The sequence below is a fragment of the Hemiscyllium ocellatum genome, chromosome 35 (genome assembly GCF_020745735.1).
Source record: "Hemiscyllium ocellatum isolate sHemOce1 chromosome 35, sHemOce1.pat.X.cur, whole genome shotgun sequence".
Lineage (NCBI taxonomy): Eukaryota > Metazoa > Chordata > Chondrichthyes > Orectolobiformes > Hemiscylliidae > Hemiscyllium > Hemiscyllium ocellatum.
The window spans coordinates 30,024,075-30,168,253 of NC_083435.1; the positions used below are offsets into that span (position 1 = coordinate 30,024,075).

The following is a 144,179-nucleotide window of genomic DNA, read 5'->3' on the forward strand; positions in this document are numbered from 1 at the left end:
AGAACACCAACTGGAACCAGACACACAGGACAGTACACCAAGTGGAACCACATAGGACAGTGCACAGATTGGATTCAGATCAATGCACAAACTCAAACAAGTCAGCACAATGTGCAGACAGTAAGAAACCAAGCAGAACAATACACAGTTTGGATCCAAGGCAAACAGAATAACACATAGACTGAAACTGGCATACAGACATCACGCAGACTTGAGATAGGTACACAGAACTGAAGCAGGGAGAAAGTGAGGACTTCTGTTCCTGGAGATCAAAGTCAAAATGTGTGGTACTGGAAAAACACAGCTGGTCAGGCAGCATTTGAGGAGCAGGAGTGTCAAGTTTTTAAGCAATAGCTCTTCATCAGGAATGTGGGGGTTAAACAGGGCTAAGAGATTAAATTGGAGGGTGTGGGGCTGTGGGGGAGTTAGCTGGCAATGTGGTAGGTGGATGGAGTTGGGGGTGAAGGTGATATGTTGTAGTGGAGGGTGGAGCAAATAGATGGGAAGGAAGATGGGCAGGTAGGACAAGAGAGTGGAGCCAAGTTGGAAGGTTGGATCTGGGATAAGGTGGGGGGGTGGGGAGATGAGGAAACTACATTGATCCCACGTGGTTGGAGTGTCCCACGGCGGAAGATGAGGCATTCTTCCTCATAAGGCCTTGGGTGGTAGGATTTGGCGATGGAGGAGGCCCAGGAGTTGCATGTCCTCGGTGGAGTGGGAGGAAAAGTTGAAGTGTTTGGCCACAGAGCGGTTGGCTTGTTTAGTCTGTGTGTCCCAGAGATGTTCTGTAAAATGATCCATAAGTTGGTGTCCTGTCTACCCAATATAGAGGAGACCACATCAAGAGCAACACACACAGTAGATGATGTGTGTGGAAGTGCAGATATACCTCTAGATCCTTTGGGGCTTTGGATGGAGGTGAGGGGGGGAGGTGTGGGTGTGGGGTTTGTACCTCTTCTAGTGGCAAGGAAGGTATTGGGAGTGCAGGGTAGATTGGTGGTAAGGACGTGGACCTAACAAGAGATTTGTGGAAGGAATGGTCTCTATGGAAGGCAGATAGCAGTGAGAGGGAAAATATATCTCTGGTGTTGGGATCTGTTTGTAAATGACAGAAATGGTGGAGGATGATGCGATATACCTGGAGGTTGGTGAGGTGCAAGGTGAGGACTGGGGTTGGGGAGGTGGGGGGTGTTCTGTCCTTGTTGCGATTGGAGGGGTGGGGGGTTTAAGGGCAGAGATGCTGGAAGTGGAAGAGATGCGCCATTGGGGATTGTTGACCACGTGGGAGAGGAAATTGCCGTTTTGAAGAAGGAGGCTATCTGGGATATTCCGGAGTGGAATTGGTTCTCCTGGGAGCAGATGCAGCAGAGATGGATGAATTGGGATTAAGGAGGGAGGCTGGGAGGAGGTGAAGTCCAGGTAGCTGTGGGAGTCGGTGAGTTTGAGATAGATGTCCAGGTTGAGTCGGAAATGGAGATGGAGAGATCCAGAAAGGGGAGGGAGGTGTCTGGGATGGTCCAAATGAACTTGAGATCAGGGTGGAAGGTGTTTGTGAAGTTGATGAACTATTCAACCTCCTCATCAGAGCATGAGGTGGCGCTAATACAGTCGTCAATGTAGCAGAAGGAAAGGTAGGAGTGGTGCCAGTGTGTAGCTGCGAAAGGTGGACTGTTCCACGTCCCCATCAAAGGGGCAGGCATAGCTGGGGCCCAAGCGGGTGCCATTGGTACACCTTTGGTCTGAAGGAAGTGGGAGGATTCGAAGGAGAGGGTGATGACAAGTTCAGCCAATCAGATGAGTGTGTCAGTGCAAGGGTACTAGTTGGGTCATCAGGAGATGAAGAAACGGAGGGCTTGGAGGGCTTCATCATAGTGAATGGATATGTATAAGGACTGGATATCCATGGTGAAGATGAGGCACTGGGGGCCAGGGAACCGAAAATCATGGAGGAGGTAAAGGGTATGGGTGGTGTCCCGCCTGTATGTGGGAAGATCCTGGACCAAGAGGGACAATACAGTGTCAAGGTATGCCAAGATGAGTTCAGTGGGGCAGGTGCATGCTGCGACAATGGGTCGATCGGGGCAGTCAGGTTTGTTAAATTTGGGTAAGACGTAGAATTGGGCAGTGTGGGGTCTCAGACTATGAGGTTGGAGGCTGTGGATGGGAAATCCCCTGAGATAATGAGGTTGTGGATGGTCTGGGGGATGATGGTTTGGTGATGAGAGGTGAGGTCATGGTCGAGGGGGCAGTAGGAGGAGGTGTCCATGAATTAGCACGTGGCTTCAGCAGTGTACAGGTGGGTGCGCCATGCTAGCACTGCACCGCCCTTGTCTGCTGCTTCGATGGAGAGGTTGGATACCCTCAACAATTTCTCCTTTTAATCCTCCCACTTCCTTCAGACCAAAGAGGTAGCCATGGGCACCCGCATGGGCCCCAGCTATGCCTGTCTCTTTGTCGAGTACATGAAACAGTCCTTCTTCCACAGCTACACGAGCACCATTCCCCACCTTTTCCTCCACTACATCAATAACTGTATCGATGCCACCCTCATGCTCCTACAAGGAGGTCGAACAGTTCATCAACTTCACAAACACCTTCCGTCCTGACGTCAAGTTCATCTGGACCATCTCTGACACATCCCTTCCCTTCCTGGACCTCTCCATCTCCATTTCCAGCGACCAACTCAACACGGACATCTACTTCAAATCCACCGACTCCCACAGCTACCTGGACTACACCTCTTCCAACTCCTCTTTCTGTAACAACACTATCTCTTACTCCCAATTCCATCTCCTCTGCTGTATCTGCTCCCAGGAGGACCAGGTCCACCCCAGAACATCCCAGATAGCCTCCTTCTCCAAGGACAGCAATTTCCTCTCCCGCGTGGTCAAAATGCCCTCTGGCACATCTCTTCCACTTCCCGCACCTCTGCCCTCGAACCCCATCCCTTCAATCGCAGCAACAACAGAATCCCCCAGTCCTCACCTTCCACCCCACCAGCCTCTGGATACAACGCTTCATCCTCTCTGCCATTTCCATCACCGACATACAGACCCCACCAGAGATATATTTCCCTCCTTACCCCTTTCTGCATTCCGCAGAGACCATTCCCTCTGTGTCTCCCTTGTTAGGTCCAGACCACCCACCAACCCACCCTCCACTCATGGCACCTTTCCTTGCCACCGCAAGAGGTGCAAAATGTGCACCCACACCTCCCCCCCCCCCTCACCTCCACCCAAGGCCCCAAAGGATCCTTCCACATCTGACAGAGATTCGCCAGCACTTCCGCACACATCATCTACAGTGTCCACTGCTCTCGATGTGGTCTCCTTGACATTGGGGAGACAGGACGCCATCTTGCGGCGTGTTTCAGAGACACCCACACTAAACAAACCCACCAGCCTGTGGCTGAAACATTTCAATTCCCCCTCCACTCCGCCAAGGACATGCAAGTCCTGGGCTTCCTCCACCACCAAATGCCTAGCCACCTGACACCTCCTGAGAAGGAATGCCTGATCTTCCACCTTGGGACCCTGCAACCACATGGGATCAATCACCAGTTTCCTCATCTCCCCACCTTATTCCAGATACAACCCTCCAACTCGGCACCTCTTAAAGTGTCCATACCTGTCCATCTTTCTTCCCACCTCTCTACTCCATGCTCCACACTGACCCATCATTACCACCCCCACCTAATGCACTCCCAGCTACCTTCCCCCCAGCACCACCCCCCACCCAATTATCTCTCAGCCCCCTTGCACTCACCACGCTCCCACCCCACAACATTCCTGACGAAGAGCTTATGATTGAAATGTTGACATTCCTGCTCCTCGGATGCTGCCTGACCCGCTGTGCTTTTCTGGCACCACACTTTTTGACACAGAACTAAAGCAGACACACAGACAAATGCAGACTGGAATTAGACACATAGACCAAAACAAAGGTTGGAAACAGATACACAGAACAATAAACAGCCTAGAATGAGTCACAGAAAATAATAAGCTATCCAGAACCAGATATAACAATGCACTGAATGTAACCAGCCAATACACAGACAGAAACACAGAGGAGTATGCCACATGGAACCAGACGAATACAACAGTACATAAACTGGGTCCAGACAGAACAAACCACATCCTGGAATTGGGCACGCAGAACAATACACAGACTGAATACAGATACACAGAATAAGGCACACAAAACAATACAAGGGCTTTAACTTGATCGAACAGAGCACAGACTGGAATTCGACCCAGAGAATACACAGGTGAAAGCGAGGACTGCAGATGCTGGAGGTCAGAGTCGAGAGGGGGATGCTGAAAAAGCACAGCAGGTCAGGCAGCTTCTGAGGAGCAGGAGAATCAACATTTGGGCCAAGATCCTGATGAAGGGCTTTTGCTGAAATGTCAGTTCTCCTGCTCCTCTGATGCAGCCTGACCTGCTGTGCTTTTTCAGCACCACACTCTCAACAGACAATACACAGGCTGGAACCAATCACACAGTACAATACACAGACCAGAATGAGACAAGGACAGCAATGTACAGACTAGAACTCTGCAAAAGATTGACTGGAGTCAGACACATTGAGAGGATATTGAAGCTCAGAGAACAATATACAGATTGCGACCAGACAGAGTCATGTACAGGTTGGAGCCAGAGAAAACAATACACAGACTGGACCCACATGCACACAAGGCAATCATCAGACTGGAACCAGACACACACAACATGGCACAGAGAAGAGCAAGACACAGTACAATGCAGTCTGGGAAAAGACACAGAGACAATACAAATATTGGATCAAAAAAAAAAGCAATACACGGACTGGAATTAAAATAAAATGTGTAGACTGGAATGACACAGTACAATACACAGAAGGGAACCAGGCACAGAGAGCAATACACAGACTGGAACCTAACACACAGGACATTACACAGGCTGGAAGCAGACATTTAGGACAAGACATAGACTGGATCCAAACACACAGGACGATGCACAGACTGGAAGCAGATATGCAGAACAATACTCAGACAAGAACCAGATAAACAACAATACATAACTGCAAAACGGCAATAAACAGATGGGAAGGTAACAGAATGGCATACAGATAAATCCAAACAATCAGATCAATATACAGACTAGAACCACACTGAATGATGCAGTGACATGATGTAGGCAGACAGAGCAAAACACAGACTGAAACAAGACAGAACAATACATAGACAGGATCCAGACACACAGAACAACACACGGACTGGAAACCAGGCACACGGATCAGCACACGGACTGCAAACCAGGCACACGGAACAGTACACGGACTGCAAACCAGGCACACAGAACAGAACATGGACTGGAAATCACGCACACAGAACAGTACACAGACAGGAAACCAGGCACACAGAACAACACACGGACTGCAAACCAGGCACACGGAACAGAACATGGACTGGAAATCACGCACACAGAACAGTACACAGACAGGAAACCAGGCACACAGAACAACACACGGACTGGAAACCAGGCACACAGAACAGAACATGGACTGGAAATCACGCACACAGAACAGTACACAGACAGGAAACCAGGCACACAGAACAACACACGGACTGCAAACCAGGCACACGGAACAGTACACAGACTGGAGACCAGGCATACAGAACAGTACACGGACTGGAAATCACGCACACAGAACAACACACGGACTGGAAACCAGGCACACAGAACAACACACGGACTGGAAACCAGGCACACGGAACAGTACACGGACTGGAAACCAGGCACACAGAACAGTACACGGACTGGAAACCAGGCACACAGAGCAGTACATGGACTGGAAATCAAGCACATGGAACAGTACACGGACTGGAAACCAGGCACACGGAACAGTACACGGACTGCAAACCAGGCACACAGAACAGTACACGGACTAGAAACCAGGCACACAGAACAGTACACAGACTGGAGACCAGGCACACAGAACAGAACATGGACTGGAAATCACGCACACAGAACAGTACACAGACAGGAAACCAGGCACACAGAACAACACACGGACTGCAAACCAGGCACACGGAACAGTACACAGACTGGAGACCAGGCATACAGAACAGTACACGGACTGGAAATCACGCACACAGAACAACACACGGACTGGAAACCAGGCACACAGAACAACACACGGACTGGAAACCAGGCACACGGAACAGTACACGGACTGGAAACCAGGCACACAGAACAGTACACGGACTGGAAACCAGGCACACAGAGCAGTACATGGACTGGAAATCAAGCACATGGAACAGTACACGGACTGGAAACCAGGCACACGGAACAGTACACGGACTGCAAACCAGGCACACAGAACAGTACACGGACTAGAAACCAGGCACACGGAACAGTACACAGACTGGAGACCAGGCACACAGAACAGTACACGGACTGGAAATCACGCACAAAGAACAACACACGGACTGCAAACCAGGCACACGGAACAGTACACGGACTGGAAACCAGGCACACGGAACAGTACACGGACTGCAAACCAGGCACACAGAACAACACACAGACTGGAAACCAGGCACACAGAACAGTACACGGACTGGAAACCAGGCACACGGAACAGCACACGGACTGCAAACCAGGCACACAGAACAGTACACGGACTGGAAACCAGGCACACAGAACATCACACGGACTGGAAACCAGGCACATGGAACAGTACACAGACTGGAAACCAGGCACACGGAACAGTACATGGACTGGTAACCACACACACAGAACAGTACACGGACTGGAAACCACGCACACAGAACATCACACGGACTGGAAACCAGGCACACAGAACAGTACACAGACTGGAAACCAGGCACACAGAACAGCACACAGACTGGAAACCAGGCACACGGAACAGTACACGGACTGGAAACTATGCACACGGAACAGTACACAGACTGGAAACTACGCACACAGAACAGCACACAGACTGGAAACCACGCACACAGAACAGCACACGGACTGGAAACCATGCACACAGGACAGTATGCAGATTGCAAAATCATATAAAGATAGCATGCAGAGTGGAACAAAACTCAAAGAAAATTATACAGACTGCATATAGTCATAGCGTTTTACAGCACAGAAACAGACCTTTTGAGCCAGCTCTTGGTCAATTTCCCTCGCAAACCCTTCCTGTTCATATTTGTGTCCAGATGCCTTTTAAATTTTTTTTGTACCAGTCTCCACAACTTACTCTAGCAGCTCATTCCATACATGCACCATTCTCTGTGTGTAAAAGTTGCCTCCGACATTCACGGCAATGTACAGACTGGAAGCAGGCACATAGAGCGACACATAGACTTTAACCAGACAGAAAAATGTACGTGCTGGATCCCGATAGACAGGGTGACATGCAGACTGGTATCAGACAGTACAATGGACAGACTGGAAACAAAATACACAGACAGGAACAAGACAGACAAAATAATAGTGTTGAACCAGACAGACTGGACTGTACACAGACTGGAAGCAGAGAATAATATATCAACACACCCAGACACACAGAGCAATAAGCAAACTCTAACCAGACACACAAGACAATAAACAGTCGGGAAATAGATACACAGAGCAATACACAGACTTCAAGAAGACTACAGCCATGTTACAGATGGGAACAAAATACACAGAATAATACATAAACTGGACCAGACACCAAGAGCAATATATAGACTGGAAACAGATAGTCAGAACAATGGACAGACTGCAAAAGGACACACAAACTATACACAGACTGCAATAAGACAAAAAAGCACCTGCTAGAATGAGGCAGACAAAGCAAATATACAGAATAAGACACTCAGAACAATGCACAAACTTTAACTGAATAGACAGAATAGTGCACAGACTGGAATTAAGTGGAGAATACACAGGCTGGAGCCTAACATACAGTACAATGTACAAACTAGAATGAGGCAAGGGTAACAATGAGCAGCTAAACTTCAGCTAAAACATTGACTGGAACCAGACACATAGACCAAACAGACTACAATGAGACACAGAGAATAACACACAACCTGCAACCAGACACAGTCATGTACAGACTGGAACCAGAGAAAACAACACACAGACTGGACCCGCACAGACTGCAAACAGACTCGGATGTGTGGTGCTGTAAAAGCACAGCCATTCAAGCAGCATCCAAAGAACGGGGGGTGTCGATGTTTTGAGCCTAAGCTCGTGATCAGGAATGAGGGGGTGGCCCAAAGGAGCTGAGAAATAAATGGGAGGGGAATGGGGCTGGGGGAGGGGGGGAGGTAGCTGGGAATGCAAGAGGTGGGGGTGAAGGTGATCGGTCAGAGAGGAGGGTGGAGCAGATAGGTGGGACGGGAGATGGACTGGTCAGACAATTCGAGAGGGCGGTGCCAAGTTGGAAGGTTGGATCTGGGATAAGGTGGGGGGTGGGGGCGATGCCGGAGATGAGGAAACTGGTGAAATCCACATTGATCCCAAGGCAAACATGAGACATTCTTCCCCCAGGTGTCAGGTGGCTAGAATTTGGCAGTGAAGGAGGCCCAGGACTGGCAGGTCGTAGGTGGAGTGGGAGGGGGAGTTAAATTGTTCAACCAGAGGGCAGTGGGCTTGTTTAGTCCGTGTGTCCCACAGATGTTCTCCAAAACGTTCCGCATAGTCGGCACCCTGTCTCCCCAATGTAGAGGAGACCACATCGAGAGCAACAGACACAGTAGAAGACTTGTGTGGGATTACAGGTAAATCTGTCGGATGTGGAAGGATTCTTTGTGTCCTTGGATGGAGGTGAGGGGGCAGGTGTGGGTGCAGGCTTTCCACTTCTTGCGGTGGCAGGGGAAGGTGCTGGGTGTGGAGGGTGGGTTGGTGGGGGCTGTGTAGACCTAACAAGGGAGTCGAGGAGGGGATGGTCTCTCCGGAATGCAGTTAGGGTGGGGAGGGAAATATATCCCTGTTTGTAGGTGGCAGAAATGGTAGAGGATGTTGCAATATATCCGGAGGCTAGTGGGTTGGAAGGTGAGGACTAGACAGGTACTGTCCTTGTGATTAGAGACTGCAAACAGACACACAGTATGCAATATAACATGCAGACAATCCACAGATTGGAAGCAGATGCACAGTACAATACACAGACTAGAATGATACATTGTTGTGGTTCTGCTCGCCGAGCTGGAAGTTTTTGCTGCAAACGTTTCGTTCCCTGGCTAGGGAACATCATCAGTGCTATTGGAGCCTCCTGTGAAGCGCTGCTTTGATGTTTCTTCCGGTATTTATAGTGGTTTGTTCTTGCCGCTTCATCCACAAACTCCATTAACAGACACATGGACCTGGACCCCATATACAAACCACTACAGCTGAAACTGACACCCGGAAGCGGCAAGAACATCCATCAACAGACACATCGTCCTGGACCCCACATACAAACTACTACAGCTGAAACTGACACCCGGAAGCGGCAAGAACAAACCACTATAAATACCGGAAGAAACATCAAAGCAGCGCTTCACAGGAGGCTCCAATAGCACTGATGATGTTCCCTAGCCAGGGAACGAAACGTTTGCAGCAAAAACTTCCAGCTCGGCGAACAGAACCACAACAACAGACACCCGAGCTACAAATCTTCAACCAGACTTTAATGATACATGGGAAACACATTCTGGAATCAGGCAGAACAATACATAGAAAGCAACCAAAACTCTGAACAGTACACAGCATATAGCCAGTCAAATAGAGCAGAATACAGACTGGATCCACACTGGAGTCAGAAACATGGAACAATACACAGACTAGAAAGAGATACATAAAATATTATACAGATTTAATATTACACAGACAGAACTATACACAGAGTTCAACTTGACAGACAGAACAGTATTCGGAGTGAATTCTACTCAGAATACAGACTGGAAGCACACACACAGTACAATACGTAGACTAGAATGAGGCACAGATACCAATACATGGACCGGGACCCAACAGAACAATGCACAGACTGGAATGACATAGGACACTAAACAGATAGAAACCTGAAAAACACAGCAATACACAGACAGGAAGCAGACACACAAACAACGCAAACTACAAAAACACATACAGCAGGCAGATTGGAACAAGGCCCAAAGAAGAATATACAGACTGAAACCAGACATTCACAGCAATGTGGAGATTGGATTCAGACAGACAGAACAATGTGCAAACTAGAACCCCACAGAACAATGCAGAGACCGGAAACAAACCGACCGAGGGGTGCACATGCTGGAACCAGGCACACAGAATAACACAAAGACAGGCACACTGAATAATCCAGACAGCAGCTGGACACACAGAGCAATACAGAGGCTGGACCAGTTAGACACTGAACAATAATAGACTAGAAAGAAACAGAGAGAACAATTCACAGCTGGAATCAGACACACAGAAACAATACACTGACAGGAACCAAAAACTCAGAGCAATACAGACTGTAAGTGGACCCACACACAGGAAAATACAGCCTGGATGCACACATACAGAACAATCAAAGGACAGGACCCTGACACACAGAATGATACGCAGACTGGATCCACATACACAGAACAATACACAGACAGGAACAATGCAGAGCAATACATAGATTGAAATGAGACACAAAGAAAAATAAACAAACTGAAACCACATGTACAGAGCCCTACACCATCTGGAACCAGACAACAGAACAGCACAAAGACTGGATCCACATATATAGAACTCTGCACAGACTCAACTTAGAAACTCAGACCAATACAAAGACAGGAACAATACAGACAGGAACAATACACAGACTGAAAGAAGACAGAAATAGCAATATACAGGCTGGAACTCCTCACAGAACAATACACTCCCTGGAACCAGACATGCAGAACAATATGCAGACCTGAACCTGACAAACAGATAAGTGAAAGGTTGGAACTATACACACTGGATAACATGCAGACTGGAACTAGACACAGACAGCAATACACAGACTAGCATCAAACACACAGAGCAATATACAGACAAGACCGAGGCAGACAACAATACACTGACTGGAAACAGACACACAGAATAATGAAAACACAGAATAATATGCAAATGCATAGGCAACCCAACACATACAAATGTAATACAGAAATGGATATCAGCCTGAAATATAGTGCAGGGTAAATCGCAAAAATAGAAACAGACTGATGGACAGAAGAACAAAAGGGACATTGGAACAAACACAAGATATACTACACAACACATACACAGCAAGAGACAGACATTGACATGGAAGAATACACAGACATAAACACACAAACCAAATAATACAACCCCGACAGACATACCAAGACATACAGAAAAATAGATGGACATAGAAATGTCTGGAAAGGCACAAAATAATATGACAAAACATATTGATTCATGTACGTATGTACACACACACACAAACACACACACACACACACACACAAACACACACACAAACACACAGAAACAAACACACAGAAACAAACACACAGACGTATAGATACAGGAGGGGACAAACACAGACACAGATATATAGATGAAGAAATAACCAGACACAGAGATACACAGCCACAAAAACAGACACAGAGATGGATACAGAGGAACAGAGTTAAACAGATATATAGATGCTGAGACAGACCACGATTCTAGAGATGTAAAAAGACATGTTATAAAAGACAAATATAGAGAAATACACCGTCACAGAAAGAAATACACACATGCACATTGAGAGAGATAGACAGTCACAGAGACAAACAAAACACACAGACACAGAAGGAGATACACAGACTCTGAAGAAACAGCCGCACACACAGAGACACAGTGACACAGAAACAAACATAGCTCGAAAGAGAAACAGACAGAGATAAGAATGCAGCAACTGACACAGCAACACAGAGACATAGAAAGTCTCAAGCAGACATATAGAAAGATACACAGGCACAGTGACAAACAAGCTGAGACAGATATACCATCACAGTACAAAATGATGTGCACATAGAAAGATGCTCAGGCACACAGTAACAAATAGATACATTCACCCTGAGATACACAGATACTGAAACAGACAGAGAGAGAGAGAATTACATAGACAGAAATAGACGCACAGAGACAGATACACAGACAGAACCAAACAGATGCTTGTGTTCAAATACACACAGAGAGATGCAGACAGACAGAGAGATACACAGACACAGAAACAGATACTTGTCTAAAAAGATACACAGACACAGTCTGAGAAACACACATGGAGAGGGTCACGCAGAGAAAAAGACTGATCCCCATCTAGAAACAGACAAACAGGTAGAGAACTATACAGAATATTGTTTATTGCATATATTCAAGACCAGATGGGCAAAATAGCTTTCAGATACTTATAAGACACCACAACATTCTGATATTTGGTATCAAGTTTTCCACATTGCTTTCAGTAATTATCTGAATGCAATGTTATCAATGATGTGTATTCAGTCAGTTTGTCATACATATGTAATGTACAGTATATAATAACATCAGTAAGCATCATTTGCACAATCTTCAGCCAACTGAATGTTTCATCTCAGCCTCCTCCAGTGGTCCCCAGCGTCACAGATGTGAGTCTTCAGCCAGTTTGATTCACTCCATCTGACATCAAGAAACAGTTGGAGGCACTGGATACTGCAAAGGCTGTGGGTTCTGACAACATTACAGCAATAGGACAGAAGACTTATGCATCTGAGCATGCTGATCTCCTAGCGAGGTGTTTCCTGTAGAATTACAACACTGGCATCTACACAACAACATGGAAAATTGCCCAGGTATACCATGTACACAAAGAGTAAGACAAATCCAACCTGGATATTTACCACCCCATCAGTTTACTTTCGATCCTCAGTAAAGTGATGGAAGGTGTCATCAACACCGCTGTCAGGCAGCAGCTGCTCAGCAATAACCTGCTCAGCAACACCCAGTTTATGTTCCACCATCTCACTCAGTCCCTGACCTCATCACAGCCTCGGTTCAAACATGGACAAAGCAGCTGAATTCTAGAAGTGAGCTGAGAGCGACAGCCCTCAATATCAAGGCCGTGGTGGTCTGAGTGTGGCATCAAGGATCCTAGCAAATCTGGACATTCCCAGATGGGAATTGGAGCAAATTCAATGCTGGTTGGAGTCATATGTGGCCCATAGGGAGATGGATGTGTCAGTCAGCTCAGCTCCAGGACATCTCTGCAGGAATTCCTCAGGGTAGGTGTCCTCGGTCCAACCATCTTCAGCTGCTCCATCAATGGCCTTGCCGCCATTAGAAGGTTAGAAGTGGGGAACTCCACCGATGATTGCACAGTACTCAGCGGTCAGATATTTACATGGCATCACAACATTCTGACATCTGGTGTAAAGTTATCCACTTTGCCTTCAGTGACAACCTCATTGCAATGTCATCAGTGATGTGCATTAAGTCAGTTCATTATATGTATGTAATATACAGTATATAATAATATGACGAAGCATTATTTGCAGCAGTCTTCGGTTAGAAATGCCAATTGAAGGATCCATCCATTCACGACTCCTCAGACATTGAACATGTCCACGTTCAAATGCAACAAGATCTGAGCATTATCCATGCTTGGGCTGACAAGGAGCAAGTAATATTCGTGCCACACTAATACCAGACAAAGACTGATAAGAGACGATCTAACCATCACCCTTTGACATTCAATGGTGTTAACATGATTTAATCTTCCACATTATTATATAAGAATGTAAATAGTTAGTATCACTAATAAAGTAATCAAAAAATGTGGTGATGGAAACACACAACTGGTCAGGCAGCATCCGAGGAGCAGGAGAATCGATGTTTCGAGCATAGCATCACACTTTTTGACTCTGATCTCCAGTATCTGCAATCCTCACTAACAAAGTACACAACATCAGCTGAGCAAGAATCCAAAATTCATGATATATGTGAACAGAAATGACAGCACTCAGACTATGTCATACTGATGGCAATGCTTAACCCAACAGATATGCTCAAAGCAAATGATCATCAATCATAAATACTTTGTGTGACAAATCAAAGATACCTTTATTGACACATAAACCACCATAAGACTTCCAGGAATAGAAACAGGAGTAGGCCATTCAATAAGATTATGGCTGATCCAATATCCCTCATGTCCATTTTCCTGTCCTTGACCTGTAACTTGTGATTCCCCTACTCATTGAGAATCTATCGATCTCAGCCTTAAATATGCTGCCCTTAATTTCTGCCCCTATAGCTCTCTCGCTGGCAAGGAGTTCTAAACACTCATAACCTTCTAAGAGAAGAAATACTTTCTCATCTCAATCTTAAATTGGTGCCCTTTATATTGAGACAATGCCCTCTGACCATAAACTCTCCCATAAACATCCTCTCAGCGTCTCTCATGTCTCTCAACCCAACATTCAGTATGTTCAGTGAACCCCAATAAGTTGTACCTGATAACAGCTTGTCAATCATGAGGCCCCTTCCAAGACATATGCAGGAAATGGGGTGTTCAAAATATTACTTCCCCTCCTCACTAACATTGTATCATCTCACAGAGTGCGCTGGTTGTACAGTAAGATCCATTATCGTCAAAGGTAAAGCAATTTGCCAAGGTTTTCAGATGACGGTCAAATCTATGTCCTACGACCCAAGGTACTGGTTTATTGTCCCCCACCATTCCCAAATTTGGAAGACAGGTTCTCACATGGGAGGCCCTTCCCTCCCATGCTGTCAAGACCCAAACACGTGTGCGTGGCTGAATTGATTATGACCTCATGCGCCACCATTCCCCACCAAAGGACAGTATACTAATACATCCATATACTAATACACTGAAGCAAACATAAATAAGCAGACACACACCCAGAGATACACAGAGAGAGAAACAGATGTACACAGAGAGAGGAACACAGGCATAGATACACACACAAACACACAGATACTGACACAGAACCAAATAAGTACATACACAGATGCAAAAAAAAACTGACAGAGACACAGAGAGAGACACAAGGATACAGAATTAAACTGACCCACACGCACAGAAAGATACGCCAGCAGAAATCAATAGACAGAGAAATACGCATAGACATCGAAACAAACAGAGATATACAAACACAATACAGAGAAGTACAGGAAAAGAAACATACAGGCACATGGAGCGGTAGGGACATAGAAAGAAAGGAGCACACAGAGAGAGAGAGAGAAACTGACAGAGAACCAAACAGAATATACATAAATACATAGACTTACATACATGGTCACAGTCAAACAGACACATACAGAGAAAAGGGAAGACACAGAAACAAACAGCTTAACACACATAGAAAAATAGGCACAAAAATGGAGAGAAATGTATACACACACACACACACACACACACACACACACACACACACACACACACACACACACACACACACACACACACACACACAGTCACAGAGAGTCAGGCATACACAAGGAGAAATGGCCATTCCGTTTATCTTTTTCTTTAGATTTGCTACCTATCCATTCTAATTTAGTGTACTGTTGTGCACCTGGGTCCCTAAATCTCTTTCGCCTTCCACTATTTCACCATTTAAATAATACCCCGGTCTGTCCCTTTCTGCTACAAAATAGATGATCTCACATTTTCCAGCAATGAAATCCATCTGCCACATTTTTCCCACAGGCGGATCTTTCCGTGTCTCTGTGAAATGTAATGCCTGAGTATGCAGTATGTGAAACGTCAACAATCCTGTTCCATAGAATAGACGGTTCCCGATTGTAAAGTCTAACTCACTAACCAGATGTAGGAGCAGACAGACAACATAAAGAACTGTGCAGACATCAGCACACAGGACACAATAAACCTTTTAGTAACCTGGGAATAGGCATACTGAGAGATAGGTGCAGACAAGTGCAAAGATTTATGTCTAAAATCCTGCACACACAGGAATACAGGAGCCTGCAGATTATTAGCCTAATGTACTTTGTCTGGTTTGATCTGCCTGTATTGCATGCAAAACAAAGCTTTTCACTGTACCTGGGGACACATGACAATAATTAATCAAATCCAAAAACTGAACTCAGGAAACAGACAATCCAGTAAGTACAAAGTAGCTAAACAGAAGCTGAAAGAACCCAGCAAGCCAGGCAGCATCAGGGGGTGGAGGTGGGCACTGCAGATGTTGGAGATTAGAGTCAAGATTAGAGTGGTGCTAGAAAAGCACAGCAGGTCAGGCAACATCCCAGGAGCAGGAAAATGGACGTTTCGGGCAAAAGCCCTTCATCAGGAATGCCTGTTAACGGGCTTTTGCCCGAAAGATCGATTTTCCTGCTCTTCAGATGCTCGAATCCAGCATCAGCAGATGGATCAGACAATGATTCTAGTATAACCCTTCTTCAGGTCTCCCAGCCTCATGTTGGTCTACTTTGGATTCCAGCATCTGCAGTTTTGGTGTTTCTAATATAAGAAGATTAAACACACACACACACACACAGACAGACAGACACACACACACACACACACACACACACAGACACACACACACACACAGACAGACACACACACACACCGACACACATACACACACACACACATCAACACACACAAACCCAGACCCCCACACACACAGACACCAACACACACAGACACTGACACACACAGACACACACACACACACATACACACACAAACTCTCTCTCTCTCTCTCTCTAGCAAAGCACATAACTATAAGAAGTTAGAATTTGTGTTGACTCAATGTAGTAAAACCCCTAAAAGACTTCACAGGAAACTGTGATGAAAACATTCTTTGACAAGCCATAAAAATAAGAATAAAAGAAATGATTGAAACCACAGTCATAGAGATGGGCTCTCAGGGTGTCTGGGAAGGGAAAACTGAAGTAGAGGGATGGAGAGATTCAAGGAGGGAATTCCTAGTATCAGGGCCCAGGCAGACCCACAAATGATGGAGCAAGTGCAATCAAGGGTTTTCAAGAGGCCAGAGTTAGAGGAGCACAGAGATCTCGGAGAGTCATGGGATTGTAGGAGGTGACAGAAACAGGGAGTTGAAGAGTTTGTGGGCGGCACGGTGGCACAGTGGTTAGCACTGCTGTCTCATAGCGCCTGAGACCCAGGTTCAGTTCCCGACTCAGGCGACAGACTGTGTGGAGTTTGCACGTTCTCCCCGTGTCTGCGTGGGTTTCCTCCGGGTGCTCCGGTTTCCTCCCACAGTCCAAAGATGTGCAGGTCAGGTGAATTGGCCATGCTAAATTGCCTGTAGTGTTAGATAAGGGGTAAGTGTAGGGGTATGGGTGGGTTGCGCTTCGGCGGGTCGGTGTGGACTTGTTGGGCCGAAGGGCCTGTTTCCACACTGTAAGTAATCTAATCTAGTAATCTAATCTTAAAAAAAAAGAAGGATGAGAGTTCACACCAAGTTAGGGGTGGGAGGGAAATGAGGCTCCGATGAGTTAAGTTATGAGCAGCAGAGTTTGAGGTTAATTTTTTTTACAAGAGATGGGATAACGGACGGGAGAGGTTTGGAGTTGTCAAGGAGGTAGCAAAGGCACTGATGAGTGTTTTAGCAGGTGGATGAGCTGAGGTGGACACAGAGACAGACAATCATCCCGGGATGGGAATAGGTGGACGTAGCCATGGAGAGGATATGATCAGGAACACAGCTGAGTGTAAAACAGGATACCAGGATTTGGCTCAGCATCAGAGATGGCAGGGGAAGTGACAAAGCATAGAGACCGATACACAAACATAGAGACACATGCACAAAGCATACAGGCTCACACACCTTCACATACACGCACACAAACCACAGGGACTGATAAACAGAGAGATACACTCACAAAACACAGAGGCTCACACACATACACACACACACGCACACACACACGCACACACAGCACAGGGACTGATAAACAGAGAGATACACTCACAAAGCACAGAGGCTCACACACATACACACACACACACAGAACAGGGACTGATAAACAGAGAGATACACTCACAAAGCACAGAGCCTTACACACATACACAAAGCAAAGGGACTGTCATACATACATAAAGACATATGCACAAAGCACAGAGGATCTCTCTCTCTTACACACACAGACACACACACACACACACACACACACACACACACCACAGAGACTGATACACGCCTAGAGATGTACATACACAAAACAGAGGGACTAATGTGCAAACATAAAGAAATACACACACACCAGTTACAGAGACTGATACACATGCAGATACACATGTGCAAAACACACACATGAAGCACAGGGACCATATACACACACCCTCACATACACAAAGCACTGGGACTGATGCACAAACATAGAGATACACACACACCAAACACTGATACATACACACACACACACACACACAGCACCAGGATGGTTACATACACAGAGACACACATACAAAGTGCAGACGCTGACACACACACAAACAAGGCATAGGGAGAGGTATACACACAGAGACACATACATAATGCACACAGGCTGATACACACAGACACAAAGCACACGGACTGATACACACAAACACAGACACAAAGCACAGGGGACACCCACATACAGCAGCCCCATCTACTAACTTTCCATCTGAGAGATTGATGCCTCCAAAGATGGGGTAGTCCTCGGGTGCAGGCTTCCCACTGTGGTCCTCGTACAGGAAGACAGGTGAACGGCCTAGCTCCACTCCCACCTGCTGCATGCCTTGCTCACTGTAGATGGACAGCAAGAAAGCTTGGTTTCCAGCCTTCGGTTTCACCAGTGTCATGATGGAGAAGTCTTCGGGGAATCGAGTGCCTCCTGCACAAGAGAAGGGATCATTTCATCACTCATGTTCAGTGGCCATAGAGACTAGGAAAGGGTCAGTGAGTGACAAGAAAGGATTATTTAGTGGCTTCAGGGACAAGGGAATGGTCACTCAGTAACCATGCATACAAGGAGAGGGTCACGGAGTGGTTATATGGACAAGGGGAGGATCAATGTGTGGCAGGGATGAGTGGGAGTCACTGAGTGAACAGGGTTTAACAGAGGCAGCTCAGTGACACACCATGCAGTCAGATAACCTGCATTTACAACAAATCTCGACTTGACAACATATTGCTTTCCACATAAGCTCTTGGCATTCCTCTGGGACACACAAGGACAGCAAGTGTCCGGTTCCGAGACCCGCAGCACACTACTGCACATATGGATATGATCCACAGACTATCATTGTCTGGGGCAGGGTGATGAGGTCGAAGGTGGACTGTCAATCACCAGTCCGCAGCTACTGGGGGTAGATAAAAATGAGTAACCCCCCCAATCATTAACCAAAGGGTCAACCTATGACCCCTCTTCCCCTTCCTCTACACCAGGGGTTTCAGACATTGCGCAGAGGGCCTCCTCCAGTTTCCCAGCATGCTCGGTTTGCTGTCCCTGCTTACCTGGGAAGAGCTGTTTGGTGGGAGCGCTGATTTGAGCCTTTTTGGATATTCTGTAAGCCACATCTGCACTGGAGACGGATTTCCTTTTGGGGCAGAAGCCTGTGGTCGGCCTTACTCCTTCAGGTAACCTGTTAAACTGCAACACTTGTAAAACATCTACTGGGTCAGCTGTGGAGAGAACAGATGAGAGGATAAGTCAGGTGGTGTGCTCAGACATAACAGAGGGATATCCACCACAAGCACATCAGAACCCTCCTGAACTAAGCCTCAAGTATCCCACAGGTATCCTTCAAATTACCTGTCAGGCCGAAAAGTTGCTGAATCTTTAACCTAATCCTTCTCTTATCTCTAGGTTATCCTTTCAGGAATCTGTGATACGCTCAGTGACCACTCCCACAATGTCTCACTTGCTGTATGATTGATGTTGACCCTTCTCTAACTCCCAGAAGCCCAGAAAGACCTCTCCAATTCCAGACTGTCACAAGCATCTAGCTCAAAAATATCCATGTCATCCCCAAATGATCAGAAAATCCTTTTATTTGCGCTTAATATGAAATTTAAACACAAAACATACCCAAAGACTTCTGTTTGACCAGCACAGAGTCGATGGGATGAATTGCCTCTTGCTGTGCCAGAATGATGGATGTTCAAGGGTCATCCAAATTAAGGGCCAAAGTGCCCACTGAGTTGGAACAGTGGATGACTAATTGGAGAGGTGTCTCTGGTACAGAGGGGTTAAACGACTGACCCTGAGACACTGTTTGTACACGTGGGGTTAAACAGTTCAGATAGGAGGCATTCCTAATACACAAATGATTGAACAGTGCATTGTCAGATTCTCTCTCTGTCCACAAGTGGGTAAGCAGTGTGCCGTCAGTACACAAGGTGTTAAACAGCTCTGTAGGCAGAGTTGTTGTACAAATGGTTAAACAGCTCGCTGTTAGATTCCCCACAGTACATGAGAAGATAAACAATTCACAACAAGACACATTCAACTAAACAGCTTAGTGCCACATTCTCTCGACAGACAATGTAACAAACATTTCACTGTGAGACTCTCTCTGTATAATTGTACCATTCCCTTGTACTCAAACGGTTAAACAGCGCACTGCAGAGTTCCCCAGTACACAAGGGGTTAAACAGTCTTTCACGTTTTCCCTGGTTTTAAAGGGGTTAAACGGCTCACTGCATGATTCCTTGGTACACAAGGAGTTAAAACAACTCACTGCATGATTATTATGATACAGAAAGGGTTAAATAGGTCTCTGCACAGCCGCCCAACACATGAGTGGTTCAAAAGGTTACTACACGATTCTCCCAGTACATAAGGAGTTAAACAGCTCAGTGCATGATTCCCCAGGTGTTAAGTAGATTACTGTGATATTCTCCAGCACACAAGAGGTTAAAAGCTTAGTATATGACTCCTGGTGCATGTGGGAGTAAACACATACTGCACAATTTTCCTGATACACGAAGGGTTAAACAACTCACTGCACAATTTCTTTGGTACATGAGGGGTTAAATAGGTCACTGCATTATCCCCCTGATCCACGAGGGGTTAAACAGCTCACTGTACAATTCCCCTGGTACATGAGGAGTTAAACAGCTCACTGCACAATTCCCCTGGTACATGAGGGTTAAACACTCACTGCACAATTCCCCTGGTACATGATGGGTTAAACAGCTCACTGTACAATTCCCCGGGTACATGAGGGGTTAAACAGCTCACTGTACAATCCCCCTGGTATATGAGGGTTAAACAGCTCACTGCACAATCCCCCGGTACATGAGGGGTTAAACACTCACTGCACAATTCCCCTGGTACATGAGGGGTTAAACAGCTCACGGCACAATTCCCCCATTCCACGAGGGGTTAAACAGCTTACTGCACAATTCCCCCGGTACATGAGGGGGTTAAACAGCTCACTGCACAATTCCCCTGGTACATGAGGGGTTAAACAGCTCACTGCACAATTCCCCTGGTACATGAGGGGTTAAACAGCTCACTGCACAATCCCCCGGTACATGAGAGGTTAAACAGCCCACTGCCAAGTCCCCTGGTACATGAAGGGGTTAAACAGCTCACTGCACAATTCCCCTGGTACACGAGGGGTGAAACAGCTCACTGCACAATTCCCCTGGTACATGAAGGGGTTAAACAGCTTACTGCACAATTCCCCTGGTACATGAAGGGTTAAACAGCTCACTGCACAATCCCCCTGGTACATGAGGGGTTAAACACTCACTGCACAATCCCCCTGGTACATGAAGGGGTTAAACAGCTCACTGCACAATTCCCCTGGTACACGAGGGGTTAAACAGCTCACTGCACAATTCCCCTGGTACATGAGGGGTTAAACAGGTCACTGCACAATCCCCCGGGTACATGAAGGGGTTAAACAGCTTACTGCACAATTCCCCCGGTACATGAGGGGTTAAACACTCACTGCACAATTCCCCTGGCACATGAAGGGGTTAAACAGCTCACTGCACAATCCCCCTGGTACATGAAGGGGTTAAACAACTTACTGCACAATTCCCCTGGTACATAAGGGGTTAAACACTCACTGCACAATCCCCCTGGTACATGAGGGGTTAAACAGCTCACTGCACAATCCCCCTGGTACATGAGGAGTTAAACAGCTCACTGCACAATTCCCCTGGTACATGAGGAGTTAAACACTCACTGCACAATCCCCCTGACCATGAAGGGTTAAACAGCTCACTGTACAATTCCCCTGGTACATGAGGGGTTAAACAGCTCACTGTACAATCCCCCTGGTACATGAGGGATTAAACAGCTGCTGCACAATCCCCCTGGTACATGAGGTGTTAAACACTCACTGCACAATCTCCCTGGTACATGGGGGGTTAAACAGCTCACTGCACAATCCCCCTGGTACATGAGGAGTTAAACAGCTCACTGTACAATTCTATTGGTATATGAGGGGTTAAACAGCTCACTGCCCAATCCCCCTGGTACATGAGGGGTTAAACAGCTCACTGCCAAGTCCCCTGGTACGTGAGGGGTTAAACAGCTCACTGCACAATCCCCCGGTACATGAAGGGGTTAAACACTCGCTGCACAATTCCCCCTGGTACATGAGGGGTTAAAAACTCACTGTACAATCCCCCTGGTACATGAGGGGTTAAACACTCACTGTACAATTCCCCTGGTACATGAGGGGTTAAACAGCTCACTGCAATTCCCCTGGTACATGAAGGGTTAAACAGCTCACTGCACAATCCCCCTGGTACATGAGGAGTTAAATAGCTCACTGCAATTCCCCTGGTACATGAGGGGTTAAACAGCTTACTGCACAATTCCCCCAGTACATGAGGGGTTAAACAGCTCACTGCACAATCCCCCTGGTACATGAGGGGTTAAACAGCTTACTGCACAATCCCCCTGGTACATGAGGGGTTAAACAGCTCGCACTGAGACAGTGCAACTGTACAAGCAGTGAAAGAGCTCGCTGTCAGACAGCCCCTCTGTGACAGGGAGACAGACACATTACTATGACACTGTCTACAGACACGAGGGTGGGGTGTGGGCACAGGTGGCGTTCAGCAGTTCAAACCGAGATACTCCTGGTCTCTGAGCACCTAAAATAACTCACTTTTGGGGCCACCCAGTATCTAAGGGGTTAAACAGAAGGGCCAGGCTGTGGGTTAAAAACGACAACCTTTCATCGGTCTGAAGGTGTCTCAGAAATGAGATTAGATTAGATTAGATTCCCTATGGTATGGAAACAGGCCATTTGGCCCAACAAGTCCACACCGACCCTCCACAGAGTAACCCACCCAGACCCATTTCCCTCTCACTAATGCCCCCAACACTATGGGCAATTCAGCCTGACCAGTCCACCCTGACCTGCACATCTTTAGACTGTGGGAGGAAACCCACACAGACACAGGGAGCACGTGCAAACTCCACAGAGACAGTCACCCGAGGCTGGACTCAAACCCAGGCCCCTCATGCTGTCAGACAGCAGTACTAACCACTGAGCCACCGGAAGTGTCCGGGACCCTGTCAGTACTCCAATTCCTAACAGGACGGTAGCTGGCTGATGGAGGTGGCACTTTGAATCCGCCAGCCTCAGTATATCAACCCACTGTTCTCCTGGCAGCACCAGCCTTGGGCACTCCTCAACAACAACCTGCCTTCATATAGCACTTTCAAGTCCAGAAAGCCATCTCCCACCACCCCACCCCCCCAAAAGGAGCCTCGCAGGAGTGACTGTCCCCGGATTAAGACAGGTTCGAGTGACCCAAACGCTGGGAGGGGAGAATGAGGAAAGGAAGGGTGTTCTGCAGAGTTTCCTAATGGATTGACTCGGGCAGGAAGGTACGGAGCTTTGGGGACCCTGAGGGCAGGGCAGCTGGGGATGGAGTGCTTAAAATTGGGGAGGGGGGGGGTTTGTTGACGCTCAAGAAAGAGGCCAGAGCCAGAGGAATGATGGGCAATCTTGGAAGGTGGCAGGGCTGGAGATGGAGCTGGAGATGAGGAGGGACTCGAACAGGTGCCTGGGGAATGTTGAAAGCAGGAAATGCACATTTGCGATGAACTGGAAGTTCTGGCTGTACCCAACCCACCCTGTGAGTAAAATGAAGTGTCTGACCCCAGACAACTGGGAAGGGGAAAAGGCAATCTGCAGTTGGACCATCAGGTCCTGTATATCACCATCTGTAATAGTTTTACACGGTAAATGAACAAGAAGATTTCAGGACAGCGTTCACAAGTGAGGTAAAAGCAGTAATAAAAATAAAGTCATTGATTACACTGGATCTGTATTTTTGAGGTAACACCAAACCTGTATGTGTCATGTACATGTGTTACCAATTTGACCTTCTAACTTCTATCTAAATGGTATTATCCAAAATCCCTCTACAGTGCTTTCTTAACCCCACTCCCATTCTGATCCAGCAGATTCATTCTCTTGTCCACAGAAACAGACACCAGGAACATAGGTGAGAAGTGATGGGCTAGGTCCTGCTATAGATATTTCCTTATTAAACTGTGCAGAGATAGAGTCATAGAAATGTACAGCACAGAAACAAACCCTTCAGTCCAACTTGTCCACGTTAACCGGGTATTCTAAATTAATCTAATCCCATCTCCCAGCATTTGGCCCATATCCGGTTTCCTCCCACAGTCACAAAGATGTGCGGGTCAGATGAATTGGCCGTGCTAAATTGCCCGTAGTGTTAGATAAGGGATAGATGTAAGGGTATGGGTGTGTTGCGCTTCAGCGGGTCAGTGTGGACTTGTTGGGCCGAAGGGCCTGTTTCCACACTGTAATAATCTAATCTAAGTAATCCCTTTAAACCTTTCCTAATCATGTACCTATCCAGATGCCTGTTTTAATGTTGTAATTGTACCAGCCTCCGCCACTTCCTCCGACAGCTCGTTCCAGACATGCACCACCCTCTGAGTGAAAATGTTACCCCTTAGGTCCCTCTTAAATCTCTCTCCTATCAGCTCAAACCTATGCTCTCTAGTTTTGGACTCCCCTACCCAGCCGAAAAGATCTTAGCTATTTATCCTATCCATGTCCCTCATGATTTTATAAAAGTCTGTAAGCTCACCCCTCAGCCTCCGACGCTCCAGGGAAAACAACCCCAGCCTGTTCAGCCTCTCTCTGTAGCTCAAACCCTCACAACATCCTTGTAAATCTTTTAGATTAAATTACTTACAGTGTGAAAACAGGCCCTTCAGCCCAACAAGTCCACACCGACCCACCGAAGCGCAACCCACCCATACCCCTACATTTACCCCTTACCTAACACTACGGGCAATTTAGCATGGCCAATTCACAACTTTGGACTGTGGGAGGAAACCGGAGCACCCGGAGGAAACCCACGCAGACACGGGGAGAACGTGCAAACTCCACACAGTCAGTCGCCTGAGTCGGGAATTGAACCCGGGTCTCAGGCGCTGTGAGGCAGCAGTGCTAACCACTGTGCCACCGTGCTGCCCACCAGCTATAGCTTTTCAAGTTTCACAATATCCTTCCTATAACAGGGATATTGTTATAACCCACAGAATTGTTTTGACCCACAGTTGGAGCAAGTGTGGGACTGAATGAGCCCTCCTGACTGTGATATGAGGATACTACCACCACACCACAGGAGCCCCTATCTCTGTTCTGCAGTGTTAAACAATCCCTGGGTCCCTCTGATGGACCTCTGTGGTACTACGAGGCAAGCGTTCGCGACTTCTGAGCATTCCATTCCACACAGACGCCTCAAATCTAAAGTCACTTCTGAAAAACAAAGTGAAAGAAAACACCAGAATTCCAAACCAGCTCTGGCAGCTTGCTATGCGCGATTTGGCTAACCTGACCTGTTCACATTCCGAGACTCAGGGAAAGAGAGAAATGCAAACAAAATATCAAAAATTGCTGGCACAGAGGGAATCAAAACCCTGCCTTTCACGGGCGGTAAAGGTCAGACTGCGGTGTGGGGCTGGCTACCAGTAAACGCTCTCTTTCTCTGTACTATAGAGCCCAACATTGTGCTTCACTTCTGAGCCACTGGCAGCCACATGCATTTGGCAGCGTCCAGCTGTTTACATATTTTGCATTGCTTTCCCCCCATGCTGCCATCCGAAGCTCAGCTGCTGGACTTCACTCCCCTCCAGTGCTGGGCGGGAGCTAGCTGCCCCCTCTCAGATCTTCCAGTCTTGAACAGGCCAGATGCAGGGGACAAGTAAAGCAGCCAAAACAAACAGATTAGGGAGTGGGGGAGTGCAGGGTTGGAATGGATAGAAAAGCCTACATCCCATTTAATAAAATAGTTTTACTGGCAAAAGAAAAGTTTTTTTTTAACAAAAAAAATCTTAAATAGAGGCAGCATGAATCCAGTGACACTCCGTGTTGAACTTTTAACATTTCTTTATTTTTCTACCTTGTACCTAAGATTTTGGACTGAGGCGCCTTTGTACCCAAGATGGCGCCAGTGAATGGTGATATTGTAAACTTTTCACTGTACTTCTGTACTTGAGTACATGTGGCAATAACACCTAATTCTGATTCAAGTTCTAACACTTCAGCTTAAACTGAAGGTGGATCTGGGTGTGCCACGTTGGCAGAGGGACAAGGTGGGAGGACAGTAAGATTGGGAGGAATAAGAGTAGAGGCCTTTAGGGAGAGGTGGACACCATATTCCGGGGTTGGGTGGGAGTAGTGGCACCCTTACCTCTCTCCAACTCCATTTGAACTGGACCACACGTCTCTGTTCCTTACCTTCCCCCTAGTGTCAGGGTTGCGGCACTGCCCCTGGTGGTCACTGCTTGTCAATTCTTCTTTGAATTGGTGCTAACCTGCTGACTAGGCGCAGGTAGTTAACAAGAAAGATGCACGGGTATAGGTAGTCCGCGTGGCCCATCTCCACTGAGGTATGGCTGGTCTGATCCAGCTGCCAGCTCCACTTCCCAACCTGTTGTCCTTGGCACCTACCTTGATGGAAGATCTGTCTAAATCAGCCTTGGATATAGTCAAAGAGCCAACCTTTTGGAGGGTGGAATTTGAATATAGGGTTCAAGGCAGGAACAGAGGGATCTTAGGGTCCAGGTCCATAGATCCCTCAAAGTTACCACCCAAGTTGATAGGGTTGTTAAGAAGACGTACGGTGTACTGGCTTTCATTAGCCAGGGGATTGAGTTAAGAGCCGTGATGTTATGCTGCAGCTCTAGAGACCCCTGGTTAGACCACACTTGGGATATTGTGCTCAGTTCTGGACACCTTATAGAAAGGGTGAGGAAGCTTTTGAGACGGTGCAGAGGAGATTTACCAGGATGCTGCCTGAACTGGAGGCCATGTCCTATGAAGAAAGTTTGAGGGAGCTAGGACTTTCCTCATTGGAGTGAAGAAGGATGAGGGGATGACTTGATGGAGGTGTACAAGATGATGAGAGGCATAGATAGAGTGGGTAGTCATGGACATTTTTCCCAGGGTGGAAATGGCTATCAGTAGGGAGCATAATTTTAACATGATTGGAGGAAGGTTTAGGGGAGATGTCAGTGGTCAGTTCTTTACACAGAGAGTGGTGGATGTGTGGCAGTAGACTCAGATACATTAGGGACAGTTAAGCGACTGTTGCATGGATGATAGTAAAGTGTAAAGTGAAAGTAAAATGTATGTAGGATAGTTTGATCTTAGAGTAGGATAAAAGGCCGGCACAACATCAAGGGCTGAATGGCCTCCGCTGTGCTGTACTGTTTAGATTACTTACAGTGTGGAAACAGGCCCTTCGGCCCAACAAGTCCACACCGACCCGCCGAAGCGCAACCCACCCATACATTTACCCCTTACCTAACACTACGGGCAATTTAGCATGGCCAATTCACCTGACCAGCACATCTTTGGACTGTGGGAGGAAACCGGAGCACCCGGAGGAAACCCACGCAGACACGGGGAGAACGTGCAAACTCCACACAGTCAGTCGCCTGAGTAGGGAATTGAACCCGGGTCTCAGGCACTGTGAGGCAGCAGTGCTAACCACTGTGCCACCGTGCCACCCGGTTCTATGTTCTATGTTCAACTGTCTCTGGGGAAACTAAATTATATAGTAAGGATAGGCCCACCCCATCCTTCTCTCAAAATGAAAGTTCTTCTCATCTCCAGCTTTAGACAGGGACACCCCTCCCTTTGGAAACCCCAACTCCCCTCCTATAAGAGGACACATGCCCTCAGCATCTCAGCCTGCTTTTTCCATGTCTGAGCCGTCAATATTGAACCGTCTGGGTGCCCTCAGCACTTGGTTACCTGATGCCCAACAAATTGCAGCATGGATCTCCTGCTTTTCTGGTCAATTCCCCTCCCATTGGTTGAAAACAAGCTGGCTCATTCACCACTCAGTAGCCAATAAATGCCCAAGTGTTGGCTTATGGCACGGTGTCCAATCAGAGCACACATTGGCCATTTGCTACACTGAGGACTCATTGGTTCCTTCACAGCCCAGTATCCAATCAGAGAATTTGTTGGCCATCAGTGATCAAGTGCTAAGGGAGCCCAGAAGATTCAACACTCATTGGCTCCTTCAGGACCAGGTATATCAAAAACACAATGGTGGCTGCAGTCAAGTAGCCAAGCCTCGCCCCGAGATATTTGATGCTCAGTTTAAAGCTGGCATCAGTACCCCATGTTGAGGGATTACCACCCTTGCTGAGGTTATTTGGTGGGAACGTTGAATTTTGGTCCTGTCTGACCTCTCAATTGGAGAAAGAATAGCTAGCATACACTATTTCAAAGAACAGCAAGATTAGAGTCCTAATCTATACTTATCTCTCAGCCTCACTGGCAGCATAGAGTCACGTGAATCCCACCTCATGATTTGCCACATTATCCCTTAACACGCCCTCCATCCTCACCAATCTCTGAGAATCCCAATATCCTTGAATGTCTGAGCAGTTGTCATGGTGATGGTGGCAAACAAATAGTCAGGAGGAATGGTCTTGGGACATTGGCTACTTTTAGACAGTCAAAGCTTAGTGTCCAGTCACCCCTTTTTTGTCAAGTTCTTGTGACACATTCTGCAAACTATATGATTCTCCTGTGAGGCAGTGTAACAGATTCCCCTGTAATGCATTGCAACGTTACAGTGGGACAGATTCCCTGTTAAGATTCCACTGTGCCAGATTACACTTTGAAAATGTCAACAGATTCCACTGTGACACACTAGAGCTGATTTCACTGTGACTCAGTTTAACAGATTCCCACTGTAATATACAATGACTGATTTCACTGTAATACAGTGTAACAGGGCAGCACGGTGGTTCATGGTTAGCATTGCTGCTTCAAAGCACCAGAGAAGACATTGCGCCCCTCGGTCGACTGTCTGTGTCGTCCCCATGTTTGCATGGGTTTTCTCTGGGTGTTCCAACTTCCTCCCAGTCCATAAATGTGCAGGTTATATGGATTGCTCTTGGGAAATGCAGAGCTACAGGGATAGGGTAGGGGAGTAGGTCTGGGGGGGGGAAGCTCTTTGGAGGATTGATGTGGATTTGATTCGTCAAAAAGCCTGCTTCCACACACTAGGAATTCTCTGATATGATAAATAACTGATTTCCCTGTAACACAGCATAACTGCTTCCACTCAAGTACGTCACAACTGATTTGACTGGAATACAGTGGAACAGATTCCACTGGAATACACAGCTAATGTAATTATACTGCACAGAAACAGATTCTGTGCTAAGCATTTTAACAAATCCCACTGTAGCACAGTGTAACAGATTCTCCTGTTGCACTACAACAGGTTTGACTGTAACATGATGAAATAGATACTCCTGTAACACACTATAATAGATTGTGCTGTAACATCTCACTGTAACAAAGTGACCAATTTTACTGCCACAGATTCTACTATAACTGATTTAACAGTAACCAAGCAAAAACTTTTACTGTAATAAAGTGTAACAGATTCTACTGTAACAGATTTCAGTGTAGTGTAACAAATTCCACTAATGCACTGTGACAGATTTAATCCAATGCACTGTAGCAGATTCTGCTGTAACACACAATAATGGATTCCAATATTGGACTGTAATAGGTTCCTGGTTAAGCATGCTAACAAATTCAACTATACCATGGTATAGGATATGTCACTTTACCATGGTGTAATAGGTGTTCCTATAACACACAAAGATTTCACTATAGCCTAGTGTAACAGATTCTCCTGTATCAGATTTCACTCGAGCATGGTAACAACAGATTCTCCTGTGATACTGCATAATTGATTCCTTATAACACACACTGTAACAAATTCAGCCTAATCACTTCCAAATTTCTGGTAAATTATTGCAGTGTCCCATGTCACACACTCTAAACAATTCGGTGTAATGCACCGCAGATGACTGCTAGTACTGAGGAATGGATTCATTGCCAGTTACTGTCACAGATTCTCGTTAACCCATGGTTCTCCTGTTACACAGAGCAGTTGAACATTCATGGGGTGGTGGGTGTGGAGTTAGGGCAGGCCAGGAAAATGGTGAGAGACTATGTCAGGAGAGCCACTCCCATGGCCAATCATGTTCCCTGACAGCGTGCAGGAGGGCGGACCAGGCAGAGATACACGATGGAGCCTGGCGGCCAATTTATCTCATTACATACCCAGGGCAAGGGCACCATAGCTGGCTCCCTGGCATGGTGCCAATGCCAAAGTGGACCCAGCCTGCATTCCAAAGCTGCCAGCTCAATAGAGTTAGCCACCCACGCAGCCGGATGCATTTTTGTAGACAACGGGGATTGAGTTGAGTTAAATCCAGCCCCTGTGCCTATTTCTGTGTTACATTTCCATATGACCATGCTAATCCTTTTGCTCCTTCTTCTATCCCCCACTTCTTGCCAGTGACACAGGAATGGAAGGGCCCTTGTCCCTCTCCCAACGAATCCAGCTGCTGCTGCCCACTCTTGGAAGTTTCCAGCTCCTTCAGCAGACCCCATTGCTTGGCAGTTCGGCTGACAAACCTTCAGTGCTAAATGGCCACCTACTGACCTACTGAGGAAGCTTATCTGCATCACTGCACAGACCCCCAGGTCACCCCGACATCAGGATCCCAAAGCCTGTGAGCCTGCCTTGTCCTACTGTGACAAAATCCCTGAGGGGTACTTTAACTTATTCACTGTAATCACGATCAAATTCCCTGTCACCACAGTTGAAGACTCCTTATATTAGACTTGTGTATGAGTCCATGTAATGCACTGGCTGTAAAAGGTGTTCTGAATCATCTTAAATTTCTCTGTAACAGACTTTCTTCAACGCACTGACCTGTAACATACAGCAACATATTCCTCTCTGATTCATTGTAACACCTTACCTGAAATACTCTGTAGCAAGTTGCTTAACGTACTGTAGTGGATCACTTGTTGCACACAGAAACATATTTCTCTACATCCATTCACAGGTAATTGAACAGATTCCCTTGAAATGTACAATACCAGATCACCTGCGCCACACTGCAATAGATTGCTTGCAACACATCATTTGTAACACATTGTAACAGTTTCCCCACAATGTGCTGTAAAATATTTGATGTAACACTCTAACATAACACCACGGTGGCACAGTGGTTAGCACTGCTGCCTCACAGTGCCTGAGACCTGGGTTCAATTCCTGACTCAGGTGACTGACTGTGTAGAGTTTGCACGTTCTCCCTGTGTCTGCGTGGGTTTCCTCCCACAGTCCAAAGATGTGCGGGTCAGGTGAATTGGCCATGCTAAATTGCCCCTAGGGGTATGGGTGGGTTGTGGGTCGGTGTGGACTTGTTGGGCTGAAGGGCCTGTTTCCACACTGTAAGTAATCTAATCTAGCATTTATTCTTTCATGCTCATTTTGTTGCTCATCCCTTAGTGCCCTGCTAGGCCATTTCAGAGGGCAGTTAAGATTCAAGCATATTGCTGTGGGCCTTTGCAGTCCCTTGAACTGAGGCCAAACAAGGATGGCAACTGCCTAAAAGGCATTCATAAACCAGCTATGTTTTTTATGACAATGCTTTCATGGTCTCTATAACAGGCTGTCTATTTTAATGGCAGAATTTTTACAAGTTATTTGAAAGGTAGCTTTCACCAACTACTATGATGGCATTGATCGCATATCTTCGAGAGCATTTCAATCTCAACCCAATGAGATACCCATCACACCAGCAGCACTTCCCCAGCTGTCTGTGTAAGTTACACTGTGATCGATTTCCTGTAATACACAGTAACATAGTTTCCTGCAATGCATTGGGACAGAACATCGCGTGGGCGGCACGGTGGCACAGTGGTTAGCACTGCTGCCTCACAGCGCCTGTAGACCCGGGTTCAATTCCCGACTCAGGCGACTGACTGTGTGGAGTTTGCACGTTCTCCCCGTGTCTGCGTGGGTTTCCTCCGGGTGCTCCGGTTTCCTCCCACAGTCCAAAGATGTGCGGGTCAGGTGAATTGGCTATGCTAAATTGCCCGTAGTGTTAGGTAAGGGGTAAATGTAGGGGTATGGGTGGGTTTCGCTTCGGCGGGTCGGTGTGGACTTGTTGGGCCGAAGGGCCTGTTTCCACACTGTAAGTCTAATCTAATCTAAAAACAGTACACTATAACAGATTTCCTGTGCTCGAATGGAATGGATGTATTTAATCTGCTCTATCAGATTCCTAGTAACATGTTATTGTACATTCTCTGCAACAGATTCCCTTTCATACATGGGAAAGGATTGCTTTGAAGGCTACAACATCAATCTGAAACCAAACCAGACATTGCTGGAGAAAGTCAGCAGGTCAGGCAGCATCCGTGGAAAGAAACAGAGACACTGTTCTGGATTCAGTGACCCTACATCAGACCAGTTCTGAAAAGGGTCACAGGACCTGAGATGTTAACCATGTTTTCTCTCCACAGATGCTGTCAGACCTGCTGAGTTTCTTCAGCAATGTCTGTTTTTGTCCACTGAGGGACAATAAACAGACCGTCACAACTTCGAGTTGATATGCTATAACATCGGCATCTTCACAGGTTACGTCAAGTGATGGAGCTGCAGTGAATCCAGTGGTGACCGGATAACTACCTATTTCCTTTTGCTGACGAGACCCATCCAGGAGAGGCAGCTTCGGCCCTGACTGTCCAGGTTGAGGCAGCGGCCAGCTGTGGGTTGGTGCTTTGGGATCACGTGCCTGCTGCCGGGCTGCTCCAGCCCCCTTGACAATGACTAGTGCCTCCCAGATGTGATCATCAATGTCGAGGAGCACCGCCTTGTGAGAGGAATCTTTGGCATCCTACTGCCCAGGGAATCCACCTAGAGCAGGCATACCAAACTGAAAACATTCGGAGGCTGTGAGCATCTCCCATGAAACCTGGACAGCAGTGCCCCTCTACCTGATGATTGTTGAATACACCTTTTTTTTGAGAGCACCTTCAACCTTTGTGCTTTTGTCCTTCTATGGCATGGCGAGAAGGTGCTGCAGACCTCTTAGGTGAATGTGTTTCCACTTCCTTCCTTGGTCACTGCAAGCTGCCTGCAAGCCACTATGGGCTGAGCACATAGGCCACATAAACCAGGAACCCCCCCATGCTGCTGAAGAGGCAGCTTAGTGCCATCCCATGCTCAGATCCTTTGTTTTTCATTTCAAAAATATACTTTATTCATAAAAATATTTTGATGATCTGTACAATTGGTCATGCCATACATACGTAAACATTCCATTTCATTGCAGACAGAGATTGAGTAATCATTCATATATACAGGTCTATATGTTTACTATCCATACATTCAGCTGAGGCATCAGCGGAGCCCACTTACTGCGTGGGCCCCCTGTGCTTACATGGTGGTCTTTCCCCACTGTGCCTTGGCAGCAGCTGCTCCAAGCTTCAGCGCGTCCCTCAACACGTAGTCCTGTACTTTGGAATGTGCCAGTCTTCAACACTCAGTCGGGGTCAACTCCTTCAGCTGGAAGATCAACAGGTTTTGGATGACCCAGAGAGCGTCCTTCACCGAGTTGATGATCCTCCAGGCGCAGTTGATGTTCGTCTCGGTGTGCGTCCCGGTGAACAGGCCGTACAGCATGGAGTCCTGCGTCACGGCGCTGCTCGGGACGAACCTCGACAAACACCACTGCATTCCTCTCCAGACTTCTTCTGCGTAGACACATTCCAGAAGGAGGTGTGTGACAGTCTTGTCCCACCCCCCGCAGCCGCTTCGAGGACAGCGTGTGGTGCGGCTGAGAGTCCGGGCGTGCATAAAGGATCTCACAGGCAGAGCCCTTCTCACCACCAGCCAAGCCATGTCTTGGTGCTTGTTGGAAAGTTCTGGCGATGCGGCATTCTGCCAAATGGCTTTGACAGTCTGCTCAGGGAACCGCTCGACAGGATCCACCCTCTCCTTTTCCTGAAGGGTCTCGAGGACACTACGTGCTGACCACTTCCTGATGGACTTGTGGTCAAAGGTGTTTTTCTTCATAAATTTCTCCACGAAGGACAGGTGATACGGAACGGTCCAACTACTCGGAGCGTTCCACGGCAGCAAGGCCTGGCCTATCCTTCGCAACACCAGGGACAGGTAGAACCTCAGTACGTAGTGACACTTGGTGTTTGCGTACTGGGGATCCACGCACAGCTTGATGCAGCCACACACAAAGGTGGCCATCAGGGTGAGGGTGGCATTGGGTGTATTTTTTCCCCCATTGCCCAGATCTTTGTACATCGAGTCCCTTCATACCCGATCCATCTTTGATCTCCATGTAAACTGGAAGATGGCCCGGGTGACTGCAGCGGCGCAGGTTCTGGGAATAGGCAGACCTGTGCCACGTACAACAGCAATGACAGTGCCTCACACCTGATGACCAGGTTTTTTCCTGCAATGGAGAGCGACCGTAGCCTCCATCTGCCCAGTTTCTGTCTCACTTTCTTAATGCACTCCCCCCAAGACTTGGCGCACGCCCCAGCCCCCCCGAACCAAATACCCAGCACCTTCAGGTGGTCGGTCCTGACGGTGAAGGGGATCGAGGATTGGTCGGCCCAGTTCCCGAAGAGCATGGCCTCACTCTTGCCTCGGTTTACCTTGGCCCCCGAGGCCCGTTCGAACTGGTCACAAATGCACATGAGTCTGCGTATGGACAGCGGATCCGAGCAGAAAACGGCGACGTCATCCATGTACAGGGAGGCCTTACCCTGCAGGCCCCCGCTGCCCGGAATAGCCACCCCTCTCAGGCTCGCATCCTTCCTGATGGACTCGGCAAATGGCTCTATGCAGCACACAAACAAGGCAGGAGAGAGAGGGCAGCCCTGCCTGACTCCAGATCTGACTGGGAAGCTATCTGATTCCTACCCATTGACTGAGACTGCACTGACAATGTTGGTGTAGAGCAGTCTGACCCAATTTCAGATTCTCTCCCCAAAGCCCATTTTGGAGAGAACATCTCTCATATACCTGTGTGATATCCTGTCAAAGGCTTTCTCCTGGTCCAGGCTGATGAGGCAGGTGTCCACCCTCCTGTCCTGCACGTAGGCAATCGTATCCCTGAGGAGTGCGAGACTCTCAGCGATCTTCCTGCCCGGTACAGCACAGGTTTGGTCAGGGTGAATCACCGACCCCAGAGCAGACCTGACCCAGTTGGCGATTACCTTTGACAGGATTTTGTAATCTGCATTTACTGGTGAGATTGGTCTCCAATTTCTGATTTCCTCCCTCTCCCCCTTCCATTCAGATGAGGGTGATGATGCCTTTCCTCATGGATTCGCTCATGGTACCTGCCCGTAGCATACTGACATACACCTCCAGCAGGTCCCGGCCAATCAAGTCCCACAGAGCGGAATAGAGCTCGACCGGTAAGCCATCGCTTCCGGGAGTTTTATTCTTTTTGAAGGACTCGAGGGCCTTGGTCAGCTCGTCCAGAGATAGCGGCTGGTCCAGCCTCTCCCGTGTTCTGTCGTCTAAGACCTCCGTGATAGAGGACAGGAACGACTGGGAGGCCGCGCTGTCAGTTGGATTCGAGTCATACAGGCTGGCATAGAAGGATTTGCTGATCCTCATGATGTCAGCCTGAGATGACGTTATCGAGCCGTCTTCTTCCTTCAGGCTGCTGAGCACAGAGCTCTCTTTGTGCACCTTCTGGAAGAAGAAACGTGAGCACGTCTCATCCTGCTCCACTGAGCGGACCCTGGACCGGAAGATTATCTTGGAGGCCTCCGAGGCAAAGAGGGAGGCTTGCTGGCCCTTCACCTCCTGGAGGTCTTCCGTGATGGGACAGTTTTCCCATGCGCAGCTCCTGTGTCTTATAAAGGCAGGAACTGGTGTGTGTGTGTGTGTGTGTGTGTTTTTGTGTGTGTGTGTGTGTGTGTGTGTGTGTGTAAGGGAAGGCAAGTTACAGTCATGGGAGAGACAGTCTCTGAGTCTTTGTGGCAGAGTTTCACTGTGAACATAAATGTTAGTGTAACCCACTGAAACAGTTTTACCTGTAAAAATACAGCATTCCTCATGATACTCTGTGACAGATTCCCATGGACTGCAGAAGAGACTCAATAAAAGACAGAGGAACTTTGCAATAAATTCCTCTGTAACGTATTATAACAGATTCCTCTGCCTTTTACTCAAAAGTGTTCCCCAATGAAGGGGTATCTGTTACAGAGCACCACAATGTGCAAAACTTTATTACGAAGAATCTGTTACAAAATTACAGACAATCTGTTGCAGTGCACTACAGGAAAACCATTGTAATACATTAATATTTCTGTCATTGGAATGCACTGTCACAAATTCACTGAAGTACGCTATATCTAATTTACCTATTGTAAAAGATTTACTGTGCACAGCACATTTCCTGTTACATACCATAATAGGTTACTTTGTAACATATGAACAGATTCCATGTGATGTACTATAAGGCATTCCCACAATGTATCAATAACTCATGGTGACAGATTTACTGTGACACATTATAATCAAATTGCTAAAACATATGTGAAAGATTACCTGCAACGTCCTGTTACATATTGTCTGAAACTAACAAATTCTCGTACAGTTTGAGGTGCACAATAAGGCACTGTAATAAATGCATCAATGCATTATAGGAGATGCTGCTGTAATACACTATAACCAAGTCTCCTGTAACACATTCTAACAGAACCCCATGTACCTTATGCGGTTCCCCTCTAATAGTTGGTAATATGTTGTCCTGTCATCCACGGAAACCGATGCCAGTTAATGCATGTTAACAGATTCCTCTGTAGTAGCAACCCACTGTAACTGATTCATGCTTAACATATTGCCTCCCATGTCATATAATACGTTGTTTGAGATTCCCTGTAATGCACTGGAGCAGTGAAAAGTACTGTAATAGAATTGTTGAAATGGATGAAAGCTGTTAGACTGTTTAACAATGTTGAATACTCACTTTAATTGCAGATTGCAAATGATTCCTGCAATTTATTCCTTGTAAAACATGTAAGTTTCCAGGAATGCAACAGAGTCCTGTGTAATATGTTGAAATTCATTTACCATGGCGAAGTGCAACAAAATTTGGCACAGTCGATAGAACACACTGGAGGAGATTCCTTGTAATTCGCCAGAACATATACTACGAGGTACAATGTCACTGGACTCACTATAGCTTCCTACAACAGATTCCCTTTATAACACATTGCAATATATAGAACAGAATCTCTAATAGTACACAGTAATAGAATGCCCTGTAGCATCCATAATAGAATCCTTGTAATTAAAATAATGTTGTGTAAATATATTGGCCTGTAATGGATTTCCCTATAATATTTTGTCCCTTCATTTTACTTATCACACTGTATTCTCTATAATGGAATGCAGCAGAGTATTTGAACTTCTCTCTAGTAGAGTTACTAATGCAACAGAATCTATGTAATACATTGTAACAGATTCCTAAAATTGTAACAAATTCTCTTTAATATACTGTAGGAGTTTGCATCACAACAGAATCCTTGTAATGCAAGGTAATAGTATGTAAATAGATGCCCTGAAACTTACAGTAACAGATCATTGTAAAACATGGTGATAGATTTATTTTAATTAAGTGTGATAGATCTCTATGTTTGCAGATTTCCTATAACAAGACATAATTTCCCTTACACTGAAGCTTAACAAATTCCCTGTAATGTAGTGAAACAGATTTTTTTGTAGCCCAAAGAGAAATGTTTCTTGTAATATATTGTAATAGTTTTTCCAAGTCAGATGATCACAAACTCACTGTAAAGCACTCTTAACAGATTCACTGTCACATACTGTTGTGAATGTCTTGCAGTTGATCATGATGAATTATGGTTACATGCAGGAACAGATCATTGTTCACATTGTGCAGCAGATTCTAAGTAATGCAGATCCACTCCTGTGGATCCTCTATAAAGTAACATACACTGCATTACAAATGTTAACAGATTCAAGATAAGACACATATGACAGATTTCCATGTAATGCACTGTAACACATTTGGCATTATGGAGTACAACTGCCTTGTATTATAACAGCATTGCTGTAACACACTATCACAAATTATCTGTACCACATTGCAATAAACTGCATATTTTCAGTAACTATAAAGAGCAAAGTCTATGAAATATACTGTAATACAGATGCTGTAATGCACTGAAGCAGGTCCTCAGTGACACATTTTGACTGATGTCCCATAATGCACTGTTAAGATTCTTGCATGTTCCCAGCAGCACTCACGGTATCAAATGTTCAGCAATGCATAGCATCAGATTGATTGTAAAAGATTCTAACACATTCACTAGAAAGTACTTGATTCAATTGTCATCAACATATTGTATCATATTCCCTGCAACAGGGCAAATTCCCTGAAATCCACTTATCAGAGTTCTGGAAATACAGCATAACAGAATCACTGTAATGCAATGCAGAAAATTCTCGAAAACACATCATAACGGTTTTCTTGTGACACACCATAACAAGTTTTCTCTAATATTTAATAAAATCCACAAAAAGACTTGTATATATTCCATGTGACAGACTGCACATTTCCTGTAAAGCACTGTGACAGATTCTTTGTACTTCACTATGACAGAATCTCTGTGAAAACCTACCTATTGTAATCTGTACCGTGTCCCCAGAAAAGCAATGTGACAGATTCCAAGTTATGCAATTGTGTCACACCTTAGCAAACGCCCATAATGTACTCTTGCAGATTTCTTACAACACGTGACATATTTGTTCTATCACACTGTAATACATTTCCTGTAAGACCCTGCAAAAGATTCATTGAAACAAAAGATTCATTGAAACAAAAGATTCATTGAAACCTTGCGATATATTGCTACAAAATTCTAGAACAGTAATTCAGTAGGTGACCTCATGCATTTGTAAATGTAGCAGGTTCTCTGTGATGCAGTGGAATAGATTCAGAGTAAACTCCTACAATAAGTACCATCGTATACAATGCAACACGGTCCCCATAACTTACTGTAACAAATTCCATGTAACATACTCTATAATACATTGTCACAGATACGTGTAAAATTGCAACACACATGCCCTATGGTAGACAGTAATAAATTCCCTAAATCGGTCTGTGTTACACTGGAACAGGTTGCTGAACATATTTTCACAGTTTCCCCTTGAATGCACCAAAATAGATCCTTTGGAATTCACTGTTGCAGGATTCTTGGATTGATTTGTCACCAATTCCCTGGAACAATCTGTAACAAACTTATCATCATATTTTGTAACTAATTCTGTGTCATGAGAGTTCTGTAACCACAAATAGATTTTCAGTAACATATAGTAATAGGTTAACATATCGGATCCTCTTTGAGACAGTGATTTATTATCTCTAAGACATTTGAAGAGATCTGTAACTGATTCCAAGTACGTACTGTTACAGAATCTGATGTAACCCTCAGCAATGGATTAATAATAGTGTACTCTGTCATGTTTTGTATGACATTTTTCCAGGTTATTCACTGTCAAAACTTTGGTGTAACATTTATAAACAGTTTGCTGCAATATACTATGGTAGATTCCTTTAATACCATTCCCCTGTAACGCACTGTGACATATTCCTTTATAGCACACTGTGACTAATTCACTGCACACACAGCAATAGATTTCTAGTAACAGGCTATAGTTAATTCCCCTTCAATACAGTGTTACAGACTCACTTTAATGCAATCTAACTAATTCTCTCTAGTCCATTGTAATAGATGTTGCGAAAGGCATTGTTATAGATTCTCTGTAATGCTCTATTTCAAAACTCTCTAATGGACTATTGAAAATTCTCCACAGTGAACTCTCACATGTTTGCTTTAACAATTCATAATAGATTTCTTAATATGCATTGTCTTAGAATCCCCATAACTTACTGTAATGGGCCAAACTATAAAATGTTGTAACAGAGTAATAGATAACATTGCAGTAGATTCCTATCACACATAGTAACAACCATATTGTATACATTGCAACAATTCCCTTTAACATATGATGAATTACCTGTCATGTTCTGTCACAGTTTCCCTGTAACACACAGTCTGCAGAGTCCACATATGGCCAATACCCTGCAACAACCTATAATAGATTACCCACAAAGCATGGTAAAGCAACATGTGTAATGTACTGAAACAGTTTTTCTAGAAACACACTGTTGTAAATGCTCTTTCATAACGAGGAATAGATTTATTGTAAAGCAATGTATCTGATTCCCTCCAGCATACCACACAGAGATGTGGTGACAAAACTTTGCAGATACCCTGTAAGACATTGTAACAGATTTTCAGGAATATACCATAAGGGATTCCTAAAATACACTATAGCAGATTCATTGTAACATATATTAATGATTACCGGCTAATTATTGCAAATTGTCTTTAATGAGTGGAAGTAGATTCCTGTAGCCACTGTAATGCAATTTCTACAAGTTATCTTTAACAGATTGCTGCTAACACACCGTAACAAATTATTTGTAAAGTTTAATTGATTCCTTGTAACACAGTGCAATAGATTACTATAGTGAGTGCAATACATCCCTTTAACACACTACCACAATCGATATCCTGTAACATACTATGAAAGCACTGTAAAACTATAATTCATCATGCCGTATTTTCAGGACTACATTGCCATTCTCTCTGTAATTTGCTGTAACAGATTCCCCAAAGTGCAATGGGCAAAACCCACTACCAAGCAATATGTAACAGGCTCCTCATGACAGTAATAGATTTAATGTAATACTGGATTAGATTCCCATAGTGCGTTGAACTGATTCCTCTGTAACAGATCGCAACAGTGTATCTGAAACATACTTTAATAGATTTCTCTGTAATACTTAACACATTTCCCACTGTAACAAATTAACATGTTGCTCACTGCAACAAATTTCTCCATGACTCACTCTAACAGATTTCTCTGTAAGACACTGTAACAACTGAACATTACCACTGTATAAGAATCTCTTGTAACACATTTCCCTTCAGCAATTTGCAATACATACCCTGTAACACACTGCAGAAGATTTCAGCATAATGTGCTAGAAAGTAATTCAATGGAACGCATTTACTGACATATGCTGTAACAGATTTCCAAAAACACAAATCGAGATTACTCTCATCATTATGTGAAGTTCCCCAATATACAATGCGAGATTCCTTAACACGCAGTAATTCCTGTAATACGTTCTCTGGATTATACTTCAATGTATTCCTCCAATGCCTTGTAAGGGCCTTCTGCAATGCATTATAAGGCTCCCTGTAGGGTATTGCAGCAGATTCCCCATGAAATACTTGAACAGATTTCCTGCAAACAGTCAGATAACAGATTACCTGCACTTCACTGCAACTGAACACCTCTGCTATATTGTAATGGAGTCACTGTAATGCACTGTAACAGATTTTTATGATATTTTAACCATGTTGCTATACTACACTTTAACATTAGAACTGAAGAAGTGTTGCAAAATCCTTGCTATTCATTGAATTGATGCTCAATAATGTATTGTCACAAATTGTCAGAAATAACATGTCACAGATCCCTGGTAATACACTGTAACATTCCAAATAACAGACCTTACCTAACACATTGTAAAGGGTTCCATTGTCACCACTAGGAATATATAATGATGTGATAAGCAATAGATTTCAGTCATGCAGTCTCTGTAATGCACTGTAGTGATACCTATAACACACTAATAGATCCCCTGTCGCTCTCTATAATGCATTCTTGTAACACACTGCAACACTGGATAATACATTGTTAAAAAAATATGGTTTTTGTCATGGATCATGACTGAATTGTTGCAATGAGCCATAATAAGTTTCTTATAACACACTTATGTAGAGTCACTGTAATCATTGTAACTGAATTATTATTGTGTCCTGTAACAAAATGACCTATAACACAGTGTGACAATTTCTGAGTGATACACTGACACAGATTCCTGTAATGAGTTCTCTTTAATATGCAACATCAGATTCCCTGTAACACATTGAAGGAGCTTCCTAATTTCACACTCAAGCACATTCCCAGAACATACTGTAATTGATTGTCCTGAATACCCTGATATAACAGATTTCTTGAAGCACATTTTGGCAGCTTCCCCGAATGGATTTGTAACCTCGATAATGAATTTCCTGTAAACATCTGTAATGTATTTGAACAAAGTCATTGCAGTCCACTCTAATGCTTTAGATGAGGGCTTATAACACATGGTAACAGGCTTACTCTAACTTACTGTCACTAAACACACTGTCATTGTTTCCCTGTAAGGTATTGTCAGAGATTTCTTGTGATGGGCTGTAACAGATTCTATAGAGCACTCTGTAAAACATTCCTTATAATGCAATGTAACGTGTTTCCAGTGTGGCACAGCTTCCAAAATACATTTGATAAGGTTAGTACACATGGTAAGATCCAATGGAATTAAGGGTAATGTTTGAACTTGGATAGAGGGTTGGCTAATCAGCATCGAGATAAATAGATCTTCCTCTGGCTGTCATGATATAACTAGGGGGTGACACAGGGTTCAATCCTCAGGTCCCAACTATTTACAATCTACGTTCATGGCTCAGGATGGAGGGATAGAAAATGCAATAGCCATGTGTCCAGATAGAATAAAATATATGGGAATGTAAGTTGCAATAAAGAAAGAAGAAATAAACAAATCAATATGAACAGATTAGGAGAATTGGCCAAAATTTGGCTGTTGACGTTTAACGTGGATAAGTGTGAGATTCTCCATTTTGGTAGAAGGTATAGAAAGCCACCTTATTATCTAAATGGAGAAAAACTTCAAAGTGGCTTGGTGCAGCTGGATGTGCATGCGCTCGAGCAGAGAATCACAGGAAACTTTTATGTGCATACAGCAGATAATAAGAAAGTGAAATGAGTCTGTATAAGCAGCAAGTGATAGACAGAGATAAGTGATCCCACAACCAATGGATCAGATCCAAGCTCTGCAATGTCCAGACATGAATTATTGTGGACAATTAAACATCTCACTGGAGGAGGTGGCTCCGCAAGTCTCCCGATGCTCAATGATAAAGGAGACCAGCACATCAGTGCGAAAGATAAGGCTAAGCATTTGAACAAAGTTCAGCCAGAAGTACCAAGTGGATGATCCATCGCGGCCTCCTCCAGTGACCCTCAGCATTACAGATACCAGTCTCCAGCCAATTTGACCCACTCCATGTGATATCAAGGGACAGTTGGAGGCACTGGATGCTGCAGAGCATGTGGGCCCTGCCAACATTGCGGCAATAGTACTGAAGACTTGTGCTCCAGATCTTGTCACTCCCCTAGCCAATACTCCCCAGTTCCAGTATAGTGCTAACATCCACTCGACAACATAGGAAATTGCCCCAATATGTCCTGTGCATATAAAGCAGGACGAATCCAACCTAGCCAATTACCGTCCCATTAGTCTGCTCTCGATGATCAGGAAAGTGATGCAAGATGTCATCAACAGTGTTATCAAGCAGTACCTGCTCAGAAATAATGTGCTCACTGACACCCAGTTTGGGTTCTGTCAGGGCCACTCAGCTCCTGACCTCATTCCAGCCTTGGTTCAAACATGGACAAAAGAGCTAAATTCAAGAGATAAGCTGAGAGTGACAATCCTTGACATCAAGGCTACATTGAGCTGAGTATGGCATCAAGGAGCCCTTGCAAAACAGGAATCAATGGGTATCAGAGGGCTATGCCAAACTATGACTATCACAAATGAGAAGCAATCTAACCACCACCCCTTGACTGTCAATGGCATTACTGTCACTAAATCCCCCACCAACAATATCCTGAGCGTTATCATTGGCCAGATACTCAACTGTCTTCACCACAAAAACATAGTGGCTACAAAAGCAGGCCAGAGGCTAGGAATACTGCAGCAAATAACTCACCTCCTGATCGCCCAAAACCTGTCCACCATCTCCAAGACATAAGTCAGGAATGTGATGGGATATTCCCCGGTTGTCGGGATGAGTGCAGTTCCACCCCAAGAAGCTTGACACTATCCAGGACAAAGCAGCCCCCCTGATTGGCATCACATCCACAATCATCCACTCCCTCCACCACCAACCCACAGGAGCAGCAGTGTGTACTATCTACAAGATGCACTGCAGAAATTCACTAAAGATCCTCAGACAGCACCTCCCATGGCCACTTCCATCTGGAAAGATAAGGGGTACATGGGAACACGACACCTTCAAATTCAAAGATCAGCATTCCTTCACTGTCGCTGGGTCAAAATCCTGGAATTCCCTCTCTCAGGGCATGGTGGGTCAACCCACAGCAGGTGGACTGCAGCGGTTCAAGATGGCGGTTCAGCACCACCTTCTCAAGGGGTAACTAGGGACGGGGCAATAAATGCCAGGCCCAGCCACTGACACCCACATCCCACAAAAATGATTTTTTTAAAATCTGGAGTGTTGTGTACATTTTTAGTCCACTTACTTGAGCAGAGATGTAGTTGTACTGGAGACAGTTCAGAGGAGGTTCACTGACTGAGCAGAGATAAGACGTTTATCTTATGAAGAGAGGTTGAACAAATTAGGCCTGTACTCTCTGATGCTTAGAAGAATGAAAGGAGTTTTGGTTCTTACTATTATTCATTCATTCATAGGTGGTGGATATCACTGGCTAGGCCAGTTTTGATTACCCATCCTTCACTGCACAGAGAGTCAACCACAGCACTGTGGTTCTGGAGCCTCATGTCGTTTAGACCAGGTAAGGTTGGCAGATTTCCCTCACGAAAGGTATTACTGAACCACATGGGATCAGAAATGGATCTCTGTCATCATTAAAAATTTAATCGCAGATTTTTAAACTGAACTCAAATTCTGCCGTCTGTCGTGAGGGCTCATTGTTTTACGACAAGGGGTAGCAGATTTAAAACAGAGATGAGAAGAGATTACTTCCCTCAAAGGGTTGTGAAGCTATGGAATTTGCAACCCTGGAGTGTGCCAGGACATTTAATAAATTTAAGGAGGAGATAGACAGGTTTTTAATCAGTAATGTGTTAAAGAGTTAGGGGGAGCAGGCTTGAAAATGGAGTTGAGGTCAAGATAAGAGCAGCCATTTCTGTAATCAATGGCAGAACGTGTTTGAGGGGCTGAATGGCCTACTCCTGTTCCCAGTTTTTATGTTCTTATGCTACATTAATCTGTTCCAATGGTTTCTCTGGAATGCATCGGAACAGATTCCCTGTGTGCACTATGACAGATCCTCAATACCATTGAAACAGCATCATTGTGATCACATATTTTCAGTAAACGTTGTAACAGAGTCCTCGTAAAGCAATGTAACAAATTCCATGTAAAACTGTCGAAGCATCTTGGTCACAACATAGTCCTCACGTCAGACTGGAACAGATTTCCGACAGTGCACCGTAACATCTGTCCTGAAAAGCAATTTGAATTTCCTGTGAGCATTGTAACAGGCTGTCTAATAATTAGGAGAAAGTGAGGACTGCAGATGCTGGAGATCAGAGCTGAAACATGTGTTGCTGGAAAAGCGCAGCAGATCAGGCAGCATCCACGGAGCAGGAGAATCGACGTTTCAGGCATGAGCCCTTCTTCAGGAATGCCTGAAACATCGACTCTCCTGCTCCTTGGATGCTGCCTGACCTGCTGCGCTTTTCCAGCAATACATTTTCAGCTCGTGTCTAATAATTAGACATTGTCTGTGTAATCCCTACTTCCATTCTGTAGGGAGTCTAATCTAATCTAAATTTCCCATTGCACCATAACAAATGTCACCTGATATGTGATGCATTGTAGCAGATCCACTGGATCAGATCGAATGTAACCACTGTTGTATATTGCTCTATTGCACTATCACAAGTTTGTTGCAACACACCACTTCAGACAGGTGTCAGTGCTGCATGGAAAAATTGTCCATGACATGCCAGTTGCCTGTGACAAAATAAAACAGTTTGCCTGTACCACTGTGAAACAGCTTGCCGGAACCACATTTTAACAGTTTAATTGGACCACATAAATGGTTTGCCTTTATCACTCTGCAGTAGATTCCTTATCATCACTGTCAATGAGCAGACAGTGGAAATGGGAAATGAGCAGATAGTATACCTATTGTAATTGATCATTTATATGTAAATGAACTACTTCTTTTAACAAACTGCAACCGATTCCCCATACGTCAGCAAAGAGACCAACAAACATACTGCATCGTAATATTCAACTCAGCATAATGCAACCATTCCATCCCGATACATGGTCATATTTTACCTGTGACACATAGTGACAGATGACTTGTAATTGAATGCATCCAAGTGTCTACAATGCATGGAAATAATTCCCAGTTTATCACTGGAACAGGTTTCCAGAAGTACAATTTAGTAGATTTCTCTGTAATTCCATGTAATCCTTTTAATATGCAATAACAGATTTGCTATAAAACATCTTAACCGATTCTTATATTAACAGTTGCTTGCCTAAAATTGTAACAAATCCCTCATAGCACAACGTAACAAATTCCATGTCACAGAATTCCCCAAAACCTACAAAAACTTCAACACACAAACCACTTCCACTGGCCACACAGACCCACTTGAGGTTTTATAAAACACTCCCTTTAACGAACTATAACAAATCCCTCATGATGCAGTGAAACCGATTCCAAGGACATTACTTGAATGGATTCACTGAAACTAGCTCACCTGTCACATACTATAATGGATACCCTGCAAGTGATCTCATGGAATGGGGCAACGGCATAGATTGGCAGAGTGTCACTAAATCCAGCAAACCTAATCCCTCAGACGAACATCCTGGGAATAAGAATCTGAATCCTACCAAGGTAGATGGTGAAATTTAAAGATTAAGCCTGGAACTAAAATGTATACCTGATAGTAATCGTGTAACTTCCATCTGGTTCACTAATGACTTCTTGGAAATGGGATCTTACTTGTCCTCCCTGTGTGTGACTCCAGACCCATAGCAATGCAGTTGCCCCTTAACAACAAACTTTAAGTGCTGGTCTAGCCAGTGATGCACTACATCGCTGATTACACATTGCTACGGATTCCCAGGAACAGTTTCCCTGCAATGCATTGCACTGAACCTCCTACAATGAATTGTGAAGGATTCCTCACGTTAGTCAGTAATAATTGGAAACAAACGCAGAAGTTGCTGGAAAAGCTCTGGCAGCGCCTGTGAAGAGAAATCACAGGTAACGTTTTGGGTCGAGTGACCATTCCTCATTGGACCCGAAACGTTAACTCTGATTTCTCTGCACAGATGCGGCCAGACCTGCTGAGCTTTTCCAGCAACTTCGGTTGCGGTTTCTGATTTACAGCATCCGCAGTTCTTTCGGTTTATATTCCATAATAATTCCTTTGTAACAGGGTTCCTGTAATTCCAAGAACACAGCAAGACTAATAACTCTTGTAAACACCAATAAGTTTGCTGTTACCACTGTTCCAGATTGCCTACAGTACAGTATAGCAAGTTGCTGTTGATGTACTGTATCCGATTCTGAGTGAACACTGCCATGATAATGTCTACAAGCTATGAACAATTTTGTTAAAAAAATGCATTGTCGAAGATTCCCTGGAATGCAATTTGGAAATACTTTTGCAGTACACTGCACCAGATTCCCAGCAATGAATCTGAACGGATTGTGCATCCTTAGTCATGTTTCAATTGTGGCTCAGCAGGTAACTTACCTTGGAGGGAAACAATGTGCTGGGATCAAATCCCACTCCAGAACGCAAACGCAAAGATCAAGGTTAATCCTCCTCTAGGGGACATGCTGCTCTTAGAAGAGATGTGAAACGGGAAGCTGATATAAAACAAATTTGTCATACTATACCACTGTCCTGGCAAACATTTACTCAACCAAAAATGATTCTCATCTCATCCGAAGCTTGCTGTAGCCAACTGGTTGCTGCTGTCAGTGATCTCATGTTACTGTTAGATTTGTTTGGAACATACTTCCCATATAGATCTCAGTGTTCATGTTAGGAGCAGAGGGTGACAGTCACCCAGCCAGTAGTTATTGGGAGGTTTTGTCATGTAAAACACTGCATTTAGATCTCTCAGCCAGAAGCTCTACGTTGTGGTCAGAGGGAGGTATAGAGGTCATTACTGAGGTAGTAATGTGGAAACCCAGTCTAGCAGTGATCCATGGATGTGAACTCAAATCCCAGCAGCATTACTGACAGGAATTAATTATTGAGTTTAGGAGTTGGGACATCTTGTGCAGCTGTACAAGATGTTGGAGTGGCCACATTTGGAGTTCTATGTGCAATTCTGATTACCCTACGGTGGAAATTATGTGATTGAACTAGAAAGAGTGCAGAAAAGATTGACTACAATGCTACCTGGGCCGGAAGGTTTGAATTATTAAGAAAGGTTGGATAGGCTGGTACATTGTTTCCCTGGAACGTTGGAGACTTACGGGTGACCTTATAGGGGTTAATTAAATCATGATGGCCGATGGATAAGGTAGAGAGCTAACAGCTTTTCCTCACGGTCAGAGAGTCCAAAACTAGAAGGCATACATTTATGGTGAAAGAAGAGAGAGAGAGATACAAAAGGATCCAGAGGGGCTTTTTTGGTTTGTACAGAGGGTGGTGAGTGTCTGGAATGAGCTGCCAGAGGTAATATGGGAGGCGAGTACAATGCTGTCATGTAAGAAACATGTAGACAGGTACATGGATGGGATAGGTACAGAGGGATATGGGCCGAAGGCAGGCAAATGGGACAAGATTAGTTATGAAAATTGGGCAGCATGGACATGTTGGGCTGAAGGGCCTGTTTCTATGCTGTAGATCATGGCAGACTGCATCAGAGATAGATAATGGAGCTGGTCTTGCCAGTGAGGTGGGGGGGGCGGGGGGGGGAAAGACCCACTGGCCAGCCAGCCCCAAAGGGGGAAAGAGACAGTGTCTGTCCCACCCAGTCCCAGAGGGGGAGAGAGACAGTGTCTGACCCACCCAGTCCCAGAGGGGGAGAGAGACAGTGTCTGACCCACCCAGTCCCAGAGGGGGAGAGAGACAGTGTCTGACCCACCCAGTCCCAGAGGGGGTGTGAGAGAGAGAGAGAGAGAGAGAGAGACATTGACTGACCCACTGTCCCACCCAGTCCCAGAGGGAGAGAGAGAGACAGCGTCTGACCCACTGTCCCACCTAGTCCCAGAGGGGGAAAGAGAGACAGTGTCTGACCCACTGTCCCACCCAGTCCGAGAGGGGGAGAGAGACAGTGTCCGACCCAGCCAGTCCCAGGGAGGGAGAGGATGGGTGTAAAGAGACAGTGTCTGTCCCACCCAGTCCCAGGGGAAAGGGACAGTGCCTGACCCACCCAGTCCCAGAGGGGGAGAGAGACAGTGTCTAACCCACCCAGTCCCAGGGGAAAGGGACAGTGCCTGACCCACCCAGTCCCAGAGGGGGAGAGAGACAGTGTCTAACCCACCCAGTCCCAGGGGAAAGGGACAGTGCCTGACCCACCCAGTCCCAGAGGGGGAGAGAGACAGTGTCTAACCCACCCAGTCCCAGAGGGGGAGAGAGACAGTGTCTAACCCACCCAGTCCCAGAGGGGGAGAGAGACAGTGTCTAACCCACCCAGTCCCAGAGGGGGAGAGAGACAGTGTCTGACCCACCCAGTCCCAGGGGGGGAAAGGGACAGTGTCTGACCCACCCAGTCCCAGAGGGGGAAAGGGACAGTGCCTGACCCACCCAGTCCCAGAGGGGGAGAGAGACAGTGTCTAACCCACCCAGTCCCAGAGGGGGAAAGGGACAGTGCCTGACCCACCCAGTCCCAGAGGGGGAGAGAGACAGTGTCTAACCCACCCAGTCCCAGGGGAAAGGGACAGTGTCTGACCCACCCAGTCCCAGAGGGGGGGAGAGACAGTGTCTGACCCACCCAGTCCCAGAGGGGGAAAGGGACAGTGCCTGACCCACCCAGTCCCAGAGGGGGAAAGGGACAGTGTCTGACCCACCCAGTCCCAGGGAGGGAGGGGGGGTGTAGAGAGACAGTGTCTGACCCACCCTGTCCCAGGGAGGGGATGGGAGGACAGTGTCTGTCTCCCTACTCGTTCCCAGAGCGAGTGGGTAGGAGTACAATGTCTGACCCACTGACCCATTAGGATCAGACTGGATATGTCTGGGATTGTGATGAGGTCAGCTGGGGTAATTCGAGTTCCCTGATTGGGGCTGTTAATGTTGTCCAATCAGGGAGGCCTGGCTGACAGACAGCAACAGGAATGTCGACCCTCAGGTGGTGCAATGGTAGTGTGCCTACCCCTGGACCTGGGTGGTCTGGGTTCAACTCCCACCCTCTTCCAGAAATGTGGAATAACATCCCTGAACAGGTTGATTCTAAAACTACAAACAGGCAGGTCAGGGCTTCTGTCCTGAGTGCTGGTTCTGAGGGAGCTGGAGCAGTGTCAAGGAGTCTCCATGTGTAAATAAAGGGTGACTAGGTGGTGGGATACCAGCCTCTATTTCACATCCTGTCCCAGAGGGAGACATTTGTAGCCCTGCTCCTGGGATGAGAGATCAGAGCTGAGAGTGTGGTGCTGGAAAAGCACAACGACAGGCAGCATCCGAGGAGCAGGAGAATTGACGTTTCAGGCATAAGCTCTTCATCAGGAAATTTGCAGTCTCACTGGCTCCTACCTCATTTCAACCTGACTGCAAGGATGCCTACCCTGAAGAAGTTCTTTTCCTGATGAGGGGCTTATGCCCGTAGCATCGATTCTCCTGCTCCTCGGATGCTGCCTGACCTGCTGTGCTTTTCCAGCACCACACTCTCGACTCTGATCTCCAGCATCTGCGGTCCTCGCTTTCTCCTCCCTGAGAGATCACGGTCTGACTGACTCACTGTGGACCAGAGGTCAAAGTTCAGTGCTTGATCCAGTCATGGATCTCCAAGTCTCAGTGGCTGGCATCTTGTCAGTTCAGTCCCAGAGGTTACAGGACAGTGCCTGGGCTTGTCCCTGGGGTTAGCATGTCCTACTGCGCATCCAGTGCTCAAGTAGAGCAGCTTTCAGGGTGAGATTCAGGAGCACGTGACCCAACCAACTAACTACAAGCTCATCAACTCACTCTCAACAGTCCTTTCATATAAACAATAGATAACCACTCGACCCTCTCAGCGTGCTCTCCCACTCAATGACTTTAACCTCAACGCTGCCTCCTGCACACCTCTCTACCCCCGATAACCCATCATCCCATTGGTCATCAAGAACGCCTTAAAAATATTGACAGATTCTGCACCATATGACCTTTTGAGGAAGGGAACTCCAAAAACCCAACCCTCTGAGAGAATAAAAATGCCTCACTTCTGTTTCAAATGGGTGACCCCCAATTTTTAAACAATGACCCCTCGTGCTGGATTCTCTCACAAGAGGAGAGATGCTGGGTGCGACCTTATAGAGGTTTACAAAATTATGAAGGGTATGGATAGGGTAAATAGACAAAGTCTCTTCCCCCGGGTGGGGGAGTCCAGAACTACAGGGCATAGGTTTAGGGTGAAAGGGGGGAAAGATATAAAAGAGACCTAAGGGCAACGTTTTCACACAGAGGGTGGTACGTGTATGGAATGAGCTGCCAGAGGAAGTGGTGGGGGCTGGTAAAATTGCAACATTTAAGAGGCATTTGGATGGGTATATGAATAGGAAGGGTTTGGAGGGATATGGGCCGGGTGCTGGCAGGTGAGACTAGATTGGGTTGGGATATCTGGGTCAGCATGGACGGGTTGGACCGAAGGGTCTGTTTCCGTGCTGTACATCTCTATGACTCTATCTCCCCCCACCCCCACCCCACACCAGTCAAGTCCCCCTGAGGATCATACCCATTTTGACCAAGTCACCCCAATTGATCTGAACTCCAAGGGGTTTGTGCCCAGCTGGTTTGCCTGGCCACTCACTGTGAGTGCCGCAACTCTCTGTCTTTCAGCTTTGAAAGAGCCGTCACAAGATGGCGCGCAATTCCACTTGCTCAGATAATAGTCCACAGCTTCAGCCAGGCTGAGTCAGTTTTCCAGGCCTTTGCCTGAGCCTGTTTTGCCCTAACCCCCTGCATTCAGCATCCTGAGCAGACACAAAGCCATCAACAGGAAATGCCGGATCCCTTCGGACAGCTGATGTGAGCAAACAGCACCTCAGCCTGCTGCGCTGTCCCTTCCCAGCCCTGTGAGAGGAGCCCGATTAACACAAGTGACTTCAGCCCCTTTCACTTCATCCCTCATGGCACGGTGGCTCAGTGGTTAGCACCGCTGTCGCCCAGCGCCAGGGGACCTGGGTTCGATTCCATCCTCAGTGACTGGCTGTGTGGAGTTTACATCTCCTCCTCGTGCCTGCGTGGGCTTCATCCGGCAGTCCAAAGATGTAGACATTAGGTTGGATTAGCCATGGGAAATGCAGGGATGGGGGGGTGGGTTAGTCTGGGTGGGATGCTCTTTGGAGGGTCAGTGAGTTGAGTAGTCTGCTTCCACAATGTGGGGATTCTCTGATGAGAGCAGAGCTCTGACAGCCACTCCTCCCTTCCCAACTGTGCGTCAGCCATCCTGCTGGGTGGGAGGGTGACAGGTTTCAGGCTTATAGTCTGAGCAGCTGAAGCAGTCCATTACCCAGGCTAAGGCAATGTTTCCTAACTGAGTCTCTCCCCCAAAACTACATGCTCAGTGAAAATTGCAGAGGCTCTGATTGGTTCATGTTTAGCATGCTTGCCTTCATTGCTCAAGCGTTTGAGTATAGGAGGTTGAAGTTGTACAGGATGTTGGTGAGGCCCCTTCAGGGGGATTGTGTCCAGTGCTGGTCACCCTGTTATAGACAGGATGGTAATAAACTGGAGCGGGTTCAGAAAAGATTGACCAGGACGTTACCAGGAATGGAGGGTTTCAGTTATAAACATCAGCTGGGACTTCTTTCACGGGAAGGTAGGAGGTTGAGAGGTGACTTATTGAGGTTTATAAAATCATGACTGGCATAGATACAGTGAGTAGCAAAGGTATTTTCCATCATGTGGGGGAGCATGTTTTTAAGGTGAGAAAAGAAATATTTTAAAAAAGGACTTATACAGAGGGTCAATTGTGTCGGGGAATTGGTGGATGCGGGTACAGTTACAACGTTTAAAAGATATTTGGATAAATACATGAATAGGAAAGGTTTGGAGGGATATGGGCCAGGAGCAGGCAGGTGGGACTGGGTTAGTTTGGGAACATGGTCAGCATGGACTGGTTGGATTGAAGGGTTTGTTTCCATGCTGTCTGACTCGATGAATCTATGACTCTATAAGGCAGTGTAGAGGAATGTTTACTCTAACCTCTGTGCCGTACCTGTCCTGGGACTGTTTCATGGAGCCAGCGTAATGTGAGACTAACTTTCAGTTTAAAAGCACAGAGGGAGCTGTACTCTGTATCTTAGCCCATGCTGCGCCTGTCCTGAGGGAATTTTATGGAGCGGGTATAGGGGTAGCTTTACTTTTGGTTTCAAAGAGTGAGGTTTCCTCTGACTCCATTTGGTCCCTGTCCTGGATGCATTTGATGAAAACACTGTCAGGGAACTTTACTTTCAATTCTAAAGTGTCTGAAGGAGCTTTAAGTGCAGTTTCAAAGTGTAAAGTGTGACTTGCTTTCAGTCTAAAAGTGTAGAGCAAGCTTTACTCTGTATCTAACCCCATGCTATCACTGTCTGGGGAGTGTTTGATGGGGATGGTGTGGAGAAGTTTTACTTTCAGTTCAGAAAAGTAGATGGAGCTTTACTATGTGTCGTGCCCTATACTTTTCATGTCCAGGTAACATCAGATGGGGACAGTACCTGTGTTGTACCTGTCCCTGGAATATTTGATGAGACAGTATCGAGAGAGCTTTACGTTCAGTTTAAAAGGGTAGTGGGAGCTTTACAGAGTATCTAACCCCATGCTGTCCCTTTCCTGAAGTATTTGTGTCCCTGTCCCTGGAGTATTTGATGGGACAGTGTAGAGGGAGCTTTATGTTCACTTTAAAAGAGTAGACGGAGCTTTCCTCTACATCTGGGCATCCTCTACATCTGGTCATCCTCTACATCCTCAGTGGTTAGCACTGCTGCCAGGGACCCTGGTTCGATTCCAGCCTCGGGTGGCTGTGTGTGTGGAGTTTGCACATTCTCCGCGTGTCTGCATGGGTTTCCTCCGGGTGCTCCAATTTCCTCCCACAGTCCAAAGATGTGCTGGTTAGGATGGACTGGCCATGCTAAACTGCCCCATAGTGTTCAGGGATGTGTAGGCTGGGTGCATTAGTCAGGGGTAAATATCGGGTAAGGCCTTGGGCGGGTCGGTGTGGACTTGTTGGGCCGAAGGGCCTGTTTCCACACTGTGGGGAATCAAACCTCCTGCTGTCTTTACGATGAGGGCAGTTTGTCCTTCTAAAGTCGAGGTGGGGGTGGAGGTTTGGAGGGGGGGGGTAGGGGTTGTAGTTGTTAAATTTGTATCTATCTGAACACCCAGCCCCCACATCCTTCAGGATGATCCATTGGTATCTCCAAACACCTCCAAACCCCCTCTGCCCGCCACCCTCCCTGAGGACAGGAGACGCTCAGTTCCCTGGGACTCCCTCCTCCCCTCTCACTGGAAGCCAGAGCAGAGAACAAAGGCCACATTCAGGGCAGGCTCTTGGCCCCCATCAAATGGATGGAGTCTCCAGTCTGGGACAGTTAGATACTTCCTGGGGAACTGGGGGCCGGGATGCTGCAAGGGGCCAGGAATTTTGGCGAGGGAGGGGACTGTGGTGAGAGAGAGAGAGAGTAAGGGTCACTTGTGTAGCTGGCGAAACCTGAAGCCAGCTTCCTACCTGAGGAGACAGAGCCTGGAGGTTATTATCCAGACTTCTCAACTCCCTCACCTCCCCTAAACAGCGCCTCCTGTCCCTCCCCCCGGGGTGCTGCAGGAGCTCAGTGCAACCCGAACACTTTTCTGCCCAAACACTCCCTCGCCCTCCCAAAACAGGCTGTCATTGTAGGGAACGTTAGAGGATTGGGAGGTGCTGTGGGGGGGAGGGTTGGTTCTGTCAGTGGCTCTGAAAGACCCCCATTCTATAGTCAGCGCCTGCAGACTGCCAGGAGCTGGCTTCCTGTTGACTGTGGGGAAGGTTAGATCATAGCGCCTGGACCAGCTCCCAGTTTGCTGGCTCCACTTCGACCTCCCTCTCTAGGTCGCTCGCTCGGCGCACAAAACTACCTTTATACAGACAGCCAAACAGCCGGCAGCAAGGAGGTCCCCTGAGGACTTGACAGAAACAGTCTTTTTAAACAGGCAGGGGTAATGGAGGGGGAGGGAGGGAGGTGGTCGGTTAGACTGCAAAAGAATGAAATCAAAGCCCAAAGGTGGAACTGAATAGAAAGCGAAGGGGTTGGAAAGGAAAACGATCGCTGTCAAGTGGAATGCAGTAATGGAAAGGGATTGAAACGCAGGGAGACAGAGAACAAGAGACAGAGAGAAGCACAGTGTCTCTCAGATGATCAGTGGTAGACACACACACACACACACCTAGGTATACACTGTACACAGTTTATAGACACACACACCACACAGAAAAGACAGACACACTGACCAAACCACACAGATAGTTGGCATGCACAGATAGACACACAGTGGGACAGCCACACACAAATAGACAGAGAAAGGCAGACACAGACAGACAGACACATACGTACAAAGACACAGATACAACGGGAAACACACACAGAGATAAACAGACACATCTAGACAGAGACACAGATACAAAGGGGCACATAGAGAGATACACACATAGAGGCAGAGAGAGACACAAATAGGCAGTCACACACACACAGAGATAGACAGCAGAAACAGGTAGATAGAGAGGGACAGTCACAAATGGACAGAGTGAAACACCATACAGAAACATTTTTTCAGGGTTAGTCAGACACACATGTAAGGAGAGAGAGACACACACACACATAGACAGAGGGGGATACACACATAGGTAGACGGATACACACACATTGACTGACAAAGGGACACACACACGGATGCGTGAACAGACGGGGACTCTCACACAGGGATGAACAGAGCTAACCACAAACACAGACTGAGGGAAAGATGCACTCACACTCACAGTGAGACAGTCCCTCTCTCACACACAGACACTGAGACACACACATAGACTCTGATAGACAGGGACACACAAAATAGAGCTTGAAGGACAGACACATGTACACAGAGAGGCACACAGAGATAAATAATGAGATATACATACACTGACAGATGGGGGAACGTACAGATAGAACTAGCAAGTTACAGGCAGAAAGAATAATACACAAAGACAAATAAACAATGAGATGCTGACAGACAGAGATACATAAACACAGACAATAGCACACAGAACCACTGACAGACAGAAACACACACAAAGACAGACAGGCAGTAATGCGCGTAGAAACAGATAGACAGTGACACTGACAGGAATGGGAAATAAGGCGGGGCAGGTGACTGAGGTGTCAGTGGGGGAGCACTTTGGGGCCAGCGACCATAATGCTATTCGTTTTAAAATAGTGATGGAAGAGGATAGACCAGATCTAAAAGTTGAAGTTCTAAATTGGAGAAAGGCGAATTTTGACGATATTAGGCAAGAACTTTCGAAAGCTGATTGGAGGCAGATGTTTGCAGGTAAAGGGACGGCTGGAAAATGGGAAGCCTTCAGAAATGAGATAACAAGAATCCAGAGAAAGTATATTCCTGTCAGGGTGAAAGAGAAAGCTGGTAGGTATAGGGAATGCTGGATGACTAAAGAAATTGAGGGTTTGGTTAAGAAAAAGAAGGAAGCCTATGTCAGGTTCAGACAGGATAGATCGAGTGAATCCTTAGAAGAGTATAAAGGCAGTAGGAGTATACTTAAGAGGGAAATCAGGAGGGCAAAAAGGGGACATGAGATAGCTTTGGCAAGTAGAATTAAGGAGAATCCAAAGGGGTTTTACAAATATATTAAGGACAAAAGGGTAACTAGGGAGAGAATAGGGCCCCTCAAAGATCAGCAGGCAGCCTTTGTGTGGAGCCACAGAAAATGGGGGAGATACTAAATGAATATTTTGCATCAGTATTTACTGTGGAAAAGGATATGGAAGATATAGACTGTAGGGAATAGATAGTGACATCTTGCAAAATGTCCAGATTACAGAGGAGGAAGTGCTGGATGTCTTGAAATGGTTAAAGGTGCATAAATCCCCAGGACCTGATCAGGTGTACCCGAGAACTCTGTGGGAAGCTAGAGAAGTGATTGCTGGGCCTCTTGCTGAGATATTTGTATCATCGATAGCCACAGGTGAGGTGCCGGAAGACTGGAAGTTGGCAAACGTGGCACCACTGTTTAAAAAGAGCGGTAAAGACAAGTCAGGGAACTATAGACCGGTGAGCCTGACCTCAGTGGTGGGCAAGTTGTTGGAGGGAAACCTGAGGGACAGGATGTACATGTATTTGGAAAGGCAAGGACTGATTAGGGATAGTCAACATGGCTTTGTGCGTGGGAAATCATGTCTCACAAACTTGATTGAGTTCTTTGAAGAAGTAACAAAGAAGATTGATGAGGTTAGAGCAGGAGGTGTGATCTATAAGGCGTTCAACAAGGTTCCCCATGGGAGACTGATTAGCAAGGTTAGATCTCATGGAATACAGGGAGAACTAGCCATTTGGATACAGAACTGGCTCAAAGGTAAAAGACAGAGAGTGGTGGTGGAGGGTTGTTTTTCAGACTGGAGGCCTGTGACCAGTAGAGTGCCACAAGGATCAGTGCTGGGTCCTCTACTTTTTGTCATTTACATAAATGATTTGGATGCGAGCATAAGAGGTACAGTTAGTAAGTTTGCAAATGACACCGAAATTGGAGGTGTAGTGGACAGCAAAGAGGGTTACCTCAGATTACAACAGGATCTGGACCAGATGGGCCAATGGACTGAGAAGTGGCAGATGGAGTTTAGTTCAGATAAATGCGAGGTGCTGCATTTTGGGAAAGCAAATCTTAGCAGGACTTATACACTTGATGGTAAGGTCCTATGGAATGTTGCTGAACAAAGAGACCTTGGAGTGCAGGTTCATAGCTCCTTGAAAGTGGAGCCGCAGGTAGATAGGATAGTGAAGAAGACGTTTGGTATGCTTTCCTTTATTGGTCAGAGTATTGAGTACAGGAGTTGGAGGTCATGTTATGGCTGTACAAGACATTGGTTAGGCCACTGTTGGAATATTGTGTGCAATTCTGGTCTCCTTCCTATCAGAAAGATGTTGTGAAACTTGAAAGGGCTCAGAAAAGATTTACAAGGATGTTACCAGGGTTGGAGGGTTTGAGCTACAGGGAGAGGCTGAACAGGCTGGGGCTGTTTTCCCTGGAGCATCGGAGGCTGAGGGGTGATCTTATAGAGGTTTACAAAACTATGAGAGACATGGATAGGATAAATAGGCAAAGTCTTTTCCCTGGGGTGGCGGAGTCCAGAACTAGAGGGCATAGGTTTAGGGTGAGAGGGGAAAGATATAAAAAAGACCTAAGGGGCAACGTTTTCATGCAGAGGGTGGTACGTGTATGGAATGAGCTGCCAGAGGAAGTGGTGGAGGCTGGTACAATTGCAACATTTAAGAGACATTTGGATGGGTATATGAATAGGAAGGGTTTTGAGATATCTGGGCTGGGTGCTGGCAAGTGGGACTAGCTTGGGTTGGGATGTCTGGTCGCCATGGACAGGTTGGACCAAAGGGTCTGTTTCCATGCTGTACATCTCTATGACTCTATGACTCTAAATACAGACTGACAGTAATGCATGCACAACACAGTCATACATTAATACACATAGCAAGACAGATAGACAGTAATACTCACAGAAATGTAGACTGACAGTAGCACACAAACATAAATAAATCATTGCATGCACACACACACACACACACACACACACACACACACACACACCAATGCCTGCGGAGGTACAGATAGACACTACCCACAGCGACACAGACAGACGGACAGACACAGGTGAAAAGAGAGACACAAATGACTACACAGATCAACAGAAAGACATTGGCTGAGACATTTAGATAGACAGAGACACAGACAGAGAAAATGTGCACATGTATCCATGCACAGAGGTAGACACCTCGACTGCATAAACAGAAAGAGACACATACAGATAGACAAGAAGATACAATTGGAGAGATACACGTACTTTGAAAAACATATAGATAGACAGAGAAATCCATTCAGTCAGGAAGCCACACACAAGCACAGACACATCCAAACACAGATGGAGAGAGAAATACAAAGAGTGAGTCATGCAGACATACAGACAGATACACAAACAGACAGTGACACACACATACAGAGGCACAGGTAAATACCACAGGTAGATGGGGCTATGCAAGCTCAGGTACAGAGAGAGAGATACACTGAGACAGAGCGTGGGACATGCACGTACAAATAGAGAAACAAATGAGCTGCTGTGTCTCTGAATTGTAATGGTAATTGTATTTCAATAGTACCTCACTCACAGATGGAGACTTCCTGAGGTTGTGAGAGGTGCTATGTTAATGTAAATATTTCCTTTTCAAAGGGAGGGTGGCAGTCAGCTTGAACTAAGCACAGGGAAAATGCCAGGCAGAATGGATGAAAGCTGAGCGACTGAAATGATGAGTAAACAAGAGACTGTGAGTCTGCAGTATCATCGAAAGCGTAAGCATTTTCCAAACAAAATGATCAAGCTGTAAAAGGCAGTGTTACCCAAAGCCAGGTTCAATGTTAACTAAAGGCATGAAGGGATGTGGGACAAAAGGGGGTATATGGAGTCAGTTGGCTCAGCTATGATCTCACTCAACGCCCATGTGCTGGGGCAGAGAGATGATGCCTCAGAGAGACACATGGTAAAAGATAGAACTGAAACCAGTTCTTACAAAACAATTATAAATTTTTACTTATAGAAACACATACAACAAGTTTGCCGTCTCCAACTCAAAAGCCATGTTTTCAGCTTGTACCTATTAATAGGTGGCTCCAGTTAATTTTCTCCACCAGTATGCAAATAAATATGCTGAATAAGTAACTCAACACAAGGTTTGAGATTTTTCAGAAAGTAAATATTTTTCAGAGACTATTAAAATAAATACTATGCCAATCAAGTATTGCATCATTATTTATAGGTATATTTTGGTTTTTTTTTGGTAAATAAATATAATGACTTTAGCCTAAATATGTACTCTATCCTTTCTTAGTATTCAAATTACAACCTCAGAGGCAAGAGCACTTCCCTACTGAGTTATGAATAACATGTACTTATACAGCCTTCTGAAAGTCACCAAAGTGCCAAGTATTAATGTGTCAACTATATACATCCCCTGCTTGTATATGGAGGATGTTAAATAAGAACAGGAAAACAGTCATGGCATGATAACAACTGTGCCATAGGAATGTCTATATTGCTACAGGGTATAGATAGTGAGAGCTTGTTCACCAGATATGTGCTGCATCATGAATCAATCTTGCTTAGCAGTTCATCTTTTTTATTATTATTGTCATCATACACCTCTTAAAAGCATCACAAGAATTGTGATGGAAAATTGGAATTGGCTCAATTAACCACATATTCAGCAGTCTGCTCATATTCAGAAGGTAAAAAGCTGCAGATGCTGAAAATCTGAGATGAACTAGAAGGATTGGAAACCACAAGGAGGCATATCTGAGCGTTCGAAGCAGAGCTTATCAACTCTGACCCGAAAGCTCAAGTCTTTCACCCCACACGTTGCCTGGCTCACTGTGTGTTTTCTCATCTGTGTAGTTGTCTCATTTTATTAACTATACAGCTCAGTTATGTGAGGTGCCAGTAAATAAACTTTACTGAAATGCTCCACACTTCACTGTCAAATGAACAACACAGTTTTCTGAAATTCCTGCAACAATCTTCAATATCGCATGCTTCATTCTGTCCTTAATGCCAGGGGCTGGAGTTTGAGCCTTTCAGTCATTATCTCCCTGATTGTGAGCACACCCTATTTCAGCTGAAACGTTTCTGCCTTTAAGTTCACCAAGTTCTCATTTTGTTGTGTTGTTACACATATGGTCCATATCTGTTCATAATAGATTATATTTCTTGGATCTGGCATAAGCATAGAGCAAACATTATCCTTATGTTCAGATTGTGATGTTTTTATGTGATATATTCCATGTGGTAACAATGGTGCTCATTTGTTAATACCGTGGACAACATTGTTGGCATAAATCACTGGCAAATTCATTTGCTTGAGCAGCAAATGCTGAAGAGGGTGTTGAACTCAATGAATACTTTCCCAAAACCCTCCACTTCAATATATTGACAATTGCTTCAAAAGGTTTGGTTACAATAGCAGAAGTCCAATGAACAGAAATATGTTCTACAAGTGGAGAGGGATTACAATCTAATGTGTAGTTCCATATTGTGTTAACTCAAACTGATTACAATTATGCAGCTCTTCCTTAACTATAAAACTGATTATTTTTTCATGTATCTTACTGGGGAGCTTTTTAGGCAAATTCATGTCCATAAATCTGCTGTGAAAACTCTGCTCACATTGTGGACAATCCCACAACTGCCAGTGAGAAGTTCAACAGTGTTCTGAAGAAAATAACCCACAGCACCATAAAACAACACGTGAATTAACCCTATCTCCCAATGGCACTGGACCTTTAAATAACCATTCCAGGACCTGGATTCTGATCCAGACCTTTAACAAAAGCTATTGAGCTTTCTTTTGGCCATACCTTACTGTACACTATGTTTTGTTAAAATGCATGTAGTATATGGTTTACACATAAGTATGGATGGAAATATTACCTCCATTCACCTTGAATGAAGAAGAGAATGATCTGTAATGTTATTTTCCTGCTTCTGTAATGAAAACTTCACCATAAACAGTTGAGATAACGAAGTGTCACTCTGTCTAATGACTTATACTTATTTGTATAAACACAAGAGCAGAGAAGGAAAACATGTTTTTTTGGGGTGTTCTCAGGAAACCGGGTAGGTCAGGTTACTATTCTCATCTGTGTTTCTGACAGTGATCTGTTCCACTAACAAATCCTTACATAAGTCCTTACATATGTCCATAAGATACAGGAGCAGACATAGGCCATTCAGCCCATCAGGTTTATTCCACCATTCAATGGAATCATTGCCAATCTGATTATCCTCAACCCCACTTATCTGCTTTTTCCCCATAACCCTTAATTCTTTTAATGATTAAAAATCTATCACAGCCGTGAATATACTTAATGACCCATATCTAACAGCGATTAAGCCGTTACAATTCTCATAAGAAGTTAAAGAAGTTCTATTGGCAGACAACTTTGAATGATTTGCAGACTAAATTTATTTACAGGGAAACAGTAAATACATATGGTACGTGCAACAGAAACTGTGACAATATATCATTTTAATATTAATTGTGATATTAATATCTGTATAAGCATTGGCACCGTTACAGTAATTCCTGTGGGTGAAATAATTCATTATCCGTAACCACGCGTAACAGTGCACACATGCACTGATGCCAACAGCTGAATTTGTATAACTAATGCTCATTAATAATAATCCCATTGTCAAGACAAGAGTCAAGATGCTGACCTCTCTGCAGCATTCAGGAAATGAGTGAGATGGTAAATGTCACTTTGACAAATCCAAAACGCTTCAGATTTTTAACCATATGTTTGCCCATCCCGACTTGTGGATGATTTGACCCAGACCATCCCAAGGGATGATTCTAGATTGTTGTAGTAGCCTCCAAGATATGCCATGGGTTAAAATTGAACCATTGTGTGACCTATGGTTCATTGCAGTTTAGAGGGCAAACAGAGGTCACGACATCATGTCATGTTGGACAGATTCAACCGTGGGTTCATTTCAGTTCGACAGCCTAATGGGAGGTGGAATTATTCAATGTAGCAGACCAAGATCACCTATTGCTCTCTCCCCTGCCAAGAATCCCACAATCCTGCTTGACCTGTATTCTTCCCATGGGGCTACACACAGCTAACTTCCAGTGCTATCAGCTTCAGGACAGTGAGAGATCAAACCAACCAGTCACTCTGACCTCCAGGCAGAAACCTCACCAATCCGGCCACTGCGGACCCCAGCAATATGCCAAACAGACAACTCTTCTCAACACATACTCCTTCCAACACCACTCACTGCAGATTCTGAAATTGAATGGGAAATGTGCTAATCAGTGCAGTCAGAGGATTAGGATGATAAATGTCACCAGGCACTAAACATCACATCACCAGCCTCACCTATCAAACAGGCTGTCTCATCTGCTCCAATTGCCAAGTCAACTTCTGCCAGCTCCTGGTCTAACTGATCATTCAACTGACAGCCAAATCACTTAGTAACCAACTTATGGATTGGTCTGCCATTGTAATTGGTTCATCCAGCTAAGGGGTTGCCTAGCTAGCCAGCCCACCAAACTAACTAGCCAATGTACCAAACTTGCCAATGTACTAAACCTGCCAATCCACCAAACTAATTGGCCAGTCTACCAAACTGACCTGACTGTTCACTAAAACACATAGCCAGTCTGCCAAACTGACTAACCAGTCTGCCAAACTAACTGGCCAGTGCATCAAACTAACTAGCCCATCCATTAAAAGAAGTGGCCAGTCCACCAAACTGAGTAACCAGTCCACCAAACCAACTCACCAGTCCAGCAAACTGTCAAGCCCATCCACCAAGACATAATCAGTCAACCAAACTAACTAACCAGACCATCAAATTAAGTAAGCCCATCCACGAAAACAAATGACAAGTCCATCAAACTGACTAGCCAGTTTACCAAACTGACTAGCCAATCCACTAAAGCTTTATGGGCGGCACGGTGGCAATGGGCGGCACGGTGGCACAGTGGTTAGCACTGCTGCCTCACAGCGCCTGTAGACCCGGGTTCAATTCCCGACTCAGGCGACTGACTGTGTGGAGTTTGCACGTTCTCCCCGTGTCTGCGTGGGTTTCCTCCGGGTGCTCCGGTTTCCTCCCACAGTCACAAAGATGTGCGGGTCAGGTGAATTGGCCAAGCTAAATTGCCTGTAGTGTTAGGTAAGGGGTAAATGTAGGGGTATGGGTGGGTTGCGCTTCGGCGGGTCGGTGCGGACTTGTTGGGCCGAAGGGCCTGTTTCCACACTGTAAGTCTAATCTAATCTAATCTAACTAGCCTATCTACCAAAACAAATAACCAGCCCCTCAAATTAACTAGCCAGAGCTCCAAACCCAAATTACCAGCTTGCCAAACTAATTATCCTGATCACCAATGAACCACCTACCAAAGAACTAGACAGTCTGCTTAGCCAACCAGCCACCTACAAAGCCAACTCACTCTCCTACCAAACTGACCAGCCAGTCCACTAAAACTAACTAGCTCATCCATCAAACTAACCAGCCTACCTAAATGGCTCACTCCACTATTTTGATCCAAACCAACTCTCCCATCATGAAACAAGCCACTAAACCAATTTACAACAAAATGGATCGTCAAGCCTCTTATGATACATCACGTAGTGGGATTCTCAGTCGCATTAAATAAGATTTGCATTGATATGAAGACAGCCTCTGATATATAACCAATATCCCTGCAATCTCCAATTGACTCAATCTCATGCATCCTGCTGGACTCATCACTGCAGTACTCGGTGAAAGGGTTGGCCGCAGAAATAAAAGATACAGTTGCAAGCTTATTCTTAACAGTCTGTGTCGTTTAACTTTCAGCGTCTGAACAAACCAAGACCCTTACTTACAGCTCTGTAATACCAGTGAGAATATCAGTGACCATTCGCATTGGTCAGCAGAGTCTGTGTGAAGTCAGTTGGGGATGTCTCACTGATCATCTGGTTTTCTGGTCCACTGATTTTAGGACAAAGTGGGCCCATTGGGTGTTTTTCTTTTCCACAGTTCTTTCAACGCTGTCTGAGTCGCTTATTGAGAGAGGAAATTACAATATAGCTTACAGTACAGAGTCTGGAGTCAAATGTAGGCCAGAGAGCAGGTAAATGGACTGATTGGGGAACCAAATAGACTACCTGACAAGGCAGTGATCAGGATGGTGCTTTATTCCGGATGGTGGGGCTCGAGTTGACAACATCTCCAAAGCACTGACCCCAAATTTCTGGGGTAGTTAGTCCAGTCACACCAGCACTGTACTACTCTGTCACACACAGCGTGCCTGGGCACACTGGGTGAGTTTAAAATCACGCCATTAAAAAAAAACACAGCCAGGCTTAGAAGTAACGCCTTGGAAAGGGTCTGTGCAAAACGTGTGTGACCGATGGGCACCTGGGAGGCTTGGGGTGCATTACCCCGTGCGAAATTACATTTCCAAATGTAAATTTTAGAAAGAGTCTCTCCTTTTTAGTTTGGAATTTTGTTACAGTGTCCCCCTAGTGGCTGCTTGCACTGGTTTATTTTCAGTTGGGTTAGCTCAGCGAGAGCTAGGGGGGGTGGGGGGGAGGTGGAATTAACTGACTGCCAATGAGCCGAGAGGGACGGGGAGCAGACGGGAGCCCCTCGCTCGGTGCCTGGCTTGGGGAAGCAGGAATCTCAGGGGGGGGGGGGAGTTCACGCTAACATCCCTACCCCCTTCTCCCATATCATTGCTGCGGGGTGGTGGGTGAGGGGGTGCTTGGGCTGGCGAATGAGTCGTGTGTGCAGTTGGCTCCGGGACAGTCCCTCCTGCTTCGCCCAGGGCACCCAGTGAACCGCCGGCAGCGGCAATAGCAGCTACAGCAACAGCAGGAGGCAGTCAAGAGCTGTAACACACACGCACACATTACCTCCTTCCTCAATCACTTCCAAATCTCTCTCTCTCTCTCTCTTTCTACTAAAACCACACAGTGCACAGCATACTCTACCGCCCTAACTTCACATCGGAATTAGCACTTTGATCGGGGCTGGGGATTTGACGCGGTACCAATGAGTTTTTATTTTCCCCTCGGGGGGAGGGGTTGGAATTGAGAAGAGGGTGCAGTGTCCATGGGGGAGAGAATCTTCAGAGCCCAGCCCTTACACAGTCAAGGTTCAGTTTTGAAAGTTGGGTGTTTGAAAGTGTGAAGGAACACTCCCGGCATTGAACATCGCAGCCATGAAGTCAGGCCATTCGCTGTTCCCCAGCCTATCCCACCCACCACCCCAGGATCAGCCGGGCCTATTGTCACGGGATCTTACCGAATTGTTACTTCGTTAGGAGGAGGCCGTTGGGCCCGCTGCACCTGCACTAATTCTATCCCCTCGTGTCAATACCCCCTGATCAACGGTTCGATCCAAATCCCCATCCAACGCCCCTGTAAGTGAACCTGCCCCCACCCACCCCCACATTTCCAGGCAGTAAATCCATCATATCAAAGCTCATCTCACCCAGGCTCCCTCAGCACCTCGCCATCGCGGGTGGGGGGGGGGGGGGGAGGGGGGACGCTGGTGGGATCATGGTAGCGGCAGCGGAAATCCCACCTGCTCCTGACCCCTCTGAGTAGATCCATCTCGCCCAGGGAGAGGTGGGCGCCGCAGGGAGTGGAGTGCATTATTTTCCCCCCCTGTCCAACTCTATTTTGATTTAGTCCCTGCCCTCCCCTTCGCTGTTTTGATCACACAGCATTTGCCCTTTGATGTGAAGGGGCACTGCTTGTCACTGGGTGTTTTCCTATCTTCCTGGTGGTGGAAATTGAATAAAGATTCGTGCACCTTGTGTGTCTCTCACTGTGTCTCACACACACACCATGGGTGCTGGGGGAAAAAATAAGCACTACCGCAGTTAGGCGGGAGTGTGGGGGTTAAAATAAGAAAAGAAAACAAAAATAGATCCATCACGCCAAATCTGAATTGGTTCTTTTTTCTCTACAAGCGCAAACTGCTTCCCCCCATCTCCGTTATATTTATGGATAATGTGTGCAATGTGCCTCACAAAATCCCTGCAGCTAAGTGGCTGGGGCGATTCTAAGCTCGGTGCATACAATTCATCTCCAGGGCGATGGACACCATCACGTTGCATCCTTCAGTCAGGTTTGTGTGGAGCGAGGGATCGGCTAGCTCAACTGGCTGGACGGCGACGGAGAGTGACCCAGACAGCACGGGTTCCATCCCAGCGCGGGGTGAGGTTACCATGAAAGGTTCTCCTTCCCTTCCCAACCCCCCTTTTCGAGTTAGTGACCCCCCCAGGTTAAACCACCACCTCTGAAAGGAGCGCAGCTAGGTGTGTGTCTGATAAGACTAAGGCTAGCTGTGCAGTGTGAAATAGTGCCTTGGGGATAAGCCGAGGGGCGGAATGTGTGAGGGAATCGGTCCACGTTGTGGTGCCCAGCTGGTGAAGTGTGAATGTTTCACCCATTGGCATTTAAGGGAAGATCCGAGCCAGCGCTGAACTCAGTTGGGTGCCTGGGGCGGACTCAAGGGGCAACACTGCATGTATATCAGGATTTAGGGTCACATCTACCTGTTCACTCCCCCCATCTCTTTGCGGTTTGCCTACTTGGGTTCCTGGTATGGTTCTGAGATGTCCACCCCGCCCCCATCCCCCCTCCCCAAAAAAAAGTCTCGATCCGCAGCGCCCCTTCGGCCCGGCGGGGATAGCACAGGCCTGGACAGGAGGCCGATCGGATTGGCTGGGGACCTGGCATGCAGCTTGGAGTTCAAGCAGGAAGACCGTCGGTTCTTTTTATATATATAATTAAATTGGGAGGCTCATTCTAAATCCTAAAAGCAAATTACTGCGGATGCTGGAATCTGAAAGCAAAAGAGAAAATGCTGGAAAATCTCAGCAGGTCCGGCAGCATCCGTCAGGAGAGAAAACAGCTGATGTTTCCAGTCTAACTGACCCTCTGTCAAAGCTGCCAGACCTGCTGAGATTTTTCCAGCATTTTCTCTTAAGGTTTCTATCCAGCCTTTCGAGTGCGTTCTGAGGGAGATCGTGGGAGGACGGGGTGGGTTGGGTTTGGTGGGGGGGGGGGGGTTGTGAAGGTGGGGGAAGGGGAAACCCGGCTTGGAGATCAAGGGGACAAAGGGATGTCCCGATCAGTCCCGAATTTGGTTCCAATCGGGCTGTGTCTCAAGTGGCCCATCTCATTCAGAAACCGGACTCCAATCTGTTGCTGTCCACTGGGTTCAGTTCCCATCGGGATGGGGTGGTGACCCCTTGGTGGGGTGGGTGGGGTGGTGCCTCTCCCCTCTCCCCACCCCCCCACCCCCCACATACACACATACCTTGTGTGTGAAAACCCAGCCGCCAATGCTGCAAGCAAAAAAAAAGCAACAACAACTTCTGCCCAGGTGGCGCCTCCAACGCACGGAAGGATCCCAAGGCGGGAGCATCGCTGCAGCACAGCGGCGGGGGAGGGGTGTGGGAGGGGGGGGTGGGAGACACTGAGAGGTGGAGGGAGGGGAAGGTGAGGATTTCAGATCCCCGAAAACTGGGAATATCTCCGACTATAGTGGAGACCCAATAAATCCGGGGCACACTCCCACCCCTCTAGTACCCAGACCTGAGGGAGGGTGGGGGTCAGAATGGGGGAAGGGGAGAGCAGAAATTCCAGAGGATCTTCAACCTGTGGGGTGGGATGGGGGGGAGGGAGTAACAGAGAGCATGGGGGGAGGGGAGCATGAGGAGGAGAGACATTGGGACACACAAAGATTTAGACTGGAGGGAGAGGTGGCATCATTAGTGCCCCCCTGCCGCTCTTGCCAGGGTCGATGCCACGTCGGCATGGGAACAGAAACTGGGAGGAGGGTTGGGGAGGAGAGGGAGGGGGGGTGGGATGCGAGTTTCAATCTGGGATGGGTGGGGGAGGGGGGAGAGAAAAGGGCCCTTTTGAAGGCCAGCCGCCTGTTCAGCACCGTCTTTCAGGGCTGTGTTTGTTTGTCTTTCTCCGGCTCGCCCCCTCCCCCCTCCCCTCCTCCCTCTCCCTTCACCGCAAAGCCCGGGTCCTGACTGGCCCCATTCATCCGCGCTTCCTGGCCCAGGGCACCGCTTTTTGACAACGGCGTCTTTCATGGGGAAAGGGAGTGTGTGCTGCCTGCCGCGCTCTGTCCGGGAAGGTGGGGAGGCTGCGGAGGGAGGGGGATGTGGGGAAGGGGGGGAGGCACTCGCTCGGTGTAACTCCAGCCTGTGCTGGAAAGGCACCTTCACCCCCTCCACCTCCCCAACCCCTTACCGCCCCAACACAAACGGTTCCGGGCCACCTCAGCACTGAGCAACCCTACCCTGTGTGACAGCTTCTCTCTCTCTATCTCTCTCTCTCTCACTGTCTGTCTCTCTGTCTCCCTCTTTCTCTCTATCTATCTTTCTCTCTGTCTGTCTGTCCTTCTCTCTCACTCTCTCTCTCTCTCTATCTTTCTCTCTGTCTGTCTGTCTCTCTCTATTTTTCTCTTTGTCTCTCTCTGTCTCCCTCTCTCTCTGTGTCTCCCTCTCTGTCTGTCTTTGTCTCCCTCTCTCTCTGTGTCTCCCTCTCTGTCTGTCTTTGTCTCCCTCTCTCTCTGTGTGTTTCTCTCTGTCTCTGCCGCGCTCTCTGTTTGTCTGTCTCTCTTTCTCTCTGTGTCTGTCTGTCTCTGTCTGTCTGTCTCTCTGTCTGTCTCGCTCTCTTTGTGTTTCTCTCTGTCTCTGCCGCGCTCTCTGTCTATCTCTCTCTCTCTCTCTTTGTATCTGTCTGTCTCTGTCTCTCTGCCTGTCTCTCTCTCTCTCTGCCTGTCTGTCTCTCTCCCTCTCCCTGCCTGTCCGTCTCTCTCTCTCTCTGTCTGTCTCTTTCTCTCTCTCTCTTCCCCCCACCGTCAGCTTGTTAAGAAGACTTTGGGAGGTCCCTGAGCATGACATGTTGCCTCTGTCCCCCACCCCACCATGGACTGGGGTTGAAGAGTGGTGGAGGGGTGGGAGGTGAGGTGTCATTATCAGTGGAGGGGGGGGGGGGCGGGGGGTGTCGGTTTTTAACCGGCTGGGCCTTGCATTTATTCTCCTGGAGGAGGTGATGGTCTCCCACTGAGTGGTGCTGTCAGGGAGTGAGGTTTAGCAGAAAGTGAGGACTGCGGATGGTGGAGAATCAGGTCAGGCAGCATCCGGGGGGGGGGGGGGGGGGGGGCAGGAGGGATGACCTTTCGGACATAAGCCCTTCGTCAGCCCCGGAGAGTCGCCCCCTCCTGCCCCCGGGCTGCTGCATTAGCGGCTGTGCTTTTCCAACGCCACACTTTTCAAGGGAAGTTTAACAGATGGAGCCCGTGTGTATCTTTTTTATAGTTTAAGTGATGGTTCAATGGTTTCCCGAAGGTGTCCTTTTGCGGGAGGTTGTGGAACTGCAGTGTTTGAGGTTTGGGGGTCAATGGGAATGGTCCTGCTCCTCTCCCCCTGACCCCCGCCTTCCTTATGGCTCGGGGGATTCCGGGATTGGGGCGGGAATGTCTGAAACTTCTAGGGTGGAGTGGAGCTGGGAACAAAAGCTTAGCCTCCTGCCCCCCGCCCCGAACCCCAGACGCTGCCTGTGGGATTTCCCTGCGCCCCTGTTTAACCCGCAGGAGAGGTGCTGTACAAGGCCGGCTTCGAGTCAGCCCCGGTGCACCGGAGACGTTCACCCCCCCCCCCCCCACCCCCCACATCCTCCTCACCCACTCCCACACAGCCATCCCCCCCCCCCCACTCACATCTCAGGTGGCGGGACTCAGTCGTGTTGGTGAGGGGCGGGGGAGCTATTGAGGGGATTAGCCAGACAGGGAGCTGGAATAACAGTGGGAGAGAGAGAGGGAGACTGGTGTGTGCGTGAGAGAGAGAGGGAGAGACTGGTGTGTGTGTGTCTGCGTGTGTGAGAAAGACAGGCGTGTGTCTGTGTGAGAGAGGGAGAGACAGGTGTGTGTGTGAGAGAGAGAGAGAGAGAGAGACTGGTGTGTGTGTGTGTGTCTGTGTGTGTGTGAGAGAGAGAGAGACTGGTGTGTGTGTGTGTGTCTGTGTGTGTGTGAGAGAGAGAGAGAGACTGGTGTGTGTGTGTCTGTGTGTGAGAGACAGAGACAGATGTGTGTGTGTGTGAGAGAGAGAGAGAGAGACTGGTGTGTGTGTGTCTGTGTGTGAGAGACAGAGACAGGTGTGTGTGTGTGAGAGAGAGAGAGAGAGACTGGTGTGTGTGTCTGTGTGTGTGAGACAGGTGTGTGTGTGAGAGAGAGAGAGAGACGGGTGTGTGTGTGTCTGTGTGTGAGAGAGACAGAGACAGGTGTGTGTGTGTGAGAGAGAGGAAGAGACTGGTGTGTGTGTGTGAGAGAGAGGGAGATTGGTGTGTGTGTGTCTGTGTGTGAGAGACAGGTGTGTGTGTGAGAGAGACAGACAGGTGTGTGTGTGTCTGTGTGAGAGAGGGAGAGACAGGTGTGTGTGTCTCTGAGAGAGAGAGACTGGTGTGTCTGTGTGAGACAGGTGTGTGTGTGTGTGTGAGAGACAGAGACAGCTGTGTGTGTCTGTGAGAGAGAGAGAGAGACTGGTGTGTGTGTCTGTGTGTGAGAGACAGGTGTGTGTGTGAGAGAGACAGACAGGTGTGTGTGTCTGTGTGAGAGAGGGAGAGACAGGTGTGTGTGTCTCTGAGAGAGAGAGACTGGTGTGTGTGTGTGTGAGAAAGAGAGAGAGAGACAGGTGTGTGTGTCTGTGTGAGAGAGAGTGGTGTGTGTATGTGTGCCTGTGTGTGTTTCTGTGTATGTGTGAGAGAGAGAGAGAGAGAGAGACAGGTGTGTGAGAGAGAGAGAGACAAGTGTGTGGGGCTGTGTGTGAGAGAGAAGTGTGTATGTGAGTGAGTGAGAGAGAGAGAATCTCTGATCAATCCTGTCCCACGACACTCAAATCTCAGACAGCTGTCTACACCGTACACCCGTCGGTGCAGCCGAACTTTTGGGTGGGTGGGTGGGGGGGAGGGATGGGGGGTGGGGGGGAGGAGTGCAGTTCTCTGAATATTCGGAACTTCCCCACCTCCTGGCACACTCTCAAACGGAGACACGGGGGAAAATCGCAGCGAGGGTAGGCCACTCGGCCTTTCGAGCCTGCGACGCCATTCCACGTGCCCCAGGGGGTGTGATCGTCCAACTCAGTCCCCTGTCACACACCCCCTCCCCCCGCCCGCTGATCCCTTGAGCCTCAGAACTGTATCTCACTCCACGTCGCAACGCCTTAATGTTCTGGCCTGAACCAGAATTCCAAAGTTTTCCCCAGCGGAGGAATTTTGCCCTCATCGCAGCCCAGCTCGTAGGGTGAGACTGTGGCCTCCTGGTTCTGTCCCCTTCCTCAATCTCCACCCCCCACACCCCCCTGCCCAGTCATCAGAAACATCCTGCATTAACCACGTCTAGTCCTATTAGAGTCTCATAGGTTTCTGTGAGATCTCGCTGCTCATTCCTCTCAACTGCAGTGAATCTAGTTCTGACTAATACAATCACTCCAGACGCTGGCCTCCATTCCTGGTGAATGGATGGGCATGACCAGGTATGATATTCTGACTGTAGGTATGTGAGTTGGACCCAAGGGTCTGTTTCCATGCTGTACATCTGTGAGTCAGCCTGTGCACACACTCACTATCCCTTGGGCTCACCCTGTTTCCGTGCTGAAACACTGTCCTTTTGTCTGTGGGGGGAAGGGGTGTGGAGGGAGAGGCAAATTTCCACCCAGTCCCACCCCGGAGCTGTTGCTGTGAGCGGTCAATGCACCACCAGCCTCAGAGCCCTCTGACTGAGTGCGGGAGGGAAGGAAGGAGAGCCAGTCCGCCCCCTCTCCTTCCAGGGGAACAAGGTTGAGATGGTGGGAGTGGAGCTGGGAGCGAGGGAGAGGGAGGGCTGTGTGGTCTATGTGAAGCACTGAGCGAAATTCACCAGACAGTGGTCTCTGTTAAGTTGCACTTTCTTAAATATACATAGACACACACACATATACACACACACACACACAAACACACGCAGACACAGACACACACACAGTCACACAGACACACACATAGACATATACACAGACACACACACAGACACAGACACACACACAGACACACACACATACAGACACACACACACACACACAGACACACAGAGACAGACACACAGACACCCCCAGACATACACACCCACAGACATACACACCCACAGACACACACACCACCGGCAGACACACACCCACAGACACACACCCCCACAGACGCACACACCCACAGACAAGACACACAGACCCACAGACACACACGCCCACACACAGACACACACACACCCACACACAGACACTTTGAAAAGCCGCTGTATTCTACCACTCATCCGTTACAGCCCGTGTTCCGGGGAGACAGCGGCCTCCACTTTCATGGCAGAAGGTGTGAGTGTGTGTGTGTGTGTGTGAGAGAGAGAGAGAGGTGGGAGGGTGGGGGCAGCGATTTGTCCTGCCTTGGAGCTTCGAAATTTTAAAGGCGTTTCCCCTTTGTCTGGAGGAAGCAGGGCGGCTTAAATGCAAAAAAAAATCATACAGAAACTCTTAAAATATCCAAGCACATCCACTCATCCGGCTGGTGTGGGTTTCCCACGGGAGCACAGTATGCCATTCCGCCCATCCAGTCTGTTCCAGCTTTCAACCAGACCGTCGCTCACCTGATAATCCTGAACTCCACCTTCCTGCCTTTTCACTTCCCTTCCCCTAAATGACCCCTTGGACAGCCTCTCCGATAAACAATTCCATAGAAACACTGCCTTCCGCATTTGTACGTTATTGTCTAAATAGACATAGATGTACACACACACACACATCATTGTATGTGATCACACATTCCTATACACAACGTGGGTATATACATAGACAGGCACTGGAACAGATCAGACTCAAACCAAACTTTCACATAACCTTACAGAGTATATCAGGGAGGCCATTCAGCCTATCATCCCTGTGTCAGCTCTCCCCCACCCCCTCCCCCTCCCCCTTCCCGCTATTAAATGCCTTTGGTTTGTTTGTTGGATAACGTCAAATTCCGGTGTCTGTTTCCCCCACGTGCTTCCCTGAGTATGAATATACATACAGACTTTTTTCATGAATAAAGTATAATTTTGAGATTTCAAAAATAGCCCTTGAAATCTCCAACAACACGGGGGAGGGGTTTGGGGAGAGAGAGACAGAGACAAGTGACGGACTGAAGTGAAACCTTTCACCTGGACCCGGATGGTGTAAGGTTTTGTGATTGTCGTGTACAGAGGTTGGGGGGCGGGGGTACACCCGGGGAGGGAGGGGGACATGAGGATGGGGGTCTGTGGGTTTTGTCCGAGGGCGCTGGATATCAGAGAAAGCCGCTTGTGAGGCGGCTGCTCCGAGGATTGGGGGAATGCAGTGGGAATTTCTGTCAGACACACACACAGATACACACATACACACACACACAGACAAACAGACAGACACACACACACACACATACAGACACACACACAGAAATACATACACAGACACATACAGACAGACACACACACAGATACACACATACACACACACACAGACAAACAGACAGACACACACACACACATACAGACACACACACAGAAATACATACACAGACACATACAGACAGACACACACACAGATACACACACACACAGACAAACAGACAGACAGACACACACACATACAGACACACACACAGAAATACATGCACAGACACACACAGACAGACACACAGAGACAGACACAGACAGACACACACAGACATATACACACACAAACATATACACACAGACACACACACACACAGACATACTCAGACACACACAGTCACACATATATACACACGCACAGACTCTCTCACACCCAGACACCGAAACACACGCGCGCGCGCACGCGCACACACACTCTCTCTCACACACACAAACGTTCGCGCACACACAGTGATCCACACACACAGACACACACACACAGGCACACACTCATTCACACAAACAGGCACCCACACACATAGACACAAAGACAGACACACACACAGAGACACGCACAGAGACAACATACACACACAGACACACACACACAGACAGACAGACAGAGCGGAGAGAGTGTTGTGACCGGGCTGCCTTCCAGGTCAATGAGCCAGACTGCAGGCAACTGGGTCAACCATGAAAGGATGGGGGTGGGAGGGGGGGAGGGGGTGTGCCAGGAGTTAGCTGAGAAATACTGCATTTTCCTAAAAGCGAGAGAGAGAGAGAGACAGTTTGTGACTGTCGGCCGGATGTAGCGGGACCGCTGAGGAATCCCGCTGGATTCCGGGTCAGTCAGCCATTCTGGGAATGGACAATCAAGCCTTTCTCTTCAGTGTGAAACCAGCTTTCAATGGCCTTTCACACCGTATGGGACATGCCACCACTCTGGGGAAGGGAGGGGGGAAGGGGGTGAATATAGGTGAGGGTTTAACCCACCTTAACACTGAGCCTTCGAAATCTAACCGAGTCCTTTTTTTGTTGTATTTTAATGTAGATGTAAATTAAGATTTCTCCCCGCCCCCCTCCTTTCCTTCCACCTCCCCCCCCACCCCCCTCCCCAAATCCCCGTCTGTGTGGCGGAGCGCCAGCCATCCAGGAGGGAGAGATACTGAACTGGACGTTTCCAAGCGCCCGAACTGACTGACCCCCTCTTGTGAGATTTGCAATCTTGTTTTGTTTTCACACAGCGCTGGCTGCCACGTTTGCCTGGCGGAGCGCTCTTTCGGGCTATTTCCAAGCCGAAATATACCCCCCCCCCCCCGGTCATTCACCAGCACCAGCACCCCATCTCCCCCCCACCTAGAGTTTCACTGGGGGGTTTTTTTGGGGGGGGGAGGCGATCACTCTATTCCAAACAATTTTAATGCTCGACGATCACACGAAGCTGCTGCTGACGGGCTGAGAGCTGGAAGGGATCCGAGGCATCCCACCGGTTTGAAAACCCCTAATCTCTCTGCGCGTCCTCACAGGAGTTCACTCAATATCTGAGCCTCCTTCCATCCACATCACCAGCAACGCCCCCCCCCCTCCCCTCCCACCCTCCAACTCCCAGCACCTATTTGTGAGACTTGAAATGACAGACTGACCGCGCTAGCTTCACATATGGGTGCTGGAGATCAGAAACCGCCGGAGAATCTCAGCAGGTCTGGTAGCAGACAGAAGCAGTGCCTACGTTTTGGGGTCCAGAGTTTCCCCAGTAATTTCCGTGTGTGTGTGTGTGTGTCTTTAAAAAAATTCCTGACGATGATACCTTTGAGAAAGGGGGAGAATGGGGATTTGTGATGACACGGGGTGAGGGGGAGAGGGGAACAGATCAGAAAGTACTCTGTCTTCAGTTACCTCGTCCACCTCCCCCCCTCACTGCCCCCCCCCATTGATGCCAATCGGTTATTGAGTTGGCACAGCTTCAGCTCTCCAGGGAGATGGGTTGGATGAGTCAGACTGAACAGAAGTGGTCCTTTTCTGGGTACAAAGGTTCCACTTCAGTCACTGTGCCCAGATAGCGCTCACTCACGCTGGTGCCATATACTGACAGCCCGCAGTCTGAGGTCAGGGGCTCTGAATGGCTGGGACTTTGTTCCGATCACCACCTCCTGACGATTTTCTCTCCCCCCCTCCCCCCCCCCCCCCCCCCGCACACTGTTCTCCCCCGCCAACCCAAGCACCCTACCCCCGTTTCCGACCCCTTTACCTGTCAAGTCACGCAGTGTGGGCTTAACCTGGATAGAGGTGTTAAAATCACTACTTGGGGGGGGGGGGAGTGGGAAATAGTGGTGAGGAAAGGTTGGCAAGTGCTGGAGTCTCGACTTACTTCTCTTTCTGTCTCTCCCACAGTCAATCCCCTCCACCCCCCTCTTCCCGCACACCACCTCCCCTCGCAGTCGCCCCTCATCCCCCCCCCCCACACACACACACAATCAGAATGGGACCAGATTCCCCTTTTCCCCCCAACTGGAGAAAAGGTGCTAGAATCTTTCCTTTTTTGTCATTTCAAACAAGTGCGCCCCCTTCAGGGGGGGAGAGAGAGAGAGAGAGAAAGTTTCTGACAGACAGGTTCCACTCTGATTGACAACTGAGCCGCCGACCGAGCAACACTCAACCCATTCACCTGAAACAAAAGTCAGAATGAACTCAGACTCAGAAACAAAAAAAAGTAGGTAACGAGAGAGGGTGAATGACTGTAACATCCGCAGTAGAATGAGAAGTTTGCAAAATAAAATAATTTTGCAACTAGCTTCCAAGGAGCTGGCTTCACCATTTGTAGCAACACAGAGGAGGTTTATTAAAGACATTATTTCAAAATTCGCTTGCCATATCTTTTTTTCCCCCCCCCAGCTGCATATTTGTTGGCACCGCCTTTGCCTTCTCACATTGCTACCTTTTTTTCGTCCTTGTGCCGTCTTCTCAACATCTTATTCTTCCCTGCTAGCATCGCCCACAGCCCGAACGGTTCGGGGGGAGAAAATAAAAGAACAGGCGAGAGAGAGAGAGAGAGAGAAGCGCAGGTTCGAAACTTCCATTGACCGAAATCAGGCGAGGCGCCTCTCACTTACCTGCCTGGATCCCCGCCGATTGCCACAGGACTAGTGTCAAAATGAGAACAGCTAAACTCGAGTTCCATATCGAGCTCTTCCTCGTCGGAGGGGACCTCGGCAAATCCATGGTCCCCGGGCTCCCAGCTGCAACACCGGGTCACTTTTTACTGGAGGGCGACAGGTCGGCTTTGGGGAAAGGGTGGGGAGGGGTGGGTGGGGGGGGAGGTGGGAAGTTGGTCAGCAGATGAGGAGGGGAGGAGGGAGATACTGGTGGTCGGAGGGAGGAGGAATGCCAGCGGAAAGGGAAAGGGGTGGGCAGTGAATGGGAAAAGAGAGAGAGAGGGGTGAGGAGAGGAGAGGGGCTTATATTTCGGGAGAGCCCGTCTTGCGTCTGGTCTATAGCTCCATGTATTGGGGATTTTTTCTTCCTCTCTGTTTGCAGGGAGGTTGCACTTATCCTGGAGACTGAGGTGGGAAGAGGGGCTGGCTTCTCTCTCTCTCTCTCTTTTGTCCTTTTAAAACCTCTGGTGTGTTCCCGGGGCTTGGAAAGTTTTTTTTTGTTGGGGAGGGTGGGGGGGGGGGGGGACCCACTTGCCTCTGACTCAGAGTGATAATGTGCTGGTGAATTAAACCATGCCCCCTTTTTTTTCTCTGCTCTGCAAGGCTCCGCCACCGCTTCTGCTGCCTCCAATGGACACCGACCGGGGCTGCTCGCTAGTTGCCTGAGTCCTGCCCCGCCGCCGCCGCCAAGCCGGGCTCCTGTGCGCCCCCCTCCGGGCAGAGGCAGCGCCGCAGTGCCGCCCCGTTTTCTCGCCAATCGCCGCCGGTTCTCCATCCCCCCCGCTCTGTTCATCCGAGGGCGCTGGGGACGACCGCCGCCTTCCCATTGGCTGAGGGGGGGGGGCGACGGGAGAGGGGGGGGCGCGGTCACTCAATCACCCAATCCCCGCGGCTGTGGGGAATCCGTGACGTCACAGAGGCGCCCCCCCCCCCGACCAATCAGGTGTGGGCCCGGCAACTTCAAAGGGGCAGGCAGCCAAAGGAGAGAGAGAGAGAGCCGACCCCGCAAGTTGTTGAGCAGAGCAAGAGGCCGAGCAAGACAGTGCACACATGTACCACCCACCCGCAAAGTGTGTTCATGGAGAGGGATGTACTCACAGAGAAGGATGTACGCGTAGGAACGCAGGGTACACGGAGACAGAGAGAGAGAGAAACCCAAATATACAGACCCAGAGACATACATAAGCATGGGTGAGAGCAAGAAGTACACACGTACACAACTGTACACACAAAGACAAGAGAGTGCTCACAGAGAGTGAGAGAAAGCCTGTCTCAACAAGGACTTCATTCAACGTGGATCAACTGCAAGGAGTGTATCTGTAACACACACACGCACACACACAAACACACATACAGACGTGTATACTTAGAAGGATGTTCAACAGAGGGGAATGCATCTCCAGAGACAGGCAAAGAGGGTGTACGCAGAAAGACAGGAACTGCTAAACATGGATCAGAGCAAAGTACGTTCACACGCATGCAAAGAGGTGAACACAAAGACAAGAATGCGTGAAACACAGACTGATACAGAGAAGGATCAATCCAACAGGAAATTTCTAGACATGACTCACAGCAAAGTGTATGCATTCTCACACACATATACAGAGATCTATACAGAAAGAGACAAATTCAGGTGCATAACACAGACAGATGCAGGGATGGACACGCAGCTGAATTCCTTTCCTTTTTATTCTTTCATGGATATCATTGCCCAAGGTTAGTATCTGTTGCCCATCGCTAATTATCCTTGAACTGTGTAGCTTCAAATAGCAGTTACTATAAGAGCAAATGAAATTGCATACGATCTGTAGTCACAAAAAGACAAAATGGAAGAGAAAGGAAAGGAGTTGCCTCTCTATCCGTGGGCTGGTTTTCTCACGGGCTTGTTGCCGATACACTCTCTAATGAACCAATCAACAACAAATATGGGAGAGAAGCACCCTGTTAATAGAGAAGCAGTGAGCAGTTTGGAAATACACAAATAATAAGTGTACAAGTTGCTTAGGTAATGAACCCCCTGCAAATGAATGTGGAATCTCTAGGTTAAGGTTGTGTAAATTCTGGACTTAATATCCCTGGCAAAAAAATTCAGTTGATTTGACTGGAAAGAATACTGGGAAAACGTTTAATATTTAATTAGAAAGTGATATCTGAAGTGTAGTTAACAAAAACGATAATAACTACTTGAGCAAAATGTTCCAGCTGTGCGCATATGCAATGGGAATGCCTTAGCTGAGCCTTCACCAGTGTTTTTAGGTGATGTATGTAGAATTTATGTCAGTCATTTAAAAATAAATCTTTTCTTGCTAACTTATGCCTGTTCTTTCATACCAGTTTAAATACTCTTCTGTATAGGAAGGTAATGTTTTCATTGTGTGTTATGACTAAGTTTACCACAGTGTTGATTTCTACTGCAGATATTGATAAATTCTTCTAATTCCGTTTTTGTGTGAATCCCAATATTTTATGCATTAACACCAATTACAATATAGCTAAACATACAATTTGATGGGGAAGGTCAATTTCAATATTTCAAAATTTACTGATGACACCAAAATGGGAGAAGACCTATTTTTTTTTGTGAGAGGGTTGCAAGGTGGAGCAGATGTCTCTACTACTGGGAGAGACTAGGACCCAAGGGCACAGCCTCAGATTGACGGCATCACCCTTTAGAACTGAGATGAAGAAGGAATTTCTTCAGCCAGAGGGTGGTGAATCTGTGGAACTCTTTGCTATGGCGGGCTGTGGAAGCCAACTTATTCATGATTGGTAAGGGGATCAGAGCTGTGGGGATAAGGCAGGAGAATGGGGTTTAGAAACAGATGAGCAATGACTGAGTGCAGACTTGAAGGGTTAAATGGCTTAATTCTGCTCCAATGTCTTATAATCTTGTGCTCTAACTCTCTTAAAGTCCGGGTAAAGGATAGGGGATTCAGAGCAGCAGAAAGCCTGGCAATTAGAGCTACTTAAAGAAAACTGTGGTAACCCTACGATGCTTTGTCTGAAACTCACTAGGCTCGAACTATATGTACACACTCTATATCCTTCCAGCTGTCTCTAAGTGTATTCCTATATCTGGTTTTCTCTGTAAGCACCTACATATCAGTATGTATAAACCACGGGAAATCCATATACAGGACGTAGAGACACGTACAGGGTGTGTAAGCATAGAGACCACATACTGAGAATGGAGAGAGGTTTATCCAAAGGGGAGACAAATACAGAGAACCAGAATTATGGGTTCACACCTACAAAACCTGAAACACTCGCCCTCTGACCCCTTTGAAATCCATGACCCCCACTACCGAAGGGCAGCAGATACACGGGAACACCACCCCTTGCAAGTACCCTGCCCAGTAACTCACCATCCTGACTTGGAAATATATCGCCCCGTTCCTTCAGAGTCACTGGGTCAAAATCCTGGACACCTCCCCCACACTTCCATCACAACAGCTGTTGGTGTTTCTAACTAAAATGGGCAGCAACACTGCTCACCTTCCCCAGGGCAGCTCGGGATGGACAACAAACAGCAGCCCCGGCAGCATCACCCATGTCCCACAAATAAGGGACAAAGCAAGACCTTTCAGGTGTAAAGATTTCAAACAAGCAAGGGGCGGACCAGGATGATAAGGGGAGCAAGACATCTGGGATGGGGTATGTGCAGGAATGATACAATGACAATAGGGAGTGGGGAAGGAGACAAGCAGAGAGAAAGATAAATGTGCCTAAAAGAGGTGTGAATGGCAATGTGTGTACTATTTGATTTGATTTGATTTGATTTAATATTGTCACATGTACCCAGGTACAGGGAAATGTTTTGCTTTCCATGCATTACAAGCAGATAGACAATAGACAATAGGTGCAGGAGTAGGCCATTCAGCCCTTCGATCCCATTCAATATGATCATGGCTGATCATTCCTAATCAGTATCCTCTTCCTGCCTTATCTCCATAATCCTTGATTCCACTATCTTTGAGAGCTCTATCCAACTCTTTCTTAAATGAATCCAGAGACTGGGCCTCCACTGCCCCCTGGGGCAGAGCATTCCACACAGCCGCCACTCTCTGGGTGAAGAAGTTTCTCCTCATCTCTGTCCTAAGTGGTCTACCCCGTATTTTTAAGCTGTGTCCTCTGGTTCGGCACTCACCCATCAGCGGAAACATGTTTCCTGCTGCCAGAGTGTCCAATCCTTTCATAATCTTGTATGTCTCAATCAGATCCCCTCTCAGTCTTCTAAACTCAGATCATACCATACAAAATGCCTGGGGGTAATAGAACAAGGAATTCAATGTCACGGCTGCAGAGAATGTGCCGATCAACATTAAGTTTAAAATTTGAGAGGTCCATTCAGAAGTCCAATTAAAGCAGGGAGGAAGCTGTTCTTGAATCTGTTGCTACATGTGTTTAAGTTTTCATATCTTCTGCCTGGTGGAAGAGGTTGAAAGAGATTATAACCAGGGTGGGAGGGGTCTTTGATGATGCTGGCTGCTTTTCCAAGGCAGTGAGGAGTGTAAAGGGAGTCAGTGGATGGAAGGTTGGGTCAATGGGCTGGGCTGTGTTCACAACTCCCTGTAGTGTCCAATGGTTCTAGGCAGAACAGTTGCCGTACCAAGCATGTACTACGGCACGGTGGCTCAGTGGTTAGCACTGCTGCCTCACAGCACCAGGGTCCCAGGTTCAATTCCAGCCTCGGGTGACTATAAGGGTGGAGTTTGCATATTCTCCCCGTGTCTCCGGGTGCTCCGGTTTCCTCCCACAGTCACAAAGATGTGCAGGTTAGGTGAATTGGCCATGTTAAGTTGCCCATAATGTTATGTGCATTAGTCAGAGGGAAATGGGTCTGGGTGGGTTACTCTTCGGAGAGTCGGTGTGGACTGGTTGGACCAAAGGGCCTGTTTCCACACTGTAGGGAATCTAATCTAATCAAGCTGTGATGTATCCAGATAGAATGCTTTCTATGGTGCATCTATACAACTTGATAAGAGAATTAGAACCATCTAATTGCGAAATTAAAGACAGATAAATACAAGGAGCAAAAACAAACACACTGAAACAGGGAAGATGGGGACCTCTGTCGGTTGAAGCCAATGTCAGTGCCTTGAAGTCTGAAACATGACAGCTTATCCCTTTAAGGTTGTGTTGAGCTTACCTGGAACTCTGCAGCTGGCTGAGGACAGAGACTTCAGAGCAGGAGCCAGGAGCCAGGAGGGAGGGTTAAAATAACAGTCAACTGGATGTCAGGTTTAGGTGTGTTGACCGACTGGAGATGGTCTGCAAGAGGATCAAACAGCTTGTGTCTAAGACCATAAGAAGTAGGAGCAGAAATTAGGCCATTCAGCCCATTGAGTCTGTTCTGCCATTCAGTCATGGCTGATAAGTTTCTCAACCCCATTCTCCGGCTTTCTCCCCATAACCCTTGATCCCCTTGATAGTCGAGAACCTATCAAACTCAGTCTTATATATACTCAGTGACCTGGCTTCCACAGCCTTCTGGCAGCTCATTCCATACACATACCACCCTCTGTGTGAAAATGTTGCCCCTTAGGTCTCTTTTGTATCTTTCACCTCTCACCCTTAACCTATGCCTTCTAGTTCTGGACTCCCTGACCCCAGGGAAAAGACTTTGTCTATTTATCCTATCCACGCCCCTCATAATTTTGTAAACCTCTATAAGGTCATCCCTCAGCGTCCGACGCTCCAGGAAAACTAACCCCAGCCTGTTCAGCCTCTCCCTATAGCTCAGATCCTCCAACCTTGGCAATATCCTTGTGAATCTTTTCTGAACCCTTACACGTTTCGCAACATCTTCCCGATAGGAAGGAGACCAGAATTGCACTCAATATTCCAACAGTGGCCTAACCAATGTCCTGCAGTAAATTCCACAGATTCCCCACTCCCTGCCTGATGAAGCCTCTCCTTATCTCCAGTCGAACAGGTCTTCCCTTTACTTGAAGGCTGTGCCCCCAGGTCCTAGTCTCTCTGACCAATGGAAACATCTCCCAACATCCACTCTGTCCAGACCATTCAGTATTCTGTATGTTTCAGTTCGATCCTACCTAATCCTTCTAAATTCCATCAAGTATAAACCCAGAGTGTTCAAACATTCCCCATATGTTAAGCTTTTCATTCCAGGGAACCTCCACCGAACACCCTCCAGGGTCAGTACATCCTTCCTGAGATATGGGGCCCAAACTGTGCACAATACTCCAAATGTGGTCTGACCAAAGCCTTATAGAGCCTTTGGAGGACGTCCCTGCTTTTATTTTCAAACCCTCTTGAAATAAATGCCATCATTTCATTTGCTTTCCTAACTACGGACTCAACCTGCAAGTTTACCTTGAGAGAATCCTGGACTCGAACTCCCAAGTCCCATTGTACCTCAGACTTCTGACTGTTCTCCCTATTTAGAAAATAGTCCATGCCTCTAATCTTCCCACCAAAGTGCATGACTTCACACTTTCCCACATTGTATTCAATCTGCAACTTCTTTGCCCACTCTCCTAACCTGTCCATATTCTTCTGCAGCCTCTCCACCTCCTCAATGTTACCTGTATGTCTACCTGTCTTTGTATCATCTGCAAACTTAACCAGAATGCCCTCAGTTCCTTCAGCTAGAGCATTAATGTATAAAGTGAAAAGATGTGGTCTCAACACTGACACTTGTGGAACACCACCCATCACTCACTGCCATCCTGAGAAGGACCCTTTTATCCGCACTCTATGCTTTCTGCCAGACAGCCAAGCTTCTATCCCTGTTAGTACCTTGCCTCTAATACCACGGGCCCTTACCTTATTCAGTAGCCTCCTATGCAGCACCTTGTCAAAGGCCTTCTTGAAGTCCAGGAAGATAACATCCATTGGTTCTCCTTGGTCAAACCTGCTCGTTACTTAGAGTCATAGAGTCAAAGAGATGTACAGCACGGAAACAGACCCTTCAGTCCAACCCGTCCATGCCGACCAGATATCCTAACCCAATCTAGTCCCACCTGCCAGCGCCCGGCCCATATCCCTCCAATCCCTTCATATACCCATCCAAATGTTTCTTAAATGTTGCAATTGTACCAGCCTCCACCACTTCCTCTGGCAGTTCATTCCATACACGTACCACCCTCTGTGTGAAAATGTAGCCCCTTAGGTCTCTTTTGTATCTTTCCCCTCTCACCCTAAACCTCTGCCTTCTAGTTCTGGCCTCCCCGACCCCAGGGAAAAGACTTTGTCTATTTATCCTATCCATGCCCCTCATAATTTTGTAAACCTCTATAAGGTCACCCCTCAGCGTCCGACACTCCAGGAAAAACAACCCCAGCCTGTTCAGCCTCTCCCTGTAGCTCAGATCCTCCAACCTTGGCAACATCATTGTGAATCTTTTCTGAACCCTTTCAAGTTTCACAACATCTTTCCAATAGGAAGGAGACCAGAATTGCACGCAATATTCCAACAGTGGCCTAACCAATGTCCTGTACAGCCGCAACATGACCTCCCAACTCCTGAACTCAATACTCTGCCCAATAAAGGAAAACATACCAAACGCCTTCTTCACTATCCTATCTACCTGCAACTCCACTTTCAAGGAGCTATGAACCTGCACTCCATGGTCTCTTTGTTCAGCAACACTCCCTAGGACCTTACCATTAAGTGTATAAGTCCTGCTAAGATTTGCTTTCCCTAAATGCAGCATCTTGCATTTATCTGAATTAAACTCCACCTGCCATTTCTCAGCCCATTGGCCCATCTGGTCCAGATCCTGTTGTAATCTGAGGTAACCCTCTTCGCTGTCCACTACACCTCCAATTTTGGTGTCATCTGCAAACATACTAACTGTACCTCTTATGCTCGCATCCAAATCATTTATGTAAATGACAAAAATTAGAGGGCCCAGCACCGATCCTTGTGGCACTCCACTGGTCACAGGCCTCCAGTCTGAAAAACAACCCTCCACCACCACCCTCTGTCTTCTACCTTTGAGCCAGTTCTGTATCCAAAAGGCTAGTTCTCCCTGTATTCCATGAGATCTAACCTTGCTAACCAGTCTCCCATGGGGAACCTTGTCAAACGCCCCTGGTGCGTTCTCCATAGCAACGTCGTTCTAATCACAGTCCACCCATCAGCCAATCTTCTCATGCAGTGTGAATTGTCGCTCCCAGTGAGGTTTGGGATTCTTGCAATCGTGTCCTGATGAGGGCAGGACAACAAGTTTCAGTCTCTCAGCCATACTCTAGTTCCTCACTGCCAAGCACGGAAACATTTTGAACTTTTTCCCACAGAGGGTGGTACGTGTATGGAATGAGCTGCCAGAGGAAGTGGTGGAGGCGGTACAATTGCAACATTTAAAAGGCATTTGGATGGCTACATGAATAGGAAGGGTTTGGAGGAATACGGGCCGGGTGCTGGCTAGTGGGACTAGATTGGGTTGGGATATCTGGTCGGCATGGACGGGTAGGACCGAAGGGTCTGTTTCTATGCTGTACATCTCTATGACTCTATGGAGATGTCGGTGTTGGACTGGGGTGTACTAAGTTAAAAATCACACGACACCAGGTTATAGTCCAACAGGTTTAATTGGGAAGCACTAGCTTTCGGAGTGACGCTCCTTCATCAAGTGATTGTGGAGTACACAATTGTAAGATACAGAACTTAACAGGATTTAATTTACTGTAAATTATGTGTCTTACAATTGTGTACTCCACAACCACCTGATGAAGGAGCAGCGGTCCGAAAGCTAGTGCTTCCCAATAAACCTGTTGGGACTATAACCTGGTGTTGTGTGATTTTTAATTTCGATTTCAGATGGCACGGTCAGGCGAGTGGCTAGCTTTGGTACTTCTGCGGTTGTGCAAGGGGATAGACAAATGCAGGGAGGCTCACAGAGGGGAAGGGCAGCTGACTGGGCGGGGGAGATGGGAGGGGGGTGTGCGGTTTAGCAGGGACGTTCTCTCCTGATAAGGGAGGGTGGGGGGTGGCACTTGCCAACTAGCTGGTGCAGGGGAGATGTGTGAAGGTGTGAGCATTATAGCCAAGAGCTGTGCAGCTAGGGGCTGCAAGGGAAAGGAATCGTGTGTGGCTGGGGAGGGGTGAGTGAAGTATTGTACAGACGGAAGGCTGATCAATCAGACTGGAAGCTGACAGCAGCAACGGCGGCTCCTGCAAAGAATTCAGTCCAGATGCTGGGAGGAAGCGGTCTCGATCCACGCGTTGAGCTATGGGTTTAGCAAGGGGGCTCGGTCTGATGGCTGGGGGTGACAGTGAGGGAGAAAGGGCGGTGTAGATGGTGGGGTTAGGGGGAAATGCACCAGGGAGGTAGGTGACCGTGTGCCAGAAGCTGTGTGACCTTACACTAGCACTCCCCAGCAGCTATAAGCAGAGCTGAAATAGCCACAGTGAGATGACGGAGCAGCCTGAGAAGGGAAAATCTTTATTCGGTTGGAAATGATCGTGTGCAGATGGCAATGAAGCCTTTGCCAAACTCACAGGAGAGGCAAGGCGAGGGGAATGAATTAGTGGGGGAGAATTTGGCATTCATTCACACACACATTGTTCACACAGGTAGGGTTGGACGGAAGTGGGACTGCACTTGACAGCGAGGGGGAAGGGAGGTTTGAAACCAGACCAAGCAACACAGACAACTGAGCATTTCCACCAGCTGCAAAAGTCATCTGGAGCTATCCTCCTTCGCTCTTCCAGCCGCCCGTACAGGGGGAGCAGGCTGCCTGAGGGAAGGTAACCACAGGGGGCAGGCTCTGACTGAGTCAGGGTGAGAGCAGGGCTCCCCAGGCCACCCGGAGAGAGAGAGAGAGAGAGAGAGACACAGCAAACGGGGCGAAGCAACTCCAACAGACTCGGTGATCCCTGGCAGTGCGTTGGCTCTGACTGTACACCGGCCCCTGGTGCTCAGGGTTCCGCCAGGCCGCCCTTTAAAAGCCCGATCGCCCGGCCCCTGGGTTGAGGGTAGGCGGAGGTGAAGCCTGGCTTCGACCTTCGGTCAGGTAGAAGGAAGCTGGAGACTGGCTCAGGCCAGGGAACGGCCTTGGGGGGAGAGTCAGCATTGTCTCCAAATGGGAAACATTATTCCCACCTTCCTTCAAATGCCCCCTTCGCTGCCCCCTCAGGCAGACCCTGTGTCCCCGTCAATGCCACCTCACTATCCCAACCACCTCCATGGTTCCACATAGTCAACCGATGCCCCTGTAGCCACTGCCCATGCTCCCCCCAGTTGCGCCCATGCCAACCCGTGGTCCTGTCCACTCCCATGACACCTCACAGCCAGTGCACATCCCCTCCACCCAACCCCATTGCTCTCTCTGCCCTGCCAACCTAGATTCATCACCCATGTCAAGAAATGCCCCTTCACCATCCTGTTACTGTTCTGTCAAGCACTTGTGTGAAAATATGCCCCCAACCTATCATACAGAGGACTGGAACCTAGCTAATGTAACACCCCTGTTGAAGAAGGGAGAGGGGCAGAAGACATGAAACTATAGGCTGATTCACCTGACCTCAGTCATTGATAAGATTTTAGAATCCGATATTCAGGATGAGATTGCGGAGTGCTTGGAAGAGTGTGGTAAAATAGGGCTGAGTCAAGGGCAGGTCATGCCTGACAGATCGGTGAGAATTCTTTGAGGAGGTAATGGGCAAGTTAGACAAAGGAGAACCAGTGGACATGATGTATTGCGGATTTGCAGAAGGTAATCGACAAGGTGCCGCACATGAAACTGCTAAATAAGAGCCGAGGGGCAAGGTACTGTCACATATCGAGGACTGGCTGACTGGCAGAAGGCAGAGAGTGGGGATAAAGGGGTCTTTTTCAGGATGGCAGATAGTGTCTCAGGTGGTTTTACAGCGGGCAGTGTGGAGCCCACAAGTTGTCATGTGCTGCATTAATGATCTGGACTAAGGAACTGAGGACATTTTTTGCAATGTTTGCAGATGACACAAAGAGAGATGGAGGGACAGGTAGTGTTGAGGTAACGGGGAGGGGGGGCTGTTGAAGGACTTGGACAGATTAGGAGTGTGGGCAAAGAAGTGATAAATGCTCCCTTTGATGTGTTCTGATGGTAACTCTTAACAGCTCCTTTACACACTTCTGATGGGCCTTTTTGACAGATGCTACTGATAGTTTTGCACATTTTAGACATATTTATGCTTATGTTTAAACAATCCCAAAGGGCAGTTTACACCAAAGGGTCATAACGGGACAAGATCCACAGGAATACCTTACCTTTCCAAAGAGGTAACTTAGATATCCAAATGAATTAACAAAGATTAGGATGGTCCTTTGCAGGTCTAACCTTAAAATATCACTCACAAAGGCTACCGAAATCCCACTGCATTTCAAAAGGCCAGATGACTTTGGACAATGTGCATGCATATCAGCTACAAGGAGAGGTTAGGAAAACTCGGGTTGTTTTCTCTGGAGCAGCGGAGGCTGGGGGGGAGACTTGATAGAATTCTATAAAAGTATGGGATATATAGGTAGGACAGATGGTCAGAGTTGAAATGTCTGTGACTAGGGGGAATGCATTTAAAGGTGAGAGGGGGGAAAGGTCAAAGGAGATGTGAGGGGCAGCTGTTTAACCCAGAGAGTGGTAGGAGTCTGGAACGCACTGCCAGCAGTGGGGGAGGCAGGTTGAACAGGGGCGTTTAGATAAACACATGGAATGGAGGGGTATGGACCGAGGGCAGGCAGAAGGGATTGGCATCATGTCCGACACAACATCGTGGGCCGAAGGGCCTGTGCCGTACTGGTTGCTTTATGTAAAATGCCCATGCAATCTGGGGGTCGCCATTTCCCAGGGGAGAGGCTTATCACTCTTGGACACGGCTGCCATTTTCCCCAGTACAGGAAGCCCCTCCCACCGTGGCAAAAATCCAAGCCATTGGGTTCAACTAAACGCAACCCTTGAAGCATTTGTCTGGTACTATGTAGGCACCCTCAGGCTGCCCAAAGCTTCTCCATGAGCTGGCCCTGCAGAATTAGAGAGAAGCGTGGTACTGATGAAACTTCAGAGTCCGGTTTAGGATAAGGGGCTTTTAAATATATCGGCTTGGATGGACATGAAGAAGACTGTATCCAAATAAATTCAAAGTCCACTCAGAAACTGTTGTCCCCAAGCTGGCTAAACAGACTGGATCTTCACCGAAAGACAATGCTGTGTCGTGTGAGACAGACAATTTGCTCAAGTTGATTTGTCAGTCAAAGTGACCCTCCACTAACACTGGTTTTGATGACTGGAAGTGTTTGATTTATTGATTGAAACATGTATCTTGATACAAAGATACATGGAAAAGCGTCGCATCGTGTGACTGCTCTTAAAACACGGGAAAATGAACCAAAACGTAAGATATAAAGGCAGGGAAATGTAGAAATAAGGAAAGAGTGCCCAACTTTGAACTCCTCCTTGTTAATTGCCCCACCATGGGCCTGGTGGGCAGTGCCAAGTCCTCTTCACCGTGCTGCAGCCTCCGGAATGCATGCTGCCTCTCTTCGATGCCATCTCATCTCCACCGACATCCTCGCCACAGAGTCCTCGCTGGGCCTCACCAATCCAGATGCCACCCATGCCACCCAGCACTACACTAGCCCAAACTCAACTCCACCAGCGCCATGAGTCTGCTTTGGGCCTATCTCGCCGATGCAGCTGCTGCTGCTGATGCCCCCTGGCTCTCAAACTGGGCCCGAATCTGCCCTCTGTCGCCTCAATCTCCATGAAATGGGGAGACAAATTCCGGAGAATTTCAAAGCAGAGAAATGTGAGGTAATGCCCCCCCTGGAGAGACAATACAGGCTCAGTTTGAGGCGAGTGCGGGATGAGGGGGACTGCAGGGTTCACGTCCATGATTCTCTGAAAGTGGCCAGTCTCTCAAAAGATTAATTCCCAGTGAGGAGCCTTTATATCACCTGCAAAGTAAACCTATACCCCACATAAAATACTTTTATTGCCGCTCCTTCAACGGTAATCCATCAGCAGAGCTATTCGCTCACTGCAAACACTCACTGGACAATGAACCGGTGGACTCGAATTCAATGCCATTGTTCGGAGAGTGTGAAAGCTAGGAAGTGATGCTACATCTCTACAAAGCATTGGTCAGATCACTCTTGGAGTGTTGTGCTCAGTTCTGGGCACTTTGTTTAAGGAAGGATGTCAGAGCACTGAAAAGAGTTCAAAGGCTATTTATTAAAACAATACCAGAAGCAAGAGATCAGAGAGTTTGGGCTTATTCGTCTTGGAGTGGAGAGGTAGAGGTGTTCGAACTCATGAACAATTTTGATGGGGAAAGGAAGGATCTTCTGTTGGTACATCAGTAAACAGGGGTCACAACTTCAACATTGTCAGCAAGACAGCCAGGAATGAAATGAGGAGAAACTCAGAGGGTTGCTGGGATTTGAAATGCACCCGGGCGGAGTGACGGGGGGGGGGATTCCGCAGGAGTTCCCAAGAGAAAGCTGGAGATGGATTTGGAAGTGACAAAGCCGAGAGGGCAAACGGAGGTCAGGCGGGAGAGTGGGACGAGCTACTCCAGGAGCCTGTGCAGGCACGATGGGCCGAACGGCCTCCTTCTGCGCCGCAAAATGCTATCGTTCCACAAAACGCGAGGAATTGACGAGGCCGCCATTGTGTTGGATGCAGGGAGGAGATGTTGGGAATCGGGACAGACAAAGGCTTGTTGACTTTGGAGTTTCAGTCCGCGCTCCGACAATCGGAATCCGATTGGGATCACAAGGCATTTCTCCTGAATTCCTGGCTGGATTCATTATATCCGGGCAGGATAGCAAATGCTATCAATTTGTATTGTATTCTCCCGGCGGCAGTCTGCAGTAACCATCTGATGAGCCTCAAGTTACATTGAGAGAGTGGGTTGACTGCACAGCCAGTCAGTGTGAGACTTTCTTGACAAAACAAAGCCGTGAATGTAATCCAGATGTTCTCACTGGCCAGGTAGTTGCCGAGTCCTGAGTCCTGAGTGAGGCTTACCGTTGCCAACACCGCAGCATCACCTTTGTTGTCTCAGCAGGTTTCCTCAGGACTGCCCCACATGCAGGGAGCAGCCCCACTGTCGGTGGGAAAGATTGCTTGGTGACTTTGAGCTAGTTTCACCAGTCTGTCTGCCCCCCCCCCTGGTTTGCGGGTGCTCGGGGCCTTTCCCCGTTTCCTCACCTCCACCACGAAGGCAAGGGAGGCTTAATCACGCTTCTTCATTTGAAAGAGGGGCGTCGTACTGACTCCTCCCTCCCCTTCCCCCACCCCCGGAGATAGCTCCAAAGCCAAGGATGCTTTCTTGAAACCTCAGTGATGAGATCTGAGGGCAGTAGGCAAGGCCCCTTCCAGGCCGAATCTCTGGATAGATACTGGCCTGAGCACCTCTACAGTGTGGAAACAAGCCATTCAGCCCAACAGGTCCACACTAACCCATCCAGACCCATTCCCCTACCCTATTACTCTGCATTCCCCCCTGATTGATGCACCTCACTTACACATCCCTGGACACTACGGGTAACTTAGCATGGCCAATCCACCCTAACCTGCACATCTTTGGACTGTGGGAGGAAACCCACGCAGACAGGAGGAGAACACGCAAACTCCACACAGACAGTCGCCCGAGGCTGGAATCGAACCCGGGTCCCTGGCGCTCTGAGGCAGCAGTGCTAAACACTGAGCCACCATGCGGCCCTTTTTTAGTCATGTGGATCCAATCCTTGTTCGTCTCCATGACCACAGTCAGACGGTTGAAAGGCATCCCTTTATATACACGTGCACAGTGCGTGACACTGACACGGCTCCCTCAGAGCCAGCTCTCCAAGTGAACACAAGCCCCCGAAGCTCCAGTTTAAATCTGTCAGCCAGGGCTCCCTGATTGAACCAGGCTAACAGCCCCAATCAGGGAACTCATGTTCTGTGAGGTCGATCCGTCTGACCTCATTGCAGTCACTGCAAAGGAATTACTGTGTTCAGATCATGATGGATGACCTGAATGCTTCCCCAGTATCTCTGTCAATGTATTTTCCAGGCGAAAGTGAGGAACTGCAGATGCTGGAGATCAGAGTCGAGAGTGTGGTGCTGGAAAAGCGCAGCAGGTCAGGCAGCATCCGAGGAGCAAGAGAATCAGCGTTTCGGGCAAAAGCCCTTCATCAGGAATGTATTTTCCAGTCAATGCACTGAATTTCTGGGTGTGGCGCAGTGTGGTAACAGCTCTACCTTGGCTGCAGGCCGCACCCAGTTCAAACCCCACTCTGGGATGCTGTAGATATTGTCCTCATGTTCAAGTCTAGACTAGTTGACTTTGAATTTGGAAGTCCTTCTGATGTGCTGGTGGGAAGAGGGTGAGACTCTCTCCGTTGATGATGGTGGGCTACCCCTCATACTATCACATCCAGCCTCCATGAAAAACTAGCCATTCGGCCATCTTGCCACATGGCCCACTCGCAGCTTTGATTGATGTTCGACCAGAAATCTCTTTCTGAGGTCTCCTCTGCACACCCGCAGATGATAAAATCCACAACCTTAACAAACCTAAGCACTGCCTTAATGATTGTGCGCTTTTGGATTCCTCCGTTGGATGTGAACAACACTGACAAGGTCAGCGCCTGGTGTCCACCTGCTGCTGCCCTCGATCAGGGAAACGGTGAGGTCACCTCTGAATCGAGTGGATCACCGAGTCAGGTCAGAGGTGATCACCAGTCGATGCTCTCGGGCTCGCATGTGGGCCAGGCTGGGGCAGGACACACATGGGCCAGGCTGGGGCAGGACACACGTGGGCCAGGCTGGGGCAGGACACACGTGGGCCAGGCTGGGGCAGGACACACGTGGGCCAGGCTGGGGCAGGACACACATGGGCAGGCTGGGGCAGGACACACGTGGGCAGGCTGGGGCAGGACACACGTGGGCCAGGCTGGGGCAGGACACACATGGGCAGGCTGGGGCAGGACACACATGGGCAGGCTGGGGCAGGACACACGTGGGCCAGGCTGGGGCAGGACACACATGGGCAGGCTGGGGCCTCAGGCAACTGTCTGTATTTGCACATTCTCCCCATGTCCATGTGGGTTTCCTCTGGGTGCTCTGGTTTCCTCCCACAGTACAAAGATGTGCAGGTTAGATGAATTGGCCATGCTAAATTGCCCATAGTGTTAGGTGTCGGGATATGGATGAATAGCTCTTCAGAGGGTCGGCGTGGACTTGTTGGGCCAAAGGGCCTGTTTCCACGACTGTAAGTAATCTAACCTAAACACTCTTGACAAAGGCCGAAGCAGATCATCTCACATGTAGTTGTAGCAGCAGGAAGAGTGCTTTCGGTTTCCACTGGAACAAAATCATGGTTTGGTAGGAGCCCACCCATTCAGGCTGCTTCTATTGTTCCAACTCTCAATAAAAGCAGCCCAAGGCCTCACAAGCTGTTGACAGTATAGGCTTTGGAGCAGACAGATGTCTCAACCTCTCTTCATTCAAAAGAAAACCAGGACAAACAGCACCTCTTCAAGTCATAGTTTGTCAAAATGGTCATCTTGATTGAGACTTGCCCCTTATGTTCCAGATTTATTTATCTATTGAATTTAAATTCCACAAATTGCTGTGGAGGGATTTGAGCTCATATCTCTGGAGAGTTAGTCCCGATATCTGGATTGGTGATATTAAACACAATGCTGCTGTCTCCTTACTGTCGGTTAAAAACATGCAAGGCCCAGCAGACATCCTTAGACTCAATAAACCCGACGAATCTCTCCAATCTAGCATTAATGTCCCCACTGGTTTCCCTGCTGTTCATTAACTGGACATAAATGTTGATGGTATTGAAGGATTCAACAAGTATTTATTGCAACTAGTCATAGAGTCATACAGCACAGAAACAGACACTTCGGTCCAACTAGTCTATGTCGAACATCACCTTAAACCATACCAGTGCCATCTGCCGGCTCCTGGCCCACATCCCTCCAAACTTTTCCTATTCATCCACTTTTCCAAATGCCTCTTAAACATTTTAATTGTACTCACATCCACCATTTCCACAGGAGGTATATTCCATATGCGAAACTTTTTTTTAGATTAGATTACTTACAGTGTGGAAACAGGCCCTTCGGCCCAACAAGTCCACACCGACCCGCCAAAGCGCAACCCACCCATACCCCTACATTTACCCCTTACCTAACACTACGGGCAATTTAGCATGGCCAATTCACCTGACCCGCACATCTTTGGACTGTGGGAGGAAACCGGAGCACCCGGAGGAAACCCACGCAGACACGGGGAAAACGTGCAAACTCCACACAGTCAGTTGCCTGAGGCGGGAATTGAACCCGGGTCTCTGGCGCTGTGAGGCAGCAGTGCTAACCACCGTGCCGCCCACTTATTGTATGAAAAATTTTCCCCTCGTGTTTTTTTTTTCAAATCTCTCTCCTTCTCAACTTAAAACTGTGCCCCCATGTCTTCAAATCCCCTACCCTAGGGAAAAGACACCTGCCATTAATCCTGTCTATACCTCTCATGCTTTTATAAACCTCTATGGGTCACCCCTCAACCTCCTACACTCCAGTGAAAAAAGGGTCAGGCTTATCCAGCCTTCCTTTATATCTCAAGCTCTATATTTCTGACAACATCCTGGGAAATCTCTTCTGAAGGAGGAGAAAGTGAGGACTGCAGATGCTGGAGGTCAGAGCTGAAAATGTGTTGCTGGAAAAGCGCAGCAGGTCAGGCAGCATCCAAGGAACAGGAGAGTCGACATTTCGGGCATGAGCCCTTCTTCAGGAATGGCTCATGCCCGAAACGTCGATTCTCCTGCTCTTTGGATGCTGCCTGACCTGCTGCGCTTTTCCAGCTACACATTTTCAAATCTCTTCTGAATCCTCCCCAGTTTAATAATGTCCTTGTTATAACTGGGTGACCAGAACTGGACATGGTACTTCAGAAGAGACCTCCCTAACATCCTGTACAACCTCAACATAATGCCCCAACCTCTGTACTCAAAGGACTGAGCAATGAAGGCAAACATGCTAAATATGCTCTTAACCACCCTGTGTATCTGCCACAAACCTCAAAGAATTGTGTACCTGGACCTCCTAAGCCTCTCTATTCTAAAACATTACCAAGGCCCGACCATTACAAACTTTACACTCCCTGGGTACAGAGGTGTCTGGGCTGACATTAAGCTAACATGTCAAAACAGGATAATATACTTCTAATAGAGGATCAATGCTTCAAGTGATCCAGGGTAAGATAGACTAACACATCTCAGGTCACAGGCTGTAATACAGAGATGATACCATGAAACTACAGCAGTAACCAGAACCAATAACCACATGGATAATTAGAACTGGTAACCACATCAGTCACCAGAGCCATTAACCACATCGGTAACCACATCAGTAACTACTGCTGGTAACCACATCAGTAACTACAGCCAGTAACTAAATCAGTAACCACATCAGTCACCATGTCGGTAATCACATCGGTAACAAAAGGTAGCAGGCAGGCACAGCCAGTAATGAAAGCCAGAATTAGAATTAGAATTTAATTTATTGTCATGTGTAGCGAGACACAGTGAAAAGCTTTGTGAAAAGCCAGTGATAACCACACAACCAATAACCAGGCAGTAACCACACATCAACAACCATACATAAGTACCAAAAATCGGTAACCACAATCACTAGTTATAGCTGGCAATGACAACCAGTAACTATCGCTGGTAACCATAACCATTAACTATAACTGGTACTAACAGTTGGTAACTACAGCTGGTAACCTCAGCCAGAAACTGTAGCTGGTAATGACCGTCAGTATCTAGAGCTAACAACCACAGTCAGCAACTATAGCTAGTAACCACAGTTAGTAAGTGTAGCTGCTAACTACAGGCAGAAACTATAACTGGCAACACAGGCAGTAACTCTAACTGTTAACCACAGTTAGTAACTGTAGCCGGTAACCGCAATCAGTAATTATAGCTGGTAACCAGAGCCAGTAACTGTAGCTGGTAACCACAGTTAGTAACTGTAGCTGGTAACCACTTTCAGTAACTATAACCGGTAACCACAGGCAGTAACTGTAGCTGGTAACCACAGTTAGTAAGTGTAGCTGGTAACTACAGGCAGTAACTATAGCTAGTAAGCACACTTAGTAACTGTAGCTGGTAACTACAGGCAGTAACTATAACTGGCAACACAGACAGTAACTCTGTTAACCACAGTTAGTGACTGTAGCCAGTAACCGCAATCAGTAATTATAGCTGATAACCACAGTTAGTAACTACAACTGTTAACCACAGTTAGTAACTGTAGCCGGTATCCACAGTCAGTAACTATAACTGGTAACCACAGGCAGTAACTATAACCAGTAATCACAGGCAGTAGCCAAAGCTGTTAAATCACAGCGACTTCTCAAACCTGACAGAATTTCAGGCAGCAAAAATGAAATGTAGAGGAAGGGGGTCACGGTGGGGAGGGGTGGGGGGGTATGGCGCCAGGTGATAGGGAACATACAAAGCAGCGAAAGAGGAGGTGGTCTGAGAGGCAGAGGGGGAAGGCACAGAGGAGGCTGTGAGAGCAGTCATAGATGGCAGCACCATCCAATTACTGTTTACTCTGGGGCCTTGCCAGCTCTCGACTCCAACACACGCATTATTGTCCCGAGCTTTCCCAGTCTGTGGTTGAGGATAATTGAAAGGCATGGCTTTGATTTCCTGCAGACTCAAAGAGTTCACTTTCTTAATGCACTCCTGCAAAATCAAACGCCTGCTGTTCCTACAGAAAGCTACTGTTTACAGTCCAGACGTTCAAATGCAGAAGTGCTGTCATCAAGGGAGGCGATGAAAGAAAAAAAGTAACATGTGACTCTAAAAGGGAGCATTTCGACACTGTCAGATGTCTCAAAAGCATTTTGCAGTCGAGGTAGAACATACCTTTAATGCCAGTGAAGGGTAACAGTGGGCTGTCTCTGTACTGAGAATGCTGAATCCAACCAGTCTATGTTCTTACCATGAGCACCCGAAATCCAAATCTGGGCAGTCGCATTTTAGATACTTCCAAGTACAAACTGTACAGTAGATAATGATAGGAAACAGATTTTCTGCTCAACCGCTACCAAGACAGGTTTCTATTGTACCTCCTTTCCCAGCTCTCAGTTCACAATCCAGGGATAATGAAAATGCAGGTTAAATATAAATATCATTTTACACACATCTTTGATGTATTCCTCAACACTCACTCTAACACTCTCTTACACACCCAATAGCACTCACTGTTAACACTGTCTCATATTCTCCAAACCCCTCACTGTAACACTCTCTGATATATCCCCAACCACTCACAGTGACACATTCTGATGTACCGCAAACCTCTAACTAAAATTCTCTAATGTATCACACACCCTTCGCTGTAACACTCTCTAATATACCCACACCCCTCACTGTGATACACTCTGATATACCCCACACACCTCATCGTTACATTCCGATATATCACACACCTTTCACTGTAACACCCTCTGATATACCCCACACCCTCACTGTAACACTGTCTGATGTACCCCATACACCTTACTGTAACATACTCTGATATACCACGCACCCTTCGCATCAGCACTCTGATATAACGCACACCCTTCTCTGTAACACACTGAAATAACCCATAGCCCACACCACTCACTGTAACACTCTCTGACACACCCCACACCACTCTGATATGTCACACACTAATACTCTCTGATATACCCTACACTACTTAGTGTAACACACTCTGATATGCCACTCACTCCCCACTTTACCATTCTCTGGTATATGCCACACACCTCACTGTAACCTCTCTGATTATCACACACCTCTTGTTGTAACGCTCTCTGATATACCTCATTCCCCTCCCCTCAGATTTACCCCACAGCTCTCACTGTAACACAGTAACTACACACCCCTCACTGAAACATTCTCTGATATACCCATATCCCTCACTGTAACACACTGATATACCCTACACCCCTCACCATAACACTCTCTGATATATCTCACACCCACCACTTAAACATGCCACACCCATTGCTGTAGCAAGTGTTGATATACACCACACTCCTCACTGTAACACTATGATATATCCCGCATCACTCAGTCTAATACTCTCTGATTTATCACACACCTCTTGCTGTAACATTCTCTGTTATGCCCCACACTTCTTACTATGACACCCTCTGATATGCCACACACCCCTCACTTAACATTCTCTGATAGAAACCCACACCCCTCAATGTAACACTCTCTGATAAACCCCACACCCCTCACTGTAACACTCTCTGATATACCATACACCGCTCACTGTAACACTCTCTGATATACCATACACCGCTCACTGTAACACTCTCTGATATAACCCACACCCCTCACTGATATACCATACACCACTCACTATAACACACTCTGATATAACCCACACCCCTCACTGATATACCATACACCGCTCAATATAACACACTCTGATATACCCCACATCCCTCACTTTAGCACACTCTGATATATTCTGTACCCCTCACTGTAACACTCACTGATATATGGCACACCTCTCACTGCAACACTCTCTGATATACCCTTCACCTCTCACTGTAACACTTCTGATATACCTTGTACCCCTCCCTGCATCACACACTGACATACCCCAAAACCTCTCTCTGTAGCATGGCAATATCCCATTCCCCTCACTGCAACACACTTTCATAAACCTCAAGCTCCTCAATGTAATTTCTCTGACATACCCCACACGTCTCAGTGTAACACACTCTGATATACCCCACACCATTCTCTGTAACAGTCTCTGTAATGCCCCATACACCTCACTGTAATGCGCTCTGATATACTGCACATCTCTCACTGTAACACACTCTGATATAACCCACACCCCTCACTGATATACCATACACCGCTCACTATAACACACTCTGATATACCCCACACCATTCTCTGTAACAGTCTCTGTAATGCCCCATACACCTCACTGTAATGCGTTCTGATATACTGCACATCTCTCACTGTAACACGCTCTGATATATCCCACATCTCTCATTGTAAACTATTATACCCCATGCCCCTCACTGTAGCATTGCTATACCCCATATCACTCACTGTAACACACTCTGATATACCCCAAAATGTAACACTGATATACCCCACACTCCACACTGTAACACCCTGATATGCCCTACATCCCACATTGTCACACTCTCTGATATGCCCCACACCCCTCACTGCAACATGCTCTGATATACCCCACACCCCTTATTGTTACACTCGCTAATATACCCCACACACCACACTGCAGTAACTCTCTGAAATTCCGCGCACCCCTCACTGTAACACTGCTACACATCCCACCCCTTGCTGTAACACACTCTGATATACCCCACAACTCTCACTGCAAATGCTTTGATACACCCCACACCCTTAACTGTTACAGTCTCTAATATACCCCACACACCTCACTGTAACACTCTCTGATATACCCCACATCCCTAACTGTTACACTCTCTAATATACCCCACACACCTCACTGTAACACTCTCTGATACACCCCTCATCACTCACTGCAAAACTCTCTGATATACCCCACTCCCCTCTCTGTAACATTGCTACACCCCACACCCCTCACTATAACACTCTCTGATATACCTCACAACCCTCACTCTAACACTGTTACACCTCACACCCCTAACTTTAACACACACTGATATAACCCACACCCCTCACTGTAACTTACTCTGATATACCCCACACACCTCACTATAACACTACAATGCCCCATCCCCATCACTGAAATTCACCTTGAAATACCCCACACCTCACAGTAACAAACTGAAATAACCTCCACCTCTAACTGTAACACTCTCTGATGTACCCCACACACCTCACTGTAACACTCTCTGATATACCCCACACTCCTCACTGTAACACTCTCTGATATACCCCACACACCTCACTGCAACACTCTCTGATATACCCCACACCCCTCACTGTAACACTCTCTGATATAACCCACACCCCTCACTGTAACACTCTCTGATATACCCCACACCCCTCACTGTAACACTCTCTGATATACCCCACACACCTCACTGTAACACTCTCTGATATACCCCACACCCGTCACTGCAACACTCTCTGATACAACCCACACCCCTCACTGTGACACTCTCTGATATACGTCACAGCCCACACTGTAACACTCTCTGATATACCCCACACCCCTCACTGCAACACTCTCTGATATACCCCACACACCTCACTGTAACACTCTCTGATATACCCCACACCCCTCACTGTAACACTCTCTGATATACCCCACACCCCTCACTGTAACACTCTCTGATATACCCCACATCCCTAACTGTTACACTCTCTAATATACCCCACACACCTCACTGTAACACTCTCTGATACACCCCTCATCACTCACTGCAAAACTCTCTGATATACCCCACACCCCTCACTGTAACACTCTCTGATATACCCCACACACCTCACTGTAACACACTCTGATATAACCCACACCCCTCACTGTGACACTCTCTGATATACCCCACACCCCTCACTGTAACACACTCTGATATAACCCACACTCCTCACTGTGACACACTCTGATATACAACACACCCTCCACGGTAACGCGCTAAAATAACCCAAAGTCCCTGACTGTAACACTGATATACCCATATCCCTTGCTGTAACACTCTGATATACCCCACTCCCCTCGCTGTAACACTCTGATATACCCCACACCTCTTGGTGTAACACTCTTGGATATACGTCACACCCCTCATTGCAACACTCTCTGATATACTCCACACACCTTACTGAACTCTCTCTGATATACCCGTACCCCACACTGTAACACTCTGATATACCCCACAACCCTCACCGAACTCTCTCTGATATATTCCGTACCCCACACTGTAACACTCTGATATACCCCACACACCTTACTGAACTCTCTCTGATATACCCGTACCCCACACTGTAACACTCTGATATACCCCACAACCCTCACCGAACTCTCTCTGATATACTCCGTACCCCACACTGTAACACTCTGATATACCCCACACACCTTACTGAACTCTCTCTGATATACCCGTACCCCACACTGTAACACGCCGATATACCCCACAACCCTCACCGAACTCTCTCTGATATAAACCATACCACACACTGTAACACTCTGATATAACCCACACCCCTCACCGAAACCTCTCTAATAGAATCCATTCCCCACAGTGTGCAACTCTGATGTACCCAAACCCCTCACTGAACTCTCTGATATACTCCATACCCCACACTGTAACACTCCAATATACCCCACACCCTCACTGCAACACTCTCTGATATACCTCACACCTTCACTGTAACACTCTGATATACCCCACACACCTCACTGCAACACTCTCGGATATACCACACACCCTTCACCGTAACACGTTAAAATAACTCACAACACTCACTATAACAGTCTCTGATATACCGCACACACCTCACCCAACTCTCTCTGATATACACCACACCACACACTGTAACACTCTGATATACCCCACATCTCTCAATGAACTCTCTATGATATACTCCATACCCCACACAGTAACACCCTGATATATCCCATATCCCTCACCGAACTCTCTCTGTTATATTCCATACCCCACACTGTAACTCTCTGATATACCCCACACTCCTCACTGTAACACTCTCTGATATACCCCACACACCTCACTGCAACACTCTCTGATATACCCCACACCCCTCACTGTAACACTCTCTGATATAACCCACACCCCTCACTGTAACACTCTCTGATATACCCCACACCCCTCACTGTAACACTCTCTGATATACCCCACACACCTCACTGTAACACTCTCTGATATACCCCACACCCGTCACTGCAACACTCTCTGATACAACCCACACCCCTCACTGTGACACTCTCTGATATACGTCACAGCCCACACTGTAACACTCTCTGATATACCCCACACCCCTCACTGCAACACTCTCTGATATACCCCACACACCTCACTGTAACACTCTCTGATATACCCCACACCCCTCACTGTAACACACTCTGATATACCCCACACCCCTCACTGTAACACTCTCTGATATACCCCACATCCCTAACTGTTACACTCTCTAATATACCCCACACACCTCACTGTAACACTCTCTGATACACCCCTCATCACTCACTGCAAAACTCTCTGATATACCCCACACCCCTCACTGTAACACTCTCTGATATACCCCACACACCTCACTGTAACACACTCTGATATAACCCACACCCCTCACTGTGACACTCTCTGATATACCCCACACCCCTCACTGTAACACACTCTGATATAACCCACACTCCTCACTGTGACACACTCTGATATACAACACACCCTCCACGGTAACGCGCTAAAATAACCCAAAGTCCCTGACTGTAACACTGATATACCCATATCCCTTGCTGTAACACTCTGATATACCCCACTCCCCTCGCTGTAACACTCTGATATACCCCACACCTCTTGGTGTAACACTCTTGGATATACGTCACACCCCTCATTGCAACACTCTCTGATATACTCCACACACCTTACTGAACTCTCTCTGATATACCCGTACCCCACACTGTAACACTCTGATATACCCCACAACCCTCACCGAACTCTCTCTGATATACTCCGTACCCCACACTGTAACACTCTGATATACCCCACACACCTTACTGAACTCTCTCTGATATACCCGTACCCCACACTGTAACACTCTGATATACCCCACAACCCTCACCGAACTCTCTCTGATATACTCCGTACCCCACACTGTAACACTCTGATATACCCCACACACCTTACTGAACTCTCTCTGATATACCCGTACCCCACACTGTAACACGCCGATATACCCCACAACCCTCACCGAACTCTCTCTGATATAAACCATACCACACACTGTAACACTCTGATATAACCCACACCCCTCACCGAAACCTCTCTAATAGAATCCATTCCCCACAGTGTGCAACTCTGATGTACCCAAACCCCTCACTGAACTCTCTGATATACTCCATACCCCACACTGTAACACTCCAATATACCCCACACCCTCACTGCAACACTCTCTGATATACCTCACACCTTCACTGTAACACTCTGATATACCCCACACACCTCACTGCAACACTCTCGGATATACCACACACCCTTCACCGTAACACGTTAAAATAACTCACAACACTCACTATAACAGTCTCTGATATACCGCACACACCTCACCCAACTCTCTCTGATATACACCACACCACACACTGTAACACTCTGATATACCCCACATCTCTCAATGAACTCTCTATGATATACTCCATACCCCACACAGTAACACCCTGATATATCCCATATCCCTCACCGAACTCTCTCTGTTATATTCCATACCCCACACTGTAACACTCTGATACACACCACACCCCTCACTGCAACACTTTCTGATATACCACAGACCCTTCACTGTAACACGCTAAGATAATCCACACGCTCACTGGAACACTCTCTGATAGACACCATACCCCACACTGTAATGCTCTGATATACAACACATCCCTCACCGAACTCTCTCTGATATTCTCCACAACCCAAATTTTTTTAAGCTGACATACCCCACACCCCTCACTGAACTCACTCTCTGATATGCTCCATACCCCACGGTGTAACGCTCTGATATACCCCACACCCCTCACCGAACTCTCTCTGATATACACCGTATCCCACACTGTAACGCTCTGATATACCCCACACCCCTCACTGAACTCTCTCTCTGATATACACCGTACACCTCCCTGTAACGCTCTGATATACCCCACACCCCTCACCACAACTCTCTGATATACTCCATATCCCAAACTGTAACACTCCAATATACCCACACCCCTCACTGAACTCTCTCTGATATACTCCATACCCCACATGATAACACTCTGATATACAACGCATCCCTCACCCAACCCTCTCTGATATACTCCATACCAAACATTGCCACACTCCGATATATACCCCACACCCCTCACTGAACTCTCTCTGATGTACTCCGTATCCCACACTGTAACACTCTGATATACCCCATACCCCTCACCGAACTCTCTCTGATATACACCATATCCCACACCCCTCAGCGAGCCCTCTCTGATATACTCTACACCCCTCACCGAACTCCCTTTGATATACCCCACACACCTCACTGCAACACTCTCTGATATACCACATGCCCTTCACAGTAACACACTAAAATATCACACACCCCTCACTGTAGCACTCTCTGATATACCCCACATCCTTTACTGTAACTCTGACATATTGCTCATCGATCACTGTAACATTCTCTGATATAACCCACGCCCCTCACTGTAACACTCTCTGATACACCTCACACCCCTCGGTATAATATTCCCTGATATACCACACACCCCTCACTGAACTCTCTCTGATGTACTCCGTACCCCACACTGTAACACTCTGATATATCCCATACCCCTCACCGAACTCTCTCTGATGCACACCATACCCCACACGCCTCAGCGAGCCCTCTCTGATATACTCTATACCTCACACTGAAACACTCTGATATACCCCACACCCCTCACCGAACTCCCTTTGATATACCCCACACACCTCACTGCAACACTCTCTGATATACCACATGCCCTTCACAGTAACACACTAAAATAACACACACCCCTCACTGTAGCACTCTCTGATATACCCCACATCCCTTACTGTAACTCTGACATATTGCTCATCGATCACTGTAACATTCTCTGATACACCTCACACCCCTCGGTGTAATATTCCCTGATATACCACACACTCCTCACTGCCACACGCTAAAATTACCCACACCCCTCACTGCAACACGCTAAAATAATCCACACCCGTCACTGTGGGGCTCTCTAATAGACTCCACACCCCTCACTGTAACTCTAACGTACTGCACATCGCTCACTGTGACACTGTCTGATATATCCCAACCCCTCACTGTAATACTCTCTGATATAACCCACACCTCTCACAGTGACACTCTCAGATATACCCACTCCCCTCACTGCATCACTCTTTGATATACCACACACCCCTCACTGCCACACGCTAAAATAACCCACACCCCTCACTGCTACACGCTAAAATAACCCACACCCCTCACTGCCACACGCTAAAATAACACACACCCCTCACTGCCACACGCTAAAATAACACACACCCCTCACTGCCACACGCTAAAATAACACACACCCCTCACTGCCACATGCTAAAATAATCCACACCCCTCACTGTAACACTCTCTGATATAGCCCACATCTTTCACAATAACATTCTGAATTAAAACAAACACTTCACCGAACTCTCTCTGATATTCTCCATAGCCCACACTGTCACACTCTGATACATCCCACAATGAACTCTCTCTGATATACTCGATACCCCACACTGTAACACTCTGATATACCCCATATTCCTCACCGAACTCTCTCTGATACACTCCATACCCAACACTGCAACACTCTTTTATATACCACACATACTTCACTGTAACATTCTAAAATAACCAACACCCCTCACTGTAACACTCTCTGATATACTCCACACCCCACACTGTAACACTGGCGGATGTACACCATACCCCACCCTGTAACACTCTAATATACCCCACAGCCCCTCACCGAACTCTCTCTGACATCCAACATACCCCCACACTGTAACATTCTGATATACCCCACACCCCTCACCGAACTCTCTCTGACATCCACCATACCCTACACGGGAACACTCTGATATACCCCACACCCCTCACTGAAGGCTCTCTGATATACACCGTACCCCACACTGTTACACTCTGATATACCCAACACCCCTCACTGAACTCTCTCCGATATACGCCATACCCCACACCGTAACATTCTGATATACCCCACACCCCCTCACCAAACTCTCTCTGATATACACCATACCCCACACTGTAACACTCTGATATAGCCCACACCCCCTCACCGAACTCTCTCTGACATCCAACATACCCCCACACTGTAACATTCTGATATACCCCACACCCCTCACCGAACTCTCTCTGATATACGCTATACCCCACACTGAAACACTCTGATATACCCCACACCCCCTCACTGAACCCTCTCTGATATGCTCCATACCCCACACTGTAAAACTCTGATATACCCCACACTCCTCACCGAACTCTCTCTGATATACGCTATACCCCACACTGAAACACTCTGATATAACACACTCCCCTCACTGAACCCTCTCTGATATAATCCATACCCACACTGTAACACTCTGATATACCCCACACCCCTCACCAAACTCTCTCTGATATACACCATACCCCACACTGTAACACTCTGATATACCCCACACCCCTCACCGAACTCTCTTTGATATACACCATACCCCACACTGTAACACTCTGATATACCCCACACCCCTCACCGAACTCTCTCTGATATGCTCCATAATTGGCCGTGCTAAATTGCCCATAGTGTTAGGTCAGGGATAAATGTGGGGGTATGGGTGGGTTGCGCTTCGGCGGGTCGGTGTGGACTTGTTGGGCCGAAGGGCCTGTTTCCACACTGTAAGTAATCTAATCTAATCTAATCTAATACCCCACACTGTTACACTCTAATATACCCCACATCCCTCACCGAACCCTTTCTGTTATACTCCATACCCCATATTGTATAACACTGATATACCCAACACCCCTGTCTGATATCCCCCATACCCCTCACCGAAGTCTCTCTGATATACACCGCACCCCACACTGTTACACTCTGATATAACCCACATCCCTCACCGAACCCTCTCTGATATGCTCCATACACCACACTGTAACACTCTGAGATACCCCACACCCCCTTACCGAACTCTCTCTGATTTACTCCATAACCCATATTGTATAACGCTGATATACCCAACACCCCTCTCTGAACTCTCTCTCTGATATTCTCCACACCCCACACTGTAACATTCTGATATACCCAACGCCCCTCACTGAACTCTCTCTCTGATATTCTCCATGCCCCACACTGTAACGCTCTGATATACCCCATACCACTCACTGAGCTCTCACTGAGATAGTCCATACACCACACTGTAACACTCTGATATACTCCACACCCCTCACCGAACTCTCTCTGAAATCCACCATACCCCACACTGTAACACTCTGATACACCCTTACCCCTCACCAACCTCTCTGATATACCCCATACCCCAAACTGCAACACTCTGATCTACCCAACACCCCTCACTGAACTCTCTCTGACATCCAACATACCCCCACACTGTAACATTCTGATATACCCCACACCCCTCACCGAACTCTCTCTGACATCCACCATACCCTACACGGGAACACTCTGATATACCCCACACCCCTCACTGAAGGCTCTCTGATATACACCGTACCCCACACTGTTACACTCTGATATACCCAACACCCCTCACTGAACTCTCTCCGATATACGCCATACCCCACACCGTAAATTGCCCATAGTGTTAGGTCAGGGATAAATGTGGGGGTATGGGTGGGTTGCGCTTCGGCGGGTCGGTGTGGACTTGTTGGGCCGAAGGGCCTGTTTCCACACTGTAAGTAATCTAATCTAATCTAATCTAATACCCTACACTGTAACACTCTAATATACCCCACATCCCTCACCGAACCCTTTCTGTTATACTCCATACCCCATATTGTATAACACTGATATACCCAACACCCCTGTCTGATATCCCCCATACCCCTCACCGAAGTCTCTCTGATATACACCGCACCCCACACTGTTACACTCTGATATAACCCACATCCCTCACCGAACCCTCTCTGATATGCTCCATACACCACACTGTAACACTCTGAGATACCCCACACCCCCTTACCGAACTCTCTCTGATTTACTCCATAACCCATATTGTATAACGCTGATATACCCAACACCCCTCTCTGAACTCTCTCTCTGATATTCTCCACACCCCACACTGTAACATTCTGATATACCCAACGCCCCTCACTGAACTCTCTCTCTGATATTCTCCACACCCCACACTGTAACCCTCTGATATACCCCAGACCACTCACTGAGCTCTCACTGAGATAGTCCATACACCACACTGTAACACTCTGATATACTCCACACCCCTCACCGAACTCTCTCTGAAATCCACCATACCCCACACTGCAACACTCTGATCTACCCAACACCCCTCACTGAACTCTCTCTGATATAGTCCATACCCCATATTGTAACACTCTGATATACCCTATACCCTTCACTGATCTCTCTCTGATATACCCAGTTCCCCATTCTGTAACACTCTGATGTACCCCACACCCCTCAACGAACTCTCTCTGATATACCACAAACCCTTCACTGTAACTCGATAAGATAATCCACATCCCTCACTGTAACACTCTTGGATATAAACCGTATCCCACACTGTAACACTCTGATGTACAACACACCCATCACCGAACCCTCTCTGATATTCTCCATACCCCCATTGTATAATTCTGACATACCCAATACCCCTCACTGAACTCTCTCTCTGATATTCTCCATACCCCACACTGTAACACTCTGATATACCCCACACCCCTCATCGAATCCTTTCTGATATACACCGTACCCCACACCGTAACACACTGATACACCCCACACCCACAGCGAACCCTCTCTGACATACTCTATACCGCACACCCTAACACTGTGATATACCCCACAACCCTCACCGAACTCTCTCTCATATACTCCATACCCCACACTGTAACACTCTGAGATACCCCACACACCTCACTGTAACACTCTCTGATATACACCATACTCCACACTGTAACACTGTGATATACTCCACATTCCTCACCAAACTCTCTCTGATATACTCCGTACCCCACACTGTAACACTCTGATATACCCCTCACCCCTCACCGAACTCTCTCGGATATACACTGTACCCCACACTGTAACACTCTGAAATACCCAAACCCCTCACCAAACTCTCTCTGATATAAGGTAAAAACAATGACTGCAGATGCTGGATACCAGATTCTGGATTAGTGGTGCTGGAAGAGCACAGCAGTTCAGGCAGCATCCAAAGAGCAGCGAAATCGACGTTTCGGGCAAAAGCCCTTCATCAGGAATAAAGGCAGAGAGCCTGAAGGGTGGAGAGATAAGCTAGAGGAGGGTGGGGTGGGGAGAGAGTAGCATAGAGTACAATGGGTGAGTGGGGGAGGGGATGAAGATGATAGGTCAGGGAGGAGAGGGGGGAGTGGATAGGTGGAAAAGGAGATAGGCAGGTAGGACAAGTCCGGACCAGTCATGGGGACAGTGCTGAGCTGGAAGTTTGGAACTAGGGTGAGGTGGGGGAAGGGGAAATGAGGAAACCGTTGAAGTCCACATTGATGCCCTGGGGTTGAAGTGTTCCGAGGCGGAAGATGAGGCGTTCTTCCTCCAGGCGTCTGGTGGTGAGGGGGCGGCGGTGAAGGAGGCCCAGGACCTCCATGTCCTCGGCAGAGTGGGAGGGGGAGTTGAAATGTTGGGCCACGGGGTGGTGTGGTTGATTGGTGCGGGTATCTCGGAGATGTTCCCTAAAGTGCTCTGCTAGGAGGCGTCCAGTCCCCCCAATATAGAGGAGTCCGCATCGGGAGAAACAGATACAATAAATGATATTAGTGGATGTACAGGTAAAACTTTGATGGATGTGGAAGGCTCCTTTAGGGCCTTGGATAGAGGTGAGGGAGGAGGTGTGGGCACAGGTTTTACAGTTCCTGCGGTGGCAGGGGAAAGTGCCAGGATGGGAGGGTGGGTTGTAGGGGGGCGTGGACCTGACCAGGTAGTCACGGAGGGAACAGTCTTTGCTGAAGGTGGAAAGGGGTGGAGAGGGAAATATATCCCTGGTGGTGGGGTCTGTTTGGAGGTGGCGGAAATGTCGGCGGATGATTTGGTTTATGCGAAGGTTGGTAGGGTGGAAGGTGAGCACCCAGGGGAGTTCTGTCCATGTTATGGTTGGAGGGGTGGGGTCTGAGGGCGGAGGTGTGGGATGTGAACGAGATGCGTTGGAGGGCATCTTTAACCATGTGGGAAGGGATATTGCGGTCTCTAAAGAAGGAGGCCATCTGGTGTGTTCTATGGTGGAACTGGTCCTCCTGGGAGCAGATACAGCAGAGACGGAGGAATTGGGAAAACGGGATGGCATTTTCGCAAGAGATAGGGTGGGAAGAGGTGTAATCCAGGTAGCTGTGGGAGTTGATGGGTTTGTAAAACATGTCAGTGTCAAGTCGGTCGTCATTAATGGAGATGGAGAAGTCCAGGAAGGGGAGGGAGGTGTCAGAGATGGTCCAGGTAAATTTAAGGTTAGGGTGAAATGTGTTGGTGAAGTTGATGAATTGCTCAACCTCCTCGCGGGAGCACGAGATGGTGCCAATGCAGTCATCAATGTAGCGGAGGAAGAGGTGGGGAGTGGTGCTGATGTAATTACAGAAGATCAACTGTTCTACGTAGCTAACAAAGAGACAGGCATAGCTGGGGCCCATACGTGTGCCCATGGCTACCCCTTTGCTCTGGAGGAAGTGGGAGGATTCGAAGGAGAAATTGTTAAGGATGAGGACCAGTTTGGCCAAACGAACGAGAGTGTCGGTGGAAGGGTACTGTTGGGGACGTCTGGAGAGGAAAAAACGGAGGGCTTGGAGGCCCTGGTCATGGCGGGTGGAGGTGTAGAGGGATTGGATATCCATAGTGAAGATGAGGAGTTGGGAGCCGGGGAAACGGAAGTCTTGGAGGAGGTGGAGGGCGTGGGTGGTGTCCTGAACGTATGTGGGGAGTTCCTGGACCAGGGGGAGAGGACAGTGTCGAGGTAGGTAGAGATGAGTTCAGTGGGGCAGGTGCATGCTGAGACAATGGGTCGGCCAGGGTGGTCAGGCTTGTGGATCTTGGGAAGGAGGTAGAACCGGGCAGTGCGGGGTTCCCGGACTATGAGGTTGGAAGCTGTGGGTGGGAGATCTCCTGATCTGTCTGGTCTGGGAGATGATGGTTTGGTGATGGGGGCAGGGGTCATGGTCGAGGGGGCAGTTGGAAGAGGTGTCCTCGAGTTGGCGTTTGGCTTCAGTGGTGTAGAGGTCAGTGCGCCAGACTACCACTGCGCCCCCTTTATCCACTGGCTTGATGGTGAGGTCGGGATTGGAGCAGAGGGATTGGAGGGCTGCGAGTTGTGAGGGTGAGAGGTTGGGGTGGGGGAGGTATTGTACTCTATGCTACTTTCTCCCCACCCCCACCCTCCTCTAGCTTATCTCTCCACCCTCAGGCTCACTGCCTTTATTCCTGATGAAGGGCTTTTGCCCAAAACGTCGATTTTGCTGCTCCTTGGATGCTGCCTGAACTGTTGTGGTCTTCCAGCACCACTAATCCAAAATCTCTCTGATATAGTCCATACCCGACACTGTAACACTCTGATATACCCCACACCCCTCACTGTAACACTCTGATATACGCCACACCCCTCACTGTAATACTCTGATATACACTGTACCCCACACTGTAACACACTGATATACCTCACACCCCTCACCGAACTCTCCCTGATAAACACCATACTCAACACTGTAACACTCTGATATACCCCACACACCTCACTGCAACACTCTCTGATATACCACACACCTTCACTGCAACACGTTAAGATAACACACACCCCTCACTGCAATACTCTCTGATATACCCCACAGCCCTCACTGTGACACTGATGTACCCCACACCCCTCACTGTAACACTCTGATATACCCCAAAGTCCACACTGTAACACTCTCTGATCCACCCCACACCCCTCAGTATATCACACTAAAATAATCCACACCCCTCACTGCAACACTCTCTGATACACCCCACACCCCTCACTGTAACTCTGACATACTGCACATCGCTCACTGTAATACTCTCTGATATACCTCACACCCCTCACTGTAATATTCCCTGTTACATCACACACCCCTCACTGCAACACTTTCTGATATACCTCACACCCCTCACTGTAATATTCCCTGTTACACCACACACCCCTCACTGCCACACGCTAAAATAACCCACAACCCTCACTGCAACACACTCACTACACCATAGCCCACACTGTAACGCTCTGACATACCCCACACCCCTCATTGAACTCTCTCTGATGTACACCATACCACACACTGTAACACTCTGATATTCCCCACACCCCTCACTGAACTCTCTCTGATAAACACCATAACCAACACTGTAACACACTGATATACCCCACACACCTCACTGCAACACTCTCTGATATACCACAAACCTTCATTGTAACACGCTAAAATAACACACACCCCTCATTGTAACACTCTCTGATATACCCCACAGCCCTCACTGTAGCACTCTCTGATATACCCCACACCCCTCACTGTAACACTCTCTAATACACCCTACACCCCTCAGTATAACACTCCCTGATAGACGACACACCCCTCACTATATTACACTAAAATAACCCACACCCCTCACTGTGGCGCTCTCTAATATACCCCACACCCCTCACTGTAACTCTAACAGACTGCACAGCGCTCCCTGTAACACTCTCTGAGGTAACCCACACCCCTCACTGCATCACTCTCTGATATACCTCACACCCCTCACTGTAGTATTCCCTGTTATACCACACACCCCTCACTGCAACATGCTAAAATAATCCACACCCCTCACTGTGACACTCTCTGATGTAGCCCACATCTGTCACGATAACACTCTGAATTCAAACAAACGCTTCACCACACTCTCTCTGATATACACCATACCCCACACATTGTAACATTCTGATATACCCCACATCACTCACTGAACTCTCTCTGATATACCCCACACCCCTCACTGTAACACGCTAAGATAATCCACACCCCTCACTGTTACACTCTCTGCTAAACACCATACCCCACACTGTAATGCTCTGATATACCCCACACCCCTCACCGAACTCTCTCTGATATACTCCATACCCCACACTGTAACACTCTAATATATACCACACCCCTCACTGATCTCTCTCTGAAATACTCCATACCCGACACTGTAACACTCCGATATACCCCACACACCCCATTGCAACACTCTCTGATTTACCACACACCCTTTACTGCCACAGGCTAAAATAATCCACACCCCTTTCTGTGATATTCTCTGATATAGCTCACATCTGTCACGAAAACACTCTGAATTTAAACAAATGCTTCACCAAACTCTCTCTGCTATACACCATGCCCCAAACTGTAACGCTCTGATATACTCCACACCTGTCACTGTACCCTCTCTCATATACTCTATACCCTACGCTGTAACACTCTGATATACCCCACACCCCTCACCGAACTTTCTCTGATATATGTCATACCCCACACTGTAACACTCTGATATAACCCGCACCCCTCACTGTACTCTAACATACTGCACATCACTCATTGTAACACTCTTTGATATAACCCACACCCCTCACTGCAACACTCTCTGATATACCTCACACCCCTCACTGTAATATTCCCTGTTATACCACACACCCCTCACTGCCACACGCTAAAATAACCCACACCCCTCACTGCAACACTCGCTGATATACCCCACACCCTTCACTGTAATAATCCCTGATATACCACACACTCCTCACTGTAATAATCCCTGATATACCACACCCTCCTCACTGTAATAATCCCTGATATACCACACACCCCTCACTGTAATAATTCCTGATATACCACACACCCTTCACTGCCATACGCTAAAATAACCCACTAATAACCCCTCACTGTGACACTCTCTGATATAGCCCACATCTTTCATGATAACACTCTGAATTAAAACAAATGCTTCACCAAAATCTCTCTGATATACTCTATACCCCACACTGTAACACTTTGATATACCCCACACACCTCACTGAATTCTCTCTGATATACACTATACCCCACACTGTAACACTCTGATATATCCCACACCCCTCATTGTAACACAGCCTAATATATCCCACACCCCTCACTGTAACACAGTCCAATATTTCCCACACCCCTCACTGTAAAACAGTCTAATATATCCCACACCCCTCACTGTATCACAGCCTAATATATGTCACACCCCTCACTGTAACACAGTCCAATATTTCCCACGCCCCTCACTGTAGCACTGTCTTATCTATCCCACATCCCTCACTGTAACTCAGTCTAATATATCCCACACCCCTCACTGTAACACAGCCTAATATATCCCACACCCCTCACTGTAACACAGCCTAATGTATCCCACACCCCTCACTGTAACACAGTCTAATATATTCCACACCCCTCACTGTAACACAGTCTAATATATGCCACACCCCTCACTGTAACACAGTCCAATATTTCCCACACCCCTCACTGTAACACAGTCCAATATATCCCACACCCCTCACTGTAACACAGTCCAATATTTCCCACACCCCTCATTGTAACACAGTCTAATATATCCCACACCTCTCACTGTAACACAGTCCAATATTTCCCACTCCCCTCACTGTAAAACAGTCTAATGTATCCCACGCCCCTCACTGTAGCACTGTCTAATATATCCCACACCCCTCACTGTAACACAGTCCAATATTTCCCACGCCCCTCACTGTAGCACTGTCTAATATATCCCACACCCCTCACTGTAACACAGTCTAATATATCCCACATCCCTCACTGTAACACAGTCTAATGTATCCCACACCCCTCACTGTATCACAATCTAATATATCCCACACCCCTCACTGTAACTCAGTCTAATATATCCCACACCCCTCACTGTAACACAGTCTAATATATCCCACACCCCTCACTGTAACACAGCCTAATATATCCCACACCCCTCACTGTATCACAATCTAATATATCCCACACCCCTCACTGTAACACAGTCTAATATATCTCACACTCTCACTGTAACACAGTCTAATATATCTCACACTCTCACTGTAACACAGTGATATAACACTCCCTGATAAACTATTGCTATCCTACATTCATTCTGTGTAAACCTTGTGCTTAACGTGCGAGAATGCCCCTATAGTTCATCATTTGATGGCACAAAACTTTCGATAATGGTCTGTCACATAGGTCGTCCCAGCTCGCTGTCAGAGTGATGACTCAGTACTGGGATTCGGGTGTTGCTTCCCTAGCCTGTCTGCTGCCCCCGGTGGAGACCTCTGTCACCTTCATACCGGGTGGTCAGTGTCTGACACTGAGAGTCTCTCAGTGTGCTGGTCTGCCTTCCATCTGTTCATTTCACAGTGTTCCTGGTGGAGCTGAGTTGGCTGTTTGCCTCTGAAATGTTTTCTAATTAGAGGGTGTACGTGATTGCAGGTAATCAGGCTTCAGGAATACACACTGACACTCAAAAACCAGGCAGATAATGAGGCTGGCCCGAGTCTGGTATCTCAACCCTCCAGCCAGTCAGCTATCCCCAAATTAATTCCTATAATCATGGCCCAACGCCAATGAACAGTCTGGTTTGCTCTTGTGATGATTCCAGTTCAGTTGAAGAGCGCATGATCTTAGAAACTCATAAAACATTTTTCTCTCCCGTTGTTCCTTGATAATTTCTCTCTCTGTTCTCCTCTCTCTCTCCCCACACTCTCCCCCTCTGTCCTGATTTCTCTGACCACTATCCATCTTACTGACTCTCTGTCTCTGGATCTCAGCACACTGTCTTTTTGCCTCTCCTTCCACCTATCTCACTCACTCTCCCTTTCTCTCTACTACTCAACACCTTTTTTCATCCCTCTCTACTAACCTTCCTGCACTCTCTCCTTCTCTCTAGCTGTCCAACTTCCTTTTCTATCTCTCTCTCAATCTTTCTGCATGTTCACTCTTTCATCTCTCTCTCTCTCTCTCTCTCTCTCCCTCTCCCATTCGACCTGCACTTGCTCCCTATAGAATCATAGTCATACAGCACAGGAACAGACCCTTCGGCACAACCAGTCTGTGTTGACCATATTCCCAAACTGAACTAGTCCCACCTGTCTGTGCTTGGCCCATATTCCTCCAAACCTTTTTCTATGCATATACATATGCAAATGTCTTTTAATCTTTAAAATTGTACCCACATCCACCACTTCCTCTGGCAGTTTATTCCACACATGATCCATGCTCTGTGTAAAAAATTCACCCCTCAGGTCTTTTTTAAATCTCTCACCTTAAAAATGAGCCCCCTCGTTTTGAACTACCAGGAAAAGACCCTTGTCATTCACCCTATCCAGGCTGCTCACGATTTTATAAACCTCTATAATGTCACCCCTCAACCTCCTACACTCTGGTGAAAAAAAGTCCCAGTCTTTTCAATGTGTTTTTTTTTAATATCTCAAACCCTCCGCTGGTAAATCTCTTCTGAACCCTCTCCAGTTCAATAATATCTTTCCTATTGCAGGGTGACCCAAAATGGACACCGTCTTCCAGAAAAGGACTCACCGATGTCCTGTACAACTTCAATGTGACGTCTCAACTCCTACACTCAAAGGTCTGAGCTACAAAGGCAAGCTTTCTTCCCCATCCTGTCAACCTGTGACGCAGATTTCAAAGAATTATGTACCGGAACCCCTCGGACTCTCTGTTCTACAGCACAACACAGGGCCCTGCAATTAATTGTATAAGTCCTGTTCTTGTTTGTATTACCAAAATTCAGAACCTCACACTTATCCAAATTAAAATCCATTGGCTCTCATTTCCTCTCTCTCTCTCACTATCCAAATGTGTTTCATTGTTTCTTTCGTTGGCCACAGTCTTTCTGTCCAGCTTGGTACACACTCACTTACTCACATACAATCAGAGCGGAGCTATGAGGTCATTTGGCCCCTCATGTGATTGCCTGGTCTCACAACCAGATCCGTCCATCGCTCAATCCATCCTGTCCCCCTTCAATGTATTAGTGCAGATTACCCCCCCGCTTCAATAAAATCATTTCTGTTTCGCTTTCTGTCTGCAATTTTCTTACAAACGTAGGTAATTTTACAGTTTCGTGGCCTGCCAATGTCACCTGCCGCACGCCTGCCGTTCCACCGTCAAGACTGAGGCCTTTTGAGGTCATCCCCATCCTGGAGTATTTCCGAGGTTTATGGGGCCCGCAACTAGGGCAGAGAGAAAGAAAATCAGATGTGGGTCATGAATAAAAAGCAAGGGCCCTGTAGGGGGCAGCATGGTGGTGCAGTGCTAAGTAGGACAGGGACCTGGGTTCAATCCTGGCCTTGAGCCACTGTCTGTGTGGAGTTTGTTGTCTGCGTTGGTCTCGGGTGCTCTGGCTTCCTCCCACAGTCCGAAGATGGGCCGGCTGGATTAGTTGGCCGTGCTAAATTACCCCGTGGTGTCCAGGTTAGGTGGATTGGCCTTGGGAAATGCAGGGATAGGAGGAGGCGGGTGTGGGTGGGCCGATGCTCTTCAGAGGGTCAGTGTGGACTCAATGGGCCCAATGGCCTGCTTCCACACTGTAGGGATCCTATAGCAGACCCTGGGAGGACTCCACTATGAATGTCCCTTCACTCTAAAGCACATTCATTAACCACCCTTCCCTGTTTCCTGTCCACCTCGGGCCGACTTTGCTATTGACTCTTTTAGGCCCCGGGCTCTCGCGTCCAAATTGCGTGGCACTTTACGATTTGATTTGGTTTATGTATTTATTGACACGTGTGTTCTGTTACAAAACACAGTTGGCATCGTGTCTCAGTCTCCGGCGCCATCTTAAGTCGGACAAAAATAAACCAAAACGGAGAATAATATGAAGGCCGAAAAATAGGGGAATGGAGAAAGTGTTAAAGTTGACCGTCCTCCTCGTTAAGAGCTCCCTCTGTCATGGGCCTGGTGATCAGACCCAAGTCCCCTTCACAGCGCCGCTGGAGTGACAGCCGCCACTCTGACGCCATCTCCCCTCCATCGGTGCCCTTGCCACGAACAGTCCTGGTTGGCCCTCGCCCATGCAGATGCCAGCGATGCCACTGCGACCGCACCAGCTCAAACCCAACTCCGTCACCACCACGAGTCCACTTCGGGCTCACCTCGCCACTGCTGATCCACCAGGCCTCCGATGGTGTCCCTTTCGGATGTCCATGTGGGCCCAGCTGACCAGGAGCAGAAAATGGCTCCAAGTCTGGTTAAGAGCTGCACTGAAGGATGCTGGGAATTTCAGTCAAGCTGGTTTAACTCTGGCCCCTGTTAAACTGCAGCTAGGACATGTTGTGATTTGCAGTTTCAATGTGTTGGCAAAATAAGGAAGGTTTTAAAGTTTTCTGCTAGACATATTAGCTTCACATGGCCTTTTATGGTACATGGTGCGTGCCTGTTTACAATTTGCTGTAAACATTTGGGAGCTGTTTACCAGTAAATCCTATCAGCTGGGATCGAACATTATGATCTGGCTTTGATTGATTCATAGGCTGGGTGCCAGAGAAGTTTCTAGAAAGCGAGCAATAAAAAGTTGGCAGAACAAAGGATTTGGGGGGTGGGGGGGGTGGGAGTGAGTCCTCGAGGCTCATATTTGAGAAGCATATGACTTGAAGTTACTTCATCATCTACCACTCTTCCCTTTTTGATTATTTAAAAAGGTATGACCAGGGTTGGAGTGCTGGAGCTATAGGGAGAGGCTGAACAGGCTGGGGCTGTTTTCCCTGGATCATTGGACACTGAGGGATGACCTTATAGGAGTTTACAAAATCATGAGGGGGCATGGATAGGATAAATAGACAAAGTCTTTTCCCTGGGAGTCCAGAACTAGAGGGCCTAGGTTTAGGGTGAGAGGAGAAAGATATAAAAGAGACCTAAGGGGGCAACTTTTTCACACAGAGGGTGATACGTGTATGGAATGAGCTGCCAGAGGAAGTGGTGGAGGCTGGTACAATTACAGCATTTAAAAGGCATCTGGATGGGGACATGAGCAGGAAGGGGTTGGAGGGATCCGACGCTCCAGGGAAAACAGTCCCAGCCTGTTCAGCCTCTCCCTGTAGCTCAGATCCTCCAACCCTGGCAACATCCTTGTAAATCTTTTCTGAACCCTTTCAAGTTTCACAACATCTTTCCGATAGGAAGGAGACCTGAATCACACACAATATTCCAACAGTGGCCTAACCAATGTCCTGTACAGCCGCAACATAACCTCCCAACTCCTGGACTCAATACTCTGACCAATAAAGGAAAGCATACCAAATGCCTTCCTCACTATCCTATCAACCTGAGACTCCACTTTCAAGGAGCTATGAACCTGCACTCCAAGGTCTCTTTGTTCAGTTCTGGAGAAATGGTTTAACTACGTAACCATTGTTGATTGGTGTAAAAAGTCAGTAGGTCAGCAGGGAAGGACATCTCCATGTGACTCCAGACCCACAGCAATGTAATCGGAGCAATTTGGGATCTGTAATAAATATTGGCCTCCCCACCCTATGAAGGAAGAAAAGCATCAGTGAAGGGAAGAGATGCCAGCATCCTGTCCCCCATCATATTACACTATATTCCTCTTTCACAACACCTGACTCCATCCCCTGCTCCCTGTGACTATACTTCTTTTCATTTTTCTCTCTCTTTCTTCTCTCTCCCTCACTGTCTCTAACCACTCTCCTCTTTCTCTAACCTCATGCTAACTTTTTGACCTTGATCTCTGTCTCTTCATTTCTTCATCTCCCATTCCCTTATTAACATCTTTCTCCCCGACCCCTCCCACCACGTCTCGCTTTCTTCCTCTCTCTCCTCCTCACCTCTCTTGCTCCCTTGGCCTCTCTTTCTCTCTGTCTCTCCTTATTCTACCACTTTCTCCCTTGGCCTCTCTTTCTACCTCTCCTTTTTCATCTCTCTCTTTCCTGACTCTCTCTCTCTCTCTCTTAGCCTCTCTCTTTCCCTCTTCATTCGTCTTTCCTTCCTTTCTCTCTCTCTTCTTCCCCCCCCCGTGTTTCTCTCTTAGCTTCTCTCTATCTCTCCCTCTCATTCCCTTCTCTCTCTCTCCCACGCTCTCTCTCTCACACACACAAAACGTGAAGATTGATGAATTATGCAACGCAAATGAACACACAGACACACACACACACACTGAGGATGGCCACCAGACCAGAAACATTAACTCTGATTTCCCTTCACAGACCCGCTGAGCTTTTCCAGTAACTTCTGTTGATTTGCAAATAAAGTTGTCATGTTTAAAAATAAATCTCGTCTGGTCATGAGAATAGTTATGGAATTAAGCACTATGTTAAAAAAAAACTCCTGCATTTAAGCCCAGTCTAAACCAAGCAATCTATATCATGGCTAATCTTTTAATTATTGTCATTGACTTAAATGACTCAGTTTCTGAATGCAGAAAACACGGCTGCATCATCCTCAATAACTATATCTGGATTGGAGGAACTGTCGCGACAAATACAGGCAACGTGTAAGGCTGACAGTTCAAACCGGGGACACAGTAGGACGGTGAGGGAATACTCGGTTACTCACAACGGTGCTCCGACACTGACAGAGATTTAAACCCAGAGCTTTGTCACAAACACGTAGCAGTGGGCACTGCAGATGCTGGAGCTTAGAATCAAGATTAGAGTGGTGCTGGAAAAGCACAGCAGCATCCGAGGAGCAGGGAAGTCGACGTTTCGGCCAAAAGCCCTTCATCAGGAATTTGTCAGGCTTTGTCACAAACAACTTGCAGGGATCAGTTGGATGTGTTGTGGGGGTGGATTGAGTGGACAGATACCCAAATCTGTTGAGTTCTTGGCTCGATGTACCGGTCCAGGACATTACCTTACTCCCAATCCAAACTACACAACAGTACACACACCCACACCCACACCCACACACACCCACACCCACACCCACACACACCCACACCCACACCCACATACACACACCTTCTCACACACACTCACACACGCACACACACACCCACCCACACACACTCACACTCACACACACACACACACACACTCAATCACACACACACACACTCACACACACTCACACACGTACAATCACACACGTGCACGCACACACTCACACACACACACTCACACACACACTCACACACACACACACACACACTCAATCACACACACTCACACACACACACACACGCACTCACACACGTGCACGCACACACACTCACATACACACACATGCACACACACTCACACACATGTATACACACGCACACACACGCGCACAAACACGTATACACACACATACACACGCACGCACACACACGTATATACACACACATACGCACACACACACTTTCACACATGTATACACACACACACACACATATACACATACACACATGCACACACAAGTATATACACACACGCGCACACATACACACACCCACACACATACACGCACACACACCCACACACACGCGCACCCACACACACGCGCACACGCACACACACACACACACACACGTATATACACACAGGCACACACATACACGTATTGACACACACACACAGACAATCACACACAAACACCCACACACACACGCACATGCACACACCACACCCACACAAACATACACCCAAACACCCACACACGTACACACACACCCACACACGCACACACACGCACACACTATGCACACACACACACACACACACACACAGACACAGACACACATGCACAGACACACACAGACTCTTGAAAAATGCTGCTGGGTCCAAACAGAGTCTCCTAAGTGGAAATGTACGTGGTCTTTGCAGAATCAGCAAACACAACGACTTCCCCGGCCAACCTGGGTCAATGTCGCTGTGGATACAAAGGGGAAGGGAAGCAGTCAGGCAGAATATTCACACCTTCATCACTGCCACGTCACACCTCACTGACTGTGGGCAACAACTTATTGCAGTCAAATCAACCATCCAGAGAGTCAGAATGTCAGGATGAGCAGAGCACACACTGTTCTGAGTTCTAGCGGAGTTCCGCTCTGTCAGAGGGTCAGTACTGAGGGAGTGCTGCACTGTCAGAGGGTCAGTACTGAGGGAGTGCTGCACTGTCAGAGGGTCAGTACTGAGGGAGTGCCGCACTGTCAGAGGGTCAGTACTGAGGGAGTGCCACACTATCAGAGGGTCAGTACTGAGGGAGTGCTGCACTGTCAGAGGGTCAGTACTGAGCAAGTGCCGTTCTGTCAGAGGGTCAGCACTGAGGGAGTCTTGTACTGTCAGAGGATCAGTACTGAGGGAGTGTTGCACTGTCAGAGGGTCAGTCCTGAGGGAGTGCTGCACTGTCAGAGGGTCAGTACTGAGGCAGTGTCTCACTGTTAGAGGGTCAGTATTGAGGGAGTGCCGTTCTGTCAGAGGGTCAGCACTGAGGGAGTGCCACACTGTCAGAGGGTCAGTACTGAGGGAGTGTCGCACTGTCAGAGGGTCAGTACTGAGGGAGTGTCACACTGTCAGAGGGTCAGTACTGAGGGAGTGCCACACTGTCAGAGGGTCAGTACTGAGGGAGTGCTGCACTGTCAGAGGGTCAGTACTGAAGGAGTGTCACACTGTCAGAGGGTCCGTACTGAGGGAGTGCCGCACTGTCAGAGGGTCAGTACTGAGGGAGTGTCACACTATCAGAGGGTCAGTACTGAGGGAGTGCTGCACTGTCAGAGGGTCAGTACTAAGGGAGTGCCACACTGTCAGAAGGTCTGTACGGAGGTAGTGCCGCACTGTCAGAGGGTCAGTACTGAGGGAGTGCCGCACTGTCAGAGGGTCAGTACTGACGGAGTGCCACACTATCAGAGGGTCAGTACTGAGGGAGTGCTGCACTGTCAGAGGGTCAGTACTGAGCAAGTGCCGTTCTGTCAGAGGGTCAGCACTGAGGGAGTCTTGTACTGTCAGAGGATCAGTACTGAGGGAGTGTTGCACTGTCAGAGGGTCAGTCCTGAGGGAGTGCTGCACTGTCAGAGGGTCAGTACTGAGGCAGTGTCTCACTGTTAGAGGGTCAGTACTGAGGGAGTGCCGTTCTGTCAGAGGGTCAGCACTGAGGGAGTGCCACACTGTCAGAGGGTCAGTACTGAGGGAGTGTCGCACTGTCAGAGGGTCAGTACTGAGGGAGTGTCACACTGTCAGAGGGTCAGTACTGAGGGAGTGCCACACTGTCAGAGGGTCAGTACTGAGGGAGTGCTGCACTGTCAGAGGGTCAGTACTGAAGGAGTGTCACACTGTCAGAGGGTCCGTACTGAGGGAGTGCCGCACTGTCAGAGGGTCAGTACTGAGGGAGTGTCACACTATCAGAGGGTCAGTACTGAGGGAGTGCTGCACTGTCAGAGGGTCAGTACTAAGGGAGTGCCACACTGTCAGAAGGTCTGTACGGAGGTAGTGCCGCACTGTCAGAGGGTCAGTACTGAGGGAGTGCCGCACTGTCAGAGGGTCAGTACTGAGGGAGTGCCACACTATCAGAGGGTCAGTACTGAGGGAGTGCTGCACTGTCAGAGGGTCAGTACTGAGCAAGTGCCGTTCTGTCAGAGGGTCAGCACTGAGGGAGTCTTGTACTGTCAGAGGATCAGTACTGAGGGAGTGTTGCACTGTCAGAGGGTCAGTCCTGAGGGAGTGCTGCACTGTCAGAGGGTCAGTACTGAGGCAGTGTCTCACTGTTAGAGGGTCAGTACTGAGGGAGTGCCGTTCTGTCAGAGGGTCAGCACTGAGGGAGTGCCACACTGTCAGAGGGTCAGTACTGAGGGAGTGTCGCACTGTCAGAGGGTCAGTACTGAGGGAGAGTCACACTGTCAGAGGGTCAGTACTGAGGGAGTGCCACACTGTCAGAGGGTCAGTACTGAGGGAGTGTCACACTATCAGAGGGTCAGTGCTGAGCAAGTGCCGCACTGTCAGAGGGTCAGCACTGAGGGAGTCTTGTACTGTCAGAGGATCAGTACTGAGGGAGTGTTGCACTGTCAGAGGGTCAGTCCTGAGGGAGTGCCGCACTGTCAGAGGATCAGTACTGAGGGAGTGTCACATTGTCAGAGGGTCAGTACTGAGGGAGTGTCACATTGTCAGAAGGTCAATGCTGAGGGAGTGTGTGTGTCTGTGTCAGTGTCTCCATTTCTGTGTGTGCATGTATGTGCCTATGGATGTCTTTCCTGTCGGTATGTATGCGTGTGCGAGATTGAGAGTGTGTGTCTGCATGTGAGAGAGAGTGTGTGTGTCTATGCATGTGAGAATGAAAGTATGTTTGTGTACATGTGGGTATGAGTACCTATGTGAGAGTGTGCATGTGTGTGTGTGGGAGTGAGCGTGGATCTGTGTGGGAATATGGGTGGCTGTGTCAGTGTCTCTGTGTGTGTGTGTGTGAGTGTGTGCCAGTTTATCTGATTGTCAATGTGCCTACACCCGTGTGTGTCTGCAGGATAAAGAGACCAATAAACACATCAGCTATTTCGAAAGAGAATCTGGGCTGATGTGGAGGGGGCAGGGGTTTCTGGCAAACTTAGGTCAGATCAGGAACACGCTGACCGGTACTTGGAGAGAGGTCGCTGATGGAGCATGTCTCTGAATAATGCAGCCTGTCGGTGGGGGTGCTTACCCCCGTGAATGGCTCCAAATTAATGTCATTCATTCGTGCTCTGCCTCCTGATGTTATCACAGCCCCACATCACATTCCGCCTTTGATCGTGGCTTTGTTGACGCAGACTCGATCTCACTCCCTTCATGTTTTGACTAGCCTGCTCGTCAGTGGGAATGGGCCCACTGGCCAGAATGAGTCAGGGAGGCCTCTCTGACACCGAGACCCAGCATTGCGTCGCGGTTAACCCCTCTCACGTCGAAGCAGAGGAGTCATTCCCTGCCCCAGTTGACTTGTGCAGAACAACGGCCTGCCCTCCCTCACTTCATGAGAGTTTAGCTGCAGCCATCACAAACTGAAGGTGCTTGCTGGAAGGTTGGAGAGAGCTGTGTGGAGTCATGCTGCAGGGAAACGGATCCTTCGTTCCACGTTAACCATCATCCCAAACTCAAACTGATGAAAGGGCAGAGCTCCGAAAGCTAGTGCCTCCAAATAAACCTGTTGGGCTCTAACCTGGTGTTGTGTGAATCTTATCTCTATATCCACCCTCCACAGTCCAACATGGGCACATGCAAATCATAACCCAGTCCCACCTGCCCTCTCCTGGCCCACCACCCTCCAAACCTTTCCTATTCATGGACTCGTCTAATTGTCTGTTAAACGTTGTGACTGTACTCACACCCACCACTTCCTCTGGCAGTGCATTCCACTCCCCAACCACTAAGAAAGTTGCCCCTCAGGCCCTTTTAACGTGTCGCTGCTCTCACTTTGGAAATACAGTTTTGAAATCCCCCCACCCGAGGGGAAAGCCACCGGACATTCACTTCATCTACGCCCCTCACAATTCCGTCAACCTCTATCAGGTCACCCCTCAACTTCTTGCACTCCAGGCAAAGAAAAACTCCCAGCCTATCCAGCCTCTCCCTCTACTCTCCAATCCTGGCAACATCCAGGTAAATCTTTTCTGAACTCTCTCCAGTTTAAGAATATCCTTCCTATAGCAGGGCGAGCAGGAGAGACCTCCCCAAAGTCCTGTACAATCTCACCATGACGTCTCAATGCCTACCCTCAAAGGGCTGAACGCCTTCTAGACCACCTTGTCTACCTGTGATGCAAAGTTCGATGAATTACGTACCTACGTCTCTCTGTTCTACAACACTGCCTACTTTTAATTGGATGAGTTCTGCCATGGTTACCACAACGTAACACCTCACCCCTCTCTCCAAATTGAACTCCATCTGCCACTCCTCAGCCCATTAGAGTGAGATCTCCCATAGTATGGAAACAGGCTATTTGACCCAACAAGCCCACACCCAGACCCATTCCCCTGAACGATGCACCTTACTCTGTGGGTAATGTGGCATGACCAATTCACATTGTTAGACTGGGCGAGGAAATGTGATCACAGCCTCACGAAGAATGTGCAAACTTCACACAGACAGTGACCTGAGGGGGGAATTGAACCGACGACCATAGTGCTGCAAGGCTGCAGTGCTAACCACTGAGCCACCATACGACCCAACCGGACAAGACCTCAGCAACTAACCCTGTGCCATCCCAGTCCTGTGGGTGAATGATGAGGACTGTGCATAGCAGCTTTACTCTGTATCTAACCCTGTGCTGTCCCTGTCCTGGGAGTATTTGATGGGGACAGTATAGAGTGAGCTTTACTCTGTATCTAATCCCGTGCTGTCCCTGTCCAGGGAGTGTTTGATGGACACAGTGTAGAGTGAGCTTTACTCTGTATCTAACCCATGCTGACCCTGTCCTGGGAGTGTTTGATGGGGACATTGTAGAGTAAGCTTTACTCTGCATCTAACCCTGTGCTGTCCCTTTCCCTGGGAGTGTTTGATGGGGGATAGTGCAGAGGGAGCTTTATTCTGTATCTAACCCTGTGCTTCCCTTGTCCTGGGAGTATATGATGGGGACAGTCTAGATGGAGTTTTACTCTGTACCTAACCCCATGCTGTACCTGTCCTGGGAGTGTTTGATGGGGACAGTGTAGAGGGAGAGTTACTCTGTATCTAACCCTGTGCTGTCGCTGTCCTGGGAGGGTTTGGTGGGGGATAGTATAGAGAGAGCTTTACTCTGTATCTAACACCGTTCTGTTCCTGTCCTGCGTTTGAGTGATGGGGACAGTGTAGAGGGAACTTTACTCTGTATCTAACTCTGTGCTGTCCCTGTCTGGAAGTGTTGGATGGGACAGTGTAGAGAGAGCTTTACTCTGCATCTAATCCCATGCTGTCTGTGTCCTGGGAGTTTTTGATGCTGACAGTGTAGAGGGAGCTTTACTCTGCATCTAATCCCATGCTGTCCCTGCCCTGGGAGTTTTTGGTGGGGAACAATGTAGAGAGAGCTTTACTCTGTATCTAACCCCGTGCTGTCCCTGTCCTGGGAGTGTTTGATGGGGACAGTGTAGAGGGAGCTTTACTCTGTATCGAACTCCGTGTTGTCCCTGTCCTGAGAGTGTTTGATGGGGACAGTGTAGAGAGAGCTTTACTCTGTATCTAACCCCATACTGTGCCTGTCCTGGGATTGAATGGTGAGGACTGTGTGGAGGGAGCTTTACTCTGTATCTAACCCTGTGTTGTCCATGTCCTGGGAGTGTTTGATGGGGGACAGTGTAGAGGGAGCTTTACCCTGTATCTAACCCCATGCTGTCCCTGTCCTGAGAGTGTTTGATGGGGGACAGTGTTGAGGAAACTTTACTCTGTATCTAACCCCGTGTTGTCCCTGTCCTGGGAGTGTTTGATGGGGACAGTGTAGAGGGAGCTTTACTCTGTATCTAACCCCATGCTGTCCCTGTCCTGGGAGTGTTTGATGGGGGGACAGTGTAGAGGGAGCTTTACTCTGTATCTAACCCCGTGTTGTCCCTGTCCTGGGAGTTTTTGGTGGGGAACAGTGTAGAGAGAGCTTTACTCTGTATCTAACCCCGTGCTGTCCCTGTCCTGGGAGTGTTTGATGGGGACAGTGTAGAGGGAACTTTACTCTGTATCGAACTCCGTGCTGTCCCTGTCCTGGGAGTGTTCGATGGGGGGACAGTGTAGAGGGAGCTTTACTCTGTATCTAACCCCGTGTTGTCCCTGTCCTGGGAGTTTTTGGTGGGGAACAGTGTAGAGAGAGCTTTACTCTGTATCTAACCCCGTGCTGTCCCTGTCCTGGGAGTGTTTGATGGGGGGACAGTGTAGAGGGAGCTTTACTCTGTATCTAACCCCGTGTTGTCCCTGTCCTGGGAGTTTTTGGTGGGGAACAGTGTAGAGAGAGCTTTACTCTGTATCTAACCCCGTGCTGTCCCTGTCCTGGGAGTGTTTGATGGGGACAGTGTAGAGGGAACTTTACTCTGTATCGAACTCCGTGCTGTCCCTGTCCTGGGAGTGTTTGATGGGGGGACAGTGTAGAGGGAGCTTTACTCTGTATCTAACCCCGTGTTGTCCCTGTCCTGGGAGTTTTTGGTGGGGAACAGTGTAGAGAGAGCTTTACTCTGTATCTAACCCCGTGCTGTCCCTGTCCTGGGAGTGTTTGATGGGGACAGTGTAGAGAGAGCGTTACCCTTTATCTAACCTCGTGCTGTCCCTGTTCTGGGAGTGTTTGATGGGGGACAGTGTAGAGTAAGCTTTACTCTGTATCTAACACCGTTCTGTTCTTGTCCTGCGTTTGAGTGATGGGGACAGTGTAGAGGGAACTTTACTCTGTATCTAACCCCGTGCTGTCCCTGTTAGGAAGTGTTGGATGGGACAGTGTAGAGAGAGCTTTACTATGTATCTAATCCCATGCTGTCCCTGTCCTGGGAGTGTTTGATGGGGACAGTGTAGATAGAGCTTTACTCTGTATCTAACCCCGTGCTGTCCCTGCCCTGGGAGTGTTTGATGGGGGACAGTGTAGAGGGAGCTTTACTCTGTATCTAACCCCGTGTTGTCCCTGTCCTGGGAGTTTTTGGTGGGGAACAGTGTAGAGAGAGCTTTACTCTGTATCTAACCCCGAGCTGTCCCTGTCCTGGGAGTGTTTGATGGGGACAGTGTAGAGGGAACTTTACTCTGTATCTAACCCCGTGCTGTCCCTGTCCTGGGAGTGTTTGATGGGGACAGGGTAGAGGAAACTTTACTCTGTATCTAACCCCATGCTGTCCCTGTCCTGAGAGTGTTTGATGGGGGTACAGTGTAGAGGGAACTTTACTCTGTATCTAACCCCGTGCTGTCCCTGTCCTGGGAGTGTTTGATGGGGACAGTGTAGAGGGAACTTTACTCTGTATCGAACTCCGTGCTGTCCCTGTCCTGAGAGTGTTTGATGGGGACAGTGTAGAGAGAGCTTTACTCTGTATCTAACCCCATACTGTGCCTGTCCTGGGATTGAATGGTGAGGACTGTGTAGAAGGAGCTTTACTCTGTGTCTAACCCTGTGTTGTCCATGTCCTGGGAGTGTTTGATGGGGGACAGTGTAGAGAGAGCTTTACTCTGTATCTAACCCCGTGCTGTCCCTGTCCCTGGGAGTGTTTGATGGGGACAGTGTAGAGGGAGCTTTACTCTGTATCTAACCCCATGCTGTCCCTGTCCTGGGAGTGTTTGATGGGGGGACAGTGTAGAGGGAGCTTTACTCTGTGTCTAACCCCGTGTTGTCCCTGTCCTGGGAGTGTTTGATGGGGGACAGTGTAGAGAGAGCTTTACTCTGTATCTAACCCCGTGCTGTCCCTGTCCCTGGGAGTGTTTGATGGGGACAATGTAGAGGGAACTTTACTCTGTATCTAACCCCATGCTGTCCCTGTCCTGGGAATGTTTGATAGGGGGGACAGTGTAGAGGGAGCTTTACCCTGTATCTAACCCCATGCTGTCCCTGTCCTGGGAGTGTTTGATGGGGGACAGTGTTGAGGAAACTTTACTCTGTATCTAACCCCGTGTTGTCCCTGTCCTGGGAGTGTTTGATGGGGACAGTGTAGAGGGAGCTTTACTCTGTATCTAACCCCATGCTGTCCCTGTCCTGGGAGTGTTTGATGCGGGGACAGTGTAGAGGGAGCTTTACTCTGTATCTAACCCCATGCTGTCCCTGTCCTGGGAGTGTTTGATGCGGGGACAGTGTAGAGGGAGCTTTACTCTGTATCTAACCCCGTGTTGTCCCTGTCCTGGGAGTGTTTGATGGGGACAGTGTAGAGGGAGCTTTACTCTGTATCTAACCCCATGCTGTCCCTGTCCTGGGAGTGTTTGATGCGGGGACAGTGTAGAGGGAGCTTTACTCTGTATCTAACCCCGTGTTGTCCCTGTCCTGGGAGTGTTTGATGGGGACAGTGTAGAGGGAACTTTACTCTGTATCTAACCCCATGCTGTCCCTGTCCTGGGAGTGTTTGATGGGGTGGGGAGACAGTGTAGAGGGAGCTTTACCCTGTATCTAACCCCATGCTGTCCCAGCACTGGAAGTGTTTGACGGGGTGACAGTGTAGAGGGAACTTTACTCTGTATCTAACCCCATGCTGTCCCTGTCCTGGGGGTGTTTGATGTGGGGACAGTATAGAGGGAGCTTTACTCTGAATCTAACCCTGTGCTGTCCCTGCCCTGGGAGTGTTTGGTGGGGACAGTATAGAGAGAGCTTTGCCCTGTATCTAACCCCATGCTATCCCTGTCACACTAACACATATACACTCTCTCTGTCACACACACACAAATACCCACATATCCACACACACACACATCCCTCCAACACTCACACCCACACTCACACACATACATAATGACACACACACATGCACACAACCACATTCATATACATCCGTTCCATACACAAACACTACACACTCTCTTGTACACACAGCCATGTTCCACACACACACACACACACACACACAGTCTTATATATACACACCACACAGACACACACACAGAGGCACCCACGCTGTCATATACACACACCCCATGCACATTCTCTCACGCACATTAATACATACACAAAACTTTGACCCTGACTGAGCCAGACGCAGGGGCACAAACACACGGACACTGCTATCACAGGCTATCCTGGAAGAAGGCTGCCAGTTCTGTTTTGGATAGATATTCGTGAAACGATTGGCAGACCAGCTGTCGGTCCACCCACCCCACTGTAATGCCCACTCGGCGCTATCCTATCTCAGTGTGCCTCACCCCTCCAATCCCACACACCAATCAGACACCCCAATCAATTAATGGCCTGTCAGTCGAACTGACAGCTTTACAAATATTTTACAAAAAACATACTTTACAAAAGCCAGCAAAGAAACTCCCCTGGAAATGCACCGCCCCTTTGTGCTGTGTGGGTTTTGCTCGGTCTGGGTTAGCTCTCCCAGAGATGAATCTTTCCCTCCTGGCCTCTCTAGGACAGTGCGGACACACAGAGTGCTCCCCCTGTCCCTCCCTCCCTCCCTCTCAAGGGGCTTCCCCGCTGATCCCCTCTGATTAAATGTTTCCTGGCCCAGTCAGTCAGGAAATCAGGCAGTGGGTCTCTCACAGGGTGGGGAGGGTCACAGCTCAGGGCAAACGGGGAACCTGCTGGTGGAGTTGGTCAAAAAGAACCCACCCTCTCTCTCCAAAACAAGGTGTGAGCCTTCCCCCCTTCCCACCCCAGACTGTCAGTGTACCACTTAATGTTGAAACGTGACGTTAGGTTGAAAGGAGGGTCAGTGAAAGGGACCGGTGTGTCCTGGGGAGTTGTGCAGGAGAATTATTCACGACACAGCCCTCTGGGATCTGTGCAAGGATGGGCAGTTACTCAGACAGGAATTTGCACGGAATCTCGGCGCACACGTTAGGAGGCAGAGTCCCAGCGAATGGAGCTGCAGGCAGCGAGAGGGAGGGTCTGAGAGAGGGAGAGAACAGAGGGAGCTCTGTCACCAGTCCTGTCAATCTGACCCCGACACCTTGAACGATTGTGTGCAAGCGCACGCCAGGCACCTGCCTTTCCAGATGATAACTCCATCCTTCCAGATTAAACTGCCCCTGTTCAACTTTCCATCCAAGATTGCAAGTGGGTGAGTTGCTGTTTCAGAGCTCACGGGCAATGGGAGGGATATACTCAGTGACAGGACAAGTCAGATACACAGTAAAGGTACCTGCTGATTTCTTTTAACAAGGAAAATAAACATACCGCAACACTGTCCCCATAAAAACAACCAGTACAAGGGACAGGGAGTTAGATACAGAGTAAAGCACACTCCCAGTACAAGGGACAGGGGGTTAGATACAGAGTAAAGCACATTCCCAGTGCAGGGACACGGAGTTAGATACAGAGTAAAGCATACTCCCAGTGCAGGGACTGGGAGTCAGATACAGAGTAAAGCACACTCCCAGTGCAGGGACAGGGAGTTAGATACAGAGTAAAGCACACTCCCAGTGCAGGGACAGGGAGTTAGATACAGAGTAAAGCACACTCCCAGTGCAGGGACTGGGAGTTAGATACAGAGTAAAGCACACTCCCAGTGCAGGGACAGGGAGTTAGATACAGAGTAAAGCACACTCCCAGTGCAGGGACGGGGAGTTAGATACAGAGTAAAGCACATTCCCAGTGCAGGGACAGGGGGTTAGATACAGAGTAAAGCACACTCCCAGTGCAGGGACAGGGAGTTAGATACAGAGTAAAGCACACTCCCAGTGCAGGGACAGGGAGTTAGATACAGAGTAAAGCACATTCCCAGTGCAGGGACAGGGAGTTAGATACAGAGTAAAGCACACTCCCAGTGCAGGGACAGGGAGTTAGATACAGAGTAAAGCACACTCCCAGTGCAGGGACAGGGAGTTAGATACAGAGTAAAGCACACTCCCAGTGCAGGGACAGGGAGTTAGATACAGAGTAAAGCACATTCCCAGTGCAGGGACACGGAGTTAGATACAGAGTAAAGCACATTCCCAGTGCAGGGACACGGAGTTAGATACAGAGTAAAGCACACTCCCAGTGCAGGGACTGGGAGCTAGATACAGAGTAAAGCAGATTCCCAGTGCAGGGACTGGGAGTTAGATACAGAGTAAAGCACACTCCCAGTGAAGGGACTGGGGGTTAGATACAGAGTAAAGCACACTCCCAGTGCAGGGACAGAGGGTTAGATACAGAGTAAAGCACACTCCCAGTGCAGGGACAGGGAGTTAGATACAGAGTAAAGCACACTCCCAGTGCAGGGACACGGAGTTAGATACAGAGTAAAGCACACTCCCAGTGCAGGGACAGGGAGTTAGATACAGAGTAAAGCACACTCCCAGTGCAGGGACAGGGGGTTAGATACAGAGTAAAGCACATTCCCAGTGCAGGGACAGTGAGTTAGATACAGAGTAAAGCACACTCCCAGTGCAGGGACAGGGAGTTAGATACAGAGTAAAGCACACTCCCAGTGCAGGGACAGAGGGTTAGATACAGAGTAAAGCACACTCCCAGTGCAGGGACTGGGAGTTAGATACAGAGTAAAGCACACTCCCAGTGCAGGGACACGGAGTTAGATACAGAGTAAAGCACACTCCCAGTGCAGGGACAGGGAGTTAGATACAGAGTAAAGCACACTCCCAGTGCAGGGACTGGGAGTTAGATACAGAGTAAAGCACATTCCCAGTGCAGGGACTGGGAATTAGATACAGAGTAAAGCACACTCCCAGTGCAGGGACAGGGAGTTAGATACAGAGTAAAGCACACTCCCAGTGCAGGGACAGGGAGTTAGATACAGAGTAAAGCACATTCCCAGTGCAGGGACATGGAGTTAGATACAGAGTAAAGCACACTCCCAGTGCAGGGACAGGGAGTGAGATACAGAGGAAAGCACACTCCCAGTGCAGGGACTGGGAGTTAGATACAGAGTAAAGCACACTCCCAGTGCAGGGACAGGGGGTTAGATACAGAGTAAAGCACATTCCCAGTGCAGGGACAGGGAGTTAGATACAGAGTAAAGCACACTCCCAGTGCAGGGACAGGGAGTTAGATACAGAGTAAAGCACACTCCCAGTGCAGGGACAGAGGGTTAGATACAGAGTAAAGCACACTCCCAGTGCAGGGACTGGGAGTTAGATACAGAGTAAAGCACACTCCCAGTGCAGGGACACGGAGTTAGATACAGAGTAAAGCACACTCCCAGTGCAGGGACAGGGAGTTAGATACAGAGTAAAGCACACTCCCAGTGCAGGGACTGGGAGTTAGATACAGAGTAAAGCACATTCCCAGTGCAGGGACTGGGAGTTAGATACAGAGTAAAGCACACTCCCAGTGCAGGGACAGGGAGTTAGATACAGAGTAAAGCACACTCCCAGTGCAGGGACAGGGAGTTAGATACAGAGTAAAGCACATTCCCAGTGCAGGGACATGGAGTTAGATACAGAGTAAAGCACACTCCCAGTGCAGGGACAGGGAGTGAGATACAGAGGAAAGCACACTCCCAGTGCAGGGACTGGGAGTTAGATACAGAGTAAAGCACACTCCCAGTGCAGGGACAGGGAGTTAGATACAGAGTAAAGGACACTCCCAGTGCAGGGACAGTGGGTTAGATACAGAGTAAAGCACATTCCCAGTGCAGGGACAGCGGGTTAGATACAGAGTAAAGCACACTCCCAGTGCAGGGACTGGGGGTTAGATACAGAGTAAAGCACACTCCCAGTGCAGGGACTGGGGTTAGATACAGAGTAAAGCACACTCCCAGTGCAGGGACACGGAGTTAGATACAGAGTAAAGCACACTCCCAGTGCAGGGACAGGGGGTTAGATACAGAGTAAAGCACATTCCCAGTGCAAGGACAGGGGGTTAGATACAGAGTAAAGCACACTCCCAGTGCAGGGACTGGGGGTTAGATACAGAGTAAAGCACACTCCCAGTGCAGGGACAGGGAGTTAGATACAGAGTAAAGCACATTCCCAGTGCAGGGACAGGGAGTTAGATACAGAGTAAAGCACACTCCCAGTGCAGGGACAGGGGGTTAGATACAGAGTAACGCACACTCCCAGTGCAGGGACACAGAGTTAGATACAGAGTAAAGCACATTCCCAGTGCAGGGACAGGGAGTTAGATACAGAGTAAAGCACACTCCCAGTGCAGGGACAGGGGGTTAGATACAGAGTAAAGCACACTCCCAGTGCAGGGACAGGGAGTTAGATACAGAGTAAAGCACACTCGCAGTGCAGGGACAGGGGGTTAGATACAGAGTAAAGCACACTCCCAGTGCAGGGACAGGGAGTTAGATACAGAGTAAAGCACACTCCCAGTGCAGGGACAGGGAGTTAGATACAGAGTAAAGCACACTCCCAGTGCAGGGACAGGGAGTTAGATACAGAGTAAAGCACACTCCCAGTGCAGGGACAGGGAGTTAGATACAGAGTAAAGCACACTCCCAGTGCAGGGACAGGGAGTTAGATACAGAGTAAAGCACACTCCCAGTGCAGGGACAGGGAGTTAGACAAAGAGTAAAGCACACTCCCAGTGCAGGGACAGGGATTTAGATACAGAGTAAAGCACATTCCCAGTGCAGGGACAGGGAGTTAGATACAGAGTAAAGCACACTCCCAGTGCAGGGACAGGGAGTTAGATACAGAGTAAAGCACACTCCCAGTGCAGGGACCGGGAGTTAGATACAGAGTAAAGCACACTCCCAGTGCAGGGACAGGGAGTTAGATACAGAGTAAAGCAGACTCCCAGTGCAGGGACGGGGAGTTAGATACAGAGTAAAGCACATTCCCAGTGCAGGGACAGGGGGTTAGATACAGAGTAAAGCACACTCCCAGTGCAGGGACAGGGAGTTAGATACAGAGTAAAGCACATTCCCAGTGCAGGGACAGGGAGTTAGATACAGAGTAAAGCACACTCCCAGTGCAGGGACAGAGAGTTAGATACAGAGTAAAGCACACTCCCAGTGCAGGGACAGGGAGTTAGATACAGAGTAAAGCACATTCCCAGTGCAGGGACAGGGAGTTAGATACAGAGTAAAGCACACTCCCAGTGCAGGGACAGGGAGTTAGATACAGAGTAAAGCACACTCCCAGTGCAGGGACAGAGGCTTAGATACAGAGTAAAGCACACTCCCAGTGCAGGGACAGGGAGCTAGATACAGAGTAAAGCACACTCCCAGTGCAGGGACAGGGAGTTAGATACAGAGTAAAGCACACTCCCACTGCAGGGACAGGGAGTTAGATACAGAGTAAAGCACACTCCCAGTGCAGGGACAGGGAGTTAGATACAGAGTAAAGCACACTCCCAGTGCAGGGACTGGGGGTTAGATACAGAGTAAAGCACACTCCCAGTGCAGGGACAGGGAGTTAGATACAGAGTAAAGCACACTCCCAGTGCAGGGACAGGGAGTTAGATACAGAGTAAAGCACACTCCCAGTGCAGGGACAGGGAGTTAGATACAGAGTAAAGCACACTCCCAGTGCAGGGACAGGGAGTTAGATACAGAGTAAAGCACACTCCCAGTGCAGGGACAGGGAGTTAGATACAGAGTAAAGCACACTCCCAGTGCAGGGACAGTGGGTTAGATACAGAGTAAAGCACATTCCCAGTGCAGGGACAGCGGGTTAGATACAGAGTAAAGCACACTCCCAGTGCAGGGACTGGGGGTTAGATACAGAGTAAAGCACACTCCCAGTGCAGGGACTGGGGGTTAGATACAGAGTAAAGCACACTCCCAGTGCAGGGACACGGAGTTAGATACAGAGTAAAGCACACTCCCAGTGCAGGGACAGGGGGTTAGATACAGAGTAAAGCACATTCCCAGTGCAAGGACAGGGGGTTAGATACAGAGTAAAGCACACTCCCAGTGCAGGGACTGGGGGTTAGATACAGAGTAAAGCACACTCCCAGTGCAGGGACAGGGAGTTAGATACAGAGTAAAGCACATTCCCAGTGCAGGAACAGGGAGTTAGATACAGAGTAAAGCACACTCCCAGTGCAGGGACAGGGGGTTAGATACAGAGTAAAGCACACTCCCAGTGCAGGGACACAGAGTTAGATACAGAGTAAAGCACATTCCCAGTGCAGGGACAGGGAGTTAGATACAGAGTAAAGCACACTCCCAGTGCAGGGACAGGGGGTTAGATACAGAGTAAAGCACACTCCCAGTGCAGGGACAGGGAGTTAGATACAGAGTAAAGCACACTCCCAGTGCAGGGACTGGGGGTTAGATACAGAGTAAAGCACACTCCCAGTGCAGGGACAGGGAGTTAGATACAGAGTAAAGCACACTCCCAGTGCAGGGACAGGGAGTTAGATACAGAGTAAAGCACACTCCCAGTGCAGGGACAGGGAGTTAGATACAGAGTAAAGCACACTCCCAGTGCAGGGACAGGGAGTTAGATACAGAGTAAAGCACACTCCCAGTGCAGGGACACGGGGTTAGATACAGAGTAAAGCACACTCCCAGTGCAGGGACAGGGGGTTAGATACAGAGTAAAGCACACTCCCAGTGCAGGGACAGGGAGTTAGATACAGAGTAAAGCACACTCCCAGTGCAGGGACAGGGAGTTAGATACAGAGTAAAGCACACTCCCAGTGCAGGGACAGGGAGTTAGATACAGAGTAAAGCACACTCCCAGTGCAGGGACAGGGGGTTAGATACAGAGTAAAGCACACTCCCAGTGCAGGGACAGGGAGTTAGATACAGAGTAAAGCACACTCCCAGTGCAGGGACTGGGAGTTAGATACAGAGTAAAGCACACTCCCAGTGCCGGGACTGGGATTTAGATACAGAGAAAAGCACACTCCCAGTGCAGGGACAGGGAGTTAGATACAGAGTAAAGCACATTCCCAGTGCAGGGACAGGGAGTTAGATACAGAGTAAAGCACACTCCCAGTGCAGGGACTGGGGGTTAGATACAGAGTAAAGCACACTCCCAGTGCAGGGACTGGGGGTTAGATACAGAGTAAAGCACATTCCCAGTGCAGGAACAGGGAGTTAGATACAGAGTAAAGCACATTCCCAGTACAAGGGACTGCGAGTTAGATACAGAGTAAAGCACACTCCCAGTGCAGGGACAGGGAGTTAGATACAGAGTAAAGCACACTTCCAGTGCAGGGACAGGGAGTTAGATACAGAGTAAAGCACACTCCCAGTGCAGGGACAGGGGCTTAGATACAGAGTAAAGCACATTCCCAGTACAAGGGACTGGGAGTTAGATACAGCGAAAAGCACATTCGCAGTGCAAGGACTGGGAGTTAGATACAGAGTAAAGCACACTCCCAGTGCAGGGACAGGGAGTTAGATACAGAGTAAAGCACATTCCCAGTGCAAGGACACGGAGTTAGATACAGAGTAAAGCACACTCCCAGTGCAGGGACAGGGAGTTAAATACAGAGTAAAGCACATTCCCAGTGCAGGGACAGGGGGTTAGATACAGAGTAAAGCACATTCCCAGTGCAGGGACAGGGAGTTAGATACAGAGTAAAGCACACTCCCAGTGCAGGGACAGGGAGTTAGATACAGAGTAAAGCACATTCCCAGTGCAGGGACACGGAGTTAGATACAGAGTAAAGCACATTCCCAGTGCAGGGACAGGGAGTTAGATACAGAGTAAAGCACACTCCCAGTGCAGGGACAGGGAGTTAGATACAGATTAAAGCACACTCCCAGTGCAGGGACAGGGAGTTAGATACAGAGTAAAGCACATTCCCAGTGCAGGGACAGGGAGTTAGATACAGAGTAAAGCACACTCCCAGTGCAGGGACAGGGAGTTAGATACAGAGTAAAGCACACTCCCAGTGCAGGGACTGGGAGTTAGATACAGAGTAAAGCACACTCCCAGTGCAGGGACAGGGAGTTAGATACAGAGTAAAGCAGACTCCCAGTGCAGGGACGGGGAGTTAGATACTGAGTAAAGCACATTCCCAGTGCAGGGACAGGTAGTTAGATACAGAGTAAAGCACACTCCCAGTGCAGGGACTGGGAGTTAGATACAGAGTAAAGCACACTCCCAGTGCAGGGACAGGGAGTTAGATACAGAGTAAAGCACACTCCCAGTGCAGGTACAGGGAGTTAGATACAGAGTAAAGCACACTCCCAGTGCAGGGACAGGGAGTTAGATACAGAGTAAAGCACATTCCCAGTGCAGGGACACGGAGTTAGATACAGAGTAAAGCACACTCCCAGTGCAGGGACAGGGAGTTAGATACAGAGTAAAGCACACTCCCAGTGCAGGGACAGGGGGTTAGATACAGAGGAAAGCACACTCCCAGTGCAGGGACAGAGGGTTAGATACAGAGTAAAGCAGACTCCCAGTGCAGGGACTGGGAGTTAGATACAGAGTAAAGCACACTCCCAGTGCAGGGACAGGGAGTTAGATACAGAGTAAAGCACACTCCCAGTGCAGGGACAGGGGGTTAGATACAGAGTAAAGCACACTCCCAGTGCAGGGACAGGGAGTTAGATACAGAGTAAAGCACATTCCCAGTGCAGGGACTGGGAGTTAGATACAGAGTAAAGCACACTCCCAGTGCAGGGACAGGGAGTTAGATACAGAGTAAAGCACACTCCCAGTGCAGGGACAGGGGTTAGATACAGAGTAAAGCACACTCCCAGTGCAGGGACTGGGAGTTAGATACAGAGTGAAGCACACTCCCAGTGCAGGGACAGGGAGTTAGATACAGAGTAAAGCACACTCCCAGTGCAGGGACAGGGAGTTAGATACAGAGTAAAGCACACTCCCAGTGCAGGGACAGGGAGTTAGATACAGAGTAAAGCACACTCCCAGTGCAGGGACAGGGAGTTAGATACAGAGTAAAGCACATTCCCAGTGCAGGGACATGGAGTTAGATACAGAGTAAAGCACACTCCCAGTGCAGGGACAGGGAGTGAGATACAGAGTAAAGCACACTCCCAGTGCAGGGACTGGGAGTTAGATACAGAGTAAAGCACACTCCCAGTGCAGGGACAGGGAGTTAGATACAGAGTAAAGCACACTCCCAGTGCAGGGTCTGGGGGTTAGATACAGAGTAAAGCACACTCCCAGTGCAGGGACAGGGAGTTAGATACAGAGTAAAGCACACTCCCAGTGCAGGGACAGGGTGTTAGATACAGAGTAAAGCACACTCCCAGTGCAGGGACAGGGAGTTAGATACAGAGTAAAGCACACTCCCAGTGCAGGGACAGGGAGTTAGATACAGAGTAAAGCACACTCCCAGTGCAGGGACAGGGAGTTAGATACAGAGTAAAGCACACTCCCAGTGCAGGGACAGGGGGTTAGATACAGAGTAAAGCACATTCCCAGTGCAGGGACAGGGGGTTAGATACAGAGTAAAGCACACTCCCAGTGCAGGGACTGGGGGTTAGATACAGAGTAAAGCACACTCCCAGTTCTGGGACTGGGGGTTAGATACAGAGTAAAGCACACTCCCAGTGCAGGGACACGGAGTTAGATACAGAGTAAAGCACACTCCCAGTGCAGGGACAGGGGGTTAGATACTGAGTAAAGCACATTCCCAGTGCAGGGACAGGGGGTTAGATACAGAGTAAAGCACACTCCCAGTGCAGGGACTGGGGGTTAGATACAGAGTAAAGCACACTCCCAGTGCAGGGACAGGGAGTTAGATACAGAGTAAAGCACACTCCCAGTGCAGGGACAGGGAGTTAGATACAGAGTAAAGCACATTCCCAGTGCAGGGACATGGAGTTAGATACAGAGTAAAGCACACTCCCAGTGCAGGGACAGGGAGTTAGATACAGAGGAAAGCACACTCCCAGTGCAGGGACTGGGAGTTAGATACAGAGTAAAGCACACTCCCAGTGCAGGGACAGGGAGTTAGATACAGAGTAAAGCACACTCCCAGTGCAGGGACAGGGAGTTAGATACAGAGTAAAGCACACTCCCAGTGCAGGGACTGGGGGTTAGATACAGAGTAAAGCACACTCCCAGTGCAGGGACAGGGAGTTAGATACAGAGTAAAGCACACTCCCAGTGCAGGGACAGGGAGTTAGATACAGAGTAAAGCACACTCCCAGTGCAGGGACAGGGAGTTAGATACAGAGTAAAGCACACTCCCAGTGCAGGGACAGGGAGTTAGATACAGAGTAAAGCACACTCCCAGTGCAGGGACAGGGAGTTAGATACAGAGTAAAGCACACTCCCAGTGCAGGGACAGGGGTTAGATACAGAGTAAAGCACACTCCCAGTGCAGGGACAGGGGTTAGATACAGAGTAAAGCACACTCCCAGTGCAGGGACAGGGGTTAGATACAGAGTAAAGCACACTCCCAGTGCAGGGACTGGGAGTTAGATACAGAGTAAAGCACACTCCCAGTGCAGGGACAGGGAGTTAGATACAGAGTAAAGCACACTCCCAGTGCAGGGACAGGGGTTAGATACAGAGTAAAGCACATTCCCAGTGCAGGGACAGGGGGTTAGATACAGAGTAAAGCACACTCCCAGTGCAGGGACTGGGGGTTAGATACAGAGTAAAGCACACTCCCAGTGCAGGGACAGGGAGTTAGATACAGAGTAAAGCACATTCCCAGTGCAGGGACAGGGAGTTAGATACAGAGTAAAGCACACTCCCAGTGCAGGGACAGGGGGTTAGATACAGAGTAAAGCACACTCCCAGTGCAGGGACACAGAGTTAGATACAGAGTAAAGCACACTCCCAGTGCAGGGACAGGGAGTTAGATACAGAGTAAAGCACACTCCCAGTGCAGGGACAGGGGGTTAGATACAGAGTAAAGCACACTCCCAGTGCAGGGACAGGGAGTTAGATACAGAGTAAAGCACACTCGCAGTGCAGGGACAGGGGGTTAGATACAGAGTAAAGCACACTCCCAGTGCAGGGACAGGGAGTTAGATACAGAGTAAAGCACACTCCCAGTGCAGGGACAGGGAGTTAGATACAGAGTAAAGCACACTCCCAGTGCAGGGACAGGGAGTTAGATACAGAGTAAAGCACACTCCCAGTGCAGGGACAGGGAGTTAGATACAGAGTAAAGCACACTCCCAGTGCAGGGACAGGGAGTTAGATACAGAGTAAAGCACACTCCCAGTGCAGGGACAGGGAGTTAGATACAGAGTAAAGCACACTCCCAGTGCAGGGACAGGGAGTTAGATACAGAGTAAAGCACATTCCCAGTGCAGGGACAGGGAGTTAGATACAGAGTAAAGCACACTCCCAGTGCAGGGACAGGGAGTTAGATACAGAGTAAAGCACACTCCCAGTGCAGGGACAGGGAGTTAGATACAGAGTAAAGCACACTCCCAGTGCAGGGACAGGGAGTTAGATACAGAGTAAAGCACACTCCCAGTGCAGGGACAGGGAGTTAGATACAGAGTAAAGCACACTCCCAGTGCAGGGACAGGGAGTTAGATACAGAGTAAAGCAGACTCCCAGTGCAGGGACAGGGAGTTAGATACAGAGTAAAGCACACTCCCAGTGCAGGGACAGAGTTAGATACAGAGTATAGCACACTCCCAGTGCAGGGACAGGGAGTTAGATACAGAGTAAAGCACACTCCCAGTGCAGGGACAGGGAGTTAGATACAGAGTAAAGCACACTCCCAGTGCAGGGACAGGGAGTTAGATACAGAGTAAAGCACACTCCCAGTGCAGGGACAGGGAGTTAGATACAGAGTAAAGCACACTCCCAGTGCAGGGACAGGGAGTTAGATACAGAGTAAAGCACACTCCCAGTGCAGGGACAGGGAGTTAGATACAGAGTAAAGCACACTCCCAGTGCAGGGACAGGGAGTTAGATACAGAGTAAAGCACACTCCCAGTGCAGGGACAGGGAGTTAGATACAGAGTAAAGCACACTCCCAGTGCAGGGACAGGGAGTTAGATACAGAGTAAAGCACACTCCCAGTGCAGGGACAGGGAGTTAGATACAGAGTAAAGCACACTCCCAGTGCAGGGACAGGGGTTAGATACAGAGTAAAGCACACTCCCAGTGCAGGGACAGGGGTTAGATACAGAGTAAAGCACACTCCCAGTGCAGGGACAGGGGGTTAGATACAGAGTAAAGCACACTCCCAGTGCAGGGACTGGGGGTTAGATACAGAGTAAAGCACACTCCCAGTGCAGGGACAGGGAGTTAGATACAGAGTAAAGCACACTCCCAGTGCAGGGACAGGGGGTTAGATACAGAGTAAAGCACACTCCCAGTGCAGGGACAGGGGGTTAGATACAGAGTAAAGCACACTCCCAGTGCAGGGACAGGGGGTTAGATACAGAGTAAAGCACACTCCCAGTGCAGGGACAGGGAGTTAGATACAGAGTAAAGCTCACTCCCAGTGCAGGGACAGGGAGTTAGATACAGAGTAAAGCACACTCCCAGTGCAGGGACAGGGGGTTAGATACAGAGTAAAGCACACTCCCAGTGCAGGGACAGGAGTTAGATACAGAGTAAAGCACATTCCCAGTGCAGGGACAGGGAGTTAGATACAGAGTAAAGCACACTCCCAGTGCAGGGACAGGGGGTTAGATACAGAGTAAAGCACACTCCCAGTGCAGGGACAGGGAGTTAGATACAGAGTAAAGCACACTCCCAGTGCAGGGACTGGGGATTAGATACAGAGTAAAGCACACTCCCAGTGCAGGGACAGGGAGTTAGATACAGAGTAAAGCACACTCCCAGTGCAGGGACAGGGAGTTAGATACAGAGTAAAGCACACTCCCAGTGCAGGGACAGGGAGTTAGATACAGAGTAAAGCACACTCCCAGTGCAGGGACAGGGGTTAGATACAGAGTAAAGCACACTCCCAGTGCAGGGACAGGGGGTTAGATACAGAGTAAAGCACACTCCCAGTGCAGGGACAGGGA

The 144,179-nt window shown here is 48.0% G+C and overlaps 1 protein-coding gene across 1 annotated transcript; it reads right to left on the minus strand.

Moving 5' to 3' along the window:
- Nucleotides 1-16,048: 16,048 nt before the first annotated feature.
- Nucleotides 16,049-78,549, minus strand: LOC132832608 (collagen alpha-1(XI) chain-like). The gene is made up of 4 exons (XM_060850691.1): nucleotides 77,885-78,549; nucleotides 19,473-19,640; nucleotides 18,614-18,849; nucleotides 16,049-16,057 (listed from the first exon to the last, which is right to left on the minus strand). The coding sequence occupies exons 1-4, from the start codon at nucleotides 77,991-77,993 to the stop codon at nucleotides 16,049-16,051; spliced, it is 522 nt and encodes a 173-aa protein (XP_060706674.1). The 5' UTR covers nucleotides 77,994-78,549.
- Between the last annotated feature and the right edge of the window lie 65,630 nt (nucleotides 78,550-144,179).

Coding starts and splice junctions, on each gene's coding strand:
- LOC132832608 (XM_060850691.1), bottom strand. CDS start 77,993: ATGGATTTGCCGAGGTCCCCTCCGACGAGGAAGAGCTCGATATGGAAC. Junction 19,641..77,884: donor ATCGGCGGGGATCCAGGCAG/GTAAGTGAGAGG, acceptor TTCTCTCCACAG/CTGACCCAGTAGATGTTTTA. Junction 18,850..19,472: donor CACCAAACAGCTCTTCCCAG/GTAAGCAGGGAC, acceptor TCTCTTGTGCAG/GAGGCACTCGATTCCCCGAA.